This window comes from Girardinichthys multiradiatus, chromosome 5, assembly GCF_021462225.1.
Source record: "Girardinichthys multiradiatus isolate DD_20200921_A chromosome 5, DD_fGirMul_XY1, whole genome shotgun sequence".
NCBI lineage: Eukaryota > Metazoa > Chordata > Actinopteri > Cyprinodontiformes > Goodeidae > Girardinichthys > Girardinichthys multiradiatus.
This window is the reverse complement of record NC_061798.1, coordinates 23,217,023-23,361,201: the sequence shown is the minus strand read 5'-3', so window position 1 is coordinate 23,361,201 and position 144,179 is coordinate 23,217,023. Positions and strand designations below refer to the sequence as shown.

The following is a 144,179-nucleotide window of genomic DNA, read 5'->3' as shown; positions in this document are numbered from 1 at the left end:
GAAATGTGGAGTAATTTATGAAACACAGTTTCGGTTATTTGAGTCTTTTGATGCATCCGTATAAATTTTAACACTTCCCTGTAGCATAGTATTTATTTTATAAATATGCTTGAAATGTTCTCTTTGATTTTCAGTTTATCCAACAGAGTAAGATCAGTATCATTTGAACCATTGATTCACATCTTCTTTAATTTTATTAAAAATCGTCTTTCCACATTATATCATGAGCTTTATCTATGTCAAAAAAGACAGCCATCATGCTCTCCTTAACTTTTGCCTTTCTGATTTCATGTTCCAAACATAAAACAGGGTTCATAGTAGCTATTTCTAGCTTTCCTAAAAGCCTGAAGTTTTGATAAGCATTCCTTCTTCTCTGCAAAGTAGGTCAGTTGTTCATTTATCATTGTTTTCATGAATGTGCAGTCTCTCCTTGTCGTCCACCTAAATTACAAGAGGTGTGAACTTTAAAAAAAATTCAGTAGCAAAACAATTGCCTTCATCTCCTCTTTCACAGTGGTTGATTTGCCTTCCTTTAGAATTTGATATCCATATTTTCTTTTAATTCCATTCATTCTATTCATTTTTGAAATGTCTGTTTCTCTAGATACTGTATTAGAAAAGGTTCCCCATTTATTACAATAGTTTTAACAACATCTTGTAAGTTTTTATATCAGATAATATATCTTGCAAAAGCTTTATTGCAAGATTTTGTAACAAAATCAGATTCTTTTGCCCGCCATGGTACTATTTCCGTCTTAGTTTCCTCTTTTCATCTGGAATGCTCGACGTGCTCAGTTTCACTGAAGAGATAAATGTGCTCACTACCGCCCTCTACTGGTACCGTGTGAATTAGAACGTTTTCTATTTTGTATTTCATTCAGTAAATATATATTTCATATTCTCTGCTTCTCTTGCATTTGATTCTTTTGTAAATATTTGAGATGACTTTCCTTTTTTGCATCATGAGCTGCCCTTTTTCCCAATTTTACTTTTTAAAATCAAAAAACACACCGGTTCGGAACAATCCTGACTTTACAATAAAAAAAAAAGGAAAACAATCAACTACACCAGAGCGACCTGAGTAGGTATTTTGGATTTCTTGCACATTTTTCCAAAAAATATAGTAGCTCCCTTTCCCTAATGTATATAGGAATATGGCATTTAAAGTTAACATTTCCTGAATTATTGCAAATGAAGTCATAAATCAATAAGAAAATCGGTATCATAAATGCTAGAATTAATTTACCTACAACTCCTCAGAAATAATTATAATTTATTTGATAGATAAAATTCTATATACAATTTTATCAAATTCTGACCAGACACTTAAAAGATGTTCACAGAAGGGGCAGCAACAAATACTTCAAAGAACAATTTCTAGATTTTGATTCTTTTAAAAGTTTAGCTAATGTCGAAAAATTGCAATGTTCAAATGATAAAACCTAAGATTATTTATTCAAATCACTGTGCAGAGCACTGCGATGGACCAGGGTGTACCCCGCCTCCTGCCCATAGACTGATGGAGATAGGCACCAGTGACCCACTATGGAAGAAGCGGTAGAAAATGGCTGACTCACTGTGCAGAGCAAAAATGTGAGAATGATTTTGCATCAGAAATCTGTCCACACTTCACTAGCATTAAAATTGACAACTATTTGATAGTATGTATCAGTTAGCAACCTTTGAACAGAAGTCATTAAGGTGGTGCCCCCCTTTAATGCATTCTACACTACAATGCTCTCTTGGTTTGTTTTTTTAAGGGGACATATTAAAATTGACATCGGGAATGAAAACTGCAGATCACTTCTAGTTGCCGTTGCTCTTGACCATAAAACAGTTGAACTGATTAGTGCTTTGTACTGTTAAAGGCACAAACAAGCCTCCATAGAGACAGTTTCCCCAGACTGTCTCTCTGTTGAACACAGTGAACACCTCAGAGCCAGGGCAGATAGCTGCTCTCCTGGTAACAAATAAGCATGCTGCTCTTTCACAACCTGCCTTCTCTCTTACTGGCATAAAAGCATTTTGTGTTCCTTAAAATAGGTGTAATCTGTGTTAAATTGAAAGTAAAGTCTGTTGTCCACAGTTGTGACCAGGTATTTCAAATTATCCACTAAAAACAACCTGTTCCACTTTGTTGCCTTGTGTAAATATTGGCCTACATGCAGCCCATCTAGTACCATCTTCCATCCTATTTTCCAGACACAGCTCTTTGGTGCAGCTAACACTCATATCATACACTCTTTTGTTGCAGCTCCAGATATTAAGGAGTTGCTTTGGCCAGTTATTCATCCATGTTCTGATGATCATCTTCCATTACTAAATCATCAGGTGCAACATATTTTAGAATTGTTATTATGCATTTATTTAAATGAACACTTTAATTCATGGTGTTTATTTGTTAATTACATCGTTCTCCTGAAATGGGACTCTCCGCCACAGTTTCAAGTGTTTTACAACCTCTAACAGGTTTTCTTACAGAGTTCTCCTGTAGTTAAAATGTCTACTATTCACAAAGGCAGACTCAAACTACTGAAGCGTGAAACAAAGGGGCAGCTTGTGATGTGAAAATACTGGCAGATATGTGTTATTTCCATCTGGTCGGTAAAGCTGTTAATATGGTAGCTACTACATCCTACCTAGAAATTCAATCAAGTGTATTAAAACTATCACACAATTACGGCTGAGAATTTTTTTAAGTGTGTTCCTTTGACTTGTTTTTTTCATTATTTTGAGGGGAGCTATACTTTTTAAGTATTGCTTTATATTTAACGTTGTCTCATTGGGTGGTAATTGTATGCAGGGTGAATAGGAAGAAGAAGAACAAAAACCTCTGTAAGAGCAAGAAGGATGTTCTGTGGTTATTTTTTTATCAAAAGACTTCCTGTTTAAGACGTAGTGCATCAATGTGGTCGTGTTAACAGTAAAACAAAAAAGCCCACTCATTTATTGTGGTACAGATTGACCTCTAAGAAACTGTTAAAGATGTTTGGGGGTGGTTAAAAAGTTTTAGAATCATCTTTGGATTATAGCTCTCTGCTGCATCTCTAAAAACATGCAACCTAAATGGATAGTTTCAACATTTTTGGATGTTGTCTATCGTCTGTGTAAAGATTTGAAAAGCAAGAATTGGACTTGGACTATACATCCAGGTAAAGTCATAGATAAATTTAAGAAATATTAAAGTATTATGAGGTGGTTGGCTGGCAGTGATTGGGGAGCAGGATAGGGTTTATACAGGATTGATCAGATCAAATATGGATTATGGAAGAATAATTTACAGTTTAGCAGCAAAGAAGCATCTGGAAAAATTTGACATTTGACCTTTGCACAGGAGCATTCAAAACCACATCAACAGCAGCTCAGAAATTCCATTAGATCTGAGAACACAGTTATCAATAACGTATTGGTTTAATATGCAAGGGAGTAACCTGGATCATCCAATATGTGACATCTTAAGTCCATGTTGGGAAAAAAGAAACAAGAAGTTTCAAATGGGTTATTAGAAACAGAAGAACAGAAGAATTTCAAGTACATCATTTAGAAATAAGTCCAAATATTACCTTTATCATTTATACCACCTTGAATTTGACCAGAAGCAACAGAACTTAATTGTTTACTTTTTAAAATACAAAAGCAGAGTACAGGGAAATGTGACCACTGTGAGGAACATGAAACAATAGAACATGTTATATTGGGATGTCAGAAATATGAGCACAAATAAATATATATGAGGAGATAATTTGAAAATAAAGTTTTATATAATATGTATATTCCAAATGAAGTTAGCAAGAATACATATATAAAGAATTATTCGATTTAAAAAAAATAATAGAATTTGATTATAAATACGCACTTTTGAGAAATTAAACCACGACGAACCACACTCCATACCAGCTGGTGGCGGTAATGCGCACTTTCAGTTTTCTGCCAACCGCCAATAAACTCCCAAAGAAGAAGAAGAACGAGGAGGAAGTAGACACGTTTTAGCCACTTTATTGTGGCATTGTTTATCACGCAATGGGTCGTCTTTAGTTTCGGAGGTTCATGTTAACTCAGAGGTCATTTGTTACTGGCATAGGTTTTAATTGTTTAGATGATATAAAACTAGAATTTAGGACAATAGTTTGTGACCGGATATTGCCTCAACAGATCGTCAATTGATGTGCGTCACACAAAGCAGAGACCGCGTCCTGTCCGTGTGAAGGAGCCATATTGGGTTAGCCGCTTATGCCCTGTTTTAATGCTTCCTTTCTACAAGTGAACTCGTTTTTGACACAAACTGAGGGATTTCAGGGTATATCAAGATGTCGGCGGATGATTTTCAGTCGAAGTATGCCTCCGTTATGGAAAGCATGTTGAAGAGCGCCATCGCAGAGACCACGAAACTTTTTGAAAACATGGTAGATGAGCTGAAAGCAGAAATCTCACAGATCAAGAAGGAGAACGAGGACCTGAAGACGAGATGTTTCCAATATGAAACTGCCAAAAGCAAACCGGATGCTCTCCCAGGAGAAAGTCTCTCTATTACAGAACCAGGCGACGCCTCTGAGAAATGCGATACTGCTGTACAGTGTGGTGAGTAATTATCTCACACTAAGTATATCTAGATTTAATAATTCATCGTGTTTTTGTCTGTTATTAGCATTTTATAACCAGACCCGCGAGGTTTCTTACGTTATTTGGATCGCTTGTCTAAGCTCATGGCCGTTACGTAATCAACGTACGTAACAAGGCCCGTCTTATCAGGAGGGTGGGACGCACAAAAGGAGGGAAACCATACTGTGGTCTTTCGGTGTAAAGAACAAGTGAAAACGAAAGGGAATCAGCCACAGACTTGGAATTATGTGAATGTTTTTACTAAAAGTTCGAGAAATCTCCAAAATGTTGCCGATTTAAATCCTTTCTCGACCCTCTAGTGGATTCATCTCTTTACACTCGAGATGCACATCCTGATTATTGAGAAATAGAGAAAATATGAAACTTGCTGAATGTTGTTTTAGATGCTGTTTTTTTTTCTCGCCATTTTGAACAGTAATTATTTTAAGTCGTTTCGTATCCGGCTTCATCTAAGTACCAAAATCAGCCGTCTGGTTCCCACTGTGACAACCACAGATTTAAAGTAACAACTAATCTACTAGCCAGAAAACGTTGTGACTCAAACAAATGTCTGTCCACAAGAATCTTTAGAAAAAAACAAACAATTACGTTAAAATGTATGTAAAACATCTCTAAATGTTTATCTCTGTAAGTCATGACCACGCTTAACTAAGAAGATAAATAAGCTATATGGTTGGTTAATTGTTTTCCTGGGTACAAAATATGGACTTAAAAACTTTACTACAGTATCATAGTATTGATAAGTTATAAAATAAAAATTTTAAAAGAAAGGGAACCTAAGTATATCACAATTAAACTAAACGTAATAAATCTATGATGCAACTCTACTAGTCAGTGTTTTACAAATATGTTTTGTCAAAGACAAAGTTTCACGCTTGTTTTATGTGACAGTAAAGTAACGGGTCCTTTTTGGTAAACTAAACACTCTTAAAATATGAATTTAAAATGCATCTTATAGTCTAGCTGTCTGATTTACAATAGCGTTGCGATTGTGTTCTAACTAAATCAATCATCAATGATAGAGTTCAGGATGCTGGTCCTGCTCCTCGTTTCATTTTTGTATTTTTTGACAGCAACTGATATTGTGAGCTGCTGCGCGAGAGACTTTATTCCCACACTGTGTTAACCGTGTTTTAAAGAGCTGCCATTATATTCTAACAGCTCCTCGTTTAAATACTTAGCTTTATCATTTATTTGTCATTATTTATTTGTAAACAGCTGTCTGTCTATTTACAGTTTATAAGAAGTCTCCTGTAAATGTGCCTCTTGGATCTGCTGGCAATCTTTGCATGTTGGAGCAAGGATATGAGTCACTGCATGTTTTTTCATGGCTGCTGCTGTTGTGCTAAAAACTAAGAGTTGTCCTCCTCTTTCATAAACTAAGCGTTTTGCTTTGAACACTGTAATATTTTATATTTAATGCTCAAAGCGCTTTACACTAGAGCCACATTCACCCAATCGCACTCACTAACGCTCACACATTCACACACCGATACGCAGATCGGTAGGCAACTTGAGGTTAAGTGCCTTGCCCAAGGGCACATCGACCTATGGCAGGAGGAAGCTGGAATCGAATCCACAACCTTCTGATTGCAAGACGACTACTCTTCCTACTGAGCCACAGTGTTGATGTCTTTCTGTTTGGTTTCATCGCAAACATAGAACATGTACAATGAGTGCTCTAACCAGGGAAACAAAAAATCTTTATTTTCATTTTATCAAGGTTTCATTGAAGAAAAAATTATTGTCGACATGTGCAGTTTTGGCAGATGTGACTATATGCAAATTGCATACAATGATACTGCGATAACGATAAATTTGTGAGATATTGGGCAGCCCTAGCATGCAGTGCTATGTTTAGATCTGTCTCAGAACAGCTGTCTGTCTTAAGCAGAGAAAGTGTGTTACATCAGCATTAATGGCAAATAGGTGTGACTGTCCCTGTGAAAAGCGTAAAGCATTAAATTGCCTGGATTGTTAAGGAAAACCAATAGTTATTGGAGGAAGCTGTACAATTTTCCACGTTCTACGCTGGGTTCAATTTCAATTGTTAATTTATTCCACCCTTATTGTTAGGTTAGTATGTAATTGCACTGTGTTCAGGCTCTCCGTGTCAGCGGTAAATTTTATGACTCTTGTTGTTTATTGCAGCAGAAAGTCTCACGGGTGTTCTGGGAAACACATTAAAACGACTACGACCAAGTTTGTTCTTTGCCAAAACAGCAGATTTAGTCAGCTGCAACTTTTTCCAACACAACCATGTTGTTGAGATAAAAACGATCAATTTTAATTTCCCTGTTAGCTGGATAGACAATCTCCAGCTAGGCCCTATGTTTACAATGAACCGAAAATTAAAAGACCGTAACATTGCAAGTCATATTGTCACTGTGGCATTCTGCAACATCATTGCATTGCATGTGTTTCCTAATATTGTGTAGTCCTACTAAAAGGTAAATAATAATAGCACTCATTTAAATTTTTAAACTGCAATCTCATGAAACGGGGAGTGGAAGTTATTCAAATCCCAAAACTTAACACGCTGTTGCTTTTCGTAAAGTGGAGCATATTATCACACTGTGACTTAATTTAGCACTGATTTTTTTTTAACAATGTCCTAAAATAAAAATAGGTTGGGACAAAATAGCAATGCCCGAGTATGAAAATGGGGGTCTCAACTGGTGATGGGATGAACTGGCCTAAAAGCCACATGTGGTATGTCCAAACAGGATGTTTTTACTACATAAAAGTTAGCTTAAATCATCTTAAATAATTTGGTCAAATAGAGAGAACCAAACCAAACCAAAAATATATAAATCCATAATGTAAACTGCATTATTTGTGTATTACTCTACCTTAGTCTAGATTTATTCAGACTGGAATTGGGTTGTTGGAGGACTCAGTTAAAAGTGGAAATCTCTTACTTTGTATTTATTTCAGTAGAAGAAATCTTCTACTTCTTTAGAAGATTTTACTAATAATTTTCAAGCAACAAAAAACATTTGTTTTTATAAAAGGAGCAACGGTTTAATAAATTGCAAGCTGTGTTTTAAAGAATCCGTTAGCCATGTGAAGCAGACCTGGTTATATTGCAGTTTTCTAGCTGATCTGACTACAAGGTTGCCAAAAAGAATGGAAGAGACTGATTTTTATTTTATTTTATTTTATCGAATAGAATAAAGGCTTGATAAATGTCAGACTGTTTAAATAAATATTTGTTCGGTGTAGAATTATCCAATTTAGGCTTGACTTGTTTGTTTTTGAACCAGAGATGAAATAGCCTTTAATTTAGTGCTGATAAGAAACTGGAAAAGTAAACGCAAACATCTATTTTTCTTAATTAAAGCCTCCCTTGTTACTTTCAGCACTGTATTCTACATTCTGTTGGTCTTTAACATAAAGGCTCCTAAAAATATATTGTTTAATTTGTAATGTGACAGTTTGTGGGGTATGAATTATTTTACACCTTTCTGCAAGAAAAGCAAAATTATTTTAAAAGCTACACTGTATTTTAAATTTGTTTATCAAATTTAGCTCACTTTCTACCTTGTGAAACTTTTTGAGTCTGAAACATAATCTGTTTGTACTGACATATTGTTGCGTGTTTTTTAACTTTACAGATCTCGTTCCTTGCCGGACAATTCTGGTGGAGGAGTGTGAACCATTAGTGCACACTCAACTGGAAAGGCAAGCCCAACAATACAGCTATGAGTGGAACAACTACAGTTTACAGGAGCACAACTATGTCAGTTATAGAGACAGAACTTCTCAGATGGAATTTGTAGTTGTCAAAAAAGAGGTGCGTTTGAAACTTGGTACTTAAAATAATTCCCATGTTTTTCTTTGCAAATGTATTATTTGTCACCCTGCTGCAGGAATCTCATTGTGATTCTTCTCTGCAGTCCCAATTGAAGCAAGAAAATGATGACCCCGATGTGGCTTGTGGACAAGTCTTGGGTAATAAAATAAGTGAGGAATTTTAATCTGTGGGGGGGGGGGTTCCCCACAATTGAAGCTGGCAAATTTTAATGCTGTATTCCCAAATTTTTAACCATGTTATATATTTTTTATGAAGTTATTTTTTTATTCCTTTATCTCTGTATTTGCCAGGTTCATTTGGGGCTTCTGTTGGTGGAGCTGATATTGGAGGACCAAATATAAACAATTCTTCAGCTGAACACGTAACAGTACCTCGGAAAAGTAAAAACCAAGTAGTTCTACAATTACCTTGTTCAGAAACAAACAATTCACAGATTGCCCAGAACCAGTCCACTGACATACAGCATTCCTTGGTTATTTCACTTAAAGATGCTCTGAGGGATGATATTAAGGAAGAGGCTGAAATAGTAGAAGTGGCAGAACGGGAGCTCTCAACATCTGGAGACAAACAAATGGTTCCTCAAGCATGTCGCATGGACAGTGCAACAACTCATAATGAGCAAAGTCCATTGCAGTCTGCATCAGTCAGCACACAAATGGCAAGTGTGGAATTAAACAGTAAAGTCTCGGGAGGTGAAGCTAATTCCAAGCCTAATTCTTCATCGGGTCGCAGAAGAGGACGACCACCAAAGAAAACAAAGCAAAAAGAAGCTATTCCTTCATTAACTGATAAAGGTCCAAATCACCAGGTGGACTTAACTTCTTACCCGCTGATGGGGTCTTTAACACATCCATCACCTCCTTTGGTGACGGTAACGTCATCCGTCAGCAATTTATCGGTCAAAGAGAGTTCAAATATTTCTTTTGAGGGCACCAACACAGAAGTTGAATCTTTGAGTAGCAGCTTTTCTGGAGAGCAACCCATCGTTAAATTGCAAGAGCGTTGCCCAGAAGTGGGAAATGATTCAACAGCAGATAAAACGCCGAACATCTCAATAGACGTGACCCCACGAGCATCCTCAAGTTTGCTCAAAGGTTGCCAGACTTCTGTTAGCCTTCAAGATGCCTTGCTGCTCGTCGAAGCCATGAATCAGTCGACTATGGAAAATGGTGTATCCCCACTAAAGGTCCCATCACAGCCTCAGATAGAGTCCAGTTCTGCTTCCTCTGTGGGTTGCTTTAAAACAGTAGCTGAGACTCCAACAGCACAACAGAGCACTGAAACACGGCTCACGTCAGCTCAAAATTCACCTGTCTCTGCCAACTTAACAGCCGAAGATGCATCTAAAGAGGTAGACCATCAAAACGTTGTCATGCCGCAATCATCAAATTTACCTGCCCCTCTGAGCTGCACTGCATCATTGTCATCTTTATCATCAACTGTTGTAACTCAGACTGTCATACAGTCACTTCCACTTCCTTTAATCAATATTCCACCACCCAGCAAAGGGCCTCGTACAATAATTATTCTCCCAAGACCTTCTCTTGCTTCTGATAATGCCAAAGCAGGGTCTCAAACCCTACATAGTTCGGTTAACTCAGCAACAATGAACAAATGTAATCTACCTCCTTCATCTACAGCAGAAGCATTACCTCACGAAAGACCTGCCCTTTCCTCAGTTCCCCAAAAAACTATTAAAGTTGTCTACAGGAAACAGGATCATGTCATTCCTTTACAGTCAAACACCATCTTAAAAGATCGCCAGGATGTGGCACCTCAGACAATAACTATTGTTTCAAAACCGATACCATCTGTGGTCTCTAGAGAACATGAGCCAATTTCTCCTTCAGTAAAGGAGGACAAGAGCAAACTAAGAGATTCTGTTCCTCCAGAATCATCAAAACAGTTGATATCTGAGTTACAAGAATCAAGTTTATCTTGTTCAAATCATGCAATATTATCTGAAAAAATAAATGATACAAATGATGACCTCAACTCTTCTGGCCAAATTCCCTCTATTGTTGAATGTATATTAGCTCCCAGACAAGAACATTCAGGTCCAGAACAACCAGCTGACCAAGTACAATCATCAGTGTCTTCATCATTACCCCAAGCTACTGAATGCAAACTGAGTGCAGTGGTCAGATTAACTCGTCTCCCGTTTTTCATTTCAACCAAAGAACCAGTCTTAATGTCAACGCTGATATCAAAAGGTATCGTCCAAGGAAAGCCATCATCTTCTCATGTCTCAGAAGAGGAACCTGTTGACAATTACCTGCACTCACCAGGGCCCAGTACTCCAGATCGACAAACTCCTGATTTGGAGCAGGACATTTTATGCAGGGATATGGAGGATGAACAAGAAGATGCAATCATAACAGAGAAGGATACATCTCACCCTCACATTCAGATGAGTAAAACTCAGTTTCTGGCCAAACTCTCTGTATCACCCTTGGAAAACAAGGTAAACTGCCAAAATGCATAAATATTGTCTTTTTTTTTTCAGTAATGTGCTAAATTCAAATCTCATTCTCTTTACAGTCCAACGCTAATGAAAGTTCAAATGCCAAAGGAACCAAATCCATTGTCTCCCGTCTACGATGTCATCTACAGGCTCATTTGGAAGCAAAAAGAAGTTCTACCAAAAAGGTTGCAGAAACAGAAATGAAGACCGACAACAAAAACAAGAAACCACGGTTAAATGTTGAAGACATAATTGAAGAACCAGATCGAACTCTTAGTATTGTTTCTCCGAAAAAGATCTCTTGTACACAGAGATCAGGACCGCACAAAGTTAGTGGTGAACCAGATAACATTTCTACAATGTCTGGATCTACAAATGAATCATCTAATGCAGGTTATAAGAAGCCCAGTTCAGGCAGACATTGTCTAGGTTCAAAAAACATGAAGTCTTCCTCTGAGTGTTCAAGGCAGTCAAGCTCTCCAAAAGAAAATACAACCATGAAAATAACTAAATCAACATCTGTGAGCCCGAGGACGTCCTCATCAGATGAAAATAATACAATTTCAAGAGCCATTTCTGTCAGTCACGAGAGACCCACCAGTATAAGTTCTAAAATAACATCTGATGTTTCTACCCCTAAAAGTACAAAATCCAGTTCATTGACTCCTAAGAGGTTACCAAAAGTAGCTTTTAGCCTTGAAAAGACTAAATCTAGTGCAGTTGAAAACAGCTCAAGCCATGGGATGTCTGGCACCCCAAGCTGCTCTACTCCACATAAATTCAAGCCCAGGACAAAACCAATGAAAAGAGAATCCAGTTCTTTCAGTCCCAGGAGGTATATCGTGGATGCAGATGGGTCCATTACTGAAACAACTAAGCGTGAACCCAAATCCCCCAGTCTCAAGCATCGTAAAATGGCAAAACGAGTCGCCAATCCCCAAATGTCTGGAGAATCCAATCCTAAGAAACCCAGACCACTTCAAGGTCACCCTGGTCGGAAAATAAACCATAAAGTTGTAAATGCCAGGAAATTGACCAATGAGGCTAAAGGCAAGAGGAGGGTTGGAAAAAAAAGAGGTAGCTATAAAAAAAAGAAACTGGAGTTACCAGTGATTCAGTCAGGGGTTTTAAAGAAGTGTCAAGCTAAAGTGTGGTACCCTCCTACGCTACCACCCAATGAAAAACCTATTACAGATATAATAAGACCACCACCTCTAAAGGTAGAATACAGAGTTCCTAATATACCCTTCAGTGCTCCACCTATTGTATCGCCTTTACAGCCATTGGCTGTCATCGGCAGGCATCTCCTGAGGAACCAGTGTGGGGAATGCGGCCGTGTTTTTAGCAACACCAATGCACTTGAGAGCCATGTTGGTCTCCATAAAATATACCGTCCTTTCTCCTGCAAACTCTGCGGGAAGTACTTCCCAGACGCCAAGACATTTAAACGCCACGATCGGGTGCATCGCAATGGCAGGATCCACGTCTGCCAGCATTGCGGTAAGGGCTTTGTTTACCGTTTTGGTCTTAGCAAACACATCCAGATGGTCCATGGCAGGATAAGACCTTTTATCTGCCAGGTATGTGGCAAAGGTTTCTACACGAAACGTGATGTAGAAATCCACATACGGATCCACACCGGAGAGAAACCTTTTCAATGTGACATCTGTCAAAGAAGATTTACGAGGAAAGTGGAGTTAAATGTGCATTTGAGATGGCACAATGGAGAAAAGAGACATTGGTGTCAATATTGTGGAAAAGGATTTTTGGATTACAACAACCTGAAAAGACACAGATATACCCACACTGGGGAGAAACCATATTCCTGCCCGCACTGCCCCAAGAACTTCACTCAGACCGGTCACCTGAAAAAGCATGTTAAAAGTGTGCATCAAAAATAAGATTGGTATAAATTAAAAAACAGGGTACAACCCTATTCCCCTCAGTACAGTAGTGATTTGTATAGTAGGAGATAAGAAATTGAGCAAATCTTCCATGTTGTGTTCATCAGATGGTAATTCTTTTTCTCTTATTTGATTTTAGTTGAGACTTGATGCAACAAAAATATCTACAATGTTTACAGTTTTAGGGACGGGTCAAATTTTCCTTTAAAAAAAGAAATGAAGGTAAAAGTAATTCTTGTTTATGCATGCAAGGGTTTAGCAAAATAAAACAAAAATGGGTGGTTGCAAACTGTTTAAAACTAAGATCCAAGTTGCAAAGTGTAAAATGTGAATATAGGTGCATTGTCACACTAAAATTCAATAGAATTTGCACAAAATAGATGTAATTATTAGAAGGTAGGTTGATGTTTTATTTGTTTTAAACTGTGATTTTAATGGCACAGTGTGCTTTTAATAGTGTAGATAAAACATACAGAATATGTGAATTTCCCAGAATCTGCATGTTGTACCTGAGTTTTTATTTTTTTCAATTATATGATACCTAAATATTTGACTCGCTTTTCCTTACACAAACACAATAAAGGAAAATATTTTACAGGAATTAATAACGTGACATTGGAATTTAAACCAGCAATAAACGTATCATTTTTAAAAATGTAATTTTTCTTCATATTTGAGAGGATTTTAATATTGCAATTGTTTTTTGTTTTTTTTATTACATAGCTTTGTTAGCCATAGTGTTGTTTAGCAGTTGAATTACGCTGGTTGTGCAGTAATTCAACAAGTATTTAAGCATTTCGTGTCGACATCAGAAGAGCTGCGAACCTTCTCCTTTGTGGTTAACACCTGTTAACCCTACTTATGGCCAGAATCAAAAACATTGGCTTGTAATTCACGTAGGTGTCAGGATAGGAACTGTTTGAGCAGAAAAAAAGTCTGCTTATGTTTGATATCTAAGTGTGTGATTTATGTTTATTTTGAGCACTTCGGCACTGCTTCAGTGTCTGCTATTTCGATTAAAGACCTAGGAAAAGTGTTAAGTTAATCTAATACTTTAATTATTGTTGGATTGCAGAGTCATACTTTAAATTACCTGAGATTTTTCTTTCAGCACACAAGATATTATGTTTAATAAAACAGACTTAATATGTAAGTGTGGAAGGTATTTGTATATAATGTAAGTTTACTGATTTTTTTTGTCCATTTCAGATGGATATTTTGTTTGAAGAAACAATAAATGAAACGTACAAAGATCTTTTGTTTTTTTTTTTTTTGTTTTTTTTTTTGATTATGTTGGAATTTAACCCTTAGGGTATGGCGAACCAAAAGGGTGAAAAATCATCCGTATGTTAACGCGTTGTAATCCATAAATGACGGTATGCGCTATTTTTACGTGCAATCGCGCTGTGTATCTCAACCCGTAGTGACGTAAATAATGCACGATCGCGTAATAACGCGCGGTGGCGTAGGTAACGTGTGGTGACGTCTTATGCATATTTTATCATCAAGAGGCTATCTTACTGCTCAGCCAGACAACCAGTAGATCCCTGATCTTTGACAGAAAGTACATGCTCCTACCCTTCTGCTCCTGTCTGAATAACACCTAGTTTAACAATAAAGTTTGGTATGATATGGAGCTCATTGTAATTGTTATTTTTGGACAATAAAACGTCAGTCATCTTTAAATGGCAATTATCAATTTAAACATATATCAGCATTTGACAACCTGCAGAAAGACTCGTGTTATTTAGTCCACTGCTGTATTTCCTTTTTCTTTTATTTGTTTTGACTTGTATTATGCCTTGGTTGATGTTTTGGGTTTTATATTTAAAATGACAAAAGAAACATTTAAAAGATAGTGTTTATCAACTTGCAATTCCTCTTACCTGACAGCAGATGTCAGCAAAAGGTTTGAATCCTGCATCTGAAGACTTGAACAAGAATTTAAATCTCACTTTTCACGTTACAAGTCGATTTTTAAACACCCATGTTTTTAGGATCATCAGTGAACAGTTTTAACATCTTAAATGTCCACAAACGCAAAGGACAGCCATTTGAAGTAAACCCAGGATGAAACCTCTCGTTAATGAGGCCAGGGCGCCAGTTAAAACTAATCTTATAGTTTTCTATGTTGTGTTGTATTTGTACATGTATGAATACATGTTTGGAAGAACACTATCCTAAATTTTTATAGATTTTGGACTTTAGCAGTTAGTTCTAAGAAGAAACACCAGCAGGTGAGCAGAACACCCCAGAGTCCCGACTACCACCAAGAGAGAGTACCATGTCACCTTTTGCAAAAGGTCAGCAAAACCTTTTACTTCTGCTACATCTGCTGTCAGGTAAGACAAACTACAAATTGATAAACACTGTATCTTTTAAATGTTTCTTTTGTCATTTTAAATATAAAACCCAAAACATCAGCTAAGGCATACAAGTCAAAAAGAAAATACAGCAGTTGACTAAATAAAGTGAGTCTTTCTTTAGGCTGTGTATTTGTAATCAAATGCTATCTGTATAAATTGATTGAATAAAACGCCCTAAAATCTAGTGGCTGAGCACTGCCTCTTGTTAAAAAAAAAAAAAGAATGCATAAAAGGCCAACATGCGTATTTAAAAGACTGCATGTTTTTTTGCACAAGCACGTGTTATTATAGCAACCCAACAGTGCCATATATTGGGATATGTGTATTCATGTACTTTTTTAGCATTTATAAATGTATCTCCAAGTAAGCTACATGCAGTCTTTATATTTTTGCTGATTGTTACTCTTTCAAAATAATAACAAATAATGCATCGCAACTCTTTTGTGGTGAAAATGAGTTATTCTCGTGTTCCTTTTCATCACACGAAGGAGAGCTTGCAGCCTCTAGAATAATTCAAAAAGTAGTACTAAAGAGTTTATTTGTGTGAGTTCATACAGTGATTAACACCAGAGGGTCTGGCTTGCCCTTCAGTTGTGGGATCTAACACTTTTATCCTAAAACATTTTTCTAGGTCTGTTACCTTTTTTTCATTTTTGCCCTTAGTGCATCTGAATAAAACTTATGTAGATCTGGATGTGTAACATGACTTTTTTTTAAAAGAAAACTTAAAAATGTTGATCAATACCTGCTGTAGGAATGAGGTGTTGTTTTTAAGGAACCACAACTTTATTTTTAAGTTTTAAAATAAAGTAAAACAAAAAACGTTTTCTAAAAGAGGATGGATGCATTTTGTTAATGCAACAATGATTTTATGCCTTATAACTTTGGGTGCATGTGGATTTGAATGTGTTCTGTAACTTACATTGTGTATATATAATGTACTCTGTTGAGAGAGATTCTATTTGAAAGGTTGCAAACTTACAACATTCGGCATGAGACTTCCAATAACCGACCAGTTTTTTGTTTTTTTTTACTGAAAGTTATTTATTCATTCAAATAAAAATGACACAAAGATTAATGTTTTTGATCTTTACTGCAGTTTTAACCTTCAGTAATGCTCCAGATATATATGTAGTACTTACTGTGTATTAATGTAGTATCTTTTAAGTATTGAAACAAGTTGCAATATTGTAGCAATGATCTAACACATCCAACCTGCAGGTTATTGTTTCTTGGTGATGTCCCCAGGAAGGCAAGGTGCTGTTTCAGGGGTGTAATAATTGTTAGTTTGCCATCAAAACGAATCAGAGGCACAAGGCCTTCGGTTAACATACTGCTTTAAATATTTTATTGAGTCAAAACCACAGAACATAAGAAGCCTGAAGCCCAACCCCCCCCCCCCCAACAAGAGCATGTTTTTTTTTTTTTTTTAATACTTAGCATTTATTATAAGTGCCTGCAAACTTCTTTAAGACCTTGCCACAAAAATAGATACCAAAAGGCAAAGCCACAGTGGCAACGATAGCGTTTTAGCAGAAAAGCCGGCTGAACGAATGATGGAGTGGTAGCATTTGCCCACATTGCCAACTTTATCCACAGCTACAATCTCGAGAATCTGTGAACAGCAGGAGGCGTTGTAGTAAGCTTGTACAATCGAAGCAGTCAGAGCGGTGTGTGTAAATCTCCCATTGCCTTGATTCAAGGAAATGCTTTCAATCCCAGTCCCATTTCCATCAGTGAAGTTGGCAGAGAGCTCCCACCGGAATAGTCCACACTGCGAAACATCTTTAGGGCAATCATCTGCCAACACGCTTGTCACTTCACACTTTGGTGGAATAAAATCTGTGATCTGGGCAAAATATAGAAAAATGTGGTTATTACTTAAATTGGTTTGACATTACGTCTACAAAACCTAAATCAAACCGGGTTTTTATGATCAGTCATTTTACTTTTGTTTTCAAAAGTAATGTAATATTTTATTTTCAACTAAAAACAAAAGTCTGCTTCAAGACAAAGCGCAATAAAACAAAAAAAAGGTGTAACAATGTGCTTGCATTACTGTGCAACCCTGCAACCTAATACTCTGTTGAACCACCCTTTTAATTAAAATGTAGCATTCGATCATTTTTGATAGGATTCTATCAGCATCAAATCAGCAAATATCATGAAAACCCTACTAGAACTTTATTTCCGGATCATCAAATTTAGTATAACTGATGATAGGTCAGTCAGTCATTTTCTATACCCGCTTCTTCCATAGTGGGTCACGGGGAAGCTGGTGCCTATCACCAGCAGTGTATGGACAGGAGGCAGGGTACACCCTGGACAGGTTGCCAGTCCATCGCAGCTAATGATAGGTGTCAACTCAGAAAGAGAATTAAAGTCTTCAGCAAAGTATTAGCTTAAGAATGTGCACACTTATGCAACCGGTTCATTGCAGCTTTTCCACTTGTAACATTTTTGCTCCTAACAGATTTTCTTATTTTTTAGTTAAATTGTATTAGATTAGTATCACATAAGTTTTGCAAAAGAATAAAAAAAATATTTTTCAGTGCTTTATTTTTTTTTACATCACAAAAACCTGGCATTTTTACAGAGTTGTGTGGACCTTTAAGAGCCAGATTGGATTTTCATATAAGTATGGTATAAGTAATAATACTTTTCTGGCTAAGTTTAAAAGCCATTTTCCAGAGCTAATGTGCTCTTGGTAACCTGTTTGATGGAAGAGCAAACATGAAGGCAAACCGATGTAAACTATGCATGTTTCAGTTCAGTATTTTGTAATATAAATATTACCAAAACTGAAACTTACTACAATATGTGAAAACAGTCCATCCAAACACTGGAGATCCACAGGTCTCTTTTTATGGCTATTTAATGTTTGCCAGTCATTGCTTTATTTAGTCATGAAAAAATATGCTACAATTTTAATTTCTTGACCTATAGGTTATGTCCAAATTTGGTCTAAACAAAGACTTTAAAGTCATGCTTGCTTTGATCAACCCAAAACACCTTTGGACCTAAATTAGACATCAGTTGTCATCTATTATGTGGGCATCTTTTCATCTTTTACTTTTAGAGCACACTTCTAAACTGGCAACATTTTTCTCACGAAGGTGAGGAGCGTTTAAGATCAGTGTTCTTTGCACACATAATGTCAAAACTGAAGAAAATCCTGTTTCCTGGGGATCCTGATGAGAATATCTAATTTTACCTTCTTGACAACAGACAGTCTCAGAACAGCATAATTGGAGTCAACACCACTTGACGACTTGGCTTCAATAGTCAGAGTGACATCGGTGCCTGACTCTGTGGTGGCAGATGGTGTAATAGTCAGTGTAGCTTTAGCATACTGTCCAGTTGACAAGATGATGCTGTCAAAAGATGGGAAAATTACTTTTAGGTTTACAGTGAAAAGATTTGTTAAATTTGATGTTAAGAAAGATGATCGCTTCATCCTAGCATACAGGTACTCCAGGTAAAAAAATACTTTGCAGTATTTATAAAAAAAATACAGTGAACAGCAAAAATGTCAGACTTTGTTTTCATTTTTATCAGTTTAGTACTTTTAGCATTTATTTAGTTGTCTTTCTGGTCATTTTCTGTTGGTCATACGTCCGGTAGCTTCTTAAAGTCTTACGTAGATGCTAGACGTCAATGGAAATGTTATCTTCCCACCCCAAACCCATCATTTCAACATTTTACAGCAACATTTGGAAAAAAAACTATTGGTAACCGCTTTTTCTGACCTGTTTGGGTAGTTCATTGGAAAGTCTCTGTCGTTTCGGGCGTTGATGGTGTATGTACCCCCAGTACCCTGGGTCATCACACTGAACGGAAGCTTAAAAGTCTCACCTGGCTCAACACTGCTGTCCACTGCAGCCTTGGAAAGAAAGAATGACAGCAAATGGTCAATGAGATCAAGCAATATTGTTTCACACCTGAAAATATACTGCCTGGCCAAAAAAAAAAAGTCACCACCAAAAAAAAAGGTCACAATCTAATATTTCATTGGACCGGACCGCCTTAGCTTTTTGGCACGCATTCACTGTGGTAATGTTTCAATTGGCTTCTGCAATGACACAAGATTTATTTCCACCCAGTGTTGCATTAATTTTTCACCGAGATCTTACATTGATGATGGTAGAGTCTGAGCGCTGCACAAAGCCTTCTCCAGCACATCCCAAAGATTCTCATTGGGGTTAAGGTCTGGACTCTGTGGTGGCCAATCCATGTGTGACAATGATGTCTCATCCTCCCTGAACCACTCTTTCACAATTCGAGCCCGATGAATCCTGTCATTGCCATCTTGGAATATGCCCGTGCCATCAGTGAAGAAAAAATCCATTGATAGAATAACCTGGTCATTCAGTATATTCAGGTAGTCAGCTGACCTCATTCTTTGAACACATACTGTTGCTGAACCCAGACCTGACCACCTGCAGCAACCCCAGATCATAGCACTGCCCCCACAGGCTTGTACAACAGGCACTAGGCATGATGGGTGCACCACTTCACCTGCCTCTCTTCTTACCCTGATGCGCCCATCACTCTGGAACAGGGTAAATCTGGACTCATCAGACCACATGACCTTCTTCCATTGCTCCAGAGTCCAATCTTTATGCTCCCTAGCAAATTGAAGCCTTTTTTTCCGGTTACTCCTAACTGATTAGTGGTTTTCTTAAGGCTACACAGCTGTTCAGTCCCAATCCCTTGAGTTCCCTTCACATTGTGTGTGAGGAAATGCTCTTACTTTCACTATTAAACAAAGCTATACTGTTATTTTTCTTCGATTTGATTTCACCAAACGTTTAAGCGATCGCAGATCACGATCAATCAGGATATTTTTCCGGCCACATTTCTCCCTCGAAGACGATGGGTTCCCACTATCCTTCCAGTTTTTAATAATGCGTTGGACAGTTCTTAACCCAATTTTGGTAGTTTCTGCAATCTCCTTAGATGTTTTCTCTGCTTGATGCATGCCAATGATTTGACCCTTCTGAAACAGACTGACATCTTTTCCACGACCACAGGATGTGTCTTTCGACATGGTTGTTTATGTAATGAGAAGCAAATAATTGCACCAGTTAAATTACTTGTTGCCAGCTGAAACATAATCGCCCATTCAGTAATTATCTAATTGGAGGCTCGTACCTATGTGCTTAGTTAAATCCAGGTGGCGACTTTTGTTTTGGCCAGGTAGTGTATTATGCATAACCATTTAACAAAAAGCTCATCTGCTTGAGGTGAAGTTTTCAGTTATAAAAGGTGATTTAATACTTTAACACAGAACTGTAAGGCAATGTCTAATCATTTGAATCTGAATTAACTATTCTTTATATTGATGTCACCAGTCAAACAAATTTAGTTACAGGATGTCAAGAGACACTGCAAGTACAGACCTGGATATTAACTTTTGAGGTGGACATCTGGGTAGTTGACTGTCTCTGATAATCGCTGTTAGACAGTTTGTCCTCTCCTTTCAGAATGATCACAAACTCCCCCTCTGGAATGGCGTCAACCGTGACCAGGATGTCCCCATTGCCCATGTCAGTCATTGTGCCATTGGTAAATGACGCAAGACCGGACACTGGTACCAAACCAACCTCTTGGACAATTATTGAAGACGGACCCTTTCTTCCTATTACTGAGAGCATCAGGGTGGCAGGCTTGCCTGTGTTTTAATTGAAAATAAATTTGTTTTAGTCGACTCTTTCTTGATTTACTATAGGTTCATTAACACAAGAGACCTCATCTGAAATTGATTGTGTTCACAAATTTCACTCGAGAGCTCTAAGCTAGAATAAATTCATTATTATAGTTCCCTTTGAATATATAGAAAATAGCTGTGCTGTGTACCTGTTTGTGGACGTCCAGTGAGTACTGCATAACCTGAGTGAGGTCCTGTGAACTTTTCCACAAAGTCATAGATAAAGGTAATTGTGCTTTGGCCTGGAAACAAACACATTCATATTTAATACAGACTCAGACAAACTTGAATATACCAAAAAACAAGTTTGCCTTCAAAGGGAACTTTTGAAAATATTTGTCCAAATGCTTTTTTGCACAGAATCCTTGTTTATTAAAAAGGGTGTTTGTTGTCTTGGGTGAGGGTCTTCTTCAAGTGGTCAGGGAAACATGACCAACACCAATGCACACACAAAAGTGCAATTTAAAAAGACAAATTTACACACCTGCATTTTTTTAAATTAGAAGCTGTACAACTTGATAGCATTAAAACTACATGCTGAAAGTCCTGGTTGGGATTTAAACTAAAAACTGCAGCACAGTGCAGCCTGCTACTAAAATTATATGATTATATGTCAATGTGTCCCATTTTCGATGGTTAACATAAAGATATATACTTCTGAATGAGAAATTAAATTAATCTTCTAGCGACAGGATAGAACTGATGCTGTTGTATTGACTTCATTTAGGGGTAAAAAAAAAGATGAACAAATATACGGCATCTGACCTGTAACTTTGAGTGTGTATGGCCCACTGGATATGATGTTTATCATCCAGGTTCCTGACTGCTTATCAGCTTTCAGACGGATTCTCCAGAGGTTGCCCACTGTCTGGATGGTTCCCAGTTCACCACTGGCGTCACTGTTACTCTGGGTAACACCTGTAAATGTGGAACATGCATCATTAATCAGCGTGATTACTGACAGAGAAAAAGACAGGCATTATTCCATTATTTTCTGCAATGCTCTTTAAAACTGTGAGTTACCAGCAGGATTGGTTAATGTGAAAGTTAAGGATGTTCCTGTGATGTAGATAGTTATCTTTTTCAGGGATTCATCCAACACAAAGGGAAAAGTCGCTTGCGCTCCGACAACCATAGCTCTCTGAAGAGCTGTTACCTGAGGGAAAGATAGACAATTTATCTCATAGTTCTTTAAACCACTTCATTCACCTCCTGGATAATACATGTAAGAAATCTTACCAGGGCAGACGTTGAGGTGTCAAGGATAATATCTGTAGCCTGGGGGAGTTGTGATTTGGACACCTGGATGGCTTGGCCTCCAGATGCCAAAGCCAAGTCCTTATAGTCATTGAAGGAGGCAGCTTCTAGAGAACGCCGCCGCCTCCCGCTTCTGCCAGTCATAAAGAATGAGACCTATGGAGAAGAGTTAATGCAGAGATTAGAACCTAGAACCTCAACCTCCATTTCTATGTAGACTTGGTATACTTAAGTCTTTATTTAGTGCTTTTGATTGTTTACCGTTGACTTGGTGCTCCTGATGAGAGCAACAATTGTGTCTTTGAGGGCAATGTCTTTGGCTGTGGCATCAGTGAAAACATAGATGTTGGATGAGGAAGGGGCTCCTGTGAGAGCAAGCTGAAAGAATGAAAAGTCTCAAGTCAGGATTCATAGTGTAGCTACCTTAAGGTTTTGGTTGAAATTTAAAAATAACACAGTCAGTTATCCTACCTGAAGTCCTGACAAGCACATCTCTGGTGCATCTCCACCACCTGTTGCTGTGAGCTTAGAGATTTCTGTTTTCATTTTCTGAGCATCAGTTGTCCTGATCATGGGACCAAAGTCTACAAATATACACAAAACTGAGCTGAACACAGAGACTAACCTATAAGTCATATGACTAACCTGTAAATAGTCTTCATTTAGGATTAGTAAGGTAGAATTGCTCTTACCTGGGTCATTGAATGGCACAAGGATGTACTCAGATGGTTCGTCTTGTGTTCCCTTTTTGCTATCAATGATTTCATAAACAACCGCCCTTGCTTCCTCGATGTCATCTGACATACTGCCAGTGGTGTCAATGACAAAGCACACCACAGATGAGCGAGCAATCCCCATCATTCTATGCAAAAAGACAAGGGATTTTTTTAATTGCAAAATTAAATTTTTGGCAGACAGTTATGTACACCGACCTGGCATAACATAATGACTACCTGCCTAATATCGTGTTGTGTCTGCCTTTCGCAGCCAAAACAGCTCTGACCAGTCAAGGCATGGACTCCACTAGACCTCTCATGGAGAACTGTGATATTGGACACCAATCCTTTAAGTTGCAAGGTGAAGCATCCTTGATTCAGAGTTGCTTATATCGCCTCACTCACAGATGTTTCATTGTCTTGAAATTTGGTATAGGAAGTATAAGATTCAAAGTTGTGCTCCTCAAACCATTTCTGAAGCATTTTCACTTTGAGAGAAAGGGAATTATCCTACTAAAAAAGCTAAAGCTGTACTTTGTACACAATATATCATCCACATGGATGGCAGCAGGTAAGATACAGTTTCTTATTTGTTAGATTGGACCACACCTGCCATTGATGGCATTTGCCTGCCCATGACTCAGTTCTTGTTTGAAAACTGTTTCTTCCCTGGACCACTTCAGATCTTGATCCCTGCAGACCGACAACAACCCACAACAACTGCAGTTTTGGAGATGCTCTGCCCCAGTTTTCAAGTCATCACAGTGTAATGAAAATGTATACATTAGAAACTAGCACTAGCATTGTTCAGTCTGGGGTATGTCAGGATTGTCCATCACCAAACAGATTAAAATCCTTTCACTTGCCTATTTTTAGTGCTGTTAACATATCTTCGAATAATAGATAAGATCATGAAGAAGTCATCAGTGTCACTTCACCTGTCAGTATTCATGATGTTACGCCTGATCAGTGAATAAATTCACTTTTTTTAAAATCTTTTACCTTAAAAAGTCATTGTCGCCTGCAGCCAAACGAATGTCTTCTAACAGCTGGAGGCTGGCAGCTATTGCTGCATCTACAGCAGCATTGTGAAACGCCATATTGTCTGAGCGGCGCTCGTCTTTGCTGATGCCTCCTCGAGGAACTGCTGTGCTGGTGAGATCAGATGCACCTCCATGGCTACACTTGCCTGGCAAAGGACAGCAAGAACAAGATAAACTGGGTCATAATTCAACAAGTGGGTGTTTAAACAGTAATAGTTTCTTCAAGAGTTTAGATACAACCTGGCTTACCTTGGTGTAAAGACTGAACACTATTTTGTTTAATATGAACTAATAGAAAGTATTTAAGAGAAAATACATGCTTCCCACAATATTTATAGAAAGCCTTATAATAAATTCCTCTTTTTGTCCTGACCATTATATAACACTGAAAAATTTTGAGAAATCCAGTGTTTCATTTGAGTGCAGTTATTTAGTGGAAAAGACAACCCACATTAGGAAATACATACAAACATAGTCTCTGCTATAATATTTTCCAAGATTGCAGCATTTAGATAGAGGGATCTCTGATCATTCATCTTTGCAAAATCTCTCTAGATCCTCCAGAGTATGCTATTCTCTCTTTAGCTCACCAAACATGTTTACTATGGGATTTGGGGAATGACAAATACAGAAGACCAATTTTGTGTCTGGTGAACCATTTCTATATGAGGATTTGTGATGGTGGAACAGAAAATACTTTTTCCTGGCATCACTATCACTCAACTGGTTGGCATGTAGATAGTGTCTAATGGTTGTTATGGAGACCGCAGTATGCCACTTTCCACTGCAATTCTCTAACATGAGCTATGAAGTTGTTTTAGCTCCCTCATCATCCAGCTCAGTTTGTGGTGGTGATTTAAACATGGATTCTCAACCAGCCTTATTCGTCACAGTTCGAGTTGTTTTAAACCTCATGTACAGCGCCTTGAGTGCCTTGTTGCTGAAAAGCACTTTATAAATAAACTTGACTTTACTTGACTTGACTTAAACTTTCAACTGTTGTACTGATTGTGGAAATGGGTGCATTTTGGCAAGTAGCTTCATTCTTTGAACCATTTTCTGACTTATAAAGATCAATATTTATCTGCCCTACTTGCATGCCATGGCTTCCTGTCTTTCCTGTATTCCTGTTTTAAAGAGTGGCTTAGAGAAATGGGCCTCCCCGTCCTATCGTATTCTAGGGAAACAAAAATGGATTGATAATTTAAACCTAGAACTCTGATTAACTTAAATATTCTAAAACGTTTTGGTTACATTGATTTTAAAGCAACACGGAGTGCCAATAAGTGTGGCACCTGTGACTTATTTCAAAAAAGCAATTAATTGTTAACATGGAAATTTCCCACCACTGAAATAATGTACTTTTTAATACTTTCAATACGTATATAAAGGGGTTGGACAATGAAACTGAAACACCTGGTTTTAGACCACAATAATTTATTAGTATGGTGTAGGGCCTCCTTTTGCGGCCAATACAGCATCAATTCGTCTTGGGAATGACATATACAAGTCCTGCACAGTGGTCAGAGGGATTTTAAGCCATTCTTCTTGCAGGATAGTGGCCAAGTCACTACGTGATACTGGTGGAGGAAAACGTTTCCTGACTTGCCCCTCCAAAACACCCCAAAGTGGCTCAATAATATTTAGATCTGGTGACTGTGCAGGCCATGGGAGATGTTCAACTTCACTTTCATGTTCATCAAACCAATCTTTCACCAGTCTTGCTGTGTGTATTGGTGCATTGTCATCCTGATACACGGCACCGCCTTCAGGATATAATGTTTGAACCATTGGATGCACATGGTCCTCAAGAATGGTTCGCTAGTCCTTGGCAGTGACGCACCCATCTAGCACAAGTATTGGGCCAAATGAATGCCATGACATGGCAGCCCAAATCATCACTGATCCACCCCCATGCTTCACTCTGGGCATGCAACAGTCTGGGTGGTACGCTTCTTTGGGGCTTCTCCACACCGTAACTCTCCCGGATGTGGGGAAAACAGTAAAGGTGGACTCATCAGAGAACAATACATGTTTCACATTGTCCACAGCCCAAGATTTGCGCTCCTTGCACCATTGAAACCGACGTTTGGCATTGGCATGAGTGACCAAAGGTTTGGCTATAGCAGCCCGGCCGTGTATATTGACCCTGTGGAGCTCCCGACGGACAGTTCTGGTGGAAACAGGAGAGTTGAGGTGCACATTTAATTCTGCCATGATTTGGGCAGCCGTGGTTTTATGTTTTTTGGATACAATCCGGGTTAGCAGCCAAACATCCCTTTCAGACAGTTTCCTCTTGCGTCCACAGTTAATCCTGTTGGATGTGGTTCGTCCTTCTTGGTGGTATGCTGACATTACCCTGGATATCGTGGCTCTTGATACATCACAAAGACTTGCTGTCTTGGTCACAGATGCGCCAGCAAGACGTGCACCAACAATTTGTCCTCTTTTGAACTCTGGTGTGTCACCATAATGTTGTGTGCATTTCAATATTTTGAGCAAAACTGTGCTCTTACCTTGCTAATTGAACCTTCACACTCTGCTCTTACTGGTGCAATGTGCAATCAATGAAGACTGGCTACCAGGCTGGTCCAATTTAGCCATGAAACCTCCCACACTAAAATGACAGGTGTTTCAGTTTCATTGTCCAACCCCTGTATGTTGTTTCAGATTTGTTGTAAATATGAGACATTATACCTTTAGGCTTTTGAGAGGAAAAGATTCCCATGTAGCCTGATGTGAGTTTCTTCTCTTTCAGGATGTTGGAGAGGATCTGATTAGGACATGTTCCACTGGGGCAGTCACTGCAGGTGGGAGTGTTCACATCTGCACAGAAAAATTGGAACAACAAGCATGGTGGATTATTTTTCTTTAGATTGGAATAAGTATAAAAACATAAATTGTAGCTATTTATTTAATTCACAAATGGCTTAGATTTGATTTTCCTAAGGCGCAAGAAAAAAAACCTCTGCTCTTTGTACACCAGATTATCACCCAGGATGGAATGATACACATTGTCCTTTTGGAAACTTTACCCACACCTTGGATAAGCTGTCCTTCTTTATGGAAAGCTCTATTCCAACACTTTTACCTGCCAGGCTTTCTAGGGGCAGATCTGGTCTTATGAGGTTGCTGTATGGCTCTTTGTATCCCAACTCCACCCAGTTACTGTGGCTGTAGAAGTCCTGAGAATCAAAATAAATATTTATGTCAAGCAAAATTGGTCAACTTGTACACTGGCTTCCTATGCATCACACTTAGTCTTGCATAATCCTATTACAGGTAATGCAATTAAAGATGTTTGCTCTTTCGATTATAGGTTTATATATTTTATAGGTTACATATGAAGGGCAAAAAGTGCAAAAATCTCAATACATTTCAATAAAATTCTAATATATACATTGAATATATAATAAATATACACTGCTCAAAAAAATGAAAGGAACACTTTGAAAACACATCAGATCTCAACTGGAAAAAAAAATCCTGGATATCCACACTGATATGGAATGGGTAATGTGTTAGGAACATGAGGATGATCATTTTCATTTTTGAAAATGATCAACCCACAGAGAGCTTAATCTGAAATCACTGAGAAATTTGAACCAAAAAATTGACGCAGCAGGCTAGTCTAGGTTGCTGAAATGTCTTTTCTGCAGCTCAGAATGGTACAGTTGTTTGTATGGCCCCCACATGCTTGTATGCATGCCTGACAACATTGGGGCATGCTTTATATGAGATGACGAATGGTGATCTAGGGCCTCTCCTCCCAGATCCTGACCAGGGCATTACTGAGCTCCTGGACAGTCTGAGGTGCAACCTGGTGGCGTCGGATAAACATGATGTCCCAGAGATATTCTATTGGATTTAGATCAGGGTAGCATGGAGGCCGGTCAGTGGTATTAATTCCTTCCTCCTCCAGGAACTGCCTGAGTATTCTTGCCACATGAGGCTGGGCATTATCATGCAGCAGGAGGAACCCAGGATGTACTGCCCCAGCGAAGGATCTAACAATGGGTTTAAGGATTTTATCCTGATACCTAATGGCAGTCAGGGTGCCATCGTTTATCTTGTACAAGTCTGTGCGTCCCTCCGTGGATATGCCACAGACCCACACTGACCCACTACAAAACGGATCATGCTGAGCAATGTTGCAGGCAACATAACAATTACGGCAGTTTCTCCATACCCTTTCATGTCTATCACATGAGCTCAGAGTGAACCTTCTCTCATCTATGAAAAGAACGGTGTGCCAGTAACCAACCTGCCAATTCCGATGTTCTCTGGCAAATGCCAGAGACTGTGCTGGGCAGTGAGCACAGAGCCTATTAGAGGACGTCAGACCCTTAGGACACCGTCAGAAAGTATGTCTCTAATGGTTTGGTCAGAGACATTCGCACCAGTGGGCTGCCCGAGGTCACTTTGTAGGGCTCTGGCAGTACTCATTCTGTTCCTCTTTTCACAAAGGAGCAGCTACCGGTCCCGCTGATGGATTAAGGACCTCCAATGGCCCTGCCCAGCTCTCTTAGAATGACCGCCTGTCTCCTGGAATCTCCTCCATCCTCTTGAGACTGTGTCAGGAAACACAGCAAACCTTCAGGCAATGGCTCATATCGATGTGCCATCCTGGTGGAGTTGGACTGCCTGTGCATCCTTGGTAGTGTCCAGGTATTGCCTCATGTTACCAGTAATGACACTGACCCTGGTCAAATGCAAAACTACTGAAAAGTGTTAAAAACAAAATGAGGGAAAAATGTCTGTGGTCTCCACTTACAAAACTGTTCCTGTTCTTGGGGTTATTTCATTATTGCCCCCTTTAGTGTACCTGTTGTTCATTCCATTAGCACCAAAACAGTTGACATGGATTAACAACCCCCTCTACTACTTTACTGAGCAGATCAATATTCCAAGAGTTTAACTGACTTGATAGTATACTCTGATTAAAAAGTGTTCCTTTAATTGCTGGCAGGAGAACCAGATGGACGGACGGACTATCCCTATAAGTTGTCAACCTCATCTATTGGAGTGTTAGTCCTGCCCACTGACTTTTGCAGGTAGAGCTGACAGATAAAATAGATTCATAAAATGTTGCAACACAGGACCATGAAATAAATACATAAAGTAAATATATAAATAATTGTATATTCTTTAACATTCATTATTTTTGTGAATTATTTAAGCATTGACTCTAATGCATTACATAAACATAAAAAATGATCTTCAGCTTTATTTATTTAATTAGTTTAGTTTATGTGTGTATTTTAAATTTATGTTTGAAATATTTATAAAGATAACTAGTTTTGAATAATTATCTTTATTCAATGTTGGAATTTTTGGTCTTTAATTGTTACTTATTTATTTTGAAGGGTTATTACATTTTAATAGTGTATATACATTTTTCCTCACTCAGTTTGTGTGACTAAGTCAATAGCTTTATTGTGCCCATCTCACCTGTAGGGTGTGAAGAACTCTGCCCAATGTTTCCCTGGCAGCCTTGAAGTTCTCCTTGCGAATGTTAGCCTTGATGGCCACCATACCCTCAGTGATTAGTCCACGTCCCTCTAAGAAAGCTTCAGAGTTGAAGTGATGTGGAGCACTGGAAATTGCAAATAAAAACATTTTATTAGATGCATACATATTTATTAAAATTTTGTTCAGTTGTAGTTTTATTTCTGCGTTACCTGTTTACAAAGTCACGGTCCACAAGACCGTTCTGGGTGTAGATCTCTTGAAGAGCTGAGAGGAATTTGGCACCAGACACTTCTCCTGGAGCTCTGGGACCCAGACAGGCCTGGACCAACTCCCCTGGAGAAGTACCCTGAAGTTCAGATGAGAAGTCAAAAGATAATAATGATGAGAGAAGATAAAATAGATATATAAAATTCATAGGGCCAGATCTTTAAAGGTTCCAGATAAGGAGCCCTTAAATTGCTGGTGCAAAAAAAAACTGTATGGGCAATAAGTGGGCGTGTTTCGCAAGATATTCAAGATTGTGTGTGCAACACATAATGGGTGCAAAAGCGATACAGACCACCCTACTTTAAAGAGGAAACTGCGTGTGCTACTGGCTGTCATGGAGAGGGTTGGAAAGCAGATCAGCCGTAAAAGAAAATTTGAAGTTGTTCTGCAAGCAGATGCTTTATGAATGTAGTCTGGACGGACCCAGTAAGGCAAAGACTACATCCTGCTTCGCCTTTAATCAGAATGTTTGATGGAGAGCAGAGCTGTGTCCAAAGTGGCAAGCGCTCTCCACCATTGGGCCATCCACATGGAGCACATGATCAGGTTTGTGATCCAGACGCAAGAAAAAATTGTTGCCAGAAGTTTTATCATAGGAGATACACTACTGGTCAAAGATTTTGATACACTTTCTCACTTAATGGGTGTCTTTTTATTAACTGTGAATGAACACACATGGAATTATATAGTAAACAAAAAGTCTGAAATACCTGTAAACATTTTAATATTTTAGATTCTTCAAAATAGCCACCCTTTGCTTTGATGACTGCTTTGCTCTTTTGGCATTCTCTCCATGAGCTTCATGAGATGTTTACCTGAAATGATTTTCTATAGAGTCTTCCCAGAAGTTCATTGAGAGACGGCCAAAGGTTAATATTTCAGTCATCACAGTAAAAGACGGCTACTTTAAGGAATCTAAAATAATACATATTTAAAGTTATTTTACAATTTTTTGTTTACTACATAATTCCATATGTTTCTATTTACTTTACTACAAGCCCAGAGTGTGTGTGGCTGCTGGTCATTTCTCCCCTTCTTTATTTCAAACTTTTGTTAGATTTGGTGATTTGATATTCAACTTTTTGAAAGCAGAAAAGAAACAGTCTGTTACAGGATAAGTCGTACAGATCATGCATTAGTTCATGTGTTGTCTGCATAACAATTAGTCATGATATGAATAAGGTTTCCTCATAGTAGCAAATGTAAGGTACTATTCTGAGGAGTATGTGACAGAGACAGTTTTCCTTTACCTGTTGTGAAGTGACTGAAATAGATTTTGCATATTTTTATAACACTGGTCTTTGTTCCTTGTGGCTATGATTCATTAGAGGAAGTTCTTGAAAAAATGTGTTGGACACTTTCTTGGAATATGTGGGATTTTATCACCTCAAAGATGTTAATCAGTCATGAGTTCACAGTGCCCTAGTTTAAAACAGCCTCATGCCAAGTCCACTCCCAAGTACTCAGTAAGATTTTAAATAAAAAACTAACCAAACAATAATGGGCAATAAAACCCCTAAAGATCTTAAATTTAATGTATTTAGACATTGTTCCTCAAATGAAAATGATGTCTGTTCTTTTCATGAGTACAGTAAACACTGGTAAAAAAAAACATAAAAATGATCATGTTTGTATGTTTTGAGATTTAGAATAAGTAAATATAAAAAAGTTCAAGGAAATAAGAAAAACAATTATCTTAACTAAACTAAAATAAGGAGCTGTTACATTTGGGTCACTCAGGAGGAAAATACAAATACTTCTCAGTAAATTTGAATATATTTAAAAAAATAAAATGTATTTAAGGAATTTAGTTCATATTAATTATATTAATATTATATTAGTTAATTATTCTCTATACAGTTCCACTCAGAGTGGTATATGTCAATCATTCATTTCTGGATTAAACATCCTTTTTTGTCGGTCTTATGTGATATTTACATTTGCGAAAAATTTGGCTTTTTTTGTGTTTGGGTGAATATTAACAAAAATTAATTTAATAATAAATAAATTTAGAGCCCCTCAATTTAGCCTTTTAAAGCCCATTGGTTGTGCTCTATATTTAAAGTTACTCATCTTCACTTCTCAAATGTTATTATCAAGATATGTTTGGTGAAAGTTATGAAAAAACAGTAAAATGTGAACGTTTGATCAGTATGTGTGGTTGTGTGTGTGTGTGTGTCTGTGTTGTTCTCTTCTGGAACAAGGCTGACCTAAATGCTGATAATGTTGACAGTTTCTCCTTTCTGTATTGTGCAACTATTTAAGTGTTATTGCACATGCTGTATCTTCCGTCCTACCGTGGGTTTGAACTCATGACCGGCTGCCTCAGCCACCGCCCGGCACGAATCTGTAACTTTTTGCAGCAGGGCCGTCCCAGTAATGCTGACATGAGTGAATGCTCCTCCACCAATAGGAACAAAGGCCACAGTCGGGGTCGACAGAGTCAAAGCCAGCAAGGCCCCCAGCAATGAATCCATGAAGACTCTACTGAGAAAAGTAGAAACAATTTTATTATTAAAAAAAGGAGATAGGAGTACTTCATTAATTCTGTAAGTCTGAATAATATTTCCCTGTGAGTAGATGCATTGCTGCATCTACTCAGCCAACCTACAGTGGCTTGCGAAAGTATTCGGCCCCCTTGAACTTTTCAACTTCTTGCCACATTTCAGGCTTCAAACATAAAGATATAAAATTCTAATTTTTTGTGAAGAATCAACAAGTGGGACACAATTGTGAAGTGGAATGAAATTTATTGGATGTGTCAAACTTTTTTAACAAATAAAAAACTGAAAAGCGAGGCGTGCGATATTATTCGGCCCCCTTGCGTTAATACTTTGTAGCGCCACCCTTTGCTGCAATTACAGCTGCAAGTCGCTTGGGGTTTGTCTCTATCAGTTTTGCACATCGAGAGACTGAATTTCTTGCCCATGCGTTTGTGAACAGCAGTCTTCAGGTCTTTCCACAGATTCTCGATTGGATTCAGGTCTGGACTTTGACTTGGCCATTCCAACACCTAGATACGTTTATTTGTGAACCATTCCATTGTAGATTTGGCTTTATGTTTTGGATCATTGTCTTGTTGGAAGATAAATCTCCGTCCCAGTCTCAGGTCTCTTACAGACTCCAAAAGGTTTTCTTCCAGAATGGTCCTGTATTTGGCCCCATCCATCTTCCCATCAATTTTGACCATCTTCTCTGTCCCTGCTGATGAAAAGCAGGCCCAAACCATGATGCTGCCACCACCATGTTTGACAGTGGGGATGGTGTGTTCAGGGTGATGAGCTGTGTTGCTTTTACGCCAAACATACCGTTTTGCATTGTGGCCAAACAGTTATATTTTGGTTTCATCTGACCAGAGCACCTTCTTCCACATGTTTGGTGTGTCTCCCAGGTGGCTTGTGGCAAACTTTAAACGAGACTTTTTATGGATATCTTTGAGAAATAGCTTTCTTCTTGCCACTCTTCCATAAAGGCCAGATTTGTGCAGTGTACGACTGATTGTTGTCCTATGGACAGACTCTCCCACCTCAGCTGTAGATCTCTGCAGTTCATCCAGAGTGATCATTGGCCTCTTGGCTGCATCTCTGATCAGTCTTCTTCTTGTTCAAGATGAAAGTTTAGAGCTCTCTGCGCTTTGAACAGAACCCTGAGACTATCACAGAGCAGGTGCATTTATATGGAGACTTGATTACACACAGGTGGATTCTATTTATCATCATCAGTCATTTGGGACAACATTGGATCATTCAGAGATCCTCACTGAACGTCTGGAGTGAGTTTGCTCTACTGAAAGTATAGGGGCCGAATAATATTGCACGCCCCACTTTTCAGTTTTTTATTTGTTAAAAAGGTTTGACACATACAATAAATTTCATTCCACTTCACAATTGTGTCCCACTTGTTGTTGACTTTTCACAAAAAATTTGAATTTTATATATTTATGTTTGAAGCCTGAAATGTGGCAAGAGGTTGAAAAGTTCAAAGGGGCCGAATATTTTCACAAGGCACTGTAAATATGGTCCTTTGTTTATTTCATCCTGTTTAACTTCTCACAAATTTCAAATAAACCTTGCTTTAAATAAAATAACAAGGAAAAAGCCACACAGGCAATGTGATTATGACAACTGTAAGTTTTGCAAATCGATGGGAAACACAAAAAAAAAGTATATATTTACGATTCTTTCATAAAAAGATTATGGAACTTAAATGCAGTTTACTGTATGTGGACTGATGACTTTTATGATTGCAAATTATACACTAAAATATCACATCAAGTTTTTAATCATTTTAAGAATTTCTTGAGAAAAAACAAGAGGCATCTAAAAATAAAACTGTATCAGTAAATATCAGCTCATACCTCAATGATGTCCAACAATGATGGCTCTAGATTTTCCGTCCAAAAGGTGAAGCACAGTTCTATTTTTTATAGCTTTATATACACACATCTTCGCTGTGATGGGGGTGGAGATTAGCGCACACCTACACAAATATAGTCAGTTAACTGGAAGAGTTTCCCATGTAAAAAAAGATGCATCTGTCACCGCTTGAGGAATATTTGTACTTTCATTTAAAATCAGAAAGAATGTACAACTGTGTATTCATTAAAATAAGTGTGTAAAAGTGTCTTTATGCAAGACTTTTAACAAAGGTGGGGTATGTTGACGTATGATGACAGACCTTTCAAAACATGCAAAAGTCTGCATTGTTAATCCATATTGGTTAATGTGTAAAAAGCTGTTTCTTGCATTAGGTTTCATTGTGCTGTTTTTCTTCAAACAATTTTTAATAAGCAAAAAGTGAATGAAACATCTATTCTATTCTAGGTTTTGGCGTTCATATAACCTGGTAGTTGTCAATTGCCCTGGCTTGTTGTGTCTCCGATACATTATTAAATAGATTATTTTATTATCATTATTTATTATCATTCAATTAATTTTCATTTAAATTGTCATATTTATTATTTTTTTTATTATTTTTAAAAAGTATCTAATTCAAATAAATTACATGTCATCTTTTACTTTATTCTTTTTGAGCCACACCACTCCATTAATTGTTTTGGTTTCATTTTGACACTGTCAGTATCCTTTTCATCACTGAATATATTTTTTGGCACAATTTTACAACATTCATTGAGGTTTTCTGTTCATTCTTGATGTTATTTATCCATCTTGTCTGGTTGCAAAATCCAAGTTTTATAACCTAAGAACGTTTCTTTGCCGTGGCTGAAAAATCTTTGGACACCAAGATAACAAGGAAACTGGGTAGATCGCAGTTGTTTCCTCCCTGACTCATTGATTCAAAGTCCGTTGTAGGAAAGGAAACCAGTACTCAGCAAAAAGGACTGTAACCTGCTGATAAGTGACTGATTGTAAGATAAACAAATAGGTGCTAAAAATTATGTAAATCACAAAGTAAGGAAATTAACTTTCTTAATTATGGAAAAACCTAACCAGTTCGCTGGAGATGCTGTACAGAGGTTGAACTTGAAAAGAACCATACCAGTAGCAGACAGTTTTTGATCAGTCAACTTTTGGTTTCTGATGGAGTCCAACTCCATAATCCAGATGTTGTACACTCAGGCATTGGTGGTCTTGGTTGAAAGGTGCCCCGAGTGGGACCCTCCTCCTGCACTCCCAGCAACTGTGAGAATTAAATGGCCTAATACCAAAAAAACACTCAAAATACTCTTTCTAAACTTTCTAAGAGTTTCAGAATTTTAAAACTATGTTTTTAATATCATCTGTTGAATGTAGAATAACCCAGTTCAGGTTTAATCATTACAAGAGGTTGAAGGCATATTTATCAAAATGCAGTCCAAACTCCTTAAAAACACAGCAATATTCCTTGAAGTGGTCCTGAGTAAAAACCAGATACCAACTTCAGTTCCATTTAATGCCTGCATTGTACAGTCATCATTTTTTCATTAAAGATTTTTTTGTGGCACTAGTGGGTTTTATGCACAGTACTGAGAAAGGAAATGGCAGAGAAAAGGAGAAGACATGCAGCAAAGGTCCCAAGGTCAGAAATTGAAATCTTTAGGTTTGTGTCAAGGACCAATGGCCTCAGGATGTAGGTTGCCTAATTTGCTGTTGCACAATGCAGCCCTGCCCCCTCCTTACACAATTTTCTTACAGAGTCCAACATTTGACTGTCCAACACTTCAAACAAGGAATAAAACATTTTTTTGGCAACTGAAGTGTTAATTTTTTTGTCTAGTACTCATGTCACTCCCCCTCAGTCACCTAGGTGGTGATCCATATCGCCCATATCAAAAATCCATTATCTCTCTCAAGAATTGTTTTAGGAGCTTACATATTTGAGTTCATGGTGTTCCTGTTGTATTTTCAATTGGCTAACTTTGAGATTCCTGTTGAACTTTTGTTTTGTGATAAAATGTTTCTTCAGGAAAATCAAACATAACTGAGTCGTTTCAATTCTAGAGAAGGACTTGTTGCCACAATCCTAGCAGGCAGCCTCAAGGAGATTTTAACTCATGCATCCTTAATGGCCTCTTTATGAGGTCTGAGATACGTAATGTTGGGGTGTTGCAACAGAATTTACTTGCAATCTTATAACATGTTCTTTACTGCTTGGAGAACCAAGCCTAGTGTTCAAGTGGCTAAAGTCTTGACACAGGATGTTATTTTTCACTTCAAGATGGGGCTTATTTTGTTTTTTGTTTTTTTATTCAAGTATCTTTGCTTTATTGAAGTCGATTAAAAACATTTCTTAATTTTCAATTCACTTTTACATTGTTGGTCCTTCTTCATAGCTTCTGCAATTCTCTCTGGTTCACTGGATGACAATTTCAGGGCCAAACCCTGAGTGACTAATGCTTTCCGGTCTTGTCCATGTTTGGAGTTGACCAACATTTGTTGGCTTTTTTGCTTCGTCAGCTGATTTTTCAGAGCTAGCCAAAGGTTCTCAGTGGGGTTAGATTCCGAGAAACATCCTTACCACTGCACCAAAAATGTAATATTTTGATCTATTATAAGTTGTTTCTTGTGATATAGCAGTGTTCAGCTTTTGTTGTAAATATTTTAGATGTTCCAAACAATTAAAAGAGGATTCATCAGAAAAAATATCTATGAAACTTCACTTAATTGTCCATCCTTGTGCAATCTTTACTATAGAATTTCAATTGGCCTATGATATCTTTCTTAGAAAGCAACACCGTTCTTGAAATTCTTGTCACAAAGCCAATGTCAACAGCTCCTTGCCTCACTGTGTGGGCAGATGAACCACACAACCCATTTACTGCCACTGCTCAGAATACTCTCTGCAGGTGGCAGCCCCATTTTCCACTCTTCAGGAGATGACTGTCCTAACACTGTCTCAACGTTCTGCAATCTTCTTTATTGCAACTGAACCTCTCTTCTTGAAGTTCTTGATATACTGGAAAATCGTTATTTCAGGCACGATATACTTAACAGCAATTTTCTTGCCTGTGGGTCCATTTTGATACGATGCAATAATGAGTACATGCTTTTCTTTGGAATCAGCCACTGATAACTCCAGAAGAAATTGAATTCAAGGACTTATGCCCCTTTTTCTCATGTGCTAAAAAAATAAAAGGTTTGGTGATAATTTTGTGCCAAACAAAAATATTCTCTGATTGTTTTTGTGCTATAATATAAACTTTTTAAGCTGATTAATTAATGATTAAAAAAATATAATATGCATCTAATATACATATAATAACCTGCCTAAAGCATCACATTGGATCTGGTAGCCTTCTTTCTTTAACACATCCTGGTCCCATAGATTCCTAGATAAGCAACCACACATCCAGCCATCGACGTCATGTAAAAGAAAACATGATTGATGAGACCAGGCCACCTTCTTCTATTGCTCTGTGGTTTAGTTCTGATCCTCACCTATTCATTGTTGATATGTTTGGCATTGAACAGGGTACCCTGACTGGTCTGGAGCTTTGCAGCCACAAACACAGCAAACTGTTATGCAGTTAACATGATGCACTGTGTATTCTGACACCTCTCTATTAGAACCAGCAATAACACAAGCCTGCCTTTGCTGCCCACGTGCATTGAGTCCCTGTTGCCGATTCCGTGGACTGCTATTGGTAGGTAATGACCACTGCTAACACCCTACAAGAGCTGCAGTTTTGGACAAACTTTGTCTAGCCATCACAATTTTATCCTATTGAAACTCGCTCAAAACCTTATTCTATTTTTCCTGCTTCTAAAACATTAACTTTGTATTATTAGTGGGTGTGATAAATCAGCCAGTTTATCACACCCACTAATGGGTGCAACAATGATAATTCAGTCTGTCCTGTGTTCGTTCATCTCAGTGTGGTTTGGCTAATCCACAAAACTAGACATGTCCAGTCTGCAACGAACAATCAGGTCTGCAGAGAGAATCATCAGGGCTGACCTTCCCTCTATCCAGGACTTATACAGGTCTAGGGTCAGAAAAATGGAAGCTAAAGTCTCTGCAGACCCCACACACCCTGCACACAATCTGTTTAGACTTTTACCTTCAGGTGGCACTACAGAGTGCTGTCCGCTAAAACCAGTCGCCACAGAGACAGTTTCTTCCCCCAGCCTGTTTTGTCTGATGAACACTTGACATTCAGAGGTCTAGAACACCAGCATGCATACTTGGATTGATCTCACACTACCTTCTATTGTAAAGTAAATTGTGTATATACAGTACAGACCAAACGTTTGGACACACCTTCTCATTCAAAGAGTTTTCTTTATTTTCATGGCTATGAATATTGTAGCTTCACACTGAAGGCATCAAAACTATGAATTAACACGTGTAATTATATACTGAACAAAAAAGTGTGAAACAACTGAAAATATGTCTTATATACTAGGTTCTTCAAAGTAGACACCTTTTGCTTTGATTACTGCTCCGCACACTCTTGGTATTCTGTTGATGAGCTTCAAGAGGTAGTCGCCTGAAATGGTTTTCCAGTAGTCTTGAAGGAGTTCCCAGAGATGCTTAGCACTTGTTGGCCCTTTTGCCTTCACTCTGCGGTCCAGCTCACCCCAAACCATCTCGATTGGGTTCAGGTCTGGTGACTGTGGAGGCCAGGTCATCTGGCGCAGCACCTCATCACTCTCCTTCTTGGTCAAATAGCCCTTACACAGCCTGGAGGTGTGTTTGGGGTCATTGTCCTGTTGAAAAATAAACGATGGTCCAACTAAACGCAAACCGGATGGAATAGCATGCCGCTGCAAGATGCTGTGGTAGCCATGCTGGTTCAGTATGCCTTCAATTTTGAATAAATCCCCAACAGTGTCACCAGCAAAGCACCCCCACACCATCACACCTCCTCCTCCATGCTTCACGGTGGGAACCAGGCATGTAGAGTCCATCCATTCACCTCTTCTGCGCCACACAAAGACACGGTGGTTGGAACCAAAGATCTCAGACTTGGACTCATCAGACCAAAGCACAGAAATCCACTGGTCTAATGTCCATTCCTTGTGTTCTTTAGCCCAAACAAGTCTCTTCTGCTTGTTGCCTGTCCTCATCAGTGGTTTCCTAGCAGCTATTTTACCATGAAAGCCTTATTCACACAGTCTCCTCTTAACAGTTGTTCTAGAGATGTGTCTGCTGCTAGAACTCTGTGTGGCATTGACCTGTTCTCTAATCTGAGCTGCTGTTAACCTGCGATTTCTGAGGCTGGTGACTCGGATGAACTTATCGTCCGCAGCAGAGGTGACTCTTGGTCTTCCTTTCCTGGGGCGGTCCTCATGTGAGCCAGTTTCTTTTGATGGTTTTTGCGACTGCACTTGGGGACACTTTCAAAGTTTTTGCAATTGTTCGGAGTGACTGACCTTCATTTCTTAAAGTAATGATGACCACTCGTTTTTCTTTACTTTGCTGCTTTTTTCTTGCCATAATACAAATTCAGCTGTGTACTGTATCCACTTCCTGCACAACACAGCTGATGGTCCCAACCCCATTTATAAGGCTTGAAATCCCACTTATTAAACCTGACAGGGCACACCTATGAAGTGAAAACCATTTCAGGTGACTACCTCTTGAAGCTCATCAACAGAATGCCAAGAGTGTGCGGAGCAGTAATCAAAGCAAAAGGTGGCTACTTTGAAGAACCTAGAATATAAGACATATTTTCAGTTGTTTCACACTTTTTTGTTCAGTATATAATTCCATATGTGTTAATTCATAGTTTTGATGCCTTCAGTGTGAAGCTACAATATTCATAGTCATGAAAATAAAGACAACTCTTTGAATGAGAAGGTGTGTCCAAACTTTTGGTCTGTATTGTATATATATATACATTTAAAAATATATTTTCTATTTCCATTATTGTATATATAAAAAATAAATAATTAAATAAAAAATCTTTACTGAGAGCAAAGTGTTCTCGAGTCAAATTCCTTGTTTGTCTGTACAAATATGGCAATAAAGCTGATTCTGATAATCATAATCACCTGTCAGTGGTCATAATGTTTTGCCTGGTCCATATATATACCATGTAAAAATAACTGAATGAAACTGAAGATTTTTTACAATGCTGATGCCCGTATGTTTGCTGAGATCAAAATTGATGTTTCCTTCTGTTGTGGTTTATTGAGAGGAGAAATTTTGTGACATCTGCTGTTTATTTTATGGTACTTTCATAATTGTCTGATGACCTCTTTGCAATACATACTTGTTGATATAACTTTTTGAACTTGATTACAAGATCAAGCACTGCACAATTAAAAAGCCATGTATGTTTTATGAGCTCCAGAGCTGTTTATTGGTGCACAAGTGTTCAAACAGATTTTGCCCATCTACTGTTTGTCTGATTTGACAGAATTAAATAGGATTTAATTGCACTTATATTTAACAGACAGGCAGGAATTTGTGTTCATTGGGGACTGCCATAGCAATGCATGGCAGGCACCTATTACTATTCACCTGGTCAAAACCTATCCACTTTAATGCGGCCCGAACCGCAGCGTGCACCCCCACAATATATATATCAAAACGTCCGGCTCGGTCCCGGGAGGTGTGCTATTACTTTTATTGGCGTTTCGAGTTACCATGGCGATGTAATTTACGAAAAACCACCCCCCAAAATCCCCCATAGGAATGAATGGAGTCAGGGGCGGAGGAATCCTCAAAATTCACTGTTTTTGAGGCTCTGCTGTATCGCCATACTTTCACCTAGAAACACAGTTTGACTTTTAGTTTGTAGAAAAATCCACTGGTTCGTCAGAAGTGAAAACGGTTTGTTGATAACTCCTACGGTTTCTCTAAAATTAGACTCCAAGCGACACAAAGTTTGCGAGAAAATCACACTCTAACAGTGGAGATGGCAGTTACTACAGCGTAGAAAGAGGGGATTTTTTAAGGAAAAATGATTTTTAACTGGCACTCACGGCCACAGATTTCGCTCTAAAGTCACAATTTTCCGTCAGTTTGTAGGGCCGGGCCTCTGCTTTCACACAATAACTTCAAAATTGTTCCAAGTCTCATAGTTTTCTGTCAAAACACCCTAGATCGCCAAGAGTCAGTAGATTTCTGTAGGCCTTCTCCCATGTATTTTCAATGAGAGTTTGACCAGTAATCCATGACTGACACCATTTATTTCCATCCTCCTATTTTATACTGTGAATGACATAGAGCTATGAAAATCTCCATGGTTGGGGACAAGGGATGGCTTTTGCCGACAGTTTAAGAAAATTTCAAATACCATGTACGGTTTCCGAGATATTAGACTTTGTTCGGGAGCATGTTCAGGCATTTTTGTCTTTTTCTCCATTTTCCCTCTTTTCACCTAGTGTTGTGTCTTTATTATTATATTTTCACTAATAAAGGATGAATATCAATTCAATTCAATTCAAAGATACTTTATTGATTGATCCCCGAGGGGAAATTAGAATTCCAGTACAACCCATCCAAACATACATCATGACACAAGACAAGGGGGGAACGGGTCACCGAGGCTTTGCTGCCCACTCACAGTTAGATGAGAAAAGAGGCCACATTAGGTAAGTAGAGGGGAAAAAAAATCATATTTCACACTTTATCCTTAGCAGGACACAGTTTGAGATTGAAAAAAACCTCAGCACAAAGAAGCAACAAGTTGACAAAACAACATCATGCCGGGAACAGTGAAGGTGGTGTGAGGTTGTGCATATGTTTATCTTGAGCATGTGTGTGTGTGCAAGTGATTGTGTGCAAGTAAGTCCATGAAGCACTGTCACAGAGGCCATTGTCCTTGATGGTTCGTTGGAATGTTCATCAACCGGCCACAAAGTTCTGAGCAGGTCCACAGATGTCCTCAAGGAAGGGAGGGGGCAGAGGGAGCAGAGCGTCATGTTTACATAACTTCCAGGAGAAGTTGAAGATAGCCAGCCATCAAGGACGTGCAGGGGAGCCAGATTCAGAAAAACAATAATTATTTGGGTTAGGCCGACTCTTAATTTTCAGTCAGCCTTGAGAGTCTTGCTGGTGCTTCTCAAAGGCGAATCCAAACAGCCAAATTTCCGGTTTTTCTGCCAGATCCGAGCGAACAACTTTCTCCAAGATTTATACCATTTCACCCCTGAGTCCAGGAACCGCCACCTGCCTGCGATCCTAAGGATCACATCCAGTCTGCGATTCAGCTCACGTAACATCTCAGTCTGAGTGCTGATCGCCCTGAAGATCCCATCACAAGTGCCAGGCAGCCTTACAATGGCCAGAACAGCTGCTGACACTCCGAATTTCTCGATATGCCAGGTAACCGCTGACTCCAAAAAGCAGAAATCCTGATATCAAACATCAAATTATATACACATCTTCCGCATCCTCGACTGACATTATCGACAGACACACAATCCTCCACTTCTGCCAGGAGTCCATTGTGTATCCAGAGAAAAACGTCCAGTCCGGACAAGTTGGGCTCACCCTGTCTTCTCCTCGAGAAAATTTGATCAATTGCATTGAGAGACCAGCTGACCAAATCCATAACTAAGAATTTGGAAGATTTGCAAAAAGAGGCTCCAAAGACAAGACACAGAGCTGAAGCAGGGGAGAATATTAATGTTCCCCTGTCCGTTCTGATAAAAACGGTCCAAGAATGACATCGATCGCCCCTATGGTTTCCGAGTTATGGCCAGTCGTTCGGGAGCATGCGCCTCCATGTTATAAAGCCTAGACCAGGGGAGACAGAGAGTGAGGTGCTGCGTGAGTGAGAAACAGCAGGTGTCAAGTTACACTGACGCTCTTTGCTGATTGGCTGATTCATTCCTCACTGTTCTATTTATAGCTCTGTGTATCTCCTACTGTATATGTCTGGATGGGATTCTGTCTTTCTTTCTGCCTCTCTGTGTCTCACACACAGACACACACCCACACACACACCCACACACACACACACACACACACCCACACACACACACACACCCACACACACACACACACACACCACACACACACACACACCCACACACACACACACACCCACACACGCACACACACACACACCCACACACCCACACACCACACACGCACACACACACACAGACACACAAACACATACACAAACATGGATTACTATCTTTCTGAGGACTTTGCATTTACTTTCATTGATATTCATTCATTTCTATGGCTTAAACATGACCCGACCCCTAACCCTTTCACCATCTTCATAGGAGGCAACTACATGGCAGCCATTTTGTGCATGTACTGCTGTTTCAACATCCAGACAACAGTGATTGACCCTAAAGGTCAATTTCTTTCATCAACCCTCCATGCTTACTAATGATTATTTAAAGCTTATAATAACATACACTATGGTTTTAGAATAGCAAGCATGTTCTATATAACTAATAGAAATAACCCAGACCTGAAAGGACAACCATGCTTGATTTTCAAAATAAGACAAAACATTCTCTATAAAATAAAAGCCTTTAAACAATAGATGATTGCAGGAGTGGGCTTCACACTACTGTTGGAGATCCCCCAGTGATGGGAATGGGACTATGCTGGTCCTTTGAAACAGGCTTACTGAAACTTCCAAAATAAAAGCCCACACCTTCCATAGTTATTATGGATTTTGTGAGCTGACAAGTGCATAGAAAATGATTTTTAAATTGCAAGCGGGTTCTATTTAACTAATGGAACTAACCCAGACCTGAAGGGACAACCATGCTGGACTTTCAAAATAAGACAAAACATGCTCTACAAAATAAAAGCCTTTGCATTTTAAACAATAGATTATTGCAGCACTGGGCTTCACACTACTGTTGGAGCTCCCCCAGTGATGGGAATGGGACTATGCTGGTCCTTTGAAACAGGCTTACTGAAACTTCCAAAATAAAAGCCCACACCTTCCATAGTTACTATGGATTTTGTGAGCTGACAAGTGCATAGAACATGATTTTTAAATTGCAAGCGGGTTCTATTTAACTAATGGAACTAACCCAGACCTGAAGGGAAAACCATGCTGGACTTTCAAAATAAGACAAAACATGCTCTACAAAATAAAAGCCTTTGCATTTTAAACAATAGATGATTGCAGCACTGGGCTTCACGCTAATGTTGGAGCTCACCCAGTGTTGGCCTTTTAAAATAAGGCTTACTGAAAATTTCAAAATAAAAGCCTCAGTCTTCCAGAGTCACTAGTAATATTTTAAGCTGATAATAGCATACATAATGAATTTTAATAAAAATAGCAAGCTCCGGTCCGAGAAGCACGCACCAAGAGGCAGGCCCCGTCTAAATTTCTTCCGAAATTTTCTAGTTTTGGTTACTATGGTTTTCACCTTGGAATTTTCCCAAGGATGCTATTTTTGTCCAATCTCTTATTATGGTGGTAAACACTGATCTTAACTGAGGTCAATTAGGCCTGCTTTTCAAGTGATGTGGGTCTTTTCCTTTTAAATGGTTTAGTGATGTGCTATTTGGGTAATATTGTTAGACCAGCTACTCCTGGGAAATTTCCCCACTGTTCTCCATTTATAGATAATGGCTCTCACTGTAGTTCCCTGGAACCCCAAAGCCATAGAAATCGCTTTATAACCCTTTCCAGACTGATAGATGTCAGTGACTTTGTTTCTTATTTGTTCTTGAATTTCTTTAGGTCATTTCATGATGTGCTGCTTTTTGAGATCTTTTAGCCTAGTTCATGTTGTCAGGCAGGATCTTTAAAATTATTTATTGATTCCACATCTGTTATTAGGCCTATGCAGAGGTAATGAAATGGAACATAACATAACAAAAATGTGGATAGTAAAACTCAATTCATGATTTAACAAGGGGGAGAAATACATTCGCACATAGAACCAAATTAGTTTTGATAGCTTTTTCATATCTAATAAACAAAACCAGCTTTTTGTATCTACTCAGCTTATCTTTGTCTAATATTATATTATTTATTTAATGGTCTGGAACATTTAAGTGGAACAAAAAGAAAACAAAAACCAGAAGATGTTTGTGAGAGGGCAAATATTTTTTTCACAGCAGTGAATAATACGACTTTACAGACAATTGAAAACTACAGAGTTGGGTGTGGTTAAGCATGGAAACTATCGATTGAGTGACTTCTGAAGTAATTATAAGGAATTTAAAAGGAGAAAAGATTTAGTTTATTTTTTTACTGCTAGCCAAGCTTGGGAAAGTATTCTATTAACAAATCAGTAACTATGCTGAACTTTGCTGATGCAGAGTATCGTCACAACAAAAATACAACGAACTGTTAAGTCAAGTTCCAACAAGCCTTGCCTTGTTAGGAGACTATGACGTTGGGCCGACATTTAGACAACACAGTTGTTATATTTCACTCTTACTCCTTTTTAACACAGTTTTGCATGTGCTACTTACTCTATTTGCATCTCTTTTCCCAGCTGCTGCCTGCATTGACATTTCAGGCTAATTTGCATCTGTGCTGAATCTTGCTCTTGTTAAAAATGATCAGCTTATGTTAGGAGGAGCCAGCTGAAGTATGTGCGTCTTTGTGTGAATCAGTGGGTGTCTCCAGCACAGGTGGGGAGCAGGAAGTGACAGAACTGGAGAGATTAGTGTGTATGGGACAAAAGTAAAAAGAAGAACCGGAGGAGAGGATCAATGAAGGGTTTTATGTTCCCCTGTCACATGCGAGTGTAACCAACAGCTTGGTGAGTGTCAAACTTTTAGAAAAATTCCTCTTATGGAATGGTTTTCTGCTACTTTTAAAAGAGCTGTTAATATTAATGTAGAAGAATAATAGTAGCATGTTGTATACAATAATGTTGTAAACTCACATTTCCTTACCTTGACCTTCTTTTTAGCAAGTGAGAAATTGTTCCTGTTTTACAGTCCATGTTTAGGTTGTGTTGCATGGAACTATGGGACTGTGAAAATTTTCCAAATATTATTTTTTATGAACATACTTAATAGTTATTTGTTAATAACATGTATATTAAAGATCAAGGAAGAAGTATGTGAGACATTTTATTTTTATCACCAGATCTCCTCATCCAGTAGCTTGGTGAAAAGCTTCTGAGTAAAGTTTATACCGCTTTTATTTCTTCTGACTTTTCCAATTTTTTTAATTCCAGTTCTCAGACTTTACTTTAAAAATGAAAATCCCAGTTTGTCTCTAAAGACATTTAGTCACATCTGCACCCATTGAATGTATGATAAACATTTATTCAAGTCTCTTTTCACATGCAGACTTGGTCCTGCATTTACAGGGGTTGGATAATGAAACCGAAACACCTGGTTTTAGACCACAATAATTTATTAGTATGGTGTAGGGCCTCCTTTTGCGGCCAATACAGCGTCAATTCGTCTTGGGAATGACATATACAAGTCCTGCACAGTGGTCAGAGGGATTTTAAGCCATTCTTCTTGCAGGATAGTGGCCAGGTCACTATGTGATACTGGTGGAGGAAAACGTTTCCTGACTCGCTCCTCCAAAACACCCCAAAGTGGCTCAATAATATTTAGATCTGGTGACTGTGCAGGCCATGGGAGATGTTCAACTTCCCTTTCATGTTCATCAAACCAATCTTTCACCAGTCTTGCTGTGTGTATTGTTGCATTGTCATCCTGATACACGGCACCGCCTTCAGGATACAATGTTTGAACCATTGGATGCATATGGTTCTCAAGAATGGTTCGGTAGTCCTTGCGAAGAGTATTTAAAACATTAAACACTAAAACTTTAATGTTCAAATTTTAATTTGAAAAGTATTCAGAATAGAGGAGTTGGTCAGTGTCATCCTGAGCCTATATACCTTGGTTAAATGTATAGTTTAACCAAGGTATATAGGCTACAGATGGCAGATTTAAAGTGATTCATTTGATTCAATTCAGTTTCAATTCAGTTTATTTATATAATGCCGATTCACAACACACATATTCAGCACTATACAAAAATAGTCAATTCAGTTGAATCAAACAGATTCCAAATCAAGTACATACATTCCAATTAATCCTAGTTATCAAACAATGCACTCAAATTCAGTTCGTTTCCAGTTGAAATAGTCAAGCAACTCTCAGATGATAATAAAACAATGTAAAGGAGCATCAATTTGGAAAATAATATGAGTTTTTACTTACATTTTAATTAAAAGTGACATCTTAAAATATATTCATATCATTTTCAATAATCAATGGAAAAATCAGAACTGGCATTAAAGCAATCGAACACTTCCTTTAACTGCAGAGCATCCTTATTCATGTTTCCACAAATATTTTCACCAGTCACAGGCCATCATCTAATTTAAGTTGAGTGACTGGCTGTGACTTTGTCCAGTTTATGTAAATATTTTTGTATCACGATTCAAACATGAGTTTAGAAAAAAAAACAAAAAACAAAAAACTGCAAGACAAGCCAGACAGTTAATCTAGCTCTGTGTTCTGCAATGGATACACCAGGGAACATTTTGTAGAACTAAAGAATCAAAATATTTAAAATGTATAACAATAGCTTTATGGATTAGTAAAATAAAATGCAGCCACATTATTAACCAAAATACAGGTTCAACTGTTGCTCTTAGCTGAAACATGATCAGTTCTGACACATTTCCTTCACTCTTATCCCTATTTAGTTTCAGGCTATTTTCTCCGTGATGTTTTTGTAGAAACGTCTCATTCACCAAATCAGTGTATATCTCAACTGTCAAGGACATTATGTTTTAGTTACAATTTTAAATGGCTTAATATTGTTTTATTGAAGACAGGAATGGTGAATAAAACACTTAGAGTTTGACCATGGTACTGTATGTTAGGAGCTCTAAGGGAGTTATTCCCTTCTCTCTAGGCATATCTGTGTTGCTCAATAGCTGGAATGTGGCTAGACAACTGCAGGCTTTGACACGCTGTAAATGTCAAACGCAAGACCCTTAATTGTTGTTTGCTTTAGAAGAAATGATGTGCAGTTTATAAAGATTTTATGAGGACTATTTTACACACCTGTCCAGTTAAATGAAAGGTGGTTTAACATTTTCCAACTGGAACTGCAGTCCCACAACAAGTCTTACATCTGTCACAACTATTAATAGCTGAATATGACATTGTTTCTGCATGGATGGTTATCTAACCCTCAGAGATTATTGATGAAAGCAAGTCAGAGCAGAAAACAGACGGTTTCTGCTTCCAATAATACTGTTTTAAAAAACCATAACCAATCAGTTGCCTTCAAGAAACGTTTTCTGTGTTTACATGTATAAACTCCTGCATCTAATCAGCTCTTTCTGATGACGTTAATCCTAACACAACATCAAACAGTGCTGCAACAAATGTGCATGTTCAGTCAGTCAGTCAGTCATTTCTATACCGCTCCTTCTTCTTAAAATGTTTCTAATCTTATTGTTCCTGGTACATGCTTTAATGTATTTTGTAGACATTTTATGTGATAGAAAAAAAAAAGTCATATATAAAGTATGGATGAAAATGACACATAGTTTTCCATTTTTTAAGTCATAAAATAATCAAAAGCAACTGCTTTCAAATGTTAGTAAACAAGGTCTACCTGTATGTAATTTAATCTGAGTATAAATTTAGCTGTTCTCTGAAAGCCTTAGAGGTTTCTTAGAGAAAACCAAGGAACACTGGAGGGTTAAAGTTGTGTAGAGGTTTAAAGCAGGGTTAGAACATAAGACAATACCTAAAATGTTGTTTAATCGATCATCTGAAAATGAATAGAGTTTTGCTCAACTACCACATATCAAGACACAGCGGTCAACCTAAACTAAAAGACTAGGCCAGGAGTGTCCAAAGTGTGGCCCTCTGAATGATTTTGTGTGGCCCTCGACCACAATTCTAGAATGGAGCAAATCTGGCCTGAAGGCACAGGCCGTTGATGCAGACAGACACTTTTGTTTATCTTTTAGGGAGACATTTTCACAAGCATATAAAATCTTCCTTAAATAAAAAAAAATGGCACTACAAAAATGCTCTTATTTAATAACCAGGCTTCTGCATTCATTTTAATTTTGTAGTTAATAAAACCACAAACATCCAGCAACTCTACCTCAAAAGCACACTTGGGCGCCCCACCTCTAATGATTAATACAGCACATGCTTTAGAAGAAAGAGTAACCATTCTTATTGCTGAACTGAGACTAAAAATACTCTTCTAGTCCCTCCCCCCAAAAAAAAAATCAACCCAAAAAACGAGAAAACGTTATGTCTGTCTTTTAATAACACAGTCGTGACAGACACTTTCTATGTTTTGGAGCTACAGTAATTTACAGATCCCTCTCCTACAAAAGTCTCACTATTTTATTAATTTCAAAAATGCATATTTACCTTTGCATATAGTTATTTAGTAGAAAAAAGTTTAATGTTTAAAACGAAATAAATTTTTTGTGGCCCCCAAGTGCTTTGAACTTGATGATTTTGGCCCTCATGGTAAAAGGTAGACACCAGTGGTCTAGTCAAAGACAGCAATAATCCGAGAAGCAGCCAGGAGGCCTAGACTACAGACACCCACAGCTCACATGAAGGAATCTTTTGAAAGGTCACCTTTTAGTTGTTTACTCCACAGACACAAGGAAATTTCCCTCAAGACTTTTTTGCAAAAACTTCATTTTGAAACATGTTCTTTCACATTTCCATTTAAAATCCACGTTTACTTACTTCATCGACATGTTAATTCCTAAATTATTCATTCCCCTGGCAGCTTTAAGTTTAAAGTAATCTTTTAATTTTACCAACATGTGTCTTCTGACTGGAACTGACAGTAATGTTTTAAAATAGTCCAACAATAGTCCCAGCATGCATCTGTTATAGAATCTGTGGAGGGAGCAAAATATTTGGGTGATTACAAGGAGGTCTTCCAACCTTAAAGCTGATTACCAAAGATAAATTGGCAAAATGCCAGTGGGAACTTGAAAAAAGCTGGTCAACAATTATAAGGGTTTGATTTTTTGCTTGTTAGTCTATTACAACAAATCCTAATTAAATAAATTGAACTTTGTAGTTGTAATATGAAAAAGTATGAAAGTGCTTAAAGGGTGTGAAAACTTTTGGCCACCTCTGTATAACATATGACCATTAAACAGTGTTTAAAAGGTTGATTAGGTCAGAAGGTCAGATTTAAGGAATTTAAGCAAGATATTGATATACTTCTACTTCCTACTTATAACACACAAAGATCCTAATAGGGTTTTTTAATCTCAGTGTCTGACTTTTATTTCTTCTTACAGCCTTCTGATGTTCAACATGTTCTCAAATTCCAATGTGTCTGAGGGTCAGCTACTCTGCCCACTGCTCCAGCTCATGAGAGAAGACAATTTCAACAACAACACAAAGGCAAATCTAGTTGTGGTTTGCATCCATGGCATCTTCTCCTGCCTTGGGATTTTGGAAAATGCCCTGATCATTTGGGTTTTGGGTTTTCGCCTCAGGCATCGCACCGTGGCCTCTGTCTGGATGCTCAACCTGGCGATGTCTGACTTCCTGGCTACCCTGACTCTCCCCCTCTTCACCTTCTACCTTTACTCTTCCCACAGCTGGGAACTCGGACAACCACTCTGCATAGCACAAACTTCCATCTTTTTCCTGAACATGTTTGTTTCAGCCTTCTTGCTGGCAGCCATTTCACTGGATCGCCTGCTTTTGGTGGCCAAGCCAGTGTGGAGTCATAATCACAGGTCGGTGGCAGGAGCTTGGAAAGTGTGTTCATTGGGCTGGCTGTGGGCAGTGATAAATACTTTACCTTACTCTGTGTTTCGTTCAGTGATTGAGAAGGCTGATGGTAATAAATTATGCTATCATGATTTTGCTTTGTATTTATCCACTGAGAAATCACTGGAGAAAGACTGCAACATGAGACAGGGAGGAACAGCCATCTCCAAGTCACTGCTAGCGTTCCTGTTACCTCTACTGGTCATTGCAGGAAGTTACATCAAAATTGTCCTCAGCCTGAGAAACAGAAACAGAAGGAGAAAGCAGAGTTTGTGCAGACTGGCTGACACACAGATTCTGCCAGGCTGTGATGGACGTCCAGGAGTGTTTAAAATAAATTATGTCAAGTCCAAATTAAACTACCTGTCCCCTGTCATCCCCAGTTCGTCATATCAGAGCAAGCTGTCTCAGAGTTTCACTAAAATGGTGACGTCTGTGATTGCCGCATTTACACTGTGCTGGGCCCCTTATCACATCTTCTGCATCATAGAACTGACAGCCCAGTACAACAAAAAGATTCTTAAATTAGTGGAAGTGTGCCTTCCACTGGCGGCAACATTCGCGTTTTTGAATCCAGTTTTGAACCCTGTCCTCTACGTCTTTAGCTGCCCCCACTTTTGCGTCAGAATACGACAGAGTCTGGGAGCGGTGTTTGACGGGCTTGTGGAGGAGGGCGGGGGTCTTCTGATGACTCCAGCCAGGAGCTTGCAAGCTCAAATTAGGAGGAGGAAGAGTCAAGACTCTAGCTCTGCACCACCAGGGTCACCAAAGTCTTCATCTTCATCTCGTCAGTCTCCTGGTGCAAAACCCATCCTACCATTGCGTTTGCTCTCTAAAGGTCATAGAGACAGTCAAACGGATCAAACAGGACAAGAGTTGGAAAATGGGATAGTGCATACTTGAAACATCATTGAGCCCTTTCAGATCAAGGTTTATTAAACAAATATAATCCCACTACTCTCATTGAGATACTAAGGCCGAATCCTAATTTACCCCTTGGATGTTATTATTTTCCTCTCAACTGGGGTAGAGTCCCCTAAAGGGCTAGAGCATCTCAATTATTTCTGTGGAGTAGGGGGGATGCAAATGGGAATGGCCTTCACCCATTCTTTGGAATTCAAATGTTTATTAATATTATTCTCTTCCAAAAGGAAGTGACCATTTGGAGGCCTAAACATATACAAAAACTCACCAAATGTGCACGTGCGTCAGTCGTGCATGAAGTTTAAGTATTTCTCGGGTTCCGCAAAAGTCGCAATACAAATAGCTGCACAGCACCCCCCTGAAATCTTCACTGTCCTCATTTACCTTACTTTATCAAAGAGGTATGGAATTTGTACACTTGTGGGACTTCCCAAGACCTACACAAAACTCTCTTGCACCGATACTTTCCAATAAACAGGAAGATGGCAATCTCGTATTGAATTTGCAATTTTTACCCCGTTTTGGCTGTTCCTAGCCTCTGCATTTGATCAAACTCCTCCTAGACATTTTGACTAATGAGCTTGAAATTTGCTGAGTTTGCTCATGAGGCCTGGGGGATGTACAGTAATCCAAATCCTGACTTTGTGTGCATCTCTAAGGGGCAAGGCTGACCTCTGACTTTGACTTCTCACCAGGAAAAACTAAATTGTTATAGCTCCAGCAAAGAAAGTCAAAGAGTCACAAAACCTTATGTGACTGATCCACATCTGGCTCCCAACAAACCTCATTGATCAAATGCTGACATTACCTCCTGCTTATATTTATACTAATAATTGTGGAAAAAAATCCAAACCTCAGCCCGTGAAACATTTGCATTTTAAATATAGGCAGGTTACAGTTTTAGGTGTCTTGACAACTATTTGGGTTGTAAGGCAACAAGCCCCAGTTAAGGCTAAATGTAATACCCTTGTGCACCCACTCAGTATTGTTCTATCTATTTTAAAATGTTCTGCACTATGTGTTTTGCAAAATTTTGTAAATGTGAGCAAGAAACTTTGTACTTAAATAGTGAAAATGAAAAAGTGCAATACAACTGTGTTTAAGATTGTAAGCTGTTTGGCAATTAGATTCAGCATGTCGTATTCTGAAGTGTGACTTATTTTTATATTTGTACATAGTTGATTTTTGTTTTTGTTTTCAAAAAGATTTGTGTTACTTGTTTCAAGTCCTTCAATAATGGCACTAAGTATCATCACATGCTATATGCTGTCCATGGGTGCACCCTGGACAGGTTGTCAGTCCATCACAAGGCAACATAGAGACACACAGGACAGACAACCATGCAAGCACACACTCATATCTGAGAGCAATTTAACCAATTAGCTTAACATGCATGTTTTTTTGACTGTGAGAGGAGGACCCATGCATGTGTAGAACATGCAAATACCGTGTAGAAAGAGCCCAGGCCAGGATGTGAACACCGGATCTTCTTGCTGCAGGCCAACCGTGCTAACCACTGTTACTTCCAGCCACCAGAGAGCAGAATAATACTGATGACATGAGCAGCAGTGAAGTGATAAAGCAGGATTATGCTTTTCAGGTCCTGTTTTCCAGGATCACTTCAAATCTGAGTTGCTGAGCATCTAACCCACTCTGAGTGATTGGATCTCATCCTAAATGATTTTAATTTTGATTAACCATCTCATCACCACCATTGCAGTTGTGGGGCTCTTTCACACTCTGTTGGACTCACACACAAACACAAATACACAGGCTTTTGTACAATGTAGGCCACAGCAGCATGGGATTATCACAAAGGTAGTTCTAATTTAAATAGAATATTAGAGACTGAAGATTCAGAGAATAAACAGAAACCAGGATTAAACCTCGGTCAGCTTCTACATTCCCATCAGATATCCCCTTCCAGCAAACTGCTGTCCTCTTCCTCTTCTCTATATTAATCTTTCATACTGTATGTACATGTGGATATTTGCTCATAATAAAAATTCTGTGGTTCTAATATCCATGTGGTCATTATTGATTAAAATATTTTAAAAGTATCATTTCACAATTTTCTTTTCCTAATTCCTGAAATTTGATGAGGCTAAGCTTGTTTGACTCAATTTCTAGGTGAGTGGGAACATTTAGAGAAACAGATAAATGTGCATGTGTTAGGCATCCTCCACAATTATTGGCTACCCTGGTAAAAACGTGTAAAAAATGTAAAATAAATGCATCTTTTCATTGGCATATTGCCACCGATTTTTCTCTTTTGAAAAATCCGACCTTTAATTTATTTATTCAGTGAGGGGAAAAACAATCCCATACTATTAACTAATTGTTTATTGCAAAGTCACAGGTGCTAAACATACAATTCCTATAAAAGAAATGTTATTAATCTACATTTTTACCTCAATCAGAGTGTCTGGAGCTTTTAATCAGGTATCTATGAGTTATTGTTTCCCTGGGTATAAATGACACACACAGCCACAATTCTCTTGGCTAGTCTTCAAAGTTAGGCAGATAAATGCTAATGTTTATGAGTCAGAACTATAGTAACTAGAATATAGCTACTAACCTAAATTTGCCAACGTTAACAGCCTGAGGAAACATTGAAAGGTTTAAAACAAGTGGAACTTTGATAAGATAACCTGGATGACGACTAAAGTTTGTTTTGCTACCACTGTGATCAGGATGTTAAAAAACAACTTCCACGGCGGCCTCCAAGCAATCAGTTTGTGGTAGTTGTTTGGCAGGCATGTTACAAAAAAGCTCCCCTTTTCTGAAAAACTTGAACATGACAAAGAGTTTTTTTGGTTATAAATACTCCAGCTGGGTGTTCAGTAAAACAAAGAATGAAAGTGAAGAAAAGTATCTTATGCCTGCTGTTAGGTATGGTGAATTATCTGTGATGCTGTGGGCCTGTTTCTAATCCAAGTAGTAGGAAAATAGAAATCTGGTGGGGTTTACCATAAAGCTGATCATCATTTGGTCTTCCAGCAGGATAATCATCCAAAACATATAGCCCAAGCAACACTGCATTGGTTTATCAGATGCAAATTCAATCTTCTTTCTCAGCGATCCCAGTCCCCAGACTTAAAAGTTGTAAGTAGTACAGATGAGATGTGAGAAAAGTATGAAAGGGAGGTTAGGCAGGAGGAGTGTTGCTTTTCAAGGGTTTAGTGTGGTGTGGGTGGCATGGAGGGGTTCCAGCATGTGGGCTGGGGTGGAGGGGGTTGTGTCCTTTTTTTGTATGTGTGGTCACTGGCATTTAGATCAGCTGACGGTAGAGCTGAGCTGGTTGGTGTGTCTCCCTGGGCTATCGTTGCAGTGGCCAGGGACTGCTTGCCGGGTGAGTTTGTTCCGTCGTGGTGTGGAGTCGGGGGGGTCCGTTGTGAGTACGGTGCTTTGTGGGGTCTGCTCTGTTGCGCTTGTGGGCGGAGGCTAGGGTGGCGTTACGTGGGGTCTTGCCTTGCCGCTGCGACACGCTGTGTGGCGCTGATGCAGCAGGGGCGCTTGGAGTGGGGCTGTGTAGAGCTTGCGCTGTGTGGATGTGTCTTCATCTGTTTTTCGGGTGGAGCTCATCTGTGGAGCTCACTTGTGGGGTGTACCTCTGTGGGGAGAGGATTCATGGCAGTTGGGATCGGGGGCATGTGTTCGATATCTATGTCCTGGTTGGGGGTGACCCTGTGGGGAAATCCATGTTGGGGTTCCTGGGGGGTTGGGGGCTCATGGGGTGGGGTCGAAATTCTTTGGGGGGTTGGGACTGTTTTGTCCTGGGACAGCTCTGGTTGGTGGGCTTGTTTCGATCAGATAGACCCCTCTTTTGTTCATGGCCCCCTCTCCGGATGGGGACGGAGGTCATTGGGGCTGGGGTTGGAGCTGGGGGTTGGGGTGTGTGCTGGGGTCATTTGGGTGGTGCCAGCACTAGTCTGCGCTGGTGCTGGGACAGTCTGCCTGTCTGCAGCCCGGAGGGAAGGGGACCACCTCCTGTGTCTTGTTGCCACCCTGGGGTATTGGTATCTGGAAATAGGAGTATAGAGTATGCATGGGGAGCGTGAGTGAGTGTATGACGTCCATTGTTGTGTGTCTTTACGTTGGTTGTGTGGGTGTGAGTGTTTTATCTGTCCACATGATGGTAGGAATGTGTGATTGTGACTGTGTGCCGTTTTTTGTGTCAGTTTGGGTCTCGGGCTGCTACCTCTCCTGGAACAGCTATTTTCTCCCTGCCACACTCTCCACTGGTGGCTGGTGTCTCTGTCCACTGGTGTTTTAGTGGTTCTCAAGGTCGGGGGCTGGGTGCTCGGTGTGTGCCAGCTCACTCCCAATGGCTGCTGGACCCCCTGGCTCTGTCGAGCCTCTGCTTGGGGGGTGATGTGCCCCAAGGTTGGGGCCTGTGGGCTCGTTGCTGCAGCTCCCTGTGATTTCTGCACTATGGCTGCGGAGTAGTTCCCCTGTGGCTCTCCTCTGCTCTTCTCTGGAGGGGGGATTGCAGTAGTTCCATAGTTCCAGCAGTGGTTCACCTGGGGTTCCCATGCAGTGGGGGGCCTTTGGATGTCTGTGGCTCAGATCTCCTCCACGTCTGTCTTGGGTCCTGGGTGGCAGGTCGGTACCTCCTCACACTCGCTATTGCATATTTTTATGGAGAAGCCTTACACAAGTGCCTTACACAAGTGCACTTGAATTCAGGTGTTAACAGATACACAGATGATCTATATTGAGCTGCAGTTACCACTAAATTCATCTTGCATTCATTAGCACCGTGCACTTTTCCTTAACAATACTGTTGTTATATATGTATTATATGTTTCTGCAGGTGTAGCAGCAGTCTTCTAGAGTGTTATCTTATATTCTCGTCATCCTTCTTTCTCTCCTCTATTCTTCTCTCCTTCTCTCCCTTTTTCCTTTTTGCCCAACCTCTCACTCTTTCTGGCTTCTTTTTTTCCCTCTCCATGTCAGTTGCAATTAAAATAATCCCATAGCAGTTTCTAACAAAGCTTCTTTTTATATATATCAAGTGGAGCATTATTGCATTAGTCATAATGCTCCACTTGTGAAAGTAAATCTGCTGGATTTCTTCTTGGCATGCAGACAACAATTCTGAGTGCTACTCTCCCAGAGAGGCCACGGTAAAAAAAAAAAAAAGGTTTATTGCTCAGTTGCTGTACTTCTTGCTTGCAGATGCTGACAAGAATATTAGAGCTGAGTTATATGGCCGCTATTTATCTTAATGGTCATGTATTTAAGAAAATGCTCTTGGACACACATTCACAAGGCATTTTTGAAAGGCATCTGTGAATATAAATACTGCTAACAGCTGACACACTTCTATTTAAGATGAGTGCTTTCATACCTGAATATTCACATTTTTAGTATTTTATTTGCCTTAGTACTTTGACTGCCACCACCATGTCTCACAGTGGAGATAATGTAATCATGGTGATATGGAATTTTAGTTTTCATAAATAGCTGACATGTCTACTGTGTTCTTTGGTCTTCATGTTGCTACTTGTTCACTAAAGTTTTCTACACATCTTCTGAGGTTTTTTCAGATCAACGTTATTTATACTGAGATTAACAGGGGGACTCCATTAGCTAATTATGTGACTTCTGAGGGCTGTTGGTAACACTGGATTTAATTTAAGGAGCAAAAGAGACTGAATATACATGCTTGCAAAAAATATTTAATTTTCCTTCTTCTTTAGAATTATTAGCGACTTTGTTTTGGTGTGTCACAAAAATATCCCATTAAAATAAATCAAAGCATGTGGTTGTTACAAGGTGAAATGTATATAAGGGGTCTGAATACTTTTGGAAGGTACTGTACCACCTGTTGTTTACTCAGTTCTTACTTTGGTAATTACTTTATATTTCTTAATTGCTGCATATTTATTGTGAAACCACTGTATTTCATTCATGTGTGTTACATCATTACTGAGCAATATTGTGAAGTGTTTAAATGTGATTGCTGTTCGACACATCAATGCATAATTATTTAGGGGGCATCTTGCATCTGAATGTTCTTTCTAAAATTATGCACAACTGCAAATAGCTACATTTAATAAGAAGTCAGCCCAATCTGCAACAATTGTGTGTTCAGTTACAGTTACAGTAACATTTTACAAAAAACGTATAGGTCCATGAATGACCCATTAGGGCTATTTGATAAGTTTAGTGCAGAAAGAGTCATCTGTCCTACAACGGAAGCTTGGCCTATGCAAAACACGACTATTTTTCATGGACTATAACAGCTGACTGATATTTCCAAACTGTTTCTATTTTAGCCAAGTGAGAGGGAAACTTTAACAGCACTTAAACCTTTTGGACTGATTAATTGCCCAAGTTCCTAAAGGCTGCAGAGTTAAGCTCAGAGTGTCCTGATCCTCCTGTGTTGTGTTTGTGTTTTCAGTTTCTTGCCTGTTTCTCTGAACTTTCCTGTTTTGTTGCTGTTATTCATTTTAGATTAGGTTCATAGTCATTTTTGTGTTTAAATATTTATGTTACTTCCCAGGATTTCTCCATGTACCTGCTCATCTCCGTTAATTAGCCTCTCTCCTTTAGTTGCTCTGCATTTTGCTCCCACCAGCTTCTCCAAATTCCATCTGATTGGATCTTCTAGTTCATTGGTCTATTCTCCACCCTGCCTCCATATTTACACTCTGTGGTTTTTATTCGCCACCACTGGATCCACCTGATTACTACCCGCTCCATGTCTGTGTACCTGCCTGTGTTCCATGTCCTGTTGCTCTCTGTAAGTTACCAGTTCTTTATTTTTAAAGACACTTCAATTCACGCTTTGTTCTGCACGTTGGTGCAACCAAACCCCAACAAACTATGACACAGAGTGTCATTAGAACCAGACCCAAACTCCATCAGAACCAGGAGGAATTCTCCATCAGGACCGGTTAGGAACCAGGAAAGAATCTCCTTCAGAATCAGGAGGACCCTTCTATCAGAACCAGGTCCAACATTCATCAGATCCAGACCCAAGCTCCATCAGAACCAGGAGGAATTCTTCATCAGAACCAGTTAGGAACCCTCCATCAGAACCAGGTACAAACTCCATCAGAACCAGGAACAAATCTCCATCAGAACCAGACCAAAACTCCATCAGAACCCAGAAGAATTCCCCGTCAGGTCTAGTAAGAGACCCCTTTTCAGAACCAGGTCAAAACTGTATCAGAACCAGTTAGGAACCCTCCATCAGAACCAGGTCCAACATCCATCCGAACCTGGAACAAATCTCCATTAGAGCCAGACCCAAACTCCATCAGAACCAGGAGGAATTCTCCATCAGGACTGGTTAGGAACCCACTATCAGAACCAGGTCCAAATTCAGTCAGAACCAGAAAGAAACCTCTATCAGAACAAGTTCCAAGTTACTTCAGAACCTGGAACAAATCTCCACCAGAATGGGACCCAAATCTTCATCAGATCCAGGAGGAACTTTCCATCAGAATCAGGACCAAACTCTATTGGAACCAGGTCCAATCTCTATCAGAAGAATGAAACCACTACTCTGTGACTTATGAAGATAAGACCATCTCCATAGGTCCCAGTGGAGCATCAAAACAGCGATCATTTGATGTCAGCAATTTAAACAGCTTCTACTGCTGTTCCAAAACCTGAACAAGAGTGAATAATTTTAAAGGACAATTTCATAGACTTTTGAATATAGGCTGTAGTAAGCATTAGCATTTTAGCTTTTTGCATAGTAGATGGGGTAAATTAATATCAGCCATCATGCTAGTGATAGCCAATAAGCCAATGTTAGCATTTTAGCTTCTGTTTCTCATCTCTCTTAGCTGAAGAACACTTTTGCCTTTTTTGGGCAATTTCTTGTTTGTTTTTGTGTTTCTTCAGCATGTTTGTTGTTAGTTCATTCTTTTTCTGAATTTTCTCCCATTTTTTATATTTTTTTAGCACTGACTTCAACTTCTTAGGCTATATTCTTGCTTCAGTCTATGCTCTTTCAACTCATCTTGCAGCTCTTTCCTGCTTTTTTAATGTTTTTGTCAGTTCCTGTATTTAAACAACTATTTCAAGAGGTTTTGAGGTAACTTCACCTTGTTACACTGTTTTATACCTGATAAATAACCTGAGAAAGAACGAACAAACTCTCCTCACTCGCTCAATTTTCACTCTGCCTATACAAATTATACATCACAACGTAGGATGCTCTTTTGCGATTAAGAAAATGTCACCCTCATTGACGTGGGACTAACAGTTTTCTGGCAACACGCCCCAAAGTGTGTTGCTTTGGTAGCGTGAAACAGATCAGATGGAGTTTTTCTTTGCTGTTTCTGCTATTTCTACTAATTTATCAGATTTCAGCTGATATTCTGCAGTCAACCTTAGCCACTTTATGAAAGCTTTCAAGTGGAGCTTAGCATTTCTGTTTTCTTCTAATTCTTTACATTTTCGTAGATTTTCTGCAGTCAATTTCAGCTTGTTTCTGGAAGCTTTTAGCTAAAAAATTCAGCTTACAGCATTCACACTGCATTTTCGCAGGAAATGCAAATTTTTCTAGTTAAAAATCTAAATCTGCCAGGAGTATGAATACTTTTAGGCTTAACTTTGTCTTCATCTTTAATATTGATAAAATGCATTAAAACTGGACAAAAGTCAGGATTGTACTCACCGATTTGGTCCACAACAGAGTTAGGATCTCTTTTCAAGTTTCTAAAATAATCCCACATAAATAAAAAAAATATTTATTGCGAGGACTGACAAGTTCAAAAGCTTCCTCTTGCTCTTGTGTTCTCTCTTCTTTGAACACTGCAATGGGAAAGAGCCTTGCTTTTCACAAGTGGCTTTCAAAACTGCTGTTACACAACAAGCTACAACAAGAAAGATTCCTTGCTGATGGGGCCTGCCCAGTTTTATTTTAGAGGAAATGGGTGTTTTGCTCTTCTAATTAAGTACCACCAAAACAACAATGATTAATATGTATATGAATATAAAGAGGAAAACATCTCTTAAGAGATATAGTTCTCTGTAATTCCTTTCACTGTAACACAAAGTGGACTAAAGATAGAGAACATGTAATGCACCAGGCTGTGGACCCAAAATTTAAGTCGGACATTGGGAGCAGTTTAAAATGTTTAATATAAGGAAGACTGGCAGGAGTCAGGAAACCTCTGCAGGAATAGACCGGAACTTCTTTTCTGGATCAGGATGGAGGGGTCAGTCCATTTTCTCCGATCCTTTCCTTCACACAGTGGTCCAGGGAAGAAGCCGGTGACTGATGACGTCACAATAGGTAACTAAGAGGATGGGACGTCTGCCGGCTTTAATTCCAATGGTGGTGCGGAACAGCTCGTCAGAGATCAATTCAAAATCCAATAGACAGACAGGGGTCATAAATGAGTGGGCAGAGGCAAGCTTCCAAATCCAAACGTTGGGCAGAACTCAGAGGTTGTGGCACACAACAGGGGTCGTTGTCCAGAAATCTGATATTCTGTAGGGATCTGGCAGGGGCAAGGCAAGACAGGAAGATCCAGGGCACAAAAGCGAGGTCAAACCATAGAGGTCAGGCAGGAACAAGAAAAGAGTGCTGGATAACGTCTGGCTAGAGTTGTTGATTATTTGACAAAGGACTGAGGGAAGAGGAGCATCTCTAAATACCTCAGTTCCCAGGTGAGGGGTTGATTGCAGCACAGCGGAAGGGCATGGCAAGAGTCAGAGAGCAGCCATGTCCAAATTATGACAGGATAGGGATATTTCCAAACCCTAGACCATGTTTGCAGAACATGGAGATTTCAAAATGCTAAATTATTACATTCAGATGTTTTCAGTTCTTATTTCAGAAGCTGTATGTCAGCTGTGCTGTGTGGTGATGTTTCACTATATTCGTACATTTACTTTTTATTAGATGCACTAGTGGTTTTTATTTTTGTTACTTTTTAAAGTAGGCACACGGGGAGTGGGATGTAGAGAGGGGGAAGGCATATGCAGGTCGGTACTCAAACCAGGGACAGCAGCATGGAGGACTGAAGCCGCTGTATATGGGTCGTGTGCTCTACAGCTCCACCACATAATTCATCACAGCATTGCTGTATCACTTTCATAAACCAAAACCACTGAGTTACAATATTCTGCCCCTCTCCCCAAAATAAAGGCAGTCTTTATCATTGCAGAACCTTTTTTTTTATACCAATCACCAACACTTTAATATACTACCACACTGACTATCTCAAATAGACACATTTTGCATCGCTGTAGACTCGAGTCACTCATTTATTGACCTTAAATTCAGCTTGATGAAATCACAAATGACGTTGACTTTATCTTTCACAACAAGGGCTGGTCACTTCACCTGGAGATGAGCCTGTTGACTTAGCAATCTTACACCAAATAGAACGTTTGTTATTAGAAATGTCTTGAACTAACCAAACACTAATATTTTCGGGTTAGTTTATTCCAACTAAACAGGATTCTGACAACTAAGACTGCATGTGTTAAGGTGAAAAAATTAGCAGAAGAGACACATGCACATAACTGAGCCCCGGTAATTTCACTAGTTAACATACATATCCATGTGATCATTTCAACTAATTGCAATTTATACAATGTGTAGGTCAAAAAATACAGACAGAGAGGCACAAAATGTCACAATAACAAAATGCTGTGTATACTGATCTTAAATTACACATGTACTATTGTAAAAGCACTCTGTACTGTTGTAGATGATAAATATTTTACTTATTTTTATTTTGTACATGATTGCAGTTTATTCTGAATAGTTTTAATGGAATGCTCATTATTTATTTATTTTTTACTCTTTACTTCTGTAAATAGATACACATACACTGCTCAAAAAAATAAAGGGAACACTCAAATAACACATCCTATATTTGAATGAATGAAATATTCTCATTGAATACTTTGTTCTGTACAAAGTTGAATGTGCTGACAACAAAATCACACAAAAATCATCAATGGAAATCAAATTTATTAACCAATTGAGGCCTGGATTTGGAGTCACACACAAAATTAAAGTGGAAAAGCACACTACAGGCTGATCCAACTTTGATGTAATGTCCTTAAAACAAGTCAAAATGAGGCTCAGTATTGAACCTGACATCCGAACTGTTAATAAGATGATTAAACTTTGTGATCCTATGCTTTGTCTCATGTAAAGAGTCCAATGTAGCTGCAAATAGCTTTCATATAAACAAAAAGATACACAAGCAGCCTGGAAGGTCAGAAATACAAGTTCTATTTAGAATCCAGCTGACCAGCTTAAGTGGGAAGGAGAGCAAAGAGTTGATGGAGATGAAACAAAATATTTCTCAGAAAAATGTAAGATCATGTGGCTGTAAACTAAAGTGTCAGTGTGACTAGTTCACACAACAGTTTATTAATCCCAAAACTGCAAAGGTACAAAGAGAAAAAATTAGTAATAAGTAAAGATATTCAAATACACTACCTAAACTAAAGACCTCAACTTTATTAATTTGTGCACGAAATACCAATGTGTCCCAACAAAATACTATTTTGTGCGCACAAAATATACATTTTTGCTCACGAAATATATATAATGTGTTCGTGAAATACATTGCTCAAAAAAACAAAGGGAACACTTAAACAACACAATATAACTGCAAGTAAATCAAACTTCTGTGAAATCAAACTGTCCACTTAGGAAGCAACACTGATTGACAATTAATTTCACATGATGTTGTTCAAATGGAATAGACAACAGGGGGAAATCTTTGGCGATTAGCAAGACACACTCAATAAAGGAGTGGTTCTGCAGGTGGGGAACACAGACCACTTCTCAGTACCGATGCTTTCTGGCTGATGCTTTGGTCACTTTTGAATGTTGTTGGTACTTTCACACTCGTGGTAGCATGAGACAGTGGCTCAGGTAGTGCAGCTCATCCAGGATGGCACATCAATGCGAGCTGTGGCAAGAAGGTTTGCTGTGTCTGTCAGCGTAGTGTCCAGAGCCTGGAGGCGCTACCAGGAGACAGGCCAGTACAACAGGAGACATGGAGGAGGCCGTAGGAGGGCAACAACCCAGCAGCAGGACCGCTACCTCCGCCTTTGTGCAAGGAGGAACAGGAGGAGCACTGCCAGAGCCCTGCAAAATGACCTCCAGCAGGCCACAAATGTGCATGTGTCTGCACAAACAGTTAGAAACCAACTCCATGAGGATGGTATGAGGGCCTGACGTCCACAAATGGGGGTTGTGCTCACAGCCCAACACTGTGCAGGATGCTTGGCTTTTGCAGGTTCACACTGAGCACATGTGACAGACGTGACAGAGTCTGGAGACATTGTGGAGAGCGATCTGGTGCCTGCAACATCCTTCAGCATGACCGGTTTGGCAGTGGGTCAGTAATGGTGTGGGGTGGCATTTCTTTGGAGGGCCGCATGGCCCTCTATGTTCTCACCAGAGGTAGCCTGACTGCCATTAGGTACCGAGGTGAGATCCTCAGACCCCTTGTGAGACCATATGCTGGTGTGGTTGGCCCTGGGTTCCTCCTAATGCAGGACAATGCTAGACCTCATGTGGCTGGAGTGTGTCAGCAGTTCCTGCAAGATGAAGAATGCTATAGTCCAGGTCTGGGAGGAGATCCCTCAGGAGACCATCCACCATCTCAGGAGCATGCCCAGGCGTTGTAATCAGAATCAGAATCAGAATCAGCTTTATTGCCATGTTTGTACATACAAACAAGGAATTTGACTCCGGTACACTTTGCTCTTTGGTTTTGTTTTTGTATTACAGAACATGCATATTTACAATGTACAATATGCACATATATAATAAAAAGGTGCATTTGCAACATCTGTATGCTGTTGTTCTGTACTCTATTGAATGTTCAATAGAGAAACAGCCTGGGGGAAGAAACTGTCTCTGTGGCGGCTGGTTTTAGTGAACAGTGCTCTGTAGCGGCGGCCTGAAGGTAAAACTCTAAACAGTTTATGTGCAGGGTGTGTGGGGTCTGCAGAGATTTTAGCAGCTCTTTTCCTGATCCTAGACCTGTATAAGTCCTGGATGGAGGGAAGGTCAGCCCTGATTATTCTCTCTGCAGTCCTGTTTATTCGTTGCAGTCTGGACCTGTCCTGTTTTGTGGATGAGCCAAACCACACTGAGATGGATGAAGACAGGACAGACTGAATGATGGCAGTGGAGAAGATGACCAGCAGCTCCTGTGGAAGGTTGAATTTCTTGAGTTGCCTCAGGAAGCACAGTCTCTGCTGGGCCTTCTTTCGAACAGTGTCTATGTGGAAAGACCATCTCAGTTCCTCAGAGATGGTGGTTCCTAAGAACCTGAAGTGGTCCACGGCCGATACAGTGTTGTTGAGGATGGTGAGGGGGGTGTATGGGGGTGGTGTTCTCCAAAAGTCCACCACCATTTCCACAGTCTTGAGTGGGTTCAGTTCAAGGTAGTTCTGACTGCACCAGTGTATCAGCCGATCCACCTGCTGTCTGTATGCAGACTCATCACCGTCCTGGATCAGTCCAATGACAGTGATGTCATCTGCAAACTTAAGGAGTTTCACGGACGAGTCCGATGAGGTGCAGTCATTTGTGTACAGAGAGAAGAGGAGTGGAGATAGAACACACCCCTGGGGGGCACCAGTACTTATTGATCTGGATTGGGAGAAGATGCTCCCCAGTCTCACCTGCTGCTGTCGGTCTGTCAGGAAGCTGTTGATCCACTGACAGGTGGAGGCTGGGACGTTGAGCTGGGTGAGCTTCTGGTGGAGGATGTCTGGTATGATGGTGTTGAAGGCCAAGCTGAAGTCTACAAACAGGATCCTGGCGTACGTCCGTGGGTGGTCGAGGTGTTGCAGGATGAAGTGTAGACCTAAGTTAACAGCATCATCTGCCGACCTGTAAGCAAATTGCAGGGGGTCCAGCAGGGGGCCTGTGATGTCTTTCAGGTGCTTCAACACCAGCCGCTCAAAGGATTTCATGACCACAGATGTCAGGGCTACAGGCCTGTAGTCATTTAATCCTAGGATGGTGGGGTTCGTGGGTACCGGGATGATGGTGGATCGTTTGAGGCAGGAGGGGACCTCACATTTCTCCAGTGACTTGTTGAAGATCCTTGTGAAGATCGGAGCGAGTTGATTTGCACAGGCTTTCAGGCATGATGGGGAGACGTTATCAGGTCCTCCAGCTTTCTTTGTTTTCATGCACTGAAAGAGCCTGTTTACATCTTCCTCGGAGATCTTTAGTGCAGGTAGAGGATCTGAAGGTAGGGGGTTGGTTGTTTTATGGGAGGAATTTGTTCCTGAATTGGATGTAGAGGGGATGATTTGAGGTGTGAATTGCTTCTTGTCATGTCTGCAGTAGAAGCCATTCAGACGGTTGGCCAGGAGACGACTCTGTTCAGGATGGGTGGAGGGGCTCTTGTAGGCAGTCAGGTTTCTCAGACCAGTCCATACAGCTGAAGTGTCACCAGTAGAAAGGCTGTTCTTAAGCTTCTCACTGTAGCTTCTCTTGGCTGCTTTGATCTCCTTTGTTAGTCTGTTCCTGGCCTGCCTGTACCCCGCCCAATCTCCACTGCTGTGAGCTTCTTCCTTTTCCCTGCGCAGATTCCTGAGGTGTGGAGTAAACCATGGCTTGTTATTCCCAAAGGTGCAGAAGGTCTTGGTCGGCACGTGGAGGTCATACAGGCACGTGGAGGCCACACACAATACTGAGCCTCATTTAGACTTGTTTTAAGGACATTACATCAAAGTTGGATCAGTCTGTAGTGTGTTTTTCCACTTTAATTTTGTGTGTGACTCCAAATCCAGGCCTCTATTGTTTAATAAATTTGATTTCCATTGATGACTTTTGTGTGATTTTGTTGTCAGCACATTCAACTTTGTACAGAACAAAGTATTCAATGAGAATATTTCATTCAGATCTAGGATGTGTTATTTGAGTGTTCACTTTATTTTTTTGAGCAGTGTACTAATTCGTTCCCAGACCATAGGTATGATATGCACACGAAATACTAAAACAGGGTGCTTTCTCAAACATACTGAGGAACGAAACAACAACTGGATGGATAGGGTTAATCTGATCAAGTTTTATATTAGGCTGTGGAGGAGCTACAAAGAGATTCTGAAAAACCTGACATCGCAAGAAATCCTCATTAGTGAGAGGCATTTAAATAGAATATTGAAAGCCAGGTGTTTAACCCTTCCTGCTTCCGTTTCCTAACTGTGGTCGGGAAACACAGGGGAGATGCTCCCTCCAGGGCCGAACTGGTTGTTCACTTTGGGGTTAATTCCCTGTACTTGCGTGTCACAGGGGGTGAGATTTCTATAATAATGAAGGGACCGGATTGCTGAAGCAGCGGAGTTTTTAATAACTGTACAGCACCCTGATTGCACGTTAAATGTACTGTGGCCAGCTGAACCTCCTCCCCGGTTGCCGTTATGCATACTGCCCAAACACACAACAGGGAACAAACTCTTCTCTCTCTGCCCTCTTCTTTATGGTCCCAGTCTGACAGCGCCACCGCACATATGCACACATACACATTTACACACCCACCATACATAGAGCTCCATCAGCATTTCATGTGCACGCTATATATTTTTTTCCCCCATGTCAGTTCGCAGGTGCCGTATGTATTTGCCTAATCTGCAACCTTTGTGAATGACATTAAAATTGTCCACTTTGCCTGTTGGAATTTTGTTCCAACAGGCATACTGGTTCCTGGTTCCTGGTTCTTTTTGGCATAAAACAAGAGATGTGAAACAAGTCTTTCATTGTTTAAGCATATCTCAATCAACACAAACACTTTCATTTCTAGGCTTCTGCAGGTTTTGGCTAAATACCTTCCTGCCCCACCTCAGAAACCCCCCAGAGAAGATGGACTTCAATCCATAATCTAATTAATGGAGGATATTTTTTAGAAGGCTGTTACTTAAGGGCATTGGTACAACTGTTTTTCTGCTTTGTTTTTAATGCATGTTTAGACTAAAGTTTCAAAGTGATTACAGTACGCAATAATTAAATATAGTATTTCACTCTGACCTTAGTATTCTACCAACAGAGGCAAAATACTGTTAGTCAAAACTGAAAAAGCTGAATGAAACAAATTATTTTTATGTTTCCACTTTTGCCTTATTGTGACTTGTCAAACTGTTTTCTCTTAAAATATGTTTTTGTCATGGATTACAATGTAAACGATAAAACAGTGCTCTTTGTTTATCTATATTTTTTCTTTTTTTGGATCTTTGTCTGCATGTCAGATCCTGCAGTCTAAAGATGATCCCTTCTTTCTTTGTCTGGTATTTTTCATTGTAATGTTCACCTAATCCCTGGGCAATTAGAAGCACACACTTTAATTATTTCAATAAAAAAGACAATCCTAGCTATAACCGTGCACGTACAGAATGTTTTGGCTATAACAACGTTTTCCTTACAAATTTGTTTGCCCAGAGCCTCTGCCTTTTAGCCCAACCATTTCTTGTGTACATTTCTAATGTGGTCTCTAAAACCGGATCGTTCTTACGAAGGAAGTTAACTTCTCACACATCACTACACTCTCTGTTGTTTGGTCAGCAGGACATCTTTATCTTCATGCAGATTTATCTTTTGGAGCAATTTGATATATAAATCATTGCTTGGATTGTTCCCATCATACTTTTTAACTTTTATGTCCCCTGAACAATGCAGTCACGATTTGCACTCTCAGGACTTGTTAACCCTCAACATCCCATCTGGTAGGGGCCAGGCAAAAAGGCCTTCTCACATGCTCCCCACTAATCACTCCCTGCAGCAACACATGCAACTGTCACACCTAATTGCTCTCTGTGATTTTAAAAAGGTTTCAAGGCATTTGCATCTTCAGTGGACATCTGTTAATGCTTTTACTGCTTTGGAACTCACCCTATTAGTTGTATTTTATCAGTTGTGTGAACCTTGAAAATGAGACTCCGGACCTGTATTAATAACAATAAATAATAACGATCATGTATACTATGTTTATGGACACTGAGATCACCTATCAGAGTGCTGGAGCATTAACCATCTTGTTCATTAATATTCTATGTCATTCTGTCACATTGATAAAACTTTACAGCTTCTATAAAGGAGCTATAAAATCCATCGAAAGGTGTAACTTTCTCACAATTCAGAGGAAATTCTCAAAGACAGATTTATTGTTTTTTTTAATCATTATTACAGTCTATGTTCTAATTATTTCACAAGGGTTACACCTTGAAACAGATTATAATCTTCATTATAATCTTGCGTATCATCCTGTAACCGGTGGGTTGCCAGTTCATCTCAGTCATCTCATCTTCACCCACCTTGCCTGCTGATGATGGTCAGAGAGCCCGGTGGTCCCGATTGTATGTCAGCCTTTGATATGTCATTCTGCCCTAGGCAGCTGTGGCTACAATGTACTCTACCACTGTCAGTGTGTGTATGAATGGGTGGATGACTGGTTGTTGTGTAAAGCAGCTTATTTTCTACAGATGGCTGAAAGCAAACATCAGTGATTTTAAAGCCATTACAGTTAAAGTTAACAGAAAATATGAGCAATTTAATATAATACCAATGAATAAATAAATCCAAAATGCTTAACACTGTCCATCCCAAAAACTCAATCCAATAGGTCAGAGTAAATCAAATAATTCTACAATACATTTCCACAGTTCCTCTACTGGTAATATATTTTTACCCTGGTGGATGCAATTGTACGGCACCTGGGAACTGACAATGGTGCGTGTGCACAAAGTACTAATTTGTTCCCACAAAAAACTAATTTATTCCCACAGAATACTAATTTGTGCCCACAAAATACTAATTCGTTCTCACGAAGTAGGAGATGTGTAACTCATAAGGGATGGAGCTCAGTTTACGATGGGTGTGTAAATGTGAATGTGTGTATATATGCGGTGGCGCTGTCAGACTGGGATCACAAAGAAGAGTGCAGAGAGAGAAGAAGAGTGTGCGTGCGGTTGTGTGTTTTGGCAATATGCACGTTAGCCCGTTGCTGAGAGGTAACTGTGTGTCCGCCATATTACTGGAGGCAAGGCTGCAATGTCAACTAATACAAAGGGGACTTTATTTTATGAAGCACCTTTTAACAGAGATTTAAGTTAATGCCTCACCTAACTTATTCACACACACACTTATGTTCGTAGGTATGACGGAGAATTAGGGCCAGGCTAAGATAATTTTATTTATTTTTTTAATACAAGAATAAGTCAGAATTTTTATGAGAACTCTTACAAAAAAAGCACAGCTCTCGGTTTGGACACCTAAACAGTTTGAACAATTACATGCTGCACATGTACGAGGCATTTTGGCTCTCCCGACTTGACTCCACAAATATGGCGGGGACATATTAATGTCTATGTGCACGACGGCGACCGGGGAGGAAGTTCAGCTGGCCACAGTACATTTAACGTGCAATCAGTGTGCAGTACAGTTATTGAAAACTCCGCTGCTTCAGCAATCCGGTCCCTTCATTATTATAGAAGTCTCACCCCCTGTGACACGCAAGTACAGGAAATTAACCCGGAAGTGAACAACCAGTTCGGCACTTGAGGGAGCATCTCCCCTGTGTTTCCCGACCACAGTCAGGAAATGGAAGCAGGAAGGGTTAAACACCTGGCTTTCAATATTCTATTTAAATGCCTCTCACTAATGAGGATTTCTTGCGATGTCAGGTTTTTCAGAATCTCTTTGTAGCTCCTCCACAGCCTAATATAAAACTCGATCAGATTATCCCTGTCCATCCAGTTGTTTTGTTCCTCCGTATGTTTGAGAAAGTGCCCTGTTTTAGTATTTCGTGCACACGTTATATATATTTCGTAGGAACAAATTAGTATTTTGTGGGAACAAATTAGTATTTTGTGCACACGCTATATATATATTTTTTCCCCATATCAGTTCCCTCTTGCGCTGTACAATTTAAATGGAGGGGAGTACATTTTGACCCCCCAAAAATAATAATTTTACTCTTCCTGTAAAAGGTTCTTGCAGTCAAAACATTTCTTTAGCTTGTGTTTGTATGTTTTAGTGCATACATTTATAGCACAATCCCATATGAGGAATATGATGAACAATGGGAAGAACTATAAATTGCAGGGGATTGAGGATAAGCCAACATTAGCATGAGAGCAGAAGGGTGAGTGAGGACATAAATACAGGATTATCAGAGATATCACATACATGGACGAAGAATAGTGTCAGGTTCAAATCAGACATAACATGAGGATACCTCTCTGCAAAATATATAAAACTCTAAATATTTAGATTTATTTTCTACATAGCCTCAATAGTATGAAAGGAATAAAGAACATTTTTCTTTCTGATATGTTTCATTTTGACTAAATGTTAATAAATCTGTATAAACTGGAGAATTGTTTAAATCTGGCCAAACAGATAACAAAGTGAGTGATGGATGTAAATAAAAGAGGAGGGGTAAAATATGGAGAGTGTTTGGGATGAGAGGAGGAGCGAAAGCAGCAGAGGATATACCTCAGATTAGGATTTGGTGTCAGATGCTGTAGTAACAGATAAAGAGGAGGAAAGGACGAGACACCGAGGTACTGGGAGAAAAAAACATAAAGACGTCTCTGTGTGGGTGAGCTGCACAGCAAATATGACTGAGATGAAAAGAGTACAGTCTATGGATGTGCAAGAGGGGAAGCTAATAAAGAAGGTCAGTAGAAGTAGATGCCAATATATGACAGTGACATGCAACGTTCTCTTTAATTAACATTTGTACCAGTGCATTATTTTCTGTTTTGTTTATGTCTTTCTTTAGAGTGATTTCTTTTTTCATTTGGTTGACACCATTGACACTATTCTCTAGGGTTCCATTAAGAAGAAGATTGAATCCTTTAGACGATGGAGTTCAGCGAGCATAAAGAGGCCCCCAAAGCCCAAAGCCAAGACCCTGAGTCTGTCGTCCCCTGATGGAGACCCTGAAAACCTCTGGCTGCCAGAAGAAGACAAGAGGAAGCTGCGCCCCATGGTTGCTTCCGTCTTTGGACAGGTACAACAATAAAATGGAAAAGCGGGTCACTTCTGAGATCATGTGCCAGTTTATACGTTGCTTGACTGACATGCTGACATAAGCCCCTTTCAGACATGTACCGCTTTCAATTAAATCAGATGGCAGCTGAACATGTGTAGGTCATGCCTAAAAATACACTCCACATAGCAATTTGTGACAGTAACAGTAATCTGACGAGGTCAGACATGGAAACACATAAAGTACACATTACTTTCAACATGACAGAAGAATGAACTGTTGCAGTCACATTAACAGATTAGCCCTGTAGTGGTTGGAATAATTTGCCTTCTGATCAGCTTTTAGAGGAATTCAACTGATTGTGTTATCAAATTAATTATTTCCTCATCCACCTTTTATTACTGTAATGCAAGTTAGCAGCACTTGAGAGAAAACTTAGAGGAAATATGATTTAAAGCATTCGACCTACAGCGGAATATTTTACTCTCTGATGACATATCAGTGTATTAATTGATTCCTATGCAGCATGGTTGGTTTAACACCATGCTGCATTTTTGTTATCTTATTGTAACACCATCACTGCTGCAGAACCTATTCTGATTTGCTAAAGCTTCTCTCCATACGTATGAGGTTCATAATGGAAATGTAATCCTCAGTATAGAGCATCAGGTTTTGCTCATAGAGAAGTGGTATTTTCAGCTGCTTCCATTCATTACCAGTGAGTGAAATGTTTTAGACAAATCATCATCCTTTTTTCTTTATTGATGCACTTTTGATTTAACCTGTTAACAATTTCTGAATTAGGGTTCTAGAGCCAGTGCGGTTTGGAATGAAATCATTTAAAATAAGTTTCCATTTTAAAGTGGTAATTATTAAGCAAGATTTTTAAGTTGTGAACTTTTCAGGAGTCAATACCTTATCTGCAGTACACTGGACAGATAATTGTGGACTCTTGCTAAACGTTAATTAAATAAAAGGACTGATTTTCAACATTGGTAGAATTTCATCGCTCCTGGTATGCTCCTGCTATGCTCCTGGTATGTTCCTGCTATGTTCCTGCTATGCTCCTGCTATGTTCCTGCTATGCTCCTGGTATGCTCCTGCTATGTTCCTGCTATGTTCCTGCTATGCTCCTGTTATGTTCCTGCTATGCTCCTGGCATGCTCAAGGTATGCTCCTGGTATGCTCCTGGTATGCTCCTGCTATGCTCCTGCTATGTTCCTGCTATGTTCCTGCTATGTTCCTGCTATGTTCCTGCTATGTTCCTGCTATGCTCCTGCTATGCTCCTGCTATGTTCCTGCTATGCTCCTGCTATGTTCCTGCTATGTTCCTGCTATGTTCCTGCTATGTTCCTGCTATGTTCCTGCTATGCTCCTGCTATGTTCCTGCTATGCTCCTGGCATGCTCCTGGTATGCTCCTGCTATGCTCCTGCTATGTTCCTGCTATGTTCCTGCTATGTTCCTGCTATGTTCCTGCTATGCTCCTGCTATGCTCCTGCTATGCTCCTGCTATGTTCCTGCTATGCTCCTGCTATGTTCCTGCCATGTTCCTGCTATGTTCCTGCTATGTTCCTGCTATGCTCCTGCTATGTTCCTGCTATGCTCCTGGCATGCTCCTGGTATGCTCCTGCTATGCTCCTGCTATGTTCCTGCTATGCTCCTGCTATGCTCCTGCTATGCTCCTGGCATGCTCCTGGTATGCTCCTGCTATGCTCTTGCTATGTTCCTGCTATGCTCCTGCTATGTTCCTGCTATGTTCCTGCTATGCTCCTGCTATGTTCCTGCTATGCTCCTGGCATGCTCCTGGTATGCTCCTGCTATGCTCTTGCTATGTTCCTGCTATGCTCCTGCTATGTTCCTGCTATGTTCCTGCTATGTTCCTGCTATGTTCCTGCTATGCTCCTGGCATGCTCCTGCTATGCTCCTGCTATGCTCCTGCTATGCTCCTGCTATGCTCCTGCTATGTTCCTGCTATGCTCCTGCTATGTTCCTGGTATGCTCCTGCTATGCTCCTGCTATGCTCCTGCTATGCTCCTGCTATGTTCCTGCTATGTTCCTGCTATGCTCCTGCTATGTTCCTGCTATGCTCCTGGCATGCTCCTGGTATGCTCCTGCTATGCTCCTGCTATGTTCCTGCTATGCTCCTGCTATGTTCCTGCTATGCTCCTGCTATGCTCCTGCTATGCTCCTGCTATGCTCCTGCTATGTTCCTGCTATGCTCCTGGTATGCTCCTGGTATGCTCCTGTTCTCCTTTTGCAAGGCGAACCATACCTGTTTTATTTGCAACACATTGCAAGGAATGTTTAACCAATGCATTCAACAGGCATGCATAAGAATTTTGACTATATGACATAATAATAAAAATAATAATAATAAAATAAAATAAAATTGAATAATCCAGATAAATAAGAGCCAATGTATTGATGCTGACCTATAAGCTAATCTGCCAGAAGCAGTGCAAGATATCAGGTCTAACAATATTAATGTGACTTAATTGTGTTTTTCTTTGTTTTGTTTTGCTCCTGTATTTTAAATTAAAATAGAAGAAGGACAAAGAAATTCATCAATGGCCATTAATGTTTCAGGCTGACATGATAACTACCATGTACACAGTTTTTATTGGTGCTTAAGGTTGCAAAAGAGAAAAGTGTATGTGATAGTTCACTGGAAATGTCAGCACTGAGAAGTGACTGTGTATTGCTCTTGGAGATTCAAGTAGTTTAAATCATTAGTGAGTAATCTTTAAAAGCTTTCTAAATTGTTTAAATGACATGTGGCTTATGCCTTGTTCTGTTTTATCACAAAAAAGTAACATATAGGTATTTTTTAGGTTTCATTTTCTGTTTTGCTCGTTGCGTGTTTTGCGTGTTTGTAGAAGCATGTTATCGCTGCATACAAGTTTTGTCCTCATGATTTGGCAAGGGTTTGAGTGGTGGAGGTTGTACCGTCTCTGCAACATTGATTGTAATATTTTCTGTATTTGCCTCATTCTGGTTCTCTGTAAGTTTGTGTTTTTAAGGATAGATTAAATCTGAACTATAAAAATGTTAATTATGACCAAATATCTTCCAACAGGAAAATCAACTGAAAAACTAATTCTAGTTCCCTGCTTACTTCATGCCTCATTTTGACTTAGAAACAAGTCTGAACTTTGAGTCAAATGTTGTTATGTAACTCTGCTTTTGCCCAATAGGTGCATTTCCTGTCATGTTCAAATTAATTCACTTGAAACGGCCATAGGTCTTCCCAGTTACTCCTGTTTTCAACCAAACAGCCTTTGCTCGGTGATGTTTGCAAAAAAAAATGTTTTGGCAAAAAAGTAAAAGAAAAATTCAGTTGAAAAAAGAAAGAGGTCACAATAAACATGTTTTTACTTTAGGTCAGCAATGATTAACAAAATAATTTATAGACTTAATATAATTTAACTCTATGCGTTACATTAACGCTCAGCTTGGACTCCTGCTTTACTTGCACAATGATCACCTGCACTGTTGTATTGCTCTTGCATCTTATACTGCTCTATATTTACTCTCACTCACTTAAAACTGTGCACTTATATTTATATTATATTGTAGATATGTTTGTACTGTTTAACTTGTACTGTATTGCACCAACTACGCCAAAACAAATTCCTTGTATGTCCAAAAACGTACTTGGCAATAAAGCTTTTCTGATTCTGATTCTGATTCTGATTAAATTCAGAACTTTACATACATTTTCTTAGTATTTGGTTGAATTGTCTTTTGACTTGTTTGACTTGGGTTAAACATTTTTGGGATCCTTTCCTAAGCTTTAATCAATTTCATAGGATTTGGGCAAATTTCTCCTTGCAGAACTGGTGTGATTAATAAAGGTTTTTTTTCAGCCCTACCCATAGATTTTGCCTGGGTGGCAGACCCTCTTCCTCACCTGTTTTTCTTTTTAAATGCACTCTACAACAACATGCATCAACCCCACATTTGAGCGGGCAGAGGTAGGCTTAGGGTCTTTCCACAACCTTGTTGACCGTCTGGGACCAGAAAAGGAGCGGACCCTCCGGTCAGGGTCTGGTGTCGGGAATGGCGTTTCGACTCTCTTGCTTGGATTTCTTTGGATCTGGGTCCCTGGCTTAATTGCTCGGTCCGCCCGTGTGGAGGGGCTGGCCAGGTGCGGTGTTGGCCACCCCATTCTTTGCCCATTCTTTGGCGTGGTGTGGCAATCTTCTTCCGATGCTTCCTTCTGTGGCTCTGGCCCCTGGCCGGGGGGCGGGCTGCGATCAGGTGGGTGGGGCGGCAGAGCATGTCTTGTGCCTGCACTGGGGCAGCTGGTGGGTTGTGCTCGGCCTGGAGCAACTGGCCTGCCCGGATTGTTTTTCCTGGGCCTATCATTGCAATTGGGTGAATTTGTCCCATCTTGGTGTGGGGTCGGGGGTTCCATTGTGAGCACGGCCTTGCCATGGTGTGCTGTCTGGTGGGCGGCAGGATGCGGCGGGGGTGCTTGGAGCGGGGCTGTGTGTGGAGCTTGCGCTGTTTGGTTGCATCTTTATTGGCTTTTCGCGGATTTAGCTCATCTGTGGGGGTGTGCCCCTTGGGGAAGAGGATTTCTGGTGTTTGGGTTCAGTGTCTTGTGTTCTATATCTGTGTCCTGGTTGGGGGTGGCCCTGTGGGGAGATTCATGTTGGGGTTCATGGAGGGTTGGGGGCTAATGGGGTTGAGATTGAAATTCAATGGGGGGTTGAGACTGTTTCATCCTATGGCAGCTCTGGTTGGCAGGTTCGTTTGGACCGGGTAGACCCCTCTTTTGAACATGGCCCCCTCTCTGGATGGGGATGGGGTCATTGGGAACTGGGGTCAGGACAGGGGGTCAGTCCGGGCCCGGGTCACTTGGGTTCGGACAGTGCCGGCACTAATCTGGGCTAGTGCTGGGGCGGTTTGTCTGTCTCCACCCCGGAGGGAAGGTGTTCACCTCCTTGGTCCGGGGGCTGGTTGCCCCTATGGGGTATCAGCACTTGGACCTGGGAGTATAGAGTATGTGAGGGGAGTGTGAGTGAGTGTCTTTATGTTGGTTGCGTGGGTGTGAATGTCATGAGGGTAGGAATGTGTAATTGTGACTGTGTGTGCCTGTTTTCATGTCAGGTTAGGTCTTGGGCTGTTCCCTCTCCTAGATTAGTTTATCTATTATCTCCCCGCCACACTCCCTTCCGTCGACTGGTGTCTCTACCCGCTGGTGTACTTGTGGTTCTTGGTGTCCGGGGCTGGGTGCTTTGGTGTGTGTCGGCCCAGTCCCGGTGGCTGCTCGCTGGGACCTGGGACCATGTGCTCTGTCGGGCTTCTGCTTGGGGGGTGATGTGTCCCTGGGTCTTGGGTCTCTGGCAAAGATGGCTGATGGCAGGGTCTGTGGGCTCATCGCTGCATCTCCCTGGGGCTTCTGCACTGTGACTGCTGGGTGGTTTCCTTGGGACTCTGCTCTTCTCTGGGGGGGGGTTACGGTAGTCCTGTCGGTGATTCTCCTGGGGTTCCAGTGCTCTGGGGGGGCCTTTGGATCTCTGTGGCTCGGATGTCCTCCATGTCTGTCTCAGGTCCAGGGGGGCAGGTCTGTGGCTCCTCACACTCACTGTTGCATATTTTTATGGAGGAGCCTTGTATACACAAGTCCAGTCCTTGAGAGCTCCTATCCTGCAACTTTTAGATGCATCCTTTCTCTGACAAATCTAAACCAAATGAGTGGCTTGTTACCAGCCCCCTGCAGAGCTCAATGGCATGCTGATGAGAAAATTAATTCATGTTGGATATCTAAAAGTTGCAGGACAGGAGCAGTCAAGGACTAGAGTTTGGCACCCCTGATTAATTACTTCAGCGACCATAGAAAACACCAAATCCCCCTTGATACAGTTTAACTGTATATAATGTCTTCCTGTAATTTTTGCTACAAAGGCCTTTGCTATAAGGAGCTTTTTTATATATATTTTAAAATATTTATTTAGATTTCTTTTGCAATTTCTGCTTCACAAAATTTGTCAACGTGGTCCAGCATGGTTAGGCTTTAATCAAATAAACTCAACAAAGGCCTTGTGTTTGTTTCAGCCTCAAAAGAAAAATCCATGTAATCACAGAAAGGGTTGTGATGAAATGTGCTTTTCATTTTAGATGACAATATGGGATTTTCCAGAGCAGAAAAAGGACAGCAAGACCAACAACAATAATTATAAAAGACAAATATTAACCAAAGCCTCACAGAGAAAATTACGAAAATATTTAGCATTTCTATGTCTAACTTTTCTTCGCCGTTCTAATGTGTCACCCATAGAATCAGTAACAGATGGACTGAATAATGAGAAACAGAAAAAAAGAAGGTTGGGCTAGGATGAGGGATTGATTGCCGAGTGTCGTAAAGAAACAGAAGAGACTGATTGCGATGTAAAGGAGATTATAGCTTAGAGGAGGGTTCACTTATGCTGCAGAGAACAGAGTTGAACTTTGAGGAATAAGATGAGTTTTAGTACAATCTGCCCACAGAAAGGCTTCCAGTTTGTTTTTACACAAATAAAGAACATAGAATTTAGTATTTTGTTGAAGGTTTTAGCTTGACGCTGCACTGAAATATGCTGATCATTGTTACATACAAGCGTGATTACGTTTGTATCTCCACCAACAAAAAACAAAGCTTCAAAAAGTGTCAGTTTTAACAAAACATTTCTTCTACCTCTGCAGTTGAAATCAGACGTTTACATAAACTGTATTAAAATGCTGAAAACCACATTTTTAAATCAGACTAAATGTTTCTTGTGTTAGTTCGGTTAGGATTACCATAATTATTTCTATTTGGTAAATGCCAAAATCATAAGTTATTGATTTTTATTTAAACTTTTTTAGAATTCAGAGATTTACATACATTAGCTCATTTGATTTCAAAATCTTTGACTTGGGTCAAAAGATTAGGCTAACCTTCAACAAGCTTCTCCTAATAGTTTGGAATTTGAATAATACCTCATGAGAGCCCACAACTTTGCTGCGTCTGAGAGCAACTGGTTTCGCCAAGCTGGAACAACTTATTTCTCATCATTAATTGAAGACAATAAGAATAATCATAGGATTCTTTTTGGTACAGTTGCTAAACATACACAGAGTCATAGCTCTGTTTAGCCATCCATTCCCTTAACTCTCAGCAGTAATGACTTAATGGGATTATTTTTAAATAGTATCGATTCTATTAAAAACAAATCATTGGCATACTCCCGGAGATGATTACTTCATCCTCACTAAGCGAGACAGCATTGGAAAGTACCGTAGAAACCAATCTGTGTTTGGACTGTTTTGAAAAATATTAGCTTCATCTAAACCTTCAACTTGCATGTTAGACCCAAACCCAACCAAATTATTTAAGGAAGTGTTCCCTCTGATTACCAGCCCCATTTTAGATAAGATTAACCTATCCGTAGTAAATGGATATGTACCACAGGCTTTTAAGGTAGCTGTGATTAAACCTTTACTTAAGAAGCCTTCAGTTAATCAAAATGACTTAATAAATTACAGACCTATATTCAATCATTCGTTCTTATCTAAAGTTCTTGAGAAAATAGTTGCTAATCAAATGTGTGAGCATTTACACAGCAATGACCTGTTTGAAGAGTTTCAGTCAGGCTTCAGAGCTCATCATAGCACTGAAACAGCTCTGCTGAAAGTCACTAATGATATTCTTATGGCTTCAGATAATGGACTTGTGTCTGTACTTGTCCTCTTAGATCTCACTGCTGCATTTGATACAGTCGATCACAATATTCTCTTAGAAATGCTGGAACGTGCTGTAGGGATCAGGGCAATAGCACTAGGCTGGTTTAAATCCTATTTGTCTAACTGATTCCAGTTTGTTCATGTAAATGATAAATCATCTCAAGCTTAATTGTGGAGTACCACAGGGTTCAGTGCTCGGGCCAATTCTCTTTACTCTATATATGCTTCCAATAGGTAAAATTATCAGGCTGCATGGGATACATTCACACTGTTACGCTGATGATACTCAGCTTTATTTATCCATAAATCCTGATTGGCCCAACCAGTTAGATAGACTACAATGCAATGCATGTCTTGAAGACAATAAAACTTGGATGACTTTTAATTTTCTGCTTCTAAGTTCAGACAAGACAGAAGTTTTTATCTTTGGACCGGAGCCTTTGAAAAGGAAACTGCCTAGTCAATCAATTAATGTGGATGGTATTAAATTGACCTCTGGTAATACAGTAAAACCCTTGGTGTTTATTTTTGACCAGGACATGTCATTTAAATCCTAATTTCTTATTAAAGCACTTTGTTCTGAGACTGCAGATTTACTGGTGGTTCCTAGAGTCTCTAGAAGTATAATGGGAGGCAGATCTTTTAGTTATCAGGCTCCTCTCCTGTGGAACCAGCTCCCAATTTTAGTCTGTGAAGCTGACACTCTACTTTTAAGACTGGGTTAAAACTTTCCTTTTTGATAAAGCTTATAGTTAAGAGTGGCTTAGGTTATCCCGAGCTATCTCTGTAGTTATGTTGCTATAGGCTTAAGTTGCTGGAGGACATAATGACCACTTTCACTCTCTCTGCTACATTCTCATACTACTCTCCAATTTTACGTTATTTTCTGTTATTTCTGCTTTTAACTTTATGTTCTCTCTCTGTTTTGTTTCTTCCTATACGTTACACCTGGTCTGACTCTGTGTATAGCTGTGACACCTTCCTGGAGGGAGGCATAGGCCGAGTTTCTTCTTCCAACAACTTAATGCTCATCTTCTACCGATAATACACTTGGCCCCTGTCTGAGCTTCTACTGTGACTAAATGTATGCGCTCTCTTTCATACTCTAGACTTGAAAACTGGTTCAGAGTTAATCGGCTTAGCTGTCTTTCTTTCCCACATAAAGCCACTAAAGGAGTGAATGCTGCAAGTCACTGACTCATTGCAATCTGCTGGGTTTCCTTTGATAGAAAAACCTTTTAACCAATTTGAATGATAAACTGAATCCGACTGCACTGTTTGATAAGGAGGATTAATTGAAATGTAAATACTTGACTTAAAACCCATATGATTCAATTGAATTGACTCTGTAAAGTGCCTTGAGCTGACATGTGTTGTGAATTGGCGTTGTATAAATGAAACTGAGTTGAATTGAGATATTCAAATGAATCAGATGTAGGGAAAACTATAATATAGAACACAACACCATACACGTGTATTAAATATTTTAATGTGATCAGAAATTCACTCTGCAGGACTCCTTTCACTACAAGGAAGTATTTAGATATTCAAACCCGCAAATGATCAGAATATGTCAATTAGAGAGTTAAACCACTGAACGTTTTTTGTTTTAAACAATTACACTGTTAAAACTATAGACAGACCTTTTAGTGTACTGCAATAAAAGCCCTAAAAATAAATAAAGCAGCCTGGGTGTTCTGTACTTACAGTGGAGGTGAGGATGATCCATTCAGAACAGCACAATGGCATCAAACTTTAACATGGAACTGCATACAATAACATTAAAATGAATTCAACGAGATATAATAAAAAAGCAATGAGAGACCAGCAGGAGCCAATGATCACTGTTGATATATAGAAGTTAAAACATTTTAAGTGAAGTGATTTTTTTGCCAATAAAAAGTAAAAACTAACGTGCTTCTTTTTGGACATATAATGTAATAAGATAAGAAAACAACATTGAAAAAATAGAATATTGTTTTGTTTTATATTTCTTATTTATTTTAAAACTGTTTAGTTTTTTTTTTGTTTGTTTGTTTTTTACATTTTGTATTGATTATTTTCCCCATTTCTTTCATTTCCTTTTTTTAGAAGAGAGATTTGGGCAGTTTTAGATGTTAAAATGACCTTGAGTGGTCAAGACAATGCCTTACGAATCCCCAATTGAGTTAAGAATATATAGAAATGGCTACAAATTAATTAGGAATCAGTTATGATATTTAAGAATGACCTACGAATTTGTTAAGAATTAACTGAGATTTTTTGGATTCTGGGGTTCTGCACCAAACTTTTGATCAGCTCAAACTTTTACCACAAATTCCAAATAGATCAAGAATTGCAAGAACTGACTAAGAATAAAAGACAAATAAGTTACAAATATAGGAACTTATTACAATTCCACTAAGAATCCTAAAATGTTGACATTCTTCGTGATTTATGTTATTTATGGTCTGTGTGGAATAGTGGCTTTATATAAGTTAAATAGTGTGGAATATCTTGGATTGAACAATACCTATAAAATGAAATGAACCATAGGTTTAGGTTTATTTTGAGAAGAAAAACTAAATATTCCCATACAAGACAAATGATTTATGTGCTGAAAATATATTTTGCTCAGTAATCTTAGCCTTTAACATTCCAGTTTTTGCAGTTGTTGTGGCTGTTAAAAATGCAGACAATGCAATGAGGGCATGAGCATAAAAACAAGAACAGATTTTGTAGACAGATTTAAAAGTGGGTTAGTTGATGGACCATTATGACTGGAACAGTGCAACAACAGTTGGACTATATACTCATGGATATAGAGATAAAGAACATGCACTTCTGTCTTTTCTGTGACGTTTTGTCTACATTTATCCCCACATGGCGTTGCTTTAATAGAATCTCTAATCCATAGGACCTCTGGGACCTCAAGGGGAATTCATATATAAGTTTTATGTCACATGGAAAAGCATCAGAGAAAATCTAATCAGGTGCAAACGGCATTATCCTCCTTCGGTAGTGAGTAGGTGTTTGAGATTGAGAGCAGGGAATGTGGGACAATCCACACAGCCTTGTGTCGTTGCAGGCTGAAAAAAGTATGTCAGGTTAAATGGAAATCCTTTATTGACTGTACTAGCACCATTTTCTTCTCATGGCCTTCTGCTGTTCTCACAGTTATATGATTTGTTTTCTTTGTTCTTGTGCCTACAATGGCTATTTTTATAACATTTAAATTCATGTCTTTATACATTTTTTTCAGTTTTTTGTATTTCAAAATAAATAAGTGAATATGATATTCACAGTTAAAAATGTGCAGAAACAGAAACCAACCCCCCCCACCCCCCCAAATTTTAATCAAATTGTTGTGAATTTCTTTTTTAATTAACCACTTCTTTGTACAATATATGTCTCAGTCATAGAGTTACACATATTTTCGCGCAGTGTGAGTCTTGCATTCTACTTTGCTCCACTGTTATCTAATCCTCAAGCCCTAGTCAGCAATTTAGGTGTTATTTTTGATGGTCATTCAAAGTTTCATAAACTGGTGGGCTCTTCGGTAAAGCGATGCCTATTTATTGTACAATACTGTTGTTTTAAATCTGCTGTGATTGAAGTTGATTTGCTTTAATTTACTTGGGCCTTTGAGTAGAAAAATAAATTGTAAAGGAGAGAAATCTAATAGCAAAGCAGCTCCTTCCATTGAGCCAATAAAATGTTTGCCATCTAATAACTGGATTCTTTTACAAATACAAAATAAACTACAAAAAGTAAAATATGCATCCAGTTGCAGGCAGAGATAGTCATCATTATCAGGAACCTTTTGTGTAAGGTTGTTCAGGGCTCCCTCTATTTAACCATTTAACTTTCAGTTCAATTACTTCTTCCATCTTGTTGCAATCCACTCTGGTACGTGTCAAACTGACAAAATCATGCAGGCTGGGAAAAACCTATATGTGCAAAAATAAATTACTACAGCTAATGGAGTGGGGGGACAGTTGTAACTACACTATATGACCTTGGGGAATGTTAGAACATGTAAATCAACGTCTTTTCTTTTAACTCTGTTACACATGATGTTACATAGTTTCTGCACCAATGTAATAACCTCAGTCAGGAACACTGAAAGATGACCAATATAATGTAGCTATTCCCATTTAGTTATTAAGACCCTGTCCCAACATTAAAGTCTTAAGTTTAGCATATGAATCAAACTTTTTTTTGTCCCTTTAGAAAATGAGCCCCGAAATCGAAAATTCAACAGTGTTGTAAGGTATTGAATAACACTTTTCCTTTAATAATTTACTTTAAAACATGCTAGGTTTGTGTAAAGTGTCAATTGTGTCCCTTGGTGCTAATAAGAATTTCCTTCTAATGTATTTTATGTTTTATCATAAAAACAAATGGGTTCAGAAGCTAATATCTAGCTTGTTCAGACAGGGCCCAGGGAGTTCTGAAGCTTATCTACCAAAAGCAGTTGCTTTAAGCTGGGTTTGTGAAAGAACAAAGAGCAACTTTAAAAGACAACTTGCCGTGTCATTTTTGACCATGTCATACAGCAGAAAAACATATTTTAAAAGTTATTTTGGGGCTTGATAGATTTTATATGACATTCAGAAGAAGTCAAAAGGTCAAAAGGAGTGTGTCACAGTATGAGTCGAACCTAGGGCCTTGTTGCTGTATGGCAACAGTGCTACCAACTGCACCACCTGGACTGTAATAAGAGAATTAAAAACTATTTGTTGCTTTTGGTAATTTTGGAAAACCAAATAATGTTGATGTTTTACTAATGTCTAAGAAAACCTGTTGAAATGTTTTGTTAACAGATGGAATTTGTCCTGAAAGCTAATAATACTCCACCTGAATGCTTTGCCTCAAACGTATAATGGTAAATATCTGAACATAATGTGTCATTTAGGGTTTGAAGCCACAGACCTTTAAGGCTCATGGGTTGAACCTATTTGTAATGCCTCTGCAGTGTCATTCTCCATCCCAATCTTACATGGTGGTCTTCTGCAAGAAAACAACCAACTAGTACCTCTATTTGACCCTTTTAACAGAACAGCGTATCTCTCTAGAATTCCTCCAACATTCCTTCAGGCTATAATGTTGACATAACCCTTGACTCATCTGCAGCTTCTTTGTTTCTTTCCTGGACTCTCTGTTATTCACTCTTTCTACCTAATTTTCTGCATGCGTTTTGTCCCTGTCTCACTCATCAGATTTCCTCTTAAACAATGGCTTGATTCTTTCTATTGCTTGTAACCTCAGTTTAGAAGCTGTATTTTGTTCCTTTGTAAACATAAATGCCAGCACGTCTTTATTAATAAAGGTATCCTTTGACTTCTTCTATACTGTCTACTGAGTTATATGCTCCAAAATAATAGAAACTCGTTGAGTCCTATCAAAAGATTGAGTGTTTTTAGTCATTCTGACTGAGTTGGTAAAATCCATTTAGATATGTTCCATAATGATCATGACATGCTTTTGATGATGAATTGCTGTCTGAAGCTGCTACCATAGAAGAAAGGTAGATTAAATCTCAAAAGTTTTAAGAGTCAATAAAGCATTAAATATTTAAATTCTGAAAAAATTCACAGAAGGATCAGGAGAGCATTCAAATACTACAGAGGAATAAGAGATGTTAATGTTTTGTGAGATTTCTTTCTCATTTCTTACTCTAAAATGTGCGGCGACATCCCTGGTGGATGTAGAATAAGTTTAGGGTCTGTGGCAAGGCAGGTAAAGTAGTTGTTTTTCAGCTGATAGATTCAGATGGATGGTACATATTACACAGGCAAAGACTAAATAAAACAATGAACTATTTTTGCTTCGAGATGTTCGTCCTACTCCTCTGTTATGTTCCAAGGGACATATGGGACATGGAATTGGAAAGGGCTCATTTTCAGTGCTGCCATTCTCGATGTGGCTTGTAGAAGCTGCGGACTAAAAGTAATTGGAGAAGGACTTCTGGTAGGCCTCAAGGGAGTTCTGAAAAGCCGTTCAACAACTCAGAGAGGGAAAGCAGGGTACATCCCAACCTGTGTTCTGTTTGAGAGGGAAACTGCAGACTTGGACTGAGATTATTGTTGGGCAGTAGAAAGAGCACTTTTCCACTGCCTTGTTGTTCGGATATCAATCCAAACAAAAAAATACATCATGGAGGAGGCAGAATCAGACTTCTCAGGGCAAGGCATGCTGATCACCATGGTAGTGGATGCTGAGGTAGTTAAAAAAGTTCCCCAGTTATAGCATAGCAAGGCACCAGAGGGGGACGAGATATGCTCGGATATGCTCACAACTCTATATTATTGCACTGTCGGGGTTGACACAGCTCTTCTGTTATTTGGAGGACTCCAACAACTGTGGGATGGCAAATTAAGGTGATGGTTCAAATTTTTGAGAAAGTGGATCATAGAGTGTGTGCCGTCATGGAGGTCCCAAAGGGTTCATTTGAGTTTTGTTTTCTGGTCTAAACAGGTTTTGCATATATGGAAATGGCTTTTGACCATGTCCCTTGAGGCATTTTGTTTAACATTTTGCTTTTAAGTGCTTTTTTAATTCATGTATACCCAACACCATACCTATCTCTTCCTCTCTCTCTGTCTCTATATAAAAAGTCATGTTTTCTTCAGGATAAGCAGGAGACAGTGAATGGAAACACCCTCTTTTTCTAACATTAAACAAATTCAGTATCCCTCAGGAGTGGTAGCATCACTGTTAAATGCAATATTAATGATTCTGTTCTAGACATTACATTTTGATTATTGTTGCAAACATGCTACAGGTTTGTTATCATTGGTGTTTAACCTTGCCCAATTTGCCTCATAATTAAACGATTTATAGTCTGTTCTATAAATCGATGTTAGTGTGTCAGTGTGCAGATATGCAGAGAGATGATATAAGTCACAGTGTTTGACCTGAAGTACAGTGCAGTTATTAGCATTGTGTGTCATCAGTCCTCATTCTCGGAAGGTGTCCACACCGTCTTTTGCCACCCCAACATTGGATTTTCTGTTGGGCAATCTTCTGCCCTTGTTTTTTGGGCATCTGCTCTGCTGTCAGTTGTCGAGGGATGAAGCAGGATGCTACCACTCCTGAGGGATACTGAATTTGTCACCCAGCTGCTAGGGTTTTATGACTGAGAGGCATCGTGTTAGCCAGACAAATGAGACATTTTTCCTTTTAGCCAAAAATAAAACCTCCTTTTTGCACAGTATGAATATGAGGCTCTCTTTCTTTATTTGCTGTTAAATTTGATGTCAAACTCAGCTTTGTTTGAGGAGCAGTACCTATAGGAACCCAGGCATGCTCAAGTCTCTTATATTTTTCTGTTTTGTGTCCAGCTGGATCAGTGGTCCGAGAACATACTATTATATAACTTGGACAAAGTCAAATCGTTAGTGGCGTTTCTTGCCTTTATGTATCTCTTCACACAGTGACCTAACAGTTCTGTTTTTAGATTGTGGGAGTAAGCTGGAGTTTCCGGAAGAACCCACGCATGCACAGGGAGAACATACAAACTCCAGGACCTTCTTGCTACAAAGCAGCAGTGCCAGCAACTGTGCCACCGTGCTGCCATAAACATAAAAATATATTTTTTAATATGCTTAGACTCACAGTTACAATTGGCAGGATCATTTCTGTTTCCTATTTTTTTATAGTGTCCAAAAGAAATACAACAACATTTCAAATGTTCCTCGCTTCCTACTGATTGGTGCGTTTGTGTGGGAAGGCATGATGCTGACACTTTGTGGTTACTTATGGGTATTACAACTGAGTGCATGGCCTTTTCTCAGGCATGAACAGCCTTGTATTTTCTGCATATTGTTGGTGAAACGGTGGCAATGCAAATTGTACAGAAGTTCATAAATTAATATAAATGTCTCTATAAATTAGAAACCAAGTGGAGAGGAAGATTTGTCCTGAGAAAGGGGATACTGATTGTGTAAACAGATGAAAAAAGGGTAGCTCACCTTTTTGTCTCAAACAACTTTATTTTTTATTTAACTACACATAGGTCATGCACGTTAACAAAATGTTAGTCTGCCTGGAAACTTCCTTCCCCCCTCCAAGCTGCATTCACAAGATTTTTAGAACGATATCACAATTGTTAATAAGTGACAGCAACAATAGTATACAGGACAGCAACTGTCCTACTGACACTATTGCTTCATAACATAAAATGTACCTCAATGGTTTGGATACACATTTAGAAAAATATAAAGGAAGAACATAAAAAATGTGATGAAATGAGTAAATGATGAATATATGATAGTCCTCAAAGAAAAGATGTGTTATGATCTAAAGACTGGAATTTGAAAAGAACAAAAAAAGTGTAATTTCTCCTAATCTGTCCAACGAGGATTAGAGCCTCAGCCTTACTCATGTGGTAATCTCTGGCACACAAACACCACAGCATGGGTCGTGCCAAAACGGACACCCACACAAACCCACGTAACATTGGATTAAAAGCTCTTAATGTTGGTAGATGGGGATTAAAAAATACTGTCAATATTTTATATCTGAAGGTAAATTCTTCATATATTTACTATCAGCTAGACTGATTAAGACAAAGCAAATGCTTACTGTTTTCAGAATGAGGTCAAAGATTAAATTTTAGACACCTTCAAATGAAAAGAAAGAGTGAAATGAAAATAGAAGGGCGTTCGTGCATCCAAAAAAAAACAAAAAAAAAACTCTTCAGCCATATCAGTATTTTTTTCCAACAGAATCAAAAAGTTTTATTTTATCACATTAAAACTCTGATATACTCTTATAATGAAACATATATAATCAGAAGCAGATCCATGAATTAAATTGAGGTTTAGTGGCTGGTTTACCTCAACAGAAGCCAAAATGGATCCTACAGCAGCGGAACAACTAAAGCACTAATACTGAGCACATCACCTGCCATAATGTAGGTCAAAATGTTGTTTACCTATCTAATGAAAGCAAGATAATCCATTCTTGTATTACAAATGCACTAGATGGTGGTGCTATTGACAGTAGTAGCAGGTACCTGAGACTGTGCAAAATAAACAAGCTGGGAATTAGGTAGCAGCTGTTGGGAAAATTCTCCTGATTTAATACTTTACTTTAAGGCATTCTCAGTCTGGCCAGTGTACAATGGGGTTGTCCTCAATGCTTGAAATGTTTCTTCCCTATACATTGCCACTCTAACTGAATCCCAGTAAAAGCCCTCCACCTTAAAAAAGTACAATTTCTCCTGTTAAAAATTGCTTTTTAAAGTTCAGCTTTAAGGGGCGTAACCGGATGTTCCTCTTCTAAAGATGTACCCAGAAAAAAACAGATGCATTATTGAGTGGGGATTCCCAGCTTACCCAATGAATATCTTTTTAGACTTTTGGAGGATCCTGAGGAGAACCCCAACTGTTGTCAGTGACATGGACATTGTAGAAAAAGGACCCAGTTCAGATAACGTATGAGCTGACAGTCCAAACCAATTCAGTGACATGCAGTCTGTGTCTCTAAAGAGTTTATCTATTCACAATACCTGAAGGTTTCCAAAGGTGCCAAACAGAATCTCAGCCGGCAGCAAGAATCTTGTACCATTTGAATATAGGAACAATTGTATTGTGTCTTATAAAAGGGTACCTATTGAGAATATTTGGATGGGAAGCTAAACTATATTTCCTCCATTTTATACGGAAAGAATTTAATACTCAAAATTTAAAAAATCTCATTATAAAATTTATAAAAAAGGGCCTTCTACAGTGCCTTACAAAAGTATTCACACTACTTTAACTTTTTCACATTATTTAACGTCACAACTACTAACTTCTTTGTATATTGTTGGGAGTTTATGTGGCAAACCAACACAAAGTATCACATAAGGAAAATGATACATTGTTTTCCAATTTACTTTACACAGAAAATGCTTAAAAGTTGGATTTCTATTTAGTTCAGCTGAGTCATTATTTTGCAGAGCTGCCTTTTGATGCAGGTCTTTCGATGCAAGCCACTGGGCCATACTTCTTTGAAATAACTCAAGCTCAGTCATGTTAAATCCAGAGCATTTAGTTTTGTCAGCAGTCAGTTTCATAGAGTGAATAGTGGTGAGGTCATCAGATGCTCCAACCTTAGCTGAGGATTTGTGTAGCTTTTTTCAGCGTTATTATGGGCCTCTCTCCTGTTCCTATGATTAATGCTTTCCTGTTTAGATGGACGTTCATGACTTGGTAGCTTTGTAGTGTTGCCACACTCTTTCCATTTTCAGATAATAGATTGGATAAGGCTCTGTGAGGTTTGTTGTTTTATACACTAACCATGTTTTGATCTTCTCCACAACGTTCGCCCTGACCTGTCTGCTGGGTTCCTTGGTATTCTTGATACTGTTTGTTCACTCATGTTCTCTAGCAAACCTAAGAGGCCTCCACAGAGCAGCTGAATTTATAATACCATAAAATCACGAACAGTTGGACTCTACTTAATAATAAGGTTACTTCAAAAAGCAGTTGGTGTGACTAGATTCTGTTTGCGGGGAACCTGGTTTAGGAGGCTAAAAGGCTAAAAATGGCATGCTTTTTTAATTTATATTTTGCAAAAACGTTTGAAAATCATGTTATTTTTTTTACTTCACAATTATGTAACATTTTGTGTAATAACAGAAAATTCCAATGGAATACGTTGTAGTTGAGGTTGTAATGTGACAAAATGTGAATAAATTCAAGGCGTATGAATACTTTAGCAAGTCTCTTTCCTGTCATCTAATTAACATCATTTGTTAATAAGTTTCTTAAATTAAATTTGAAGAATAAAAAAGCAAATGTTATTATGTTCATTATTCCCAAAATGTTATCTTTATTTATCTACTATTTAATCTAATATCTTTATTTTAGATCTTTTTTCAGTAAGCCATTACTTATCTTTATTCTCTGTTGAATTCCTCTTTCCCATGACTTCCCTTTTTGTTGGAACTATAAAAGCCGACTGACAATACCTCTGATACTTATTTCTTCCACTCGCAACCCCATCACTCCCATCGCCTGACAGCATAGCTCTTTTCCTCTAATCTGAAATTCTAGGGATTAAACAGGCGGCCAACTCTCCATCCATAATTCCTCCATTCCCTCCCTCTTTTTCTCCTGCAGATTTACACGCACAGATTCAAACACACACTTCCTGAGAGTTTTGCCAGACTAGTCATTTTGAGAGCATAAATATGATGTTTGGGAGGCAGAGAGGGGACGACGGGTGAAATGATTTAGATTTAGTTGAACCAAATTCAAGAAATGACTTGTGCAGATAAACAGGCGATTGTGTGTGTGTGTGTGTGTGTCTCAGAGAGGGGGAGAGAGAAACAGAGAGGGAGAGAGAAAAATGGTCAAGTCCTGCAATCACAGCCAGAGTCAGGCAGTGGCAGGATGTTTCAGCCCAGATATGACCCAGTGCTCCCGACTCACCCAGTCAATCTCTCTCATCCTGCTATTCCATAATGTCACACCAAACGTTTGAAAGCTCAGGAGTTTAGGATTTAACGTAGCATCACACACCTGCTTTACATCTCAGTGGACCAATAGGATTCGGGGAACGTGAACTGAGAGGAGTCGCGTTTAGTGACAGCAGTGCATTTTCTGTCCTCTTGAAAGGGGTTGCCCCCTCGGCGTGGGATGCACAGGATCTAGCATGGATTTTGGAGTTTTATGTGACTTTTGAGCAGAAGAGGGGAATAAAAGGAAAAGGAGGAGAAGAAACCTTGGATAAGTGCTACGACCACCAAGGAAGAAAAGGTGGGGGGGTAGAGACAGGTGGGGAGGGGGATGGGAAACATCAACAAGGCTTCTAACAAGGACAATAACAGGAAAAAGGTAAGTACGCTTTAACGTGAGATCAAAAAAGAATACAGTGAATCGCAAAAGTATTGAACTTTCACATCTTGTCACATTTTGTCAATCACAAGCTATGGATTTTGTGTCAAAGACTAATACAGAGTAGTGCATAATTGTGAGGAAAATTTTGCATGGTTTTCAAGTTTTCTCAAATAAAAATCTAAGCAGCATAGTGGGCTTTTGTAGAACCACCCATGTGCTGAAGCTGCAAATCGTTTGGAGTGTTTTTCCACCAGGCAGTCTTCCTGCCATTGAATTAAATTTGGATCAATCCTTTGACTGGGCCCCTTGGAAACATTAATATGCTTTGATCATAACCATACCATTTTGCTCTGGATGCATGTTTGGGGTTGTTGATCTGCTTGAAGATGAACTTCGGCCCATCTCAAGTCATTTGTAGCCTCTAGCAGGTTTTCATCCAACACTGAACCAATCAACTCTGACTAGCTTCCCTGTCTCTACAGAAGAAAAGCATCCCCACAGCATCATACTGCCACCACAACGTGTTCAATGTGATCTGTAGTATTTTTCTCCCCATATTTCATTTTGCATATAAGCCAAAACTTCATTTTTCTTTGTCTCATCTGGTCAGGCCACCTTTTGTGACATGTCCGTTGTGCCCTCTACATGGCTTTTGTCAAAATAAAAATAGAACTTCATTCAACATTGCCTTTTTCTTGCCATTCGTCCATAAAAACGTGATTTGTAGAATTTTAGACCAAACGTTCTCCCGTCCACAACTTCCCCCACATTATCTGTGGCTCCCTACAACACCTATGGAGTTATTATCGGCCTCTTGGCTGCTTTTTTCAAACATACTCTCCTTGTCTAGCCTGCCCCTTTACGTCAACGGCCACATTTGCAGTTTTATACTCCCTCCATTTTCAAAGATGGGTTAAACAGTGCTTCATAAGATGTTCAAAGCATAAAATATTGTTTATTAACTTAATTTTCATTTAGTTTTTTCTACAACTTCATCCCTGACCTGTCCTGTGTTTCTTGGTCTTGTTCTATGAGAACAAAGTTCAGAGACTTTTATACTGAGACTAAACAAGTGGACTAATTACGTGAGTCCTAAAAGCAACTGGTTGACTGTAATGTTATTTAGGGGTATCAGAATAAAGGGTGTCATTATATATAAAAATTGAAAAGCATGTTTAAATATTCCTCCACTTCTTAGTTATGTGCTATTTGTGTTGGTCTGTCACAAAAAATCCCAGTAAAATATTTTTAAATGTGTTACTTTTAGTGGGGAAAAACGTGGTATGAGTTAGTTATCTGCTATTTGTGTTACATAGTCATTTGTTCAACATAATCAAAACAATTTTTTAAAAATATTGACTGTTTATTTTCACAAGAGTATATCATAGTGTTGATTCGACTGGTTCCTCTTGTCCAAGGGGGCTTCACCTGTACAGCAAAGTGACACACCATTAGCCGCGGCCATGCTAGGTTCCCTGGGTGGTGCAGGGGAGGTGGACACAGAGGAGGAGGAGGATGAGGAGGAAGGAGGGAGCAGGCGTGAATTTGATGACCCCCTGTGCACTCTGGTTAAGAACTGCAACATGCTGCACAACATAGTGGGGCCAGCTTGTATCTTCCTCAGACAGGGCTTCGCTCAAAGCCAGCTTGTATGTATGACACTCGCCTGCACATGCGTTTACACCCACTCAGTCACAACTTTGCAGCAAGAATTGTTACTGCAAGAATATTACACTGATCCACTCCTTTACACTTTGACCCAACTATGCAGGACAAGTTGAAGTCAAAGTCATCTGCTGAGTCATCTTCACAATCAACATCACAGTCATTATCCACCCATATTATTCCTATATGCATGTCCATGTTTTAGTAAAACTATGTATTAAGCAAACATTTTTGTTGTAAAAGAACAAAATCACTAGTTATGTTTAGGTTGTTTCTATTGTATCTACGTATTGAGAGCAGTGTAATTAAACACTGTGAGAAATTTGGTACTTTTTCAGATGGATACCATACAAATCATTTTACACCATAACCTACCAGAGAAATCAATAATAATGTTTTTAATAACTACCATAATAAGAGCCTTTCTTGGAGCTGTAGGGCACCTGACAAACAATATGGTTCTGTGTTGAGTCCAAGGGATAAATATTTAAGATTTTGATTTATTTACTTATTTATATATAACTAATGAAAGCTTTTTTATTGCATTTTAAAGCTGGCCTTGATTGTGTTTTAAGCAAACTGTCAACAGACTAGGATAGTACAGCAAAGGCTTCTATGCCTTCACCAGGTTATCTGACACATACAGTTAAAATGGATATGTGTAACAAATGCAGCTGGTCAGTCTTGAAACAACAGAATACCTGCCTTCATTAAAAACAGTTGTTTCTGTTGGAAGAACTATGTTAAACACATTGTTTAAGTGCAGCACATGGAAAAGAATGATACATTTCTCCACCCTTTTGAACATTTTGTGATTGTTTTGGGAGCAGAACTGCAATGAATACCATTATTTATACCTGCAAATGGATCAAGACCCCCTGTAACTATTGGTACTTCAGGTAAAGATGAGTAAAAAGCCTAAATATTTTTAGTACACTAGCATAATCTCAGCATAAGTATGTAAATAAGGCTAATTTAATCTGTGAGGAAAAATCTTCCACATCAAGAAATATCACTGGCATCATATTTACTTACACCAATTCCTATGACATAAACATACCTGAAACAGTTTTTCTTTTAATTTATTCTCTACATTTTTACGTATGTCAGAGTGGCCCTGTGAGGATCATTTAATGAGTTATTGATTACTCTGTTATCCAGGGACATGAAGAGGAATTGACAAAAAGGCAATCTTCTCTTATTCACTTTTTAAAGTAGGAAAGACAAGAGGAAATTTCATTCAAGCAAAGCAGATGTGTGTAAATCTTCATGACTCAAGAAATAACTCCAAAGCCATAGCTACTTGCCTTAACTTGTACAATCTGAAAAACATTTAAACAACTTGAACTGTCACAAACTAGAATAGGTGAGGATCCAGATTTATTTTGGCACCATGCACAATGAACAGAGCTATTGTCAGTCAGACAGATTTCTGACAGTAGCTTGAAATTTCTGACCAACTTCCTTAACAAATACAGTCTTCAACTATGCTATGCTGTTAGTGCAGAAAACATGAACAGATACAGCTATTTTCATGTTACAAACTTTCTGAGCTGAACTGACTTATTCTTGAAAAATAAAAAAAAGCTCTTTCTGATTTTATTTGACCCCATGGGAAAAGAGAAATAATAGAATCCCTAGATAGAGAACCGAGGGTTTTTAATCCCTGCTCATGCTCTTTTTCATGATAAAATTGAAAACAAACAAGCAGCTGAAAAAAATGCTTTTAACACGGTGCACCCTTGCCATTTTGGTGTTTATGGTAGGATCTGATTTTAGCTTGACTGGTAAAGCTTTTGGTCTTTGTGCATAACAAACATTCACCAATGCTTCAAATGTGACCAGAGGGACCAGATTGAAAAAGGGTAGTTCAAATTTCATAAATCCAAGTAAGTTTTAGTAAACAAAAGTGTCTTACATGTGTTAATTTAGCCCGTTCAGGTGTATTGATCTCTCTCAAAACAAAAGCCAACCAAGCAGCACTTCAGCTGCAGATGAAAATAAGCTGCAGATAGGGAAATGATAAACCGATAAGCCTTCATGATTTGTAATACAATTTACGGCTGTAATCTCCCTGCTGCTGTGGTGTCCGCTGTATTCTCTAATCCAACCCTGTATTATTTCTGCTGCTCCTGATGTCACGACCTCTCAGAACAATAGTGAACAGACTTATCCTACCATAACCTTCTATTCATGCATGAAGCCAAGTCAGCAGTAACTCGAAATTCAATTTTCTTATCATCTGTTTGACATTTTTTGCCTTCATTTAATGTAAATATAAGTTTAACTGATTGTTTAATAAAGTGGTTGTTTTTCAGGATTTTATATTAAAGCACATACGTAGGCAGAAAAGTAAGCTTTAATGCACTAAGAATATCTGATTGTGTTGTGCATCTGCCAGGCTTATATAGTTCAAATACTTAACATGGAACATATTCACGACATATTCTCTCCACAGCTGGACTTAGAAAGGCTGTTAAGGTCAGTCAGATCAAAAACCACATAATCCTGTTGTAGAGTTTTAGCTCACACAGATGAAAGGTGAAAGGGAAAAATATGCTTTAGAGAAATGGGAAAGTGAAGGAGTAAAACAAAAAAAGTGTTTGCAGCTGGGGGTTTTTTTTGTATATTGTCAGTGATATGTACCTTATTGTAGAGACGGAGGCTAAAATTGTAACCTGACTGACTTTTTTTTTACTTTCTTTTTTATTGCCTGTCTCCTACTCACGCCAACACAGGACAGAGACCTACGACCAGAGGAAATGGAAGGTAAAGAAGTATTAAAAGCTCCACTGTCTTACCATCTGTTTGCTAAAGTCTGAACTTTAAACTGTAAAACTTAATGGTAAAAAAAACTGGATTTTGTTCAGTTTTACTTCATCCATGTTAAATGAAAATATAAGATTTTTCAGAGCAATATGATGTTTTTTTTCACAGTTCAAAGAACTGTAGCTTCCCTTCTAATATGTGTGTTTGTGTATACACACACACACACACACACATATATATATATATATATATATATATATATATATATATATATACACACTGCTCAAAAAAATAAAGGGAACACTCAAATAACACATCCTAGATCTGAATGAATGAGATATTCTCATTGAATACTTTGTTCTGTACAAAGTTGAATGTGCTGACAACAAAATCACACAAAAATCATCAATGGTGGCAATCATCAATGGTGGCAATCATTTTGCGGCCCTCCAAAGAAATGCCACCTGTTGAAGTTTCCCTTTAACGGGTAACTCCTGCGTGTTCGTTTATTCACCGTAAGCTGAAAGAATCACACACCTTAGAATAAATCACACGGAGACAGCAGTATTCAAAAATACCTGGGCCCAGGGGAAGAGCTCACGCAGAGATGTCTTGTGAGCTTTTTTACTGGGCTCATTGCTTTTATTAAAACATACATGAAAATGGGCAGCACCCTGTTCACCGTTTTTTCACACATATAGTTACGTACCAACTTTTCCGGCCTACCATATTTAGAAAGTTATTATCCTGCATACTTTTCCGCACCTGCACTCTGCTTTTCTACTGATATGAGAAGGGAGTACTTGGCCCGTCAATCACAAGGGGTCTGAGGATCTCACCTCGGTACCTAATGGCAGTCAGGCTACCTCTGGTGAGAACATAGAGGGCCATGCGGCCCTCCAAAGAAATGCCACCCCACACCATTACTGACCCACTGCCAAACCGGTCATGCTGAAGGATGTTGCAGGCACCAGATCGCTCTCCACAATGTCTCCAGACTCTGTCACGTCTGTCACATGTGCTCAGTGTGAACCTGCAAATGCCAAGCATCCTGCACAGTGTTGGGCTGTGAGCACAATCCCCATTTGTGGACGTCAGGCCCTCATACCATCCTCATGGAGTCGGTTTCTAACTGTTTGTGCAGACACATGCACATTTGTGGCCTGCTGGAGGTCATTTTGCAGGGCTCTGGCAGTGCTCCTCCTGTTCCTCCTTGCACAAAGGCGGAGGTAGCGGTCCTGCTGCTGGGTTGTTGCCCTCCTACGGCCTCCTCCATGTCTCCTGTTGTACTGGCCTGTCTCCTGGTAGCGCCTCCAGGCTCTGGACACTACGCTGACAGACACAGCAAACCTTCTTGCCACAGCTCGCATTGATGTGCCATCCTGGATGAGCTGCACTACCTGAGCCACTGTCTCATGCTACCACGAGTGTGAAAGTACCAACAACATTCAAAAGTGACCAAAGCATCAGCCAGAAAGCATCGGTACTGAGAAGTGGTCTGTGGTCCCCACCTGCAGAACCACTCCTTTATTGAGTGTGTCTTGCTAATCGTCAAAGATTTCCCCCTGTTGTCTATTCCATTTGAACAACAACATGTGAAATTAATTGTCAATCAGTGTTGCTTCCTAAGTGGACAGTTTGATTTCACAGAAGTTTGATTTACTTGGAGTTATATTGTGTTGTTTAAGTGTTCTCTTTATTTTTTACGTTTCTTTAATGCCTTTTGGATGGTTGTAGAAGCATCCTGGAATCCCTCAAGACAAAAATGCTTAATCACTGAATAACCCAGTGTGAGCCAAAAGCAACTTAATACTGATTTGCTACGGGTCTTGCCTTTATAGAGGGAAACAGATTTGCTAAAGTGCTGTTCAAAGCTTAACAGGGACTATGACTGACTTCACTTTCCTGTCAAGTGTTTGCTATGTCATCCGTCTGGAAATATGTTAGCACAGACTTTATATCTACAATTAACTGGAATCTCTTCTGAAGTGTTGCAAAAGGTCTAAATTACATTCACAACAGTAGTTTATTTGTTTCTGCTTTGATCCTATGTGTATTTTCAAAGCAATGTTATGTGCTGTGACAATCTTTTTGTTTCCTGAAACTTTGTCAGCAACTGTTTGCTGTAGCCAACCTCTTATATTTTCAAGTGTAACTCGTTCAAATTTGTCGCCGTTTATTTTGTCCTTTGCTCATATTACACAAAGTCATGTTTCATTAGGTAAGTATTTTAAAAAAGCACGCTTCAACATAAAATGTTATTAAAACTAAACACTTTCAATAGAAATTTTTAATCTGTTAAAAAGATCGGTGAATTAGCTAACACAAATATTATAACAAAATGTCACTGTAAGCAAGAATTGGATTATGAAAGTAAAGCCACTGAGTTAAATGTCAAGTCACTTTAGGTCCACCAAGCTACTGAAAACAAAATGCAGATGGGACCAGGTTTTTCAGTTTATGTCTTTTGCCATAATCACTGAAAACTCCCCCTACGCTTTGCATGTCTTTACAGCAGCAATAAATCTTTCACTTTAGCAATTTCCTCTTGTTATTGCCTGAATCTTCCTCTACCTGCAGAACTACGTGAGGCCTTCAGGGAGTTTGACAAAGACAAAGATGGATTCATCAGCTATAAGGATCTAGGAGAGTGCATGAGGACTATGGGATATATGCCGACCGAAATGGAACTTATTGAGCTCAGCCAGCAGATCTGTGAGTCTTCCAAACACTAACCCAGTTAGAGAAAATTTCTGTTAAAATATTCTCCACAAAGACGTCACAGTGAAGGTTAAATAAAGTTACACTCACTGCCCATGGAGTTATTGTTAAGACACACAGATTTTCTTTTCTTCTATAATTTGATACAAAACATCCTACAATGTGCTTATTTGTTTGCAGTCATTGAATACAAATAGAACACATGTTTTGACTGTATTAGAAAACAAAGTAACATATCATTTTGTTTTACAGGTGGTGGCAGAGTGGACTTTGAGGACTTTGTGGAACTGATGGGCCCCAAAATGCTTGCTGAGACCGCAGACATGATTGGAGTAAAAGAGTTAAGGGATGCCTTCAGAGAGGTTAGCAGCAGCACATTACTAAACTTTATAGCATTTATTATTTTTTTTTTGCATTGTCTTTAATACCAAAACTGTTTTGCCATCAAGTTTGACTCTGACGGCGACGGTCAGATCAGCCTTGGGGAACTAAGGGAAGCTATGAAGAAACTAATGGGTGAACAGCTCAACCACCGTGAGATTGATGAGATCCTGCGAGATGTAGACCTCAATGGAGACGGAGAGGTGGACTTTGAAGGTGAGGTAAACTTTTAAAGTATTAAAGTACCTAAGGTAATCCAGCAATGCCTTCCTATATATCTGATACTACAGCGTATGAAATATCACCAGCTAAGCCAGGCAGATATGCATTTATTTTACTAATATCAAAACATTCTGTGGCATGTACATCATAACTCTGACACACCACATATGTTGCACATATACAACACTGCTACAGAGTGTTGATCTTTCAACCCAAAATGGTCAGGTCAAGTTCAGGGGAAAAAAATGAAACATGATAGTAACATCACAAAGGTTTTTTTTTTTTATTGTTTTTGTTGCGGCACTAGTCTCCTTTATTTTTATGAAAGTGACTTGACAGAAGATGGGGAGAGAGAGTGGGGGAGGACATCCAGCAAAGGTCAAAGGTCAACAGGCCAGGACTTGAACCCTTGACACCCTGCGTTGAGAACCAAGGCATCCGTACATGGGTCACATGCTCTACGTGCTCTATTGTTGAGCCACCCTGATGAAAATTAATAATAAAGTTTTCCATCTTCCCACAGAATTTGTGCGGATGATGTCTCGCTAAATCTCCTGCAAGCCTTCATCTACTGCACTGAAACCAACATGGACCAGACGGTGTATTGTTAAGTCTTTTCATATGTACAAAAAATTATTGGTCTCTGTAATTTCTCACTTACCTCTCAGGTAGACCCATTAGTTTATTTCTCCGTTGTAAAAATGTATAATGTGTAACAGATTATAGATTAATGACTCCAATGCTTGTCAAAAGAAATAAAATGTGAAGATTTGTAAATGTATAGGGTAATTTCTTTCAAACATTTGACAATGTGACACTGGCTGGAATTGAAAGTTCATTTAGACATAGTGTATTTTTTTTGTTTATTTTTTGCAATTTGCCTGATGCCGCTGTGTACATTTTCAGATAAATGTTTAATTTTACTCTAAATTTAAATGTAGCATTGAAATAAACGGGAAAATTTACCATCTACATATTAAGAACCATAATCCAGATGTTGTCTGTTGTCTGCCTGTTGTCTATGCTGCTCCCACTAGAGAGACAGAGTGGTTTGGGAGAGCAAGTACAGTAGCTTATATGCAAATAACCACATAAATACTTTAGTAACAGTAATATTATCATTTCTGATGTCTGCCAAAAATTTAGATCTATAAAATAATTTATTTCTTCATGATATCCTGTCTGTCTCAAAGTACTTATTTTTGCTAATGAAATGTTATTATTTGTACAGTCATCAGTTAGACCATGCCATGTAGTCTTTTATTTGAAACATTTTTAATTTTGTTTTTCCAAAAATTACATGACCAAAAAGTAAAAAAATGCATAAGAACAAGGCAGGGCAGGTAAGATAAGTACCTGTGCAGATATATATTTCCTATTCAAAATACATCAAAAGTAGACATTAATCAAATAAAAAACACAATGAGAAAAGCTAAACTCCTAAAAATACAGCACCGATCAAACCTTTTGACACCCCTGGTAAGCATGTTTAAAAAGTCAAAAAGAATGTGACTCATTTCTTTGTTGATTTGATTATAAATGTCTTGGATCATTGTGTGCTGATTGATCCAATCACTGCATATTTTAGTTTTCTGGCAGAATTCATAAAATGTTTTGAAGTCTCCTGATATTTCAGAGTCCATGATCCTCCACCATAGAGTTTTTCCTCCTCTGAATGAATGTACTTATATTAAAAGACAGATTTTTCAAAATTTGTCAGTATGAGATTGTCAATATTTTATTACTACAAAAGGCTTATTACTACAACTTCAAAAAGCTTTCGTGTTTTTTTGCTAACCTTATAATGGAGGTAAAATTGGTGAACAGTAGAGGTTTCCACAAGTCCATGCGTAGCCAAGTGTAAAAGTCCTAGAGCCAAACACCAACATTTTCAGAGCTTGTTACTGGTAAGAGGTGACCAATTATTCTCAAGTGTTTGACTGAATTTAAGATGGAATAGCCTCTCATGTAGTTTGACAAGCACAGTTGCAATATCCACCTTATTCCTATAACCCTGTGATGCTTTGACTGAATTGCGTTCACATCTTCCAAACCTGCAATCTTTCATGTTAATAAACAGTCTGTCAAGAATATCAACTTTAACATGTTAAATGCTGCTCTTTTCTCTTTTGCCCCTTTTCCACTAGTCACTACTCAGCACGGTTCAGCATGTCTCAATGCGCTTTTTAAGCTTTTCAATTGGTAACCATTATTATTTATATTACCTGCTTGCTTCAGACTGTGGGGCTACCTTGCTATTGATGATCCTGCCCACATTGAGATGATACTTAATTGTAATGGAAAACGTACCAAACCGTGTAGAGCCGATCCAACCAAAGTTGAGTAGAGTAGGTACTAATGGAAAAGAGGCATTTCGAAGATTGGGAGGTTGACCTGAAATAGGTGACCAATCCATCCGTTTTCTATAGCCACTTCTTCCATACAGGGTCGCGGGGGACCTATTGCCTCTCTCCAGCAGTCTATGGGCGAGAGGCAGGGTACACCCTGGATATGTCGCCAGTCCATCGCAGGGCTCAGGTCAATTCAGTTTATTTATATAGCGCCAATTCACAACACATGTCGTCCTAAGGTACTTTACAATGTTGATCGTAGTAGTAGATCGAGAATACATTCAGGGATGGAGATGCTGGTATAAAATGACCAGTCATACCAATCATAAAACACAATACTTTACCTGTCTTAAACCTAGATTCATACCTGACATTCCCTCAGCAGTGCTAGAAACCTTTTCAGAAGCCACATGTCTTCACCAGTGGCAGGTCAAAGGCAACAATGACATTGGGTGCAGGTTTTCCTCCATGGATTTTTTGTTAACAAATTATAATAGGCCAACATACAGGGTTTTCGGTGGCTGCTTCAAATTTGTCTGGTTTCCTCATCTGGTCATAACAAAAGTGAAATAATCCCCTAATTGCAGGAATAGTAATCCCGTTTCAACTGGGAGTAAATGTTTAACGTTTCATTGCTAAATCTATAAACAGACCTTCATCTGAGTGTGTAGCACAACAAGTACTCATGCTAGGACACATTGGAGCTTCACAGGGACATCTCTATAAGAGTGTGATCATCAAAACAGACCAAAAACTAATTTAGCTTAACTGTAAACCAGTTGCGTCAGAATTATAGCTCGCTTCAGACAATTAAATCCCCAAACAAACCACTTGGATGCGATGCTCTCTACCTTACAGGGAATTGCAGACACAATCAAAAGTGCAGCAGTACAACTAAGAAATAGGTGGATTACAATAACTTATGTAGGAATACCGTGTCCATTGCTTCTGTATGATAAGCCAGATCTACTTGGATCCACCCAGAATTTACCTATGAAGTTAAACACGCCAAACGGGTAATGATACAATACACAGGTGACCATGAAATATAGCATACTAAAGGTTTTGGTTCCTTGGGTTTGGCTGAACTTGTGAAGATCTCATGCTAAGGCTCTTGCTCAACATTGATTTCTTTTTGAACTTTCAAACATTTTTCATTCTATCTGATTCCAGGCAAACACAGATTCAACTGTTTATTTGCAAAGATCGCCAAATGCTCTTCAATAGTTTTTTTTCTTTTCAATTTTTATAGTTATATGTGGGTCGTTCTCTTTAAGTGAAATAAATCTCTTTAGGTTGTTATTGCATTTGAAAGAAGAGAAACTTGCCATGCCTCATAGAGATTTCCAGAAGCTTTCTATCCTCTTTGCAAAATCCAACAGATCACCTCTCGCAGGGCACTTTTTTAGGTCCTTTAGCAGTCGACTTTTTAAAGCCAGTGCAGTTTCACTGTAGGCAGTGCTGTAAGAAGCCATTGGTGGAGTTCCTTTCCAAACATAAGGAAGGTACCAGTTCCAGGTGCTAGGGTCAAACTCCACCACATCAGAGAGCTTTCTTGCCTTTTCCCTCTGGATTATCACAGTGACTTGTTCTAACAATGCCTTTTCGTTCTTCATTCCCTCAGAAACAGACATTCCAGTCATGTCAACCTGAACAAAATGGCACAATGGCTTCTTGTCCACAATCTTTACCCTTGTCAGTGCATTAAGTACCATCCTCAAGAAGTCGTTCTCCACTGAGCAGCCCTTGGAAATACTGACTACTGTGATATCACTTAGTGCCACAGCGAGACTTGCTACTTCAGTGTCACGTTCATGGCTATGATCATTCTGGACCATCTTATGTGCCTTTAGTCCCTCAGTGTCAAGGATCATGATGCAGTCACAGCCTAGATCCCTACTTACATATTTGCTTACAGTGATCAGCTGCATGAATGCCCCCCTAGTGCACATTCCTTTGTTGACAGCAAAGCTGGTCCCAAACATGGCATTGAGCAGAGTTGACTTTCCTGAATTTTCTATGCCAATGACAGAAATAACTTTGACTCTACTGTTGGACTGTATAAGGTAGTGAAGTTCAGTTAAAACACCATTGATCCATTTCATGGGAATGTTTCCTGCATCCCCATCTACAAGCTCAAAAGGCAAACCATCTAGCAGCATCTGAGCAAACAATGTAGGGAGCTCTTTTATCTTTTTCTTCAGATTGCTGAATTCTGGTAGGACATCTTCGCATGTATACCGCTGCCCACACTCTCGAAAAAAATGTTCCATTCGTAAAGAGCAAATCGAATATTGTTGGTCAAAATCTGCTATTTTCTTTGTTTCTCTTGGAGACTCTTGTTTTAATGCCTCGTATTGAACCAGCAGAGCTGAAAGCTGGTGCCGGGACAAATCCTCCAGTGCCATTTCCATCCATTTGAGAAAAAAGGAGCGGTGAACTTCAGAGACATTTAACCCATTAAGGAAGTTTGATATTGTAGTTGTCATCTTGAACCTTTGCTGCTTCCTTTTGAAAGCTCTTTCTTTTTTTTCCAGAGACTTACGGTACTCTTCAGCTTTCAGTTTGCCAACTTTGCGCAGTCTCCATTGCTCTGTTTGCACCCATGAGATTGCCTTCCAGATGTTTCCTTGAGAAGGCAGTTCTTCATCTTTGAACTCAAATATTTTATCAATACGCTCAGTGATTTTATTTGCGTTCTTTAGCGCACTTCGGCATTCATCACTATCTTCATCTACTAGGATCTCACAACTCTGAGCTATTTCAGCCAGATTTTCCAGAGACACTTTCTTTGGCCTCTTCTCAAGTATCTTAGAAACAGATTCCTGGAGGGCCCTTGCTAATTCTGTTTCAGTTGTTTTTATCTCACTTATATTTGTTGTTCTGAGTCTTTGTTTAACTGTCATCATTTTTAATCTAAAGGATTTCCCCTTTTTGCTGCTGATCAGAATCACTTTTGCTTGAACATATTTGCCTTGCAGGTGTTTGAAATATTCGATCTCTGATTCATCACAGAAGATGTAAACAACTGCAGATGACTGACAGAGAAATGTAAACTGCTTACTAAAGGCCATGATATCCCCTCTAAGGTTGGCAATAGCGAGTGGTTCATTGAATTTATCTACAGCACTGATGCCACAAGGAAGGTACCAGCTGAGTTCGACAAGCCCATTTGAAATTCTTCTAGGCACATCTCCACACTCCAAGGCAGAATGGTAAAATATGTCATGGTACTGCTCTGTGTTACTTAGTAGTGTGTTTAACATCTGGGACTTGGAAAGGAAATGCTTCCCCAGTCTGACAAATGATATAAGAGGCATTTCAGAGTACACAAGTCTTTCCTCATTGCTTGACCTTCTGAATGCTTGCTGCAAGGGTGAGATGTTTCGGACAATTTCACGCATAGACCACAGCATCATTGTCAATTCTTTTGTTTCACTGTTAGGCAGCAGGAGTGGGACTGCAAACTGACAGAGTACCATTTTCCCAACCATAGTCTGCTGAAGGAATTTGTCTGAACACAGAAACAGTCCAGTTATCAAATCCAGAGGGTTGATGGCATTCTTCTTGTCCATGTCCAAATCACTTGACACACATTTCACACTTCTAGCATTTGTATTCAACATGAAAAGTCTCTTTAGAAAGGCCTCTGGAAGGGATTCTGGTGTTTTGATACTGATCTCTGTTGTGTCACTGCAATTAATTTGCTGGATGTTGCTAATTTTGAGCATGATGTCATACTGTTCTTCAAGTCCGATCTTTGACAACATACCCCCGAGGCACAGCTCTGTCAAACAAAAAGATGAAAGCAATAAATTATGTTTTCACATTCATTTAGGGAAAAATCTTTCCATCCAGTATTGAAAAGCACTTCTACAAAGGATTTTTTTAATCAAGATGTTTAAAAATGTATTTTTCTTTGGATTTGGTTCAAACGGAAATGTGGTTTTAGATTACCAGACAATATTCTTTTGGAAAACAACTAAACCTGCAAAAACACACAAAAAATTGTTTGCAGTTTTTCAGAGGTTACTTTTTTCATTTAAATTGCACGTTACATTGTTATATTAAATAGTATAGACCTCCATGAAGTGATGAGTACGTCAAGGACCATAGCCATTTGCTACATTTCCCTCCAGCTGAATATCTCCAATATCTTTTACAAACCTTTGACCGTCATTATAACTCACAATGATGTAGACTTTGAAATATTACCAAAGAATTGACCCACTCTTTTCAGGAAGATAAACAGACATGGAATTTGTTTTGTGAGAGTTGCATTACCTGTATTCAGTGTGAACTATCTCCACAGAGGGCTTTCTGTGTTTTTTCATCAACAAATGTCTCGAGGTGAAAAATATGCACATGTTTTAAACCATGTGTAGTGTGATACAGTGCCTTACAAAAGTTATCATGCGTTTTGAGCTTTTCACCTTTTGTCATCTTTCACTGCCAACTTCAGTGTATTTTATTTGGATTTTTTATGATGAACCAACACAAAGCAGTACATAATTTCAAAGGGAATCCATCATCTGGCACTGGAAAGACTATGGCACAACAGCAAACCCCTGCTGCTGCTGTCCACCTCAACTGACCCATCTGGCAAGGATGGGATGAATTAGATAAATTAGCTCAGACGAAAACATCTGTTGAAAGGACAACTATTACTCTTCCAACCATCAAATCTGACGTTTATGGAACAGTATGCAGCAAGAAGAAAGCTATCGTGAAATAAAACCATGAGAAGTCCATTTTTGTAGTTTGCCACATACCATAGGGGACACAGCAAAACCTATAGAGGATGGAGCTCTGATTAGATGAAATAAAATGGAAATTTTAGGCCTAAATGCAAAACACCATGTGTCATAAGCTAACCCTGGATTTACACAACGTTCGTATCTGCTCCGCTCTGCCACCCCATTTGCTGCCATTCATTCCAGTCCGGACTTACATCGGAACGATCCGCTCCGTTGCAGAGCCCAGAGGTGATCCAAGAAGCATCCACAGATTTGCACAATAAAAGCCAGTGATAAATGCAGAAGTCAGAGCAAAACAACTCATTCTGGGGAAGTAAAAAAAGTTTAAACTGCCTCACTTTAATTTTTTTTGGATCCAGATATTTTCACAAGTTTTTGTTCTTCAGTGGGTTGCTTCACTGAGTAGAGAAGCTAGAATTTATTGTGCTAATTTTGGGGCATTTATGTTTAATTTTATTTAAGTTAATGTGTACAGACCAATAATTCGTCTTTGACCGGAGTGTATTTTTTACCGGATAATGGAGCACGACCGCAGTCAATATGCATGAATTACACCGCACCAACAGAGAACAGAACGAGTACAACATCCGGATTTTCAAAATAATTCACTAAAGATGGACTAGATCTCGCTATAATAATAAATACATGCATATATATATATATATATATATATATATATATATATATATATATATATATATATATATAGGCCATCCCCCAGTGGGCCCACCACCTGCAGGGGGAACCGTGAGGGACCGGTGCAAAGAGGATTGGGTGGCGGACGAAGGTGGAGACCTCAGCGGCCCGATCCCCGGATGCTTAGGCTGGCTCTAGGGACGTGGAATGTCACCTCGCTGGGGGGGAAGGAGCCTGAGCTTGTGCGGGAGGTCGAGAGATATCGACTAGAAATAGTCGGGCTCGCCTCCACGCACAGCGTGGGCTCTGGAACCCATCTCCTTGAGAGGGGTTGGACTCTGTTCTACTCTGGAGTGGCCCACGGGGAGAGGCGGCGGGGGCTGGTGTGGGTGTGCTTGTTGACCCCCAGCACAGCCGTCTCGTGTTGGGGTTTACCCCAGTGGATGAGAGGGTCGTATCCCTGCGCCTTCGGGTTGGGGAGAGGTCTCTGACTATCATTTCAGCCTACGGGCCGAGTGGCAGTGCAGAGTACCCGGCCTTCTTGGCGTCCCTGTCGGGGGTGCTGGATAGTGCCCCTCCCGGGGACTCCATTATTCTGCTGGGAGACTTCAACGCCCACGTGGGGAATGACAGTGACACCTGGAGAGGCGTGATCGGGAGGAATGGCCTCCCCGATCTGAATCCGAGTGGTGTTTTGTTATTGGACTTCTGTGCTAGTCACGGATTGTCCATAACGAACACCATGTTCAAACATAAGGGTGTCCATCAGTGGACTTGGCACCAGGACACCCTAGGCAGGAGGTCGATTATCGACTTTGTTGTCGTATCATCAGACCTTCGGCCGCATGTTTTGGACACTCGGGTGAAGAGAGGGGCTGAGCTGTCCACTGATCATCACCTGGTGGTGAGTTGGATCCGCTGGAGGAGGAGAAGGCCGGACAGACTTGGCAGGCCCAAGCGCATAGTGAGGGTCTGCTGGGAACGCCTGGCAGAGCCCTCGGCCAGGGATGTATTCAACTCCCACCTCCGGGAGAGCTTCGACCAGATCCCGGGGGATGTTGGAGACATAGAGTCCGAGTGGACCATGTTCTCCGCATCTATTGTCGATGCTGCTGCCCGTAGCTGTGGCCGTAAGGTCTGCGGTGCCTGTCGCGGCGGCAATCCCAGAACCCGGTGGTGGACACCAGCAGTAAGGGATGCTGTTAAGCTGAAGAAGGAGTCCTATCGGCTATGGTTGGCTTGTGGGACTCCTGAGGCGGCTGACGGGTACCGTGAGGCCAAGCGTGCTGCGGCCCGGGCTGTGGCAAAAACACGGGCCTGGGAGGAGTTCGGTGAGGCCATGGAGAAGGACTACCGGTTGGCCTCGAAGCGATTCTGGCAAACCGTCCGTCGCCTCAGGAGGGGGAAGCAGTGCTTCGCCAACACTGTTTATAGTGGGGGCGGGAGACTGCTGACCTCGACTGAGGACATTATTGGGCGGTGGAGAGAGTACTTCGAGGATCTTCTCAATCCTGCCATCACGCATTCCGTGGTGGAAACAGAGGCTGGGGACTCGGGGTTGGACTCTTTCATCACCCAGGCTGAAGTCACCGAGGTGGTTAAAAAGCTCCGCGGTGGCAAGGCTTCGGGGGTGGATGAGATCCGCCCTGAGTACATCAAGTCTCTGGATGTTGTAGGGCTGTCATGGTTGACACGTCTCTTCAACATTGCGTGGCGGTCGGGGACAGTGCCTCTGGACTGGCAGACTGGGGTGGTGGTCCCCCTTCATAAGAAGGGGGACCGGAGGGTGTGTTCCAACAACAGGGGGATCACACTCCTCAGCCTCCCTGGTAAGGCCTACGCCAGGGTATTGGAGAGGAGAGTCCGACCGATAGTCGAACCTCAGCTTCAGGAGGAGCAGTGTGGTTTTTGTCCCGGCTGTGGAACACTGGACCAGCTATATACCCTCTACAGGGTGCTCGAGGGTTCATGGGAGTTTGCCCAACCGGTTCACATGTGTTTTGTGGACCTGGAGAAGGCATTCGACTGTGTCCCTCGTGATGCCCTGTGGGGGGTGCTCCAGGAGTATGGAATCGGGGGCCCTTTACTAGGGGCCATCCGGTCCCTGTACGAGCGGAGCAGGAGTTTGGTCCGCATTGCCGGCACTAAGTCGGACCTGTTCCCAGTGCATGTTGGACTCCGGCAGGGCTGCCCTTTGTCACCGGTCCTGTTCATAACTTTTATGGACAGGATTTCTAGACGCAGCCAAGGGCCGGAGGGGGTCGGGTTTGGGGACCAGTGGATTTCGTCTCTTCTTTTTGCAGATGACGTGGTCCTGCTGGCCCCCTCTAGCCAAGACCTACAGCATGCGCTGTGGCGGTTCGCAGCCGAGTGTGAAGCGGCTGGGATGAGGATCAGCTCCTCCAAGTCCGAGGCCATGGTACTCGACCGGAAAAGGGTGGCTTGTCCTCTTCAGGTTGGAGGGGAGTTCCTGACTCAAGTGGAGGAGTTTAAGTATCTCGGGGTCTTGTTCACGAGTGAGGGAAGAATGGAGCGGGAGATTGACAGACGGATCGGTGCAGCTGCCACAGTAATGGGGGCGCTGTGCCGGTCCGTTGTGGTGAAGAGAGAGCTGAGCCGAAAAGCAAAACTCTCAATTTACTGGTCGGTCTACGTTCCTACCCTCACCTATGGCCATGAACTTTGGGTCATGACCGAAAGAACGAGATCTCGGATACAAGAGGCTGAAATGAGCTTCCTCCGTAGGGTGGCCGGGCACTCCCTTAGAGATAGGGTGAGGAGCTCGGCCATCCGGGTGGGGCTCGGAGTAGAGCCGCTGCTCCTCCACATCGAGAGGAGCCAGTTGAGGTGGCTCGGGCATCTATACCGGATGCCTCCTGGACGCCTTCCTCGGGAGGTGTTCCAGGCACGTCCCACCGGGAGGAGGCCCAGGGGACGGCCCAGGACACGCTGGAGGGACTATGTCTCTAGGCTGGCCTGGGAACTCCTTGGGCTCCCCCTGGAGGAACTGGAGGAGGTGTTTGGAGAGAGGGACGTCTGGGCGTCTCTGTTGAGTCTGCTGCCCCCGCGACCCGGTCCCGGATAAGCGGAAGACGACGAGTACGAGTATATATATAAGCGTATATATATATATATATATATATATATATATATATATATTTATATACAGGTCCTTCTCAAAATATTAGCATATTGTGATAAAGTTCATTATTTTCCATAATGTCATGATGAAAATTTAACATTAATATATTTTAGATTCATTGCACACTAACTGAAATATTTCAGGTCTTTTATTGTCTTAATATGGATGATTTTGGCATACAGCTCATGAAAACCCAAACTTCCTATCTCACAAAATTAGCATATCATTAAAAGGGTCTCTAAACGAGCTATGAACCTAATCATCTGAATCAACGAGTTAACTCTAAACACCTGCAAAAGATTCCTGAGGCTTTAAAACTCCCAGCCTGGTTCATCACTCAAAACCCCAATCATGGGTAAGACTGCCGACCTGACTGCTGTCCAGAAGGCCACTATTGACACCCTCAAGCAAGAGGGTAAGACACAGAAAGAAATTTCTGAATGAATAGGCTGTTCCCTTCCCAGAGTGCTGTATCAAGGCACCTCAGTGGGAAGTCTGTGGTAAGGAAAAAGTGTGGCAGAAAACGCTGCACAACGAGAAGAGGTGACCGGACCCTGAGGAAGATTGTGGAGAAGGGCCGATTCCAGACCTTGGGGGACCTGCGGAAGCAGTGAACTGAGTCTGGAGTAGAAACATCCAGAGCCACCGTGCACAGGCGTGTGCAGGAAATGGGCTACAGGTGCCGCATTCCCCAGACCTGGGCTACAGAGAAGCAGCACTGGACTGTTGCTCAGTGGTCCAAAGTACTTTTTTCGAATAAAAGCAAATTCTGCATGTCATTCGGAAATCAAGGTGCCAGAGTCTGGAGGAAGACTGGGGAGAAGGAAATGCCAAAATGCCAGAAGTCCAGTGTCAAGTACCCACAGTCAGTGATGGTCTGGGGTGCCGTGTCAGCTGCTGGTGTTGGTCCACTGTGTTTTATCAAGGGCAGGGTCAATGCAGCTAGCTATCAGGAGATTTTGGAGCACTTCATGCTTCCATCTGCTGAAAAGCTTTATGGAGATGAAGATTTCATTTTTCAGCACGACCTGGCATCTGCTCACAGTGCCAAAACCACTGGTAAATGGTTTACTGACCATGGTATCACTGTGCTCAATTGGCCTGCCAACTCTCCTGACCTGAACCCCATAGAGAATCTGTGGGATATTGTGAAGAGAACGTTGAGAGACTCAAGACCCAACACTCTGGATGAGCTAAAGGCCGCTATCGAAGCATCCTGGGCCTCCATAAGTCCTCAGCAGTGCCACAGGCTGATTGCCTCCATGCCTCGCCGCATTGAAGCAGTCATTTCTGCAAAAGAATTCCCGACCAAGTATTGAGTGCATAATTGTACACGATTATTTGAAGGTTGACGTTTTTTGTATTAAAAACACTTTTCTTTTATTGGTCGGATGAAATATGCTAATTTTGTGAGATAGGAATTTTGGGTTTTCATGAGCTGTATGCCAAAATCATCCGTATTAAGACAATAAAAGACCTGAAATATTTCAGTTAGTGTGCAATGAATCTACAATATATGAATGTTAAATTTTCATCATTACATTATGGAAAATAATGAACTTTATCACAATATGCTAATATTTTGAGAAGGACCTATATTTTCATATGGTTTGTTCTTCAATGGGTGAGTTCACAGAGTGTAGCAATGCTAAATTTGTTGCTTAGTTTGGTGCATTTAATGTTTAATTGCTCAGTTTAGAATACCTTAATTAATGTATGTTGCCCAGTAACTGATATAATTGATCTAATGTAAACAATTGCTAATATATACACGCTTATATATATATATATATAGGCGTGTGTATACAGGTCCTTCTCAAAATATTAGCATATTGTGATAAAGTTCATTATTTTCCATAATGTCATGATGAACAGTTAACATTCATATATTTTAGATTCATTGCACACTAACTGAAATATTTCAGGTCTTTTATTGTCTTAATACGGATGATTTTGGCATACAGCTCATGAAAACCCAAAATTCCTATCTCACAAAATTAGCATATCATTAAAAGTTAAAAGGGTCTCTAAACGAGCTATGAACCTAATCATCTGAATCAACGAGTTAACTCTAAACACCTGCAAAAGATTCCTGAGGCCTTTAAAACTCCCAGCCTGGTTCATCACTCAAAACCCCAATCATGGGTAAGACTGCCGACCTGACTGCTGTCCAGAAGGCCACTATTGACACCCTCAAGCAAGAGGGTAAGGCACAGAATGAAATTTCTGAATGAATAGGCTGTTCCCAGAGTGCTGTATCAAGGCACCTCAGTGGGAAGTCTGTGGGAAGGAAAAAGTGTGGCAGAAAACGCTGCACAACGAGAAGAGGTGACCGGACCCTGAGGAAGATTGTGGAGAAGGGCCGATTCCAGACCTTGGGGGACCTAGGGAAGCAGTGGACTGAGTCTGGAGTAGAAACATCCAGAGCCACCGTGCACAGGCGTGTGCAGGAAATGGGCTACAGGTGCCGCATTCCCCAGGTCAAGCCACTTTTGAACCAGAAACAGCGGCAGAAGCGCCTGACCTGGGCTACAGAGAAGCAGCACTGGACTGTTGCTCAGTGGTCCAAAGTACATTTTTCCGATGAAAGCAAATTCTGCATGTCATTCGGAAATCAAGGTGCCAGAGTCTGGAGGAAGACTGGGGAGAAGGAAATGCCAAAATGCCAGAAGTCCAGTACCCACAGTCAGTGATGGTCTGGGGTGCCGTGTCAGCTGCTGGTGTTGGTCCACTGTGTTTTATCAAGGGCAGGGTCAATGCAGCTAGCTATCAGGAGATTTTGGAGCACTTCATGCTTCCATCTGCTGAAAAGCTTTATGGAGATGAAGATTTCATTTTTCAGCACGACCTGGCACCTGCTCACAGTGCCAAAACCACTGGTAAATGGTTTACTGACCATGGTATCACTGTGCTCAATTGGCCTGCCAACTCTCCTGACCTGAACCCCATAGAGAATCTGTGGGATATTGTGAAGAGAACGTTGAGAGACTCAAGACCCAACACTCTGGATGAGCTAAAGGCCGCTATCAAAGCATCCTGGGCCTCCATAAGACCTCAGCAGTGCCACAGGCTGATTGCCTCCATGCCACGCCGCATTGAAGCAGTCATTTCTGCCAAAGGATTCCCGACCAAGTATTGAGTGCATAACTGTACATGATTATTTGAAGGTTGACGTTTTTTGTATTAAAAACACTTTTCCTTTATTGGTCGGATGAAATATGCTAATTTTGTGAGATAGGAATTTTGGGTTTTCATGAGCTGTATGCCACAATCATCCGTATTAAGACAATAAAAGACCTGAAATATTTCAGTTAGTGTGCAATGAATCTACAATATATGAATGTTAAATTTTCATCATTACATTATGGAAAATAATGAACTTTATCACAATATGCTAATATTTTGAGAAGGTCCTGTATACGAATGCAAAAAACGAAACGTGATGCAGTTTTAACTAGTTTAAATTTCACAGAATGAGTTGTTTTAGGCTCTCTTATTGCACATGCTCACTGCGCATGCTTTTTTGATCACCTCCGTACCTTCGTACAGCGGAGACAGGCTGTGTAATTTGGGGGTGACTGCAAATTACACTAAACAGACCATCCACATGGTGAAGTATGGTGGTGGCGGGATGAGACAGTTGGGAGTCTGATGTTTCAGCAGAGACAGCAAAGCTAGTCAGAGGTGATGGGGGGATTTGCACCTGCAATTGCAGATAAAGGTGATTCTACAAAGCATTGACCCCGTGGTATTAAATACAAATGCACATCAAATTCTTCGTATTTCTAGTTGAAGAAAATGCGTCTTTTTTTTCTGGTGATTGTGCAGGCCATGGGAGATGTTCAACTTCACTTTCATGTTCATCAAACCAATCTTTCACCAGTCTTGCTGTGTGTATTGGTGCATTGTCATCCTGATACACGGCACCGCCTTCAGGATACAATGTTTGAACCATTGGATGCACATGGTCCTCAAGAATGGTTCGGTAGTCCTTGGCAGTGACGCGCCCATCTAGCACAAGTATTGAGCCAAGGGAATGCCATGATATGGCAGCCCAAACCATCACTGATCCACCCCCATGCTTCACTCTGGGCATGCAACAGTCTGGGTGGTACGCTTCTTTGGGGCTTCTCCACACCGTAACTCTCCCGGATGTGGGGAAAACAGTAAAGGTGGACTCATCAGAGAACAATACATGTTTCACATTGTCCACAGCCCAAGATTTACGCTCCTTGCACCATTGAAACCGATGTTTGGCATTGGCATGAGTGACCAAAGGTTTGGCTATAGCAGCCCAGCCGTGTATATTGATCCTGTGGAGCTCCCGACGGACAGTTCTGGTGGAAACAGGAGAGTTGAGGTGCACATTTAATTCTGCCGTGATTTGGGCAGCCGTGGTTTTATGTTTTTTGGATACAATCCGGGTTAGCACCCGAACATCCCTTTCAGACAGCTTCCTCTTGCGTCCACAGTTAATCCTGTTGGATGTGGTTCGTCCTTCTTGGTGGTATGCTGACATTACCCTGGATACCGTGGCTCTTGATACATCACAAAGACTTGCTGTCTTGGTCACAGATGCGCCAGCAAGACGTGCACCAACAATTTGTCCTCTTTTGAACTCTGGTATGTCACCCATAATGTTGTGTGCATTTCAATATTTTGAGCAAAACTGTGCTCTTACCCTGCTAATTGAACCTTCACACTCTGCTCTTACTGGTGTAATGTGCAATCAATGAAGACTGGCTACCAGGCTGGTCCAATTTAGCCATGAAACCTCCCACACTAAAATGACAGGGGTTTCAGTTTCATTGTCCAACCCCTGTACCTGTAGATGGTGTAAGTTTGCTTCTGACATATTTTAGTAAATTTGCTTTTAAATGCAGAGGTGTGTTTGGCTGTTAAAGATAAAAAGCAATCTCACCTGTGTGTACAATGATAGAGACTGGATCACTGGTCTTGTCATTCAGCAAGGTCGAGACTGATATATTGTACTCTGTGTCTGGCTCTAAGTCAGATAATGTCTTGTGGCAGTCCTTTGTGTAAATTACAAAAGGGTCTTTAAATTGACTTGTGACAGTAATCAGGAATTGATGTGGGATTCCCTCCATGTTTTCTCCTTCGCTCCAAGTTAAAGATAGGGTCGAGGGTTCTGAATAATCCTTTTTCAAATGTTGAGGAGGTGGCACCGCTGCAAGAGGGGAGACAAATAAAAAGAAAGCTTTGAAAAACAATGGAACTTATAATGAACCCAATAAAAAAACATTTTTTGGCTTCTTGACTTTTACCTGTGGAAACACGTGCTTTAACCCATTTGCTCAAATTGCCATTCTCATCTTCTGTGGCCACACTGAAGAAATATTGCTCTCCCTGCTGAAGGTTGTTTATTTCCACTTTATTCAAATCTTGAATGACTAACGAACCCTGTGCCTCAGTTAAAGTGCTCCATTTAACTTTGAACTTCTTAGTGACGTTTAGTTCCTGCGGGTGTCCCCAAGTCAACACCACAGAGGTTGGCTTCACTTTCAGGAACTTGATCTCACCAGGAGGGGGCACCACTGGCCAACAAAAAATAGAATAAGTTACACATTGCTACAATGCACAGGACATCCTGATCTTATAAAACAAGATTTTTTCAGATGTACAACAGAAACTATTACAAGAAAGAATCCACTCTAAAAACTTTCTGCATCTGCAGCATTTGTTTGATGAAAGCAGCAATCCCCACAAGTAAAAATGACCTACAACACACTGCATCTCATTTGAACCACATACCTGATTTGACAGTATTATATAACTTCCCAGCAAGACCAGGTGTTTTACAGGTCAGGAGAAAGGTCAGTGGCAGTTATATAATTTAGGGATTATACCATCATAAATATCAGAAACAACTTTATTGGCCAGGTTTATGTGCACAAACACAGGATTTGACTTTGGTTACTATCCCTCCTATTGTATATCGACATCAATCCAACAAACAATAAGAGTGTGTAAAACCCTTAAATAAATACGGACAAGGAACCATATTTACAAGTGTGTTTTTTGTGTGCAGAAGAAGAGGGAAGGCGGGTTGTGATTGGGCAATATGCCCCTTTGTCCAGCAGACTAGCTGACTACTCTGATAAAGGACCTTTACCCATTTAGTCAGATGTGATCAAAGCAGATTTCAAGTATAACTTGTATGCCTGCTGTTTATTGTCCTTACAGCATTACTTTTACTTTGGTGTTATTTACGCTACAACATTTCCCTATGTCTAAAATAAATATTTAACATACAGACAATGGTGACAAAAATGCAAAAAAAAAAAAAAACTGGTAATTAACCTGCATCATGCTCCCCAAAGTCCTCACCAACATGCACCTATAAGAAAAGTGTATTAATAGCCAGACTCCAGCTACACAATATTTTCCCAGTTATTATGACATGTTTACCTGATGCCTTGCTTTCTGTAAAACGATGTCATGTCTTTTGTGGTTTCCTTCCACCCAAATACTGCAAATATGCATCTGATCATTTCTGCAGTAATAATCTTTAGACATCTGATGCAGGCAGCATCTGTCCTGGACCTCACTGCCGATGTCTTTGAGAATGTGTTTTTGCAACATTGTGCCATGTTGAAGGGCGTGAGGCACGCAGAAGAAGCTGTTACAGGTCTGACAGATCTTTTCAGCTGCATTTTGGTTGCAAATGTCACACATCAAATCACCCTGGCTGATACAAGAAATGTAAGGGGCAGTTCATTAGAAAAGGAAGACATAAATAAATCTGGATTATATTTGTCAAGTCCGAACATCCAACAAATGAAGATCCCTTCTAAGCTGTTTCAAAGAAAATCATCTAGAATGCTAGTTCTCTTTGCAGGGTCTGAACAACGTCTTTGACAACATACAATGAACAAGGTGGGTTCCCTCATGCCCGTAACAGATCATAATAGGGAGCAGAGAGTGTTATGTATTAGAAAAACGTCTGTAGTGAGGCTGTGGTGGTTTATTGTAATTATGGCAGGATTCTGTGGAGCATGGAGGAGCAGTTTAACCATGACAGTGGGTTCTACATGTGGCTTAGATATAAAGAATTTAAAGAATGAATGTTTGCCTGTAGGCTACAACGCTGTCATTCTTGTACAGTTCTAGCAGTAAGTTACTCCACCAGATAAACTATATTGCCAAAAGTATTTGTCTGTCTGCTTGAACATGTACATGAATTTTGATGAGATCTTATTCTTAATCTATAAGGTCCAATTTGTTGATGGATCCACCATAGCCAGTAATAGCAACTTTAACTCTTCTGTAAGCATCTTCCACTAGGTTTAGGAGTGTGTTCATTGTTAGATGAGAAACCCAGAATTGCAGCTTCCGCTCTAATTCATCCCAAAGGTGTTCAAGAAGGTTGAGGTGAGGACAGTTTTCTCCACGCCAAATTTTATACATCTGTAGCCATGGAAGTGATTGTAATTTATTGATTTGATGGTTTTACCCAATACGTTTTGCAATATAGCGTGTATATAGTCTCATTAGAGCTCACACTAAATCTTTCAGTTCCACATCATCAACATGTTATTGCACTGAATTTTAAAAGCACTATACCAATCATTTTGTGAAACTGTGTCACTGCTGCTCTGGGAATCCTGAGATATAAGTGATGAAAAATCAGAGGTGTCAGATGAACATATGGACTCAGCTATCTCTGGATAGTCCCGTTTGGCACTGAAAAGAAAAAACAGCAAAAACATTTGTCAGTCTGTATTTGTTTCATATTGTAAGGTGTAGATTATACAAGACATAGCTATAAAGGCACAGTTGATGCATGTTTACATATTTTATGGAATTCAGAGATTTTTATTATGCAACATGTTTTAACTCCACCTACAGGAATATGTAAGAACATTAAATGTTTTATTTTTCCTAATCAATTTTAAATGTGTTCTTAGACTGCTTACTTTTGCACAATGCCTTTAAAACAGCATTTCCAACTGGCTGCTGAAAACTTTAGCTCTAGTATTATATACTCTTTAGACCACATTTGATATGTGTCTGAAATGTGTTTGTTCTGAAAGAATGCTTAACAATCTATTAAATATTGGAAAAACACCTGACACAATTAGAGGATTGAGGAACCCACATTGAAATTAATCCACTACACTTTAAATATCAGCAAATATATCCTATTATGATTATAGTTTTATACAAGTTACTGCATTTCATGAATTTTACCTGTGGACTATGTCATGAGGGGCCCTGTGATCAGTTTTTACAACATGATATGCAGCAGGTGGTGGATTTCGTACTTTAGACCTTAAAGTCAAAACACACAGATCACAGTACATAATTTTTTGCAATGAGTAATTGATTAGACCCAAGTATATGCAAAATTATAGTATAAGCATACTTGAAAGCATATGTAGCAGAAGATACAGTTCCAGGTTTTCGCCGGTGTTTAGGAATGACTAGTGATATTTCTCTGTGAGAAAGGGGAATCAGAACAGGTTAGCCAAGAAAAGTGCTAAAAACCCAAGGAGTTGCAGATAGAGTTGTAGAAAATAAAGTTCTTGCTTACTTTTTGTCTGAAAAATGAAGAGGGATTTCCTTTGACAAGGCTGACTCTGTCTCGTAGAGAGAATAGTCACAGTCTGGTTTCTCTGATCTGAAAACATCACGTGTAAAAATGCACTGTTTCATGAGATCAACAAGCAGTTTTCCTGTCAAGTGTACACAGTTAGACATTTTTGGAAAGTTTTCAGCAAAAGAAACAGGTGACCAAGGTGGAAGAGGGGAAAGTTGGGATGTGATAGGAAAAGCAACCAAGGTCTATTTCAGGTGACATATTGCCAGAATGTTGTGATAGCTTTTTTAACTGAGTTAACCTGCGTTTTAACCTGCGTTGGAGCATCAAATCAAGGCTGTCCTGCATAAACTCTGGGTGGGACAAAATATCTGTTACTGTCAAGAAAAGGAAGGACAGGAAAAAGAAAAGGAGAGACTGCAGCAATAAGAACGTCCCTGGAAAGGGCAGTAATATGGATAAAATGAGCACCGTAAAGCAACTGTGTTTTCAGTAGCAACATTGTGCCAACAACCTTACTAAAACTATACAGATTAGTAACTGGGACAGAAAATTCTGATCTTGACCTCTCGTTTTAGTCTCCAAATTTAAAAAGAAATTAATAGACAGATAAATACATTAAGCACGTTGCATTGACATGAGCATACTTTATCAAGCTTCTAATTTAGTATGTTTTTGCATAAACTTTAGAAAAAAGTAATATGCATTTATTACAAAAATGGAACATTCAGCTTATCTGGTTTTTGAAAATGGAGATGACATTAGTCATTAAAATAAAAACACTAAAGTTTGTGCAGACAAAACTGAGTGTAAGTTCTTGTGGGCTTTCTCTCTCATGGGGATAGGCCTTCTGTAATATTTGTTGGGAATTTATGCACTCAATGTTTATCAACTGTTTCCAGTGTATCCATTTGTTTGTTTTATTATGTTAAGGCCTTTATTTCTATGATGTTTGTATCTTATATTGGGTTGTTGCCCTTGTATTAAGATAAGATGTTAAAAAGTACTAAAAAAGAACATTTAAGAGCAAGTTAACTGGCGGATTTATCTTAATATCTTTTGTAGCAAAGTGTAAAAAAAGACACAATGGTAGTGTGAAACTTACACTGTTTTTGGAATAAAGTAATAAAAACGTGTCATGAAAATATATTTAGCTAAAGATGAAAAGAAGGACGATGAAGTGCAGTAGATTTAAAGGTCTTGCTCACGTTTTGTTTGAAAAATGAAGAGGGATATCTTTTGACCAGTCTGATTCAGTCTCATAGAGGGAGTAGTCACAGTCTGGATTCCCCGATCTGAAAAGTATAAATTAAAAAAAATCTGTACCACAACAGCAGGTGAGACTTAAAAATACAAAACAGGTAACACCATCTAAAAATACAATGAATCCATGATCAAAAAAAAAAAAAAAAAACAGAAAACCTAAAATCTGGTATATGTTATCTTACCGTTTGCCCTTGAAATCTAAAGGATGTTCAATAGAGTGTTCAGACTCGGCACTCAAGGATCCACTGGCATCTGACTTTAGTTTCTTCAGTCTGAAATCCCTTTCATAGGAACACATTATAATATGTTGAGATATATGGTACAGTCATGATAAAAAGAAGGAACAGCCTCTGTCAGTTTTACAGTTTCAATCTATAAATGATCTGGTCTTCATCATGTTCTAAAAGCATTCCGGTACAAAACATTAAACACAGATTATATCAAGTCATTATTTTTAATTCTGAATATGAAGCCAAAATAAAAAACTAAAAAAAAACTAATAAAAAGTAAGCTCAAAACTATGGGCCTGGAAACTTAGTAAGCTCAAAAACACAAGATCTGTGCAAGATATGTGTAGCCATAGACTTTCAGTGCAGTATACTTTAATTTTATCAAGACATGCTTTCAAACAGTCTGGTTTCCCTGATCTGAAAACATTAAGTTAAACAAAAATCTGAGTTTAATAACTAGAACATAAACCTGTCAAGCTTCCACACAACACAAATTCTAATATTTATTTAACAAATCTTAGGCAAAAATAAAAAAAAACAATTAATAGAAAATATTTTGAAAAGAAATGTCCTGAGTTACTATCAACTTCTTACTCAAGGATCCCTCAACAACAAAACTCGATATTAAATGACATTCATCTTTATATATGTCTAATGAATTTCTCATGTTATCATTGCAAAGATAATTTTGGTAAATAAGTGTACAAACAGACTGCATTGTCATGCTAATGTGGAGCAAATTAACAAAGACAGGACGTTAGGACTGATCCGGGCATAAATTAAACACACTACTAAAGGTAGAGACAACATCCTTTAATCTCAATGAAGGAGTAAAAGGAAAACACTGGACAAGAGTGACCATTAAAAAAATATTACCTATTTTAGTACCTCCACAGCAGGTGAAAGTTGAAATATACAAAACAGGGAATCCCAATCTACATCTAAGAATACAACAAATTCATGATCAACCATAAAAAAAAACAGAAAACTGTTTTATGTTATCCTACCTTGTGCCCTTGAAATCTAAAGGATCTTCAATGGAGCTTTCAGACGTTGCACTCAAAGATCCGCTTAATTGTGACTTTTTCAATCTGAAAGGCATTTTATTGTTATTAAAGAAACAATATAATGAAACTTGTTGAGTGATGCACAAATACTATTATTTAATGACACACTTCCAATTCTCATTACTTAAATATTAATTATCTTCATTTTTTTCTGATATGTCAGAATTTGTGTTAATAGCATTGTGATTTCAAATGTGGAAGTCCCTCTTACTTTTTGTCTTTGTCCTTTAAGCCAGAAGACTTTTCTGCATGCTGTTTTTCAAGGAATGTAGCCACAAGATTCTTGACATTGCCCCTAGCAAGAGTCATGAGTAAAATCAAGTTTAGGTATGTGCTAAATATGACACGAAAGTGTATGAACAAACGAGCTAAAGTGCATTCCCAAGCTCACTACAGTTGAAGATGACATACAGTTGAAACCATTTATTTTACACACTATATAAAAAGACTGGTTTTTTCTCACTGTTTGACTTTCAGTCAGACTAAACCTTTCCAACTGAAAGTCCGATAGGATCACTAAAATTATTTATACTAAATGTCAAAATAATGAGGGAGAATTTATTGGAGAAATTAGAAGTTTAGATACACAAAATGTTGACACGCCCAAATTATCATCTCATGGCTATTTAAGCTTCTGATTTGAACTGAACGTTTGAGTTAAATGGAGGCACATCTGTGGATGTATTTTACAGGTAACACTGCTTCCTTGTGTGACATCATGGAAAAATCAAAAGAAATGAGTAACTCTTTCTTTTACAGTACACTAACTACCATGTAATTAGTGGGCTGGGATTTCAGTAAGTACTTAGTAAGTTATGATCAATTCAATTCAGTTTCTTTATGCTGTATCGTCTGAAGTGTGGCCGGCTTTAGGCAGGGGCAAGAGGGGCCAAAGTCCCCTCAAACAAATTTTGAATTTGTTCAAAATTATAACTTCTTCAGTGAACTTTGGAGCTTTACCAGTCCAGGCAACAACATCTCTCCTCTCCACTTCTCCTGCCACACTCCCCTCACATCCTGTGTTCCAGATAATAATCCCAGTAAATCAGGAAAATTGCATATAGAATAATACAATAATTATTTGTATTGTGTTTATTTATGTTTTTATTTTCTATTTATTTATTTATTTATTTATTTATTATCATTTCACACAGACTACTTTAATATGACAATGTCCCACAGTAACGTTATTAGCACCACAGTGCACTAAGCTGATGTCTGGAAGTGGGGCTTGAAGCCATAGCTCCAGGTTCAGTGGAAACACAGCAGATACCGTGCCTAATAGAGTGAGAGAGTGGAACCGCAGCACCTAAAAAGAGCCAGTGGAAAAGGGGCATTAAAGCGCACCTAATACAATTAGTACCCTAGTAGCTCTTAAACAGAGCACATTTCATTCATAATATTGTAAATATATGAAATTGTTCACAGGTTATTTGTGTGAAATTGCTGAAAAGATAATACAAAGACGAATCTGCACATGAAGAAAAGTGAACTAATTTAGGTCCAAAGTGTTTTGATTCATGTTGTGAGCGATAAGCGGTGATAACCTACTACTTACTCCGTTCCAGTGTCAATTACACTCATGGAAGATGGACAGGAAAAGATCAAAGCCATCAACTGCCCAGTTTAGGAGAAAGAGAAAATAAGAAGAGGAGAAACGAGTAAAAGATAAAGGCATGCAGCTGTGTCATCTCTTGGAGCATGAAATGTGTTATGTAGGCTAGAGCCGGTGGCAAGATAGGCTTGCTATTAATTAGTAATACGCTAACTCCTCTTTACATTCAGCTACTTAGGCCTCATATTTTATTTTCAGCAGAAAATATTACAGTTTTGACTACTGAAATTCTTCTAAATCTAAACTACTACATAGAAAAGTAATATTAGGTTACAATAAATAGTAAAGACCATGATCTCATAATGTATCTTGGTCCAAGCTACATTATGAGATCATGGCCTTTACTAATGTGTTAAATAGCCATTGAGTGAAAGGGGTGTTGATTTGTCTCCTTTGATTTGTCAGCTATTCTGAATATTTCACTAATTGCACATAAATGTAGGGCTGTTTGTTTTTGTCTTAGTTGTTAGTCGTTAGCTATGTCCGTGTAACAGCGCAAGTCACTTCATATTGTTTGGGAAAGTTATGTTAGCATGCTGTAATTACTCAGTATTGCATTAGGTTACTTCTTAAACATTCTTTTGTAGCTTATTAATAAATGACCAGGGGTACAAAGGTAGTAGTTACATTTACTTGTTTAACTGTACTCAAGTACAATTCGTCTGTACTTTGTACTTTTTTAAGTACTTTGTAAAAAGCTGAACTTTTACTTGAGTATGTTTTCATTTAAATATTTTACTCAGTTACATTTGAAATCACATCTGTTACTGAGTAAAAATAAAAAGTATTACTTTGCATCAAGAAAGGCAAAAAGGGCCAATATTTAGATGGCAGTTGTGCACTTTAATCTGTGTTTTCTTGTTTGAATTGTAGTAGTGTAAATTGTCTTATTCAAAGAAGGGTAAGCTTTACGTGACAGTTGTGCAGTTAAATTTTTGTCTTGTTAAAAGTGCAATAGTTGTAAACAGATTTTCTTTATTGTTCAGTTGTTGTGCAGCTTAATCTGTATTTCTGGTTTGAACATTAGTAGTGTAAATTCACTTATTAGGGGTAAGACTTTACATGACAGTTATGCAATTCAATGTGTGTTTCTTGGAGGGCAATAGTGCAAATTGTCTTTTTTCAAAGAAGGTTCAGACCTTTGTAGACAGCAGTAAAATTTGTCTTGAACAAAGTGGAATTGTAGTACACAGATTGTCTTGAATATTCTCCTGTTGGTGCAATTTAGAAATGCCTTATTTTAATTGAATTTATTTTTTACAGTATTTATTTTTACCATCACCAAGGAGGCAATGTTTATGTTGGTGTTGGTTTGCCTTTCTGTTTGCTCAAAAAGTACTCAAAATAACAAAATAAATAGCTAGGACCTACTTTTAGTCTTAGGTTTCTTTATGAATACGGGCCCAGATTTGTGGAGTGCACAACTAATAGGTGTCCTGTTGACAGATCCTGCTACCTGACCTCCAGATACACACTGCTCCTTTTAAGATACCATGGGTCTCTAGGCAATGTCTATGATTAATGCTCTCATTCATAATATTGTGAATATTATGAATTAAAAATACGCCTTCCCCTGGAAGTGTTCCAGGCGCATCCCACCAAGAGGAAGCCAAGAACACGCTGGAGGGACTATGTCTCTCGGCCGGACTTGGAAAGCTCCCCGGAGGAGCAGAAGGAGGTTTCTGGGGAGAGGGAAGTCTGGGCCTCTCTACTAAGTCTGCTGCTCCTGCGACCTGATCCTGGATAAAGTGGAAGACAACGAGTACGAGTTCTTGGTAATAATCAAGGGTGAAAGTAGTTTTAAATTATTGCCGGTACTTAGGGGCGGAGCTAGAAAGGAGGCTGGGGAGGCACTGGGGGCATATATGCATGCAATATATATATATATATACTGTAGGCTTTCTGTATAAGGCAGAAATTAGAATCACTTGACAATGTAGAATATACAGGGGTTGGACAATGAAACTGAAACCCCTGTCATTTTAGTCATTTAGCCTGGTAGCCAGTCTTCATTGATTGCACATTGCACCAGTAAGAGCAGAGTGTGAAGGTTCAATTAGCAGGGTAAGAGCACAGTTTTGCTCAAAATATTGAAATGCACTAAACATTATGGTTACATACCAGAATTCAAAAGAGAACAAATTGTTGGTGCACGTCTTGCTGGCGCATCTGTGACCAAGACAGCAAGTCTTTGTGATGTATCAAGAGCCACGGTATCCAGGGTAATGTCTGCATACCACCAAGAAGGACGAACCACATCCAACAGGATTAACTGTGGACGCAAGAGGAAGCTGTCTGAAAGGGATGTTCGGGTGCTAACCCGGATTGTATCCAAAAAACATAAAACCACGGCTGCCCAAATCACGGCAGAATTAAATGTGCACCTCAACTATCCTGTTTCCACCAGAACTGTCCGTCGGGAGCTCCACAGGGTCAATATACACGGCCGGGCTGCTATAGCCAAACCTTTGGTCACTCATGCCAATGCCAAACGTCGGTTTCAATGGTGCAAGGAGTGCAAATCTTGGGATGTGGACAATGTGAAACATGTATTGTTCTCTGATGAGTCCATCTTTACTGTTTTCCCCACATCTGAGAAAGTTATGGTGTGGAGAAGCCCCAAAGAAGCGTACCACCCAGACTGTTGCATGCCCAGAGTGAAGCATGGGGGTGTATCAGTGATGGTTTGGGCAGCCATATCATGGCATTCCCATGGCTCAATACTTGTGCTAGATGGGCGAGTCACTGCCAAGGACTACCGAACCATTCTTTAGGACCATGTGCATCGAATGGTTCAAACATTGTATCCAGAAGGCGGTGCCGTGTATCAGGATGACAATGCACCAATACACACAGCAAGACTGGTGAAAGATTGGTTTGATGAACATGAAAGTGAAGTTGAACATCTCCCATGGCCTGCACAGTCACCAGATCTAAATATTATTGAGCCACTTTGGGGTGTTTTGGAGGAGCGAGTCAGGAAACGTTTTCCTCCACCAGTATCACGTAGTGACCTGGCCACTATCCTGCAAGAAGAATGGCTTAAAATTCCTCTGACCACTGTGCAGGACTTGTATATGTCATTCCCAAGACGAATTGATGCTGTATTGGCCGCAAAAGGAGGCCCTACACCAGGGGTGCTCATTACGTCGATCGCGATCTACTGGTCGATCGCAGCGTGACGTTAAAAAAAATATTTGTCAGCCTATCAAACATCCCGTCACTTGATTGACATACAGGGCAACCATTCAGATGACATGAAATGTGGAGCGGCATTTTTGGACTGTTCATGGAAAATACGACATCAACTTTCCGCCGAAAAGCCAGCTGAGAAAGAGAAAATCCCAGTTGTCCGGACAGCAGTTATTTTTCACTCAACAAACTTAAAAAGAGAAAGCCGCCACCGAAGCATCGTTCCGGGTGTGTCACGCCATCGTTAAAAACAATAAGTCTTTCCAAGTAAAAGAAGCATTCGTTGAATCAGCTGACGCAAGTAATTCAGGTAATTACAAAAAATTTAAATAATTATTCATTATGTGTGTTGTGCAATATTGGCTTATTCAGTAATGCAAGGTACATCAACATACATACAAAGAATCCTTAATAAATTTGAAAATAGTTATATGTTTTGCATTTTTGTAGTGGGTAGGTTGATCTTTTTGACTCGGTTGTTTTATAAGTGGCTCGCATGCTGAAAAAGTGTGAGCACCCCTGCCCTACACCATACTAATAAATTATTGTGGTCTAAAACCAGGTGTTTCAGTTTAATTTGTCCAACCCCCATATATATATATATATATATATATATATATATATATATATATATATACAGTACAGTACAGTTCAGACCAAAAGTTTGGACACACCTTCTCATTCAAAGAGTTTTCTGTATTTTCATGACTATGAATATTGTAGCTTCACACTGAAGGCATCAAAACTGTTAATTAACACGTGTGGAATTATATACTGAACAAAAAAGTTTGAAACAACTGAAAATATGTCTTATATTCTAGGTTCTTCAAAGTAGCCACCTTTTGCTTTGATTACTGCTCCGCTCACTCTTGGCATTCTGTTGATGAGCTTCAAGAGGTACTCACCTGAAATGGTTTTCACTTCACAGGTGTGCCCTGTCAGGTTTAATAAGTGGGATTTCAAGCCTTATAAATGGGGTTGGGACCATCAGCTGTGTTGTGCAGGAAGTGGATACAGTACACAGCTTATAGTCCTACTGAATACATTGTTAGAATTTGTATTATGGCAAGAAAAAAGCAGCAAAGTAAAGAAAAACGAGTGGCCATCATTACTTTAAGAAATGAAGGTCGGTCAGTCCGAACAATTGGGAAAACTTTGAAAGTGCCCCCAAGTGCAGTCGCAAAAACCATCAAGCGCTACAAAGAAACTGGCTCACATGAGGACCGCCCCAGGAAAGGAAGACCAAGAGTCACCTCTGCTGCGGACGATAAGTTCATCCGAGGCACCAGCCTCAGAAATCGCAGGTTAACAGCAGCTCAGATTAGAGAACAGGTCAATGCTACACAGAGTTCTAGCAGCAGACACATCTCTAGAACAACTGTTAAGAGGAGACTGTGTGAATCAGGCCTTCTTGGTAAAATAGCTGCTAGGAAACCACTGCTGAGGACAGGCAACAAGCAGAAAAGACTTGTTTGGGCTAAAGAACACAAGGAATGGACATTAGACCAGTGGAAATCTGTGCTTTGGTATGATGAGTCCAAGTTTGAGATCTTTGGTTCCAACCACCGTGTCTTTGTGTGGCACAGAAGAGGTGAACAGATGGACTCTACATGCCTGGTTCCCACCGTGAAGCATGGAGGAGGAGGTGTGATGGTGTGGGGCTGCTTTGCTGGTGACACTGTTGGGGATTTATTCAAAATTGAAGGCATACTGAACCAGCATGGCTACCACAGCATCCTGCAGCGGCATGCTATTCCATCCGGTTTGCGTTTAGTTGGACCATCATTTATTTTTCAACAGAACAATGACCCCAAACACACCTCCAGGCTGTGTAAGGGCTATTTGACCAAGAAGGAGAGTGATGGGGTGCTGCGCCAGATGACCTGGCCTCCACAGTCACCGGACCTGAACCCAATCGAGATGGTTTGGGGTGAGCTGGACCGCAGAGTGAAGGCAAAAGGGCCAACAAGTGCTAAGCATTTCTGGGAACTCCTTCAAGACTGTTGGTCCCAACCCCATTTATAAGGCTTGAAATCCCACTTATTAAACCTGACAGGGCAACACCTGTGAAGTGAAAACCATCTCAGGTGACTACCTCTTGAAGCTCATCAACAGAATGCCAAGAGTGTGCGGAGCAGTAATCAAAGCAAAAGGTGGCTACTTTGAAGAACCCAGAATATAAGACATATTTTCAGTTGTTTCACAATTTTTTGTTCAGTATATAATTCCACATGTGTTAATTTATAGTTTTGATGCCTTCAGTGTGAAGCTACAATATTCATAGTCATGAGAATAAAGAAAACTCTTTGAATGAGAAGGTGTATCCAAACTTTTGGTCTGTACTGTATATATACAGGGGTTGGACAATAAAACTGAAACACCTGGTTTTAGACCACAATAATTTATTAGAATGGTATAGGGCCTCCTTTTGCGGCCAATACAGCATCAATTCGTCTTGGGAATGACATATACAAGTCCTGCACAGTGGTCAGAGGAATTTTAAGCCATTCTTCTTGCAGGATAGTGGCCAGGTCACTACGTGATACTGGTACAGGAAAACGTTTCCTGACTCGCTCCTCCAAAACACCCCAAAGTGGCTCAATAATATTTAGATCTGGTGACTGTGCAGGCCATGGGAGATGTTCAACTTCACTTTCATGTTCATCAAACCAATCTTTCACCAGTCTTGCTGTGTGTATTGGTGCATTGTCATCTTGATACACGGCACCGCCTTCAGGATACAATGTTTGAACCATTGGATGCACATGGTCCTAAAGAATGGTTCACTAGTCCTTGGCAGTGACACGCCCATCTAGCACAAGTATTGAGCCAAGGGAATGCCATGATATGGCAGCCCAAACCATCACTGATCCACCCCCATGCTTCACTCTGGGCATGCAACAGTCTGGGTGGTACGCTTCTTTGGGGCTTCTCCACACCGTAACTCTCTCAGATGTGGGGAAAACAGTAAAAGTGGACTCATCAGAGAACAATACATGTTTCACATTGTCCACAGCCCAAGATTTGCGCTCCTTGCACCATTGAAACCGACGTTTGGCATTGGCATGAGTGACCAAAGGTTTGGGTATAGCAGCCCGGCCGTGTATATTGACCCTGTGGAGCTCCTGACGGACAGTTCTGGTGGAAACAGGAGAGATGAGGTGCACATTTAATTCTGCCGTGATTTGGGCAGCCGTGGTTTTATGTTTTTTGGATACAATCCGGGTTAGCACCCGAACATCCCTTGCATCCACAGTTGATCCTGTTGGATGTGGTTCGTCCTTCTTGGTGGTATGCTGACATTACCCTGGATACCGTGGCTCTTGATACATCACAAAGACTTGCTGTCTTGGTCACAGATGCGCCAGCAAGACGTGCACCAACAATTTGTCCTCTTTTGAACTCTGGTATGTCACCCATAATGTTGTGTGCATTTCAATATTTTGAGCAAAACTGTGTTCTTACCCTGCTAATTGAACCTCCACACTGTGCTCTTACTGATGCAATGTGCAATCAATGAAGACTGGCTACCAGGCTGGTCCAATTTAGCCATGAAACCTCCCACACTAAAATGACAAGTGTTTCAGTTTCATTGTCCAACCCCTTTAGTTACTCTCCCTTTGCTTTTAATTGGGGTATTTAGCAGCGAGCAGACAGACATTAAACGTAGCGGTGCTCGTTTTAAAGGCTGGCCATTCACAAAAGCCTCGAGCTCCGAGGAGAGAGATGCAATGCAAGAGCATTGAGGCTCCAGCATAGCAAACTATTTGGAATGAGGGGAAAAAAGCTATATTTATAAACAGATTAAGTCGTGTTTTAGACTGCCTATTGGTAGCGGGTCTGATCTTTCTGTGCTCGTGAATTTTTGCAGCCATAACTGGTTCTGGATGACGGCTTCATAGCAGACAGCCGTTCTTCCTTCTTCCCGGTACTGCGTACCGGTGCAGAATCTTTTAGTGGTACGCAGTGGAGGCTGACATTTTTTCGGGATTCGCATCAGTAAAGATCATGTGATTGGGACGGTACAGGATAAAACATGAATGGGAGCAGACGGGAGCGGGAGCTAACCAATAGGAGGGAAAACAAACTAGGATCAATTGTCTTTGGAAATGTAAAACTGAGACTTTGTTATAAACTTTAAGAAAAAAAAAACTTGGATCAACGCCGCCATTGTGTAGTTTTTTTTCAAGAAGCCTATACTATAATGTGAGTCAAACGAACTACACGACCCACAAGCCAACAGTGCTTCTGCTCGATGTTTTCCACCTGCGTTCAGAATGGAGGGAGCAAACGCAGGTGGAGAACTGGACGTGGTAAAATTGGATTTGTAACGTAAAGTCAGAAGTAAGGACCTATCTATTAGACTCATAGAGCTGACAAGAAAGTCGCAAATATTACCGAACTTCAGGAGAATTGAATGCAGCGGTGTTAACACGCAGTCTGCTGCTTGTAAAACGTGTTTAGTTGTAATCAAGTTCACCAGTGATTAAGGGACACTTGTTTGGCAAATTCTGGATTAAATCAGCTCTGCATCTCTTCGTCAAACCAAAAGTACCAACATGTGTCAAGTCTCATCTGACCAACAAAATTGCTGCATGTGCTCTAAAGATTTAAGAGGTAAGGTACGGAAGCCCGTGAGGGGATATGGGGAAATTTATTACTTTTGCGTCTCCATGCAATACTTTTGCGTTCGGCATTTTGGAGCAGCAGCACAGATGACAAACTGCTCATAAAACAAACACTGATATGTGATTGATATGGTTTATTTGTCATATGCAGGTTAACACGCAGTAAACAATGCGATGAAATGCTTAGGATAAGAAGAACCGTTCAAATCACGATAAAAACAAAAACACGGCGTACAAAAAAAAGTACACATCATGCAGCAGTAATAAGGAAATAAAGTGTCACAGATGTGGTTTCGTGCAGTTTTATGGTCCAGAGTTCAGTAGTTTGTTTGACAGCTTGTGGATAAAAACTGTCTTTTAGTTTGATTGAAGATAATTTCATTTAAGGCCGATTTCAAAATAAAACTCAATAAATCTCAAAACGGGTGTAGTATTTGTTTCATTTTTGCAGTTATCTGGTTTGGAAACTATCCCACAAAGTATTGCGAAATAACGAAAAGACTATTGCGTGGGGACACAAAAAAGAAAAAAATTCCCCCTTGTCCCCTCGCGGACCTCGTAGAAAGGCTTCATCAAGGGAAGATATTAAATAAATATGTTGTGAAATAGCAAAAAAATTGAATGTACCATTAAATGTACAATTTATTTAATACATCATTAAATATTAAGTGTACCACTAATTACGTCATGTCGTCTTTAAAATTATACTTAATAATTCAGTGGCACATTTAATTGCATAATAGTCCATTTCATGATATAATGGTACATTTATTGTTTCTAATGATGTATTAAATAAATAAATGGTACCTTTAATTTAATGTTACATTTCTTTCATGTTACATTTACTTCACGAATGGGACATTCACAACATTCATTTATTTAATGATGATTTTATTGTATTAAATTTGTCCAGTTTGACCCTCCATTCTTGATGCCTGTATAGGAGGTCATGTTAGAATTTGAATCAGGTGTTCTGGAGCAGACACACATCTAAAACTTGCAGGGAAGGGGTCCCCGAGGACCAGGGCTATGAACCATTCAGGTACAGTTTCTAAATTATGAAGGTAATGTCTTTTTGGCCTTTTGTTCAACAAGTACAGTTCTCTTGCTAGGTGCATTTTTCTTTCGTTTCAGCAACTTGAAACATAAAAGTAATGTCATTGTTCAAAGGAAACAGTCACTTAATAAATGAGTAAAATACAACTATGTACATTTTGTTTATTCAACTAAGATAGGTATGGTCTGTTTCCTTGTTTGATATTTTATTATTTCTTCATTATTATTCTTTTTACTTTAACTGGCCTTTACTACAGCTAAAAACAGGGACATATCTGGTCCTTCAAAGAAAGAAATTGCCAAAAGACTAAATGAATTAAACAAAAATGGGAGTGGCACAGGAGTGGGAGTTGTTCTGAATGGGAGCGGGATGGGAGTGGGAGTCAATTTACCAGGAGTGGGACGGGACAGGATTTTTTTTTTTATGCTGGCCTGGGATTGGGATGGGACAAGACATTTTTCTGTGGGAGCGGGATGGGACAGGAGAGAAAATCCACTCCCGTGTCACCCTCTAGTACGCAGTACCGGACCATACCGGCTCACTTTCACCCATGGTAATAATGCAGTACTGTACTGCTGCTAGTTTATAAAGAGGTTAAATAAAACCTTTTACAACACTGCATGAGTTACATGGTAATTGTTTTTTTTTTTTTATCTAACAAGTCAAAGCTTTTCTTGTCTGCTTAGCACTTACCTGTTAATATGTGGCAATTTACTGCGTAATCTTTTGGTAAATAATGGGTAATTTAGGAACAGTTAAACAGTAACTTGATTGTAATTACCCACTAAAATTAGTTTTCATTACACAGTAATACAGCATAACTTACACAGTACTTACGAGGTCCTTACATGGTAATTAGTGGACTATAAACGAAACGTTTACCGGGAAATCATCCAAGATATCAAGAAGAGAATTATAGACCTTCACAAGTCTGATTCATCCTTACGTGCAATTTCCAGATGCCTAAAATGACCTCATTCATCTGTTCAAACAATGGTAGGAAAGTGTAAAAACCATAGAAATGTTCGGCTTTCTCGCCATTCAGGAAGAAGACAAGTTCAGACCCAGAGATTAATGTGTTTGATGTGACAAAAATAAAAAGTCTTGCTAAGATACTGGCTTAAACAGGTGAGAGTTTCATCATCCAGAATGAGACAAGATCCTTTACTGACGTGAGCTGAAAGCTCACTTAGCAACGAAGAAGCCATCATTTCATAAGCAACATAAAGGGCCAGAATAAAGTCCCTCAGTTTGACCTGATTCACTTAGGAAAATCGATGGTATGATGATAAGGAAATGGTATTTTGTGGAAATATAAGGAAGCATCTCAAGACATTAGCCAGAAAGTTAAACGTTGGACACAAATGGCTCTTCCAAATGGATAATGAGCGCTAGCATACTGCCAAGTAAGTTACTGACTTAGGACAACAAAGCCAGTCAAGACTATGTCTAATTAAACACTTGATGCAATGAACAGAAAGTGCAAACTTCTAGTAGTATCACTTTCTGTGGGAAAAGTCAAAAACAAAAGTAAAGTTGTCCACTCTTACTTTTCAATGTTCTCCATGTTCAGCAACCACCCATCTGAATTTCACTCTCTTCCCCCTTTGGACTGGACAATACCTGAGCCATTAAAGGTAAGTGCCTGTAAATCGGTTCACAATCTTTGTGTCAAGTATCACATTTAAAAACAGGAGAGAAGACAAAGTCTCCAAGGAAAAAATCATTAGTGTAAACATTCAACAACAGCATTAAAATTTTGCCAACGTTCCCTTTATTATCATCATGCTTTTGTAGTAGTATTTTACTTCATTAGATATTTGTTAAACTACAGAATGCAATAAATGTTGTACACAGTGTATAGGGTACTGGGCTTTGATAAAATAACATTTTTGAAGATTAAAGAAACAAATAACCTGATTAGTTTTCTTAGATAGCAAACAGACATTTGGGGGAGTAAGAGTACTTCAAAAGCCTTTCAGACCCAGACTTTCCAAAAAGATTATTACCAATTCCATAACCCTAAAACGTTCACTAGTTTTTCTGTAGGTGTTTTATCACTTTATCACTAAAATTGTATTCATGCCTTAATGAATCAGCTTATCTCATACTAAGTATACACAATGCAAGAGAATATTTTCAGTGGCCACAACTCTGCATGCCTCTAAACCTAAAGATACCCAAACAATTGCTTTAAATTACCTTTTTTTTTACGCATTTAAGTGTTTCCAGGTACACTTAGATAAGTAACTTATGACAGTTTTTTTTTGTTTTTGTTTTTTGCTTTTTTTTTTCAGAAGAATGTCATCCTCGTGCATACATGGTAAAATCCCTCACAAACTATAAGAGAATATACATTTTGAATGAGAACTTACCCACAGTAAATACTCCTGGAGATTAAGACATTTAAGTGAGCTAACCGATAGCTGGGAGAGTGTGGTTGAAGGAGGGAGAAGGGTGAGGCTTTGGATTTTATGATATCACTTGTAGTCTTGCCGTAACAGGTACAAGGGTTACGTTTTGCTGATCTTTATATAATATTACACAATACATATTTGGGCCTGATTTCCCAATTCACCCAGATGATTTTTAACCCTAACCCCTAACCACTTTTCTCAGTAATTTTAATATTACTGTCATAAATGTCTTTATTTCTTTAATTCTGTTTTCTTATTTATTAAATTTTATTTCTGCAGATGACAAGAGACTGTCTTCCAGTACAAGACAGACTTGTGTCACCTGCAGAAATACTCGGATTATTCTGCAGTCGTGGGGTATATCAGAGATGGACAAGAAGCTGAGTACAGGGAGCTGATGGACTGCTTTGTGGCATGGTGTGGAAACAATCATCTCATCTAAAACGAAGGAGATGATTGTAGATTTTAAAAGAAACAAGAATAGGTCAAACACTATTTCCATCATGGGAGAAGAAGTGGAGGTGGTGGAGGAGTATAAATACCCCGGTGTTAAACCTGGACAACAGACTGGAGTGGAGATGCTCTTGCCCAAGAACACAATGACTGAGACTGATAGAGCAGGGGTTCGAACAGGCAACCCAACCAAATGTTTTTTTTTTTTCTGTACTTTAGATATTGCTGTCATAAATGACTGTGTTTACTTCTTCGTTTCTGTTTTGCTTGTATTAATTATTTAGTCAATTCAGTTTTAATTCAGTTTACTTATTCGATTTAAAAATACTTTAAAGTGCCAAACTCGCAACACAAGTCGTCTCAAGGCACTTTACAAAGTCAGTTAAGTCAATCATGCAGATTCCACATGATCCTAGTTATCACAGTCAAATTCAGTTTATTATTAAATTTGGTTAAAAAAACCCAGCAGATTGCATCGAGTCAGTGACTTGCAGCATTCACTTCTACTGGAAGAGCATGTAGCGACAGAGGATAATTGCCTTCATTGTGTCATTGACTTTGCAGCAATCCCTCATACAGAGCATGCATGCAGCAACAGCAGAAAGGAAAACTCCCTTTTAACAGGAAGAAACCTCCAGCAGAACCAGAACCTGGCTCAGTATGAGCAGCCATCTCCCGCAACCGATTGGGGGTTATAACATTTAATTATTTATTTATTTATGACATCTTCTGACAGTGTTCAACAAAGTGTACATCAGGGATGCCCTCAGTATTTCTGTGTCTTCATAAATGTTCCCTGAAGTTGACTTCGGGTGATTCCTTCCCCTTTTGTTTTCTGAGCCTGTTAAATTTATTTGAAACTATTTAGTGCAAAGGTTGAACTCAGTTTCTGGTGGATGTAGTGATCTACAAATAGTAGTGAAAATTTCTTCCAGTATCCCTCTTTCCTTTTATGCCTAACATCCACGGATTATCTCATGATGATTAATGTGAAAATATGTGATTTTCACTGTAATCTCAGGCATTAGGTTCTCTGTTGTTTACATGGTTGTTTGCAAGAGTTCCAGGTGCACACGTCAGATACGTTTTGTGTGTGTGTGTGTGTGTGTGAGAGAGAGAGAGAGTGTGAGAGAGAGAGAGAGAGAATGATTTGAAGTGTGTGATCTGGATGTGTTTATATTTTACCTTCTTGAGGGCTGGTGTGACTGCACATTGAGCTGCTCCCACACAGCAAGCCAACAACTCACCACCTACCTGTATGAGTGGGTGAAGCAGTCAAGGTGTTACACAAGGAAAGAGATGCATAAAAGATACATATAAGTCATAATAAATAAATTAGAATATTTTTGAAAAGTTAATTTTTTTCACTAACTAAATTCACAAAGTGAAACACAGAGCGATGTTTCCAAGCTTTTATTTCTCCAAATTATGATGAACATACAGGTAAAGAAGACACAACATTTACTATTAGATTATTACAACAGACCAATAAAAAACATTTTTATTACGGCAATGCGGGCTTAATGAAAAGTATCTTTAACACCTGTTTAAAGGTTATTTTGAAAAGGTATTTTTAATCTAACAAATGAGCCTCATTGGAAGGCATTTCCTATTTTATTACAATGTATAGATATTGTTGATCTGTTGATGTGTTGATTTGTGTGGCTTTGAACGTCACTGTAAAAACATTTAAATCAAATTACGTAAGTAAAATGAAAGAAGACTGTCATGAGGTCTACAAACACAAAAAGTCACTCAGGCTGTCCTTCACTTGTGAATAAAAACCTAAATACTTGGTGATCAAGTTTGCTTTACTTGAGCTTTTTGTGTCTCAGTCGTGGTGTAAATAGGTACAGTATCTCAGTACAGTATCAGTATAAATTAGAAGCAAACACACCTTTGAACCCAACCCTTTTTGACAAAATGTGCTGTTTAATCATAATAGATCTTCTAATTTAGTCATAAGGCTAGAGGTGATATTTATTTTCAATAGAATAAACTGTAAATTTAAGATATAAATGAAACTCCCAGGTCTAAATCAGACTACAGCCTCATGTTAGTATCAGCAGTTGTCAAAGGAACAGGATGAGACATGTGAATGAGACAAAATAAATGAAGTTAGTCAGTGAGCAAAAAAACACATTTCTGACTTAATTTAATGAGAGATAAAAGTTAACCTATAGAGAAAAATGTGAAGGAAGTGTTGCTATTTTCGCCAATTGTTTTGGCAAAATAGCAGAAGCTCAGGCAGATTGGATAGAGGGCATCTGTTAACATCAGTTTTTAAGTCTTGCCACGAATGCTTTATTTGAATTGGTCTGGACTTTGACTAGGTAATAATTATGCTTCGATCTAAGCCATCCATTGTAGTATTGACTGCATGTTTAGGGTTGATGTCTGGGCCCTTAATGATGTTGGGACCTTCAGCATAGTCTAAAGAGGAAAAGCCTCTAACAGGTTTTCCTCCAGAACTGCCATGTTTTTTAACCCCACCTGTTTTTCCATTAACTCTGACCAGCATTTCCTGTCCCTACTGAGGAAAAGTATCCCTTCAGCATGACATTGTGTTTAGGGTGATGTTCAGTGTTAGTTTCCACCACAAGAACGCCTTCTTCCATACATTTGCAGCTTGTTGTGTAGCTTTTCTCTTATCATTCCTCGTAAAAACAAATTTGAGCTATGAAAACATTTTGAAAACTGTTCATTTAATTTTATTTCTCTTGCGCCCGTAATCATACATTAGTTTATTTTGGTCTATCTTAGGAAAACCCTGATGAAATAGGGATATGAATACTTTTACAAGGCACTGTATCCAATGTTTATTTCTAAAGACCCTCTTTATATTGGGGATTTATTCTTGATATTTTATTAATAAAATAATATGTTGTTTTCATTTGTTTTTTTTAACCAGAACATTATGTTATATCTGGGTCAGGATTGTGAATGCAGATCTTCAGCCATGACCAGTTTGAGGATAAAGAAACTTCTTTATAAATGAAAATGTGATCTATCAAATGGTGATAATACCATTCATTTAACTGCTGTCAATGTATTGTTTTGTATGAAAAACAAGCAGATACCCATCCATCACAACTTGGGAGAAAAGGTGAGGAAGGAAATGCTCTCACTGCAAGACTGATGAAACGAATGTTAGGCGATTCTGGGCAGAGATGAGTTGGATCTCTAACCCAGCAGCTGCCAAACCAAATGGACAGATTTAAGCAGCAATGTGACAGACTGTTGCTCTTGTAAAACTCATTTTAAGTTTAACACTTAGATCAACATCCTCCTCTGAGGACTAACATTTGTTTAAAATGACTGCATGAAAAAGTTCAAAGTACTGTTTAGCAGATCCAAACAACTCCCACAGGAAGTATAAAATGTAGCAGTTTAAAACTCCAACCTGAGCCAGTGTTTTTATTTTGCCAAGTTTTATGCATAAAATGTGTATAAAAACATATTTTTAGGGGTAGTCTGCTTAAAGTTAAATATAAAACGTCTTCTATTTAAATTACGAGCTTGTCCTTACTTACATAATGTGCTTCTAAAGTGAACGACATAAACACATCTGCAGGACCAGATGCTATTTTACTGTTTTACTCTCTTAACAAGATTTTTGTTGCATCCCAGTGTCTCTGGTAAATCAAGAAGTAAGTTTAAGTTTGCAATAGAGTAATTCACACATTTCAAAAAAGAAAATCTGCAGGAACGTATTGGACAGAGGGAGAGTTCAAATCAAGAAAACAACTGAACTTTAAGCAATGAGGGGAAACAGCTAAAAGTACTTTGTTAAAAGATAAGATAGTCATACAATCACTTAATAATTACAGATATACACATAACACACAATAATTTATTCACTGAATCAAGGTATCACTACCGCACATTGGTTTGGTATTAACACATGCACAACTTCTAATCTGAAGGCCTTTAAGAGATTAATAGAGAAAATGAGTAATATTCACAGAAGAAATTGTACTATTTCTAGCTATTTGTCTAATTGTGAATAGTTGTCGGGTCCCTCATGTTATGGTTCACCCAAAAAAAAAAAATATCTCACTGTTATTACCTGTTCACAAACTTAAAGTCCTTATTGGTTAGAAAATAAGTTACAGCTTTTTGAAGGTACTTTCATTCAGCTCTTTTATCAATATAACACAAAACATCATTCAAATCTTTTAAATATTCCTTAGAACAACTGGACAAAACTGTGGTAAGTAAAACCTTTTTCAGATTGACTTTTGATTCAACCAGTCAGAAGAAAAAAAAATAGATTCTATGCAAGCTCCATTTTAAAAAGAAATATCTGCACAAGTCAAAATATGGAGATGAGTCTGCAGTTAAAACTGAAATGTTCTTGAAAGAGGATTGCAAAACTCTTTCAAGAATAACCAAAATGGGAGGTTCTTCTGTAAATTTTTACCTTGTGTAAACACTAGGGAGTTCACAACTACTATATTTGCTCTAGAAGAACCTTCCCACAGCATGATGCTGCCACCACCATGTTTCACTCTGGGGATGTTGTGCTCATAGCATTGTTAGTTTTCCTCACACATAACATTTTACATGCAGACCAAACAGTTTGATTTTGGTCTCATCTGAGTAGAATACCTTCTTCCACATGAATTAAGTGATTGTATGTCTTTTGGATAGCAGTATATAATACTCTTTGAAACAAACAGTGCTGCTGCAAAGGATGGCTACTTCTCACAGATCCAGTTTTGTTCTAAACTACAGTTCTCATCATTCCAATCACCATCCCCTGTTGCACGGTGCCAAAGCTCCACACAGTCCTGGTCCCTCCCTTGATGGCTGTTGGGCTGTCCTTTAGCCCAGAACCTAATTAGTGCAGAGACATGATAAAAAAAAAAAAACATATTATGTCGATGTTAAATTTGGGATGGAAAAAAAGTTTGAGCTTCTTACGTTAAAGTCAGTGGTGTTCCATCCACCCATTTCCACTGTCCTTCCACTCCTCCATCAGTCAGACCAATCCAAACTTCTTTGTCACTGCTGTACAAACTGTTGAGGAAATTCTGAAAGGACAAAAGTAAGCCAGTTGCTGAAATACTGTCACATATTTTGATGAGAATAAACTTTTCATAAAACACATTTCTCATGCGATTGCACGTCACATTTCTTTAGAGACATGGTTAGCCTGATGAGCCGCTGTCAAACTGTTTCTCATCTGGCTACATGTGTTAGCGTATCAAAAAAACAAGTTTTACATTGATCTTAACATAAAGATCTAAGTGCATTTTGTAAAACATTAAGTTGGGTCAAGTCTATGAGGTATGTGTTACATTTTGAAGCGACCCCTCAGCATACATTGCAAAAGTTACAGTTTGGAACTTATTTATCAACATTTTTAAACCCCCCGTAAATTGTATATGGCGACATTGGCAATGAAGGATTTACAATTATAATGATTAAGAGTATTGGTACTATGCATGATTGATCTTATACAGGCCTCTCTGATCTTGGAGATTTGCTATTCAATATATTTTTAAAAGTTATTACGGCAGACATTAACACTCCAAAGTATTAGTTAAGATTTGTTTAGATATTTTCAAAACACATGATTAAACAGACGTTTTTTGACATGTTCATAGAATATATCAGACACCACACAAACACACCATTTCTTCTTTACTGTTCACAATTGCAAGGTCAGCTCCTTTATTTTTGCAGTCCTCTCTGCTTAGTGTCCAGGTTTTTTTGACTGTAGAGGGGAGGTAGCAGCTATACCCGAACTTCTTCCAGCCAGCACTGCAGTTCTTTTCTGTGATAGAAACAGTACAATGTTGAACATGTTCATTAGTCAGCCTAATCTGAAAAGACATCTCTTGAAGAATGTTTAGAAGTTTGGAATACTTTGAGATGGCAAATAAATGCACACGCATGTTGTTTTTAAAAATGACAACAATTCTGTGCAGGTGTTTTTTACTGTGCCACGGCTTTACCTTGAATAGTTGCATTCAGTTTGTCGATAGTCCCCATCAGCTGCTCTTGCTCAGCAGTCAGGTTGTCAGCTTTTGCTTTCAGCAGGTCTCGCTCTCCGGTTAGATTCTTAACGCTGCTCTCAAGCTCACTTTTCTCCCTCAGCACTGATGCATATGAACTCTGCAAGTCATTTTCTGCTTTCCTCAGTATGTTGTACATGTCTTGCAATGTTTTGAACTCGGTTGTCAGGTTTTCGTGGCTGCTTGTGAGTTTGTCTTTCTCACTCATGGAGATGTTATGTCTGTCATGTAGCTCATCTACCTTCTTGATAATTTCATTGCAACTGAGCTGGAGCTGATCTCTTGATCTGCTCACATTGTTGAATTTGTTCTGTAGATTGTTCCTTTCTTTAGTCACAGTGTCATAACTGGCCTGTAGCTCTTTTTTGCTTTTGACAACTGTATCATATTGTGTCTTGAAGCTGATTTGGGCTACATTCAAGGTCTTCTTGTCTTTCTGCAGCTGGGCTATACTGTCTTTGAGCTGTCCCAGCTCTTTGTTTAAAGCACTGTTACTGGCCTCTGTCTGGCTTTGTCTAAGTTTAAGTTCATTTCTCTCATTTGCTAGTTCTCTGTTATTGCTCTGTAGCTGGTCTCTTGTATTTGATAAGTAATTATTAGACTCCTGTAGGTGGATGCGAATGGCTTCAAGATCCTTTTTCTCTTTTTGCACTGTCTTCAGGTTTATTTCCAGCTGCTCTTTGTCTTCATTAAGGGCTTTCAGTTTGTTCTGATTGTCTTGTTTTACATTGTGATCTGCTCAGAAGATTAAAAGAACATAAATAAAGACACAAATCAGCCATTTTTATTTTCATATCAAACAGTGTGAATATTTGGCAAATAAAAAAAGGTAACTCACAGTGAACCATCTGACCTATGATCCAAGCCACCAGCACAACGCACAGCAGCCCAAGGCCAATGGTAGCAGCCTTAAAGCGGTTGCTTCTCAGGGCGTAAACTGAATGACAGCAAGGAAAGGAGAAGCAGAAACTTGGATTAATGAAGTGATCTGAGGAAGTTGTGGTTTTACTAAGTTGTGTTGCAAAATGCTAAACAAAAGTCTTAAAGTGTTGAAACATGTGTTGGCAGAAAATATATATATTTTTAATTCCTCATTTGATGAGGTGGTAAGACATAATGAAATATTTAGAGTTAAGACCAAAATTATTCATACTCTGGGCAGATTAAGGTATAAAGTTATCTTTTAATTTACCAGCAGGTACATTGCCCTGCTGAAGGGTGACCCTCTGCATCAGTTTCAAGTCTTTCACAGCTACTAGCAGGTGTTGTTCTAGGATTGTGCTTTACTCATCTCCATCTATCTTCCCATCAACTCTGACCAGCTTTCATGTCCCTGTTGAGCGAAAAGCATCCCAACAGCCTGATGCTGCTAGTACCATGTTTCACAGTGTTTTCTGTATGTATGCCAAGTTCTCCTCAAAAGTTTTCTCATAGCTATTTGTTGTCCTCTTAAAAGAATCCCACACCTGGGCTGTGGATCTCTGCAGCTCCTCCAGCGTTACCTTGGGTCTCTTGACTGCTTCTCTGAATAAGGATATTTGTCCTGAACCTGACAGGCTAAGAAAGGAGGTCCTTCTTGCTAAGCAGACTTTGGTTCCATACTCTTAATGGATTGAACAGTGCTCTGTGAGATGTTCAAAGTTCGGAATATTACTTTATAATCTAACCCTACTCTACTAACAAATTCAGTGACATTTAAAGGAAATTTATTGCAACCAATTTTAATTAGGGCTATAAAAGTTACGTAGCCTTCAAGAACAGAAAAACCAGCAACAAGCTCCAAGAACTCCCAAACTAGGGTTGCAAGAACAAATAATGTTTTTTTTTTGTTGATTTCTAACATAAAATGCAATGAAAGAAATTAAACTGATGCTGATCAGAGCCTATTCACATTAATGTGAGTCCTGGTTGTTGTTATAGGATTAGTTAATGTTTCCTGTAACAATAAACACATGATGAAAAAGATTCTGCTGCCTTTTGCAAATAGAAATGATGCAAGTCGATGATACGCTGAAAAATACAAAGATTAGGGTGTCCTTCTTGCGTCATGATAACAAATCTTACGATCTGCCCTTTAGCAGGTGTTTTATTTTTTAAAGGATAAAATAATAATAACAAAAACAATAACAATTCAAACTTTAATCTGTGTGTAAACCTGCAGATATTTCACAAGGTGCAAATTTGCGTTAAAGTTTTTATTGCTCATCCACCATCTAAGAACCTTTTAGTAAGTTATTTTTCAATTATTTAGAATTAAGACCATACCTTATTTTTTTGGTAAGATAACAGCAGTAATGTTAGATACATTAGATATTTGTTAATGAGAAAACACTTAAAAAAGTAAACAAAATAGGGTTAGTTTAGTACCTGCAAGGAGAATCTTTCCTCCATCAGTGGAAAACTTTTTGTAGGAAATTTCACTCTTATCCATATCCATATCATTTATTATGGAAGCTCGGTACTCCACGCTCATTTTTCTGTATGATTAATGAGCCGAAGCTTTAACAGGAAAAATGTAATATTGTTAGGTGATGAAAGAGAAGCTGAACTTTCAGCAGTGTGACCACAAAACAACACAATTTCTACTTGATGTAATTTCAACCTAAAATGCCACATTGTAGTGGATAATATCTTAAACAGAAAAATGAAATTTATAAAAGTAAAATTAAGCTACATGATGATCAGTGGAACATTTGTTAAGAATTCAATAGATGAGAGAAACTTACCTCTTCTGGCAAAGAAGCTAACGAGCACGGTGGAAAAACTGGTACGACGAAACTGGTGTAAAGCAGGGAAGAATGAAGTCAAATCTACGTTTTGGAGCTACCAATCTGATTGGTGTTCTTTCATGGGTGGCCCCTTGTGCAAAAAACTGACGGATAACTGGGAGGAGTAGCAAACGTTTACCTCCTTTTCAAATCATGCTGGAGCAATTTTTACTAGTTATAACTTTTATATTTTAATGATAATAATATTAGAAACATCTCCCTCAGTCATTAAATCAAGAGTTTTATTTCATAGTAATTAGAAAACAGCTTATGACTGAAACTGTAACCGCAACAGGTTAATAAATAAAGAATACAATATACCGTTTTCCAAAGACTGGCAAGTTACCAAAAATAAATGTTTTATTTTTCCCCATATTGGTTTTGTTTTCTTTATCTTTGGAATGTTTTGAAGGCTTTTGGAAAATATGAACTACTAAACCTCAGAGCCTTGGCAACAAATGCTCTGAGTAAAACTGCAAGGTCAGCATTTTAAGCTAGTCTTTTGTTTTTCCTTTTGATACTTTTTGGCTTATTAAAGGCTAAGACAAACAGATTTAAACCTCTCTATTATTTGCACTGGCTTGGACTGTATTATGTTCATTTTTGTTTTGTTTTGTTTTGTTTTGGTCTTTATGTTTTACCTCAACCACTAAAGATCAGAACGATTTGATCAGAGCAATTCTCCATTGTCTGACTTGTTTTAAACAAAATTTATGTATAAACTGCAAATCTAAAGGATCATGAAAATAATCAATTACCTTATATTTTAATTACAGTCAGTCATTTTCTACCGCTTCTTCCATAGTGGGTAGCAGGTAAGCTGGTGCCTATCTCCAGCAGTTTATGGGCCGGAAGCGGGGTACACCCTGGACATGTCACTAGTCCATCGCAGGGCAACACAGACACACACAGGACAAACAACTGCGCACACACTCATTCACACCTAAGGGCAATTTAGAGAAACCAATTAACCTAACAGTTGTTTTTGGACTGTGGGAGGAAGCCGGAGTACCCGGAGATTAATAATTTACTTTAAAATATGCTAGGTTTGTGTAAAGTGTCAACAGTGTCCCTTAGCGCTAATAAGAATTTCCTTCTAATGTATTTTATGTTTTATCATAAAA

General features: G+C 39.3%; 6 protein-coding genes across 14 annotated transcripts; 3 read left to right on the top strand and 3 right to left on the bottom strand.

Moving 5' to 3' along the window:
- The first annotated feature begins 3,971 nt into the window (after nt 1-3,971).
- On the top strand, nt 3,972-14,058 carry LOC124869068. 4 transcript variants are annotated; one of them, XM_047366784.1, is made up of 5 exons: nt 3,972-4,578; nt 8,238-8,416; nt 8,520-8,574; nt 8,728-10,901; nt 10,979-14,058. In XM_047366784.1, exons 1-5 carry the CDS (start codon nt 4,308-4,310, stop codon nt 12,800-12,802), a joined length of 4,503 nt encoding a protein of 1,500 aa, XP_047222740.1. In that variant the 5' UTR covers nt 3,972-4,307; the 3' UTR covers nt 12,803-14,058. The 4 variants fall into 4 exon arrangements, with proteins under 4 accessions (XP_047222740.1, XP_047222738.1, XP_047222737.1 ...); XM_047366782.1 differs by having other exon boundaries at nt 8,520-8,586; XM_047366781.1 differs by having other exon boundaries at nt 8,493-8,574.
- A 2,187-nt stretch (nt 14,059-16,245) lies between these two features.
- On the bottom strand, nt 16,246-60,429 carry vwa11 (von Willebrand factor A domain containing 11). Of its 4 annotated transcripts, none has more exons than XM_047366786.1 (19): nt 60,298-60,429; nt 33,994-34,115; nt 31,934-32,123; nt 29,579-29,715; nt 29,349-29,493; nt 26,989-27,082; nt 26,595-26,723; nt 23,857-24,043; nt 22,831-23,000; nt 22,610-22,722; nt 22,400-22,516; nt 22,121-22,294; nt 21,905-22,037; nt 21,647-21,799; nt 21,031-21,123; nt 20,574-20,845; nt 18,921-19,054; nt 18,386-18,545; nt 16,246-17,020 (listed from the first exon to the last, which is right to left on the bottom strand). In XM_047366786.1, the coding sequence occupies exons 3-19, from the start codon at nt 32,111-32,113 to the stop codon at nt 16,640-16,642; spliced, it is 2,772 nt and encodes a 923-aa protein (XP_047222742.1). In that variant the 5' UTR covers nt 32,114-32,123; nt 33,994-34,115; nt 60,298-60,429; the 3' UTR covers nt 16,246-16,639. The 4 variants fall into 4 exon arrangements, with proteins under 4 accessions (XP_047222742.1, XP_047222743.1, XP_047222744.1 ...); XM_047366787.1 differs by having other exon boundaries at nt 31,934-32,120; XM_047366788.1 differs by lacking the exon at nt 33,994-34,115 and having other exon boundaries at nt 60,298-60,420.
- Nucleotides 29,949-53,678, top strand: LOC124869071 (prostaglandin D2 receptor 2). Of its 2 annotated transcripts, none has more exons than XM_047366790.1 (2): nt 29,949-30,182; nt 50,252-53,678. In XM_047366790.1, the coding sequence occupies exons 1-2, from the start codon at nt 30,109-30,111 to the stop codon at nt 51,633-51,635; spliced, it is 1,458 nt and encodes a 485-aa protein (XP_047222746.1). In that variant the 5' UTR covers nt 29,949-30,108; the 3' UTR covers nt 51,636-53,678. The 2 variants fall into 2 exon arrangements, with proteins under 2 accessions (XP_047222746.1, XP_047222747.1); XM_047366791.1 differs by lacking the exon at nt 29,949-30,182 and adding an exon at nt 45,336-45,730.
- Nucleotides 60,430-71,135: 10,706 nt separating the features above from the next.
- On the top strand, nt 71,136-99,886 carry cabp2a (calcium binding protein 2a). Of its 2 annotated transcripts, none has more exons than XM_047366793.1 (7): nt 71,136-71,296; nt 71,450-71,632; nt 95,539-95,569; nt 98,150-98,284; nt 98,543-98,652; nt 98,740-98,887; nt 99,417-99,886. In XM_047366793.1, the coding sequence occupies exons 1-7, from the start codon at nt 71,237-71,239 to the stop codon at nt 99,440-99,442; spliced, it is 693 nt and encodes a 230-aa protein (XP_047222749.1). In that variant the 5' UTR covers nt 71,136-71,236; the 3' UTR covers nt 99,443-99,886. The 2 variants fall into 2 exon arrangements, with proteins under 2 accessions (XP_047222749.1, XP_047222748.1); XM_047366792.1 differs by lacking the exons at nt 71,136-71,296; nt 71,450-71,632 and adding exons at nt 90,527-91,132; nt 92,554-92,784.
- A 245-nt stretch (nt 99,887-100,131) lies between these two features.
- Nucleotides 100,132-133,805, bottom strand: LOC124869069 (up-regulator of cell proliferation-like). The gene is made up of 15 exons (XM_047366785.1): nt 133,770-133,805; nt 132,945-133,039; nt 121,114-121,197; nt 120,843-120,926; nt 119,788-119,886; nt 119,548-119,634; nt 118,334-118,420; nt 118,166-118,237; nt 117,991-118,071; nt 117,364-117,483; nt 116,209-116,488; nt 116,101-116,137; nt 115,065-115,334; nt 114,701-114,967; nt 100,132-105,031 (listed from the first exon to the last, which is right to left on the bottom strand). The coding sequence occupies exons 2-15, from the start codon at nt 132,959-132,961 to the stop codon at nt 102,579-102,581; spliced, it is 4,038 nt and encodes a 1,345-aa protein (XP_047222741.1). The 5' UTR covers nt 132,962-133,039; nt 133,770-133,805; the 3' UTR covers nt 100,132-102,578.
- Nucleotides 133,806-138,097: 4,292 nt separating this feature from the next.
- On the bottom strand, nt 138,098-143,128 carry LOC124869080 (CD209 antigen-like protein B). The gene is made up of 7 exons (XM_047366806.1): nt 143,014-143,128; nt 142,655-142,786; nt 141,126-141,224; nt 140,228-141,022; nt 139,904-140,046; nt 139,191-139,300; nt 138,098-139,103 (listed from the first exon to the last, which is right to left on the bottom strand). Exons 2-7 carry the CDS (start codon nt 142,758-142,760, stop codon nt 138,965-138,967), a joined length of 1,392 nt encoding a protein of 463 aa, XP_047222762.1. The 5' UTR covers nt 142,761-142,786; nt 143,014-143,128; the 3' UTR covers nt 138,098-138,964.
- Nucleotides 143,129-144,179: the final 1,051 nt, after the last annotated feature.

Excerpts from the sequence above, each read along its gene's own strand:
- LOC124869068 (XM_047366780.1), top strand. The coding sequence starts at position 4,308 with ATGTCGGCGGATGATTTTCAGTCGAAGTATGCCTCCGTTATGGAAAGC. Across the intron at positions 8,587-8,727 it reads AGTCTTGGGTAATAAAATAA|GTTCATTTGGGGCTTCTGTT; the intron begins GTGAGGAATTTT and ends TGTATTTGCCAG. Across the intron at positions 10,902-10,978 it reads TATCACCCTTGGAAAACAAG|TCCAACGCTAATGAAAGTTC; the intron begins GTAAACTGCCAA and ends TTCTCTTTACAG.
- LOC124869071 (XM_047366790.1), top strand. The coding sequence starts at position 30,109 with ATGGAGAGCAGAGCTGTGTCCAAAGTGGCAAGCGCTCTCCACCATTGG. Across the intron at positions 30,183-50,251 it reads CACATGGAGCACATGATCAG|CCTTCTGATGTTCAACATGT; the intron begins GTTTGTGATCCA and ends TTCTTCTTACAG.
- vwa11 (XM_047366786.1), bottom strand. The coding sequence starts at position 32,113 with ATGGATTCATTGCTGGGGGCCTTGCTGGCTTTGACTCTGTCGACCCCG. Across the intron at positions 21,800-21,904 it reads CACATTAACCAATCCTGCTG|GTGTTACCCAGAGTAACAGT; the intron begins GTAACTCACAGT and ends CCACATTTACAG. Across the intron at positions 20,846-21,030 it reads CACTGGACGTCCACAAACAG|GCAAGCCTGCCACCCTGATG; the intron begins GTACACAGCACA and ends ATTAAAACACAG.
- cabp2a (XM_047366792.1), top strand. The coding sequence starts at position 91,085 with ATGGGAAACATCAACAAGGCTTCTAACAAGGACAATAACAGGAAAAAG. Across the intron at positions 95,570-98,149 it reads ACGACCAGAGGAAATGGAAG|AACTACGTGAGGCCTTCAGG; the intron begins GTAAAGAAGTAT and ends CTCTACCTGCAG. Across the intron at positions 98,888-99,416 it reads CGGAGAGGTGGACTTTGAAG|AATTTGTGCGGATGATGTCT; the intron begins GTGAGGTAAACT and ends ATCTTCCCACAG.
- LOC124869069 (XM_047366785.1), bottom strand. Across the intron at positions 116,138-116,208 it reads TACAGAAAGCAAGGCATCAG|GTGCATGTTGGTGAGGACTT; the intron begins GTAAACATGTCA and ends CTTTTCTTATAG. Across the intron at positions 105,032-114,700 it reads CTCTATCATTGTACACACAG|AGCTGTGCCTCGGGGGTATG; the intron begins GTGAGATTGCTT and ends TTTGTTTGACAG.
- LOC124869080 (XM_047366806.1), bottom strand. The coding sequence starts at position 142,760 with ATGAGCGTGGAGTACCGAGCTTCCATAATAAATGATATGGATATGGAT. Across the intron at positions 139,301-139,903 it reads TGAACAGTAAAGAAGAAATG|AATTTCCTCAACAGTTTGTA; the intron begins GTGTGTTTGTGT and ends TTGTCCTTTCAG. Across the intron at positions 139,104-139,190 it reads GGAACACCACTGACTTTAAC|GTTCTGGGCTAAAGGACAGC; the intron begins GTAAGAAGCTCA and ends TGCACTAATTAG.